The sequence below is a fragment of the Coffea eugenioides genome, chromosome 7 (assembly GCF_003713205.1).
Source record: "Coffea eugenioides isolate CCC68of chromosome 7, Ceug_1.0, whole genome shotgun sequence".
NCBI classification, from domain to species: domain Eukaryota; kingdom Viridiplantae; phylum Streptophyta; class Magnoliopsida; order Gentianales; family Rubiaceae; genus Coffea; species Coffea eugenioides.
In genome coordinates, this window is record NC_040041.1 from 10407366 (window position 1) to 10551544 (window position 144179).

The 144179-nt window shown below is 35.3% G+C and overlaps 12 protein-coding genes, 1 long non-coding RNA gene and 1 other non-coding gene across 17 annotated transcripts; 9 read left to right on the forward strand and 5 right to left on the reverse strand.

Moving 5' to 3' along the window:
• Nucleotides 1–41630: 41630 nt before the first annotated feature.
• Nucleotides 41631–44908, forward strand: LOC113777476. Its single transcript, XR_003469175.1, has 3 exons — nt 41631–41691; nt 42568–42629; nt 44675–44908. It is a non-coding gene; the product is annotated as an uncharacterized LOC113777476 (long non-coding RNA).
• A 2016-nt stretch (nt 44909–46924) lies between these two features.
• LOC113776849 (probable phosphoribosylformylglycinamidine synthase, chloroplastic/mitochondrial) lies at nt 46925–51969 on the forward strand. Its single transcript, XM_027321904.1, is given in 6 exon segments — nt 46925–47008; nt 47253–47306; nt 47466–51458; nt 51460–51524; nt 51526–51666; nt 51789–51969. Coding segments are annotated over 5 exon segments (4425 nt in total). The 5' UTR covers nt 46925–47008; nt 47253–47261.
• Nucleotides 51970–54765: 2796 nt separating this feature from the next.
• TRNAG-GCC lies at nt 54766–54836 on the forward strand. Its single transcript has one exon. It is a non-coding gene; the product is annotated as a tRNA-Gly (tRNA).
• Nucleotides 54837–54993: 157 nt separating this feature from the next.
• LOC113778057 lies at nt 54994–58046 on the reverse strand. Its single transcript, XM_027323311.1, has 2 exons — nt 57622–58046; nt 54994–56490 (listed from the first exon to the last, which is right to left on the reverse strand). The coding sequence occupies exons 1-2, from the start codon at nt 57958–57960 to the stop codon at nt 55189–55191; spliced, it is 1641 nt and encodes a 546-aa protein (XP_027179112.1). The 5' UTR covers nt 57961–58046; the 3' UTR covers nt 54994–55188.
• Nucleotides 58047–58600: 554 nt separating this feature from the next.
• Nucleotides 58601–62542, reverse strand: LOC113778449 (protein SLOW GREEN 1, chloroplastic). Its single transcript, XM_027323861.1, has 4 exons — nt 62336–62542; nt 60668–60814; nt 60308–60388; nt 58601–58943 (listed from the first exon to the last, which is right to left on the reverse strand). Exons 1-4 carry the CDS (start codon nt 62519–62521, stop codon nt 58776–58778), a joined length of 582 nt encoding a protein of 193 aa, XP_027179662.1. The 5' UTR covers nt 62522–62542; the 3' UTR covers nt 58601–58775.
• A 2086-nt stretch (nt 62543–64628) lies between these two features.
• Nucleotides 64629–77670, forward strand: LOC113778504 (RNA cytidine acetyltransferase 1). The gene is made up of 26 exons (XM_027323938.1): nt 64629–64834; nt 64951–65042; nt 65833–66004; nt 66116–66238; nt 66416–66589; nt 66836–66946; nt 67039–67172; nt 67286–67379; nt 68230–68328; nt 68516–68652; nt 68907–69004; nt 69601–69724; nt 69807–69894; nt 69983–70082; nt 70159–70211; nt 71270–71446; nt 71522–71559; nt 72617–72710; nt 73707–73886; nt 74002–74110; nt 74203–74272; nt 74351–74498; nt 75465–75593; nt 76126–76251; nt 76991–77056; nt 77130–77670. The coding sequence occupies exons 1-26, from the start codon at nt 64730–64732 to the stop codon at nt 77385–77387; spliced, it is 3099 nt and encodes a 1032-aa protein (XP_027179739.1). The 5' UTR covers nt 64629–64729; the 3' UTR covers nt 77388–77670.
• A 3460-nt stretch (nt 77671–81130) lies between these two features.
• On the reverse strand, nt 81131–86413 carry LOC113778112 (probable ATP synthase 24 kDa subunit, mitochondrial). The gene is made up of 7 exons (XM_027323390.1): nt 86247–86413; nt 85974–86076; nt 85342–85486; nt 84783–84893; nt 82897–83043; nt 82334–82456; nt 81131–81415 (listed from the first exon to the last, which is right to left on the reverse strand). Exons 1-7 carry the CDS (start codon nt 86277–86279, stop codon nt 81352–81354), a joined length of 726 nt encoding a protein of 241 aa, XP_027179191.1. The 5' UTR covers nt 86280–86413; the 3' UTR covers nt 81131–81351.
• Nucleotides 86414–88046: 1633 nt separating this feature from the next.
• Nucleotides 88047–91211, forward strand: LOC113777494 (receptor-like protein EIX2). The gene has a single exon (XM_027322602.1). It carries the CDS (start codon nt 88112–88114, stop codon nt 90980–90982), a length of 2871 nt encoding a protein of 956 aa, XP_027178403.1. The 5' UTR covers nt 88047–88111; the 3' UTR covers nt 90983–91211.
• Nucleotides 91212–92153: 942 nt separating this feature from the next.
• LOC113777669 (iron-sulfur assembly protein IscA, chloroplastic) lies at nt 92154–97335 on the reverse strand. Its single transcript, XM_027322829.1, has 3 exons — nt 97066–97335; nt 93688–93906; nt 92154–92492 (listed from the first exon to the last, which is right to left on the reverse strand). The coding sequence occupies exons 1-3, from the start codon at nt 97268–97270 to the stop codon at nt 92356–92358; spliced, it is 561 nt and encodes a 186-aa protein (XP_027178630.1). The 5' UTR covers nt 97271–97335; the 3' UTR covers nt 92154–92355.
• A 2241-nt stretch (nt 97336–99576) lies between these two features.
• On the reverse strand, nt 99577–102450 carry LOC113778364 (ras-related protein Rab7-like). 2 transcript variants are annotated; one of them, XM_027323755.1, is made up of 8 exons: nt 102345–102450; nt 102144–102170; nt 101580–101679; nt 101347–101493; nt 100655–100735; nt 100416–100567; nt 100226–100255; nt 99577–99837 (listed from the first exon to the last, which is right to left on the reverse strand). In XM_027323755.1, the coding sequence occupies exons 1-8, from the start codon at nt 102395–102397 to the stop codon at nt 99771–99773; spliced, it is 657 nt and encodes a 218-aa protein (XP_027179556.1). In that variant the 5' UTR covers nt 102398–102450; the 3' UTR covers nt 99577–99770. The 2 variants fall into 2 exon arrangements, with proteins under 2 accessions (XP_027179556.1, XP_027179557.1); XM_027323756.1 differs by lacking the exon at nt 100226–100255.
• Nucleotides 102451–108812: 6362 nt separating this feature from the next.
• LOC113778058 (probable WRKY transcription factor 50) lies at nt 108813–114440 on the forward strand. 3 transcript variants are annotated; one of them, XM_027323313.1, is made up of 4 exons: nt 108815–108961; nt 109078–109294; nt 109505–109654; nt 114003–114440. In XM_027323313.1, exons 2-4 carry the CDS (start codon nt 109083–109085, stop codon nt 114202–114204), a joined length of 564 nt encoding a protein of 187 aa, XP_027179114.1. In that variant the 5' UTR covers nt 108815–108961; nt 109078–109082; the 3' UTR covers nt 114205–114440. The 3 variants fall into 3 exon arrangements, with proteins under 3 accessions (XP_027179115.1, XP_027179114.1, XP_027179113.1); XM_027323314.1 differs by lacking the exon at nt 114003–114440 and adding an exon at nt 110382–110571 and having other exon boundaries at nt 108813–109294; XM_027323312.1 differs by having other exon boundaries at nt 108816–109294.
• A 14961-nt stretch (nt 114441–129401) lies between these two features.
• On the forward strand, nt 129402–134259 carry LOC113776850 (putative pentatricopeptide repeat-containing protein At5g08310, mitochondrial). Its single transcript, XM_027321905.1, has 3 exons — nt 129402–132184; nt 132669–132722; nt 134082–134259. The coding sequence occupies exon 1, from the start codon at nt 129402–129404 to the stop codon at nt 131859–131861; it is 2460 nt and encodes an 819-aa protein (XP_027177706.1). The 3' UTR covers nt 131862–132184; nt 132669–132722; nt 134082–134259.
• Nucleotides 134260–138015: 3756 nt separating this feature from the next.
• Nucleotides 138016–139702, forward strand: LOC113778848 (alkane hydroxylase MAH1-like). The gene has a single exon (XM_027324358.1). It carries the CDS (start codon nt 138016–138018, stop codon nt 139567–139569), a length of 1554 nt encoding a protein of 517 aa, XP_027180159.1. The 3' UTR covers nt 139570–139702.
• A 2902-nt stretch (nt 139703–142604) lies between these two features.
• Nucleotides 142605–144137, forward strand: LOC113777465 (alkane hydroxylase MAH1). The gene has a single exon (XM_027322555.1). The coding sequence runs from the start codon at nt 142605–142607 to the stop codon at nt 144135–144137; it is 1533 nt and encodes a 510-aa protein (XP_027178356.1).
• The last annotated feature ends 42 nt before the right edge of the window (nt 144138–144179 follow it).

A 144179-nucleotide genomic window follows, 5' to 3' on the forward strand; every position in this document is an offset into this window, starting at 1 on the left:
AGGCATCGGCTACCCACATGTGTCTTGCCAGTCTTAATACTTAATGACATAAGAAAAGGTCGTCAATGAACTTACCATGTGGCATGTCTCTTACTCAACTTCGTGTTGCCCTTTGAGTTACTTCAATGGACTCGTGTTCAGTGTGTATCACGAACTCTCGAGGGCGGAAAGTAGTGTTGCCAGGTCTCCCAAGGTCCTCACCAACGCATTAACAACCCTTGTCGTACGTGAGTAAGTTTAATGCAACTCCTCCAACTTTCTCGCAAAAGAAGGCCAACAAGGCCTCTTGTCTTGCAATGAGAACTGCTCTAATACCTACACCAGAAGCCATCACATTCAATATTCAAAGTCTTGTTAAAATCTGTTTATCTCAATTCACATCTTTTGATGATTACAAAACAAATGGATGTTACTAATACTCTTTGTAGAGATCCTTTTCAGAAATAACACTAAACAGGTCTGTGGACTTAAAGCAAATAAAAGAAGATCAAAAAGGATGAAAAGTGCTGAGGAAGTTGTCGGACGCACAAAAGGAGAGTATCGGACGTCCGACATTCTTTGAGTACCTTCGGACGTGTGAAGAACTCAGACTCGGACGTCCGAAGAAGACAAGCCAGGGCTTCTACAATTACTGATCACGATAGGACGCTCAACACCTGAGTATCGGACGTCCGACCAGCGTTGCTGCACTTCGGACGCAATACTCTGGACACATCGGCCGTCCGAAGGAATTGAAGAGGAAATTTCAAGTGTGCATCTTACCCTCGGACGCATGATGATAAGGGATCGGACGTCCTAAGAGATTCAAGAAAACTTCCAGAACTCATTGATCTCGTTCGGACGCATAAAAACTGAACATCGGACGTCCGACAGCACCAACGGCTAGTTGACTCTTCAGTTGCCTTCTACCCGTTGACAGCATTGATTGAAGAATTTTCTGGTCTCCTATAAAAGGAACAAAGTCAACCATCTCAGGACAACTTTGCACATCAAGTCTACATCAGATTGTGAGTGATTCAAGTGTTAGAATACTCCAAAGGAACATTTGTATTCTTAGCTTGTGCAATTTTCTTGTAGTTTTTCAAGTGTGACACAGCTTCTTCAATAGTGTAGCATTGTGAGGGTTTTTCGTTTGTTTGTAAAACTTCCTTGCTTGACCAAGTGTAGGTTGGGGCAAGAAGGAAGTGATCCTTCCCTTGTACACAGAATATTGGTTGCAAGATTGTTCAACTTGAAGTAACCTGGTATATAAAAGTGCTGTTCAAACTCCAGTAGAGCTTGAAGCCTGGTTTGTTTAACTATTTTCGTTTACAGCTTTTCTATATAAACTGTTCTCCTCTTCATCTCACGAATACCTGTGCTTTCGTGTAATCTGATCCATTGGGTGGTCTTTGAGAAAAGAAAAGTAAGCCGTGAAGAAAAGTGACCTATATCTTAGCTGTTTTTTTTGAAAACCTAATTCACCCCCCCTCTTAGGTTGTCTTCGATCCTTACAATTGGTATCAGAGCTTGGTCTCCTAGAGATTAAGCTCAATCGGCTTGGGAGTAGATATGACAACCAACAATGTCATGTTCTTTGAGGGACAATCTGTTACCAGACCTCCAATGTTCAATGGATCAAACTATGTGAGTTGGAAGGAAAGGATAATTATATTCTTACAATCTATTGATATTGAGTTGTGGTTTATTGTTAGTGAAGGTCCATATGATACAACTATTATTGATGAAACTACTCATAGGTCGAGACAAAAGGCCAGAAGTGAGCTGACTGCTGAAGTTAGAATTCATCTCACTCTAAATGCCAAGGCCATGAACGTTCTATATAGTGCATTGGACTCAAATGAGTCTATTAGAGTCAAAGGCTGCAGATCTGCAAAAGAAATTTGGGATAAACTTAGAGAGATCCATGAGGGAAGCGAGAATGTGAGAGAACAAAAGAAATCCATTCTGGTCACTAAGTATGAATCTTTTAAGATGGAGCCTCATGAAAACATTGACAAAATGTATTGTAGATTCAATGATCTGATCAAGGATTTAGAGGTGCTTGAGAAGGAGTACTCTCTAGGTGAGAAGAACAGAAAAATTCTGAATGCTCTATCAAAGGACTGGGAAAGCAAAGTGACTGCCATTGAGGAAGCCAAGGATCTAAATACTTTATCCATTGAATCTCTGATTAACTCTCTAACTTCTTACGAACTGAAACTTAAATCTAAGATGCAGGATGAAGAAGACACAAAAGTAAGAAAGAGTATTGCTCTGAAAGCTTCACAAGACGAAGATGAAACAGCCTCACAGGATGAAAATGATTTGGAAGGTGATGACAGTGATATTGCACTCATCACAAGAGGTTTCAAAAGATTTCTCAACAAGAGAAGATTCAGGAAAGGCGGATCCAGCTATTCCTTACCAAATCAGTCTAATGACTTCAGAAACAGAGGGAAACTGGAATTCAACAAGAAGCTGACTGATAAGTGTTTCGAATGTGGCCAACCAGGACACTATGCAAATGAGTGCCCAATGAAGAAAAAGAAGGAGAACAAGGTTGAACGAAAACCAAAGTTCAACAATTTCCAGATTACCTGGAATGATTGCAACTCAGAAGGCGAAGTTGAAGAAGATGAGGAATCTGCTCAAGTGGCTTTCATGGCCATTGGAGATGAAGAGGTAACACAATGCAACTCTCAAATCGACAGTGATAGTGAATCTGATGATGATGTTAATTCTTTTCTAGAAAAAATGCATAACAGCTTGAAAGAATCCTATGTTAAAAACAAGGAACTAAAGCAGAAAATTAGCTTTCTAATACAAGACAATGCAAATCTTTTTCGACAAAACAAGTGTCTTAAGCATGAAAATGAGAACCTGAAAAGAACTGAAACTGATGTGATTGCTGAACTTTACAAAAAGAAAAATTTCTGTGACATACTCAGAATGAGCAATGTAGCTTAAGAAAAAGGATGGATGATTTATGTCAATTGTTACACCATATGAAACAGAACCGTCTTCAAAAGAATGACACTGAACCTTATGTTAATACTCATCAAATAAGACTGAATCAAAATGCAAATGAGTTTGCTATCCACAGGAGAAGGCAAGTCAGATTCATTAAACCTGTTCATTTGATTGATCCAATGTCAGTATGCAACTTTTGTTGTCAATTTGGTCACATGAATAGCAACTGTTTGTTAAGAAAAACATGAGGAATGGCATGAGATGCATGTGGATAGTTAGACATAAGACTAACTCTCAAGGACCCAACATGTAAAGGGTACCAAGTATTATCTTGTGGGTTTGTGTGTAGGTGAACCAGGATAACATTGCTAAAGAATCAAAATGGTTCATTGATAGTGGATGTTCAAGACATATGACTGGTGATGCATCACAATTCATTAAACTCAAGCAAAAAGCAAGTGGAAAGGTAACGCTTGGAGATGATAACAAAGCCAAAACTGTTGGTATTGGTGATGTTGGTAAGAATGGTCAAACCTCTATCCACAATGTTCTTCTCGTTGACAATCTGAGCTACAATTTATTAAGTGTTAGCCAACTGTGTAATAGAAATCTGTTTGTATTGTTCAAAAAGCTTGAATGTCTCATATTTGACTCAAAGTTCAACATTATTTTCAAAGGAAAAAGGGTTAATGATGTCTATGTAGTTGTTCTTGAAAAAATTGATTCCTCCTATCTCAAATGTTTCAAAGTAGCAAATGAGGACCCATGGTTATGGCATAGAAGACTGTGTCACTTCAACATGGATTTGCTAAAGGAAATCTCTAAAAAGGATCTTGTTAGAGGTCTCCCAAAAATCAGATTTGAAAAGGACCGGATATGTGATGCTTGCCAATTTGGAAAAGAAGTCAAGGTATCTTTTAAACTCAAAAAATGTGTTTCTACTTCAAAACCACTTGAACTTTTACACCTTGACCTGTTTGGTCCTACACAAACTACAAGCCTTGGTGGTAAGATATATTGTTTTGTGATTGTTGATGATTACTCTTGATATACTTGGGTGATATTTCTTACTCATAAAGATGATGCCTTTAAGAATTTTACTTCATTGTTTGCTAAAGTGCAAAATCTGCTTGGCTTGAAAATTGTTAGGATTAGAAGTGATAATGGGTCAGAATTCAAGTTCTGTGGTTTTCCAGAATTTTGTGATCATAATGGCATTACTCATGAATTCTCTATTGCTAGAGTCCCCCAACAAAATGGAGTTGTAGAAAGAAAAAATAGAACTCTCCAAGAGGCTGCTAGAACCATGCTTAGTGAATGCAATTTACCAAAATATTTTTGGGCTGAAGCCATAAACACAGCCTGTTATACCATGAACAGAGTTCTCCTAAGACCAATTTTGAACAAAACCTCCTATGAACTTATGTTTGACAAAAAGCCTGTTGTTGGTTACTTCAGAGTATTTGGTTGTAAATGTTTCATTTTGAATATCAAGGAACATCTTGGAAAGTTTGACAAGAAATCTGATGAGGGAATTTTCTTGGGATATTGTGAAAACAAAAGAGGCTTCAGAGTTTATAATCGTAGAACACTGATTATAGAGGAGGCGATACACATTACATTTGATGAATCTAATGGTGACATTTCTATGAGTTGTGGTGAAGATGATGATACAGGTGTTCAAGAAGAACTAAAGAAGTTAGCAATCAATGATCATGATTCTGCTTCACCAGAAACTGATTTAAAGGATGCTGATACTCAGGACAGTGCAGCTGGAGAAGTGAATGACAGAGATACCATTACTCCTAATGATCTTCCAAGAACCTGGAAATTTGTTCATAACCATCCCAGGGAGCTTATAATTTGTGATCCATCTGAAAAGGTCTGAACTCGTTCTTCTAGACACCTAGTAGATAATCTTGCTTTAGTATCACATATTGAACCTAAAAATGTTGTTGATGCATTGAATGATGAGCACTGGATTTTAGCTATGGAAGAAGAGTTAATCCAATTTGAAAGAAACAAAGTTTGGACCCTGGTTGTTAGACCACAAGACCATCCTATCATTGGCACAAAGTGGGTTTTTAGAAACAAAATGAATGATAAAGGGGAGGTTGTTAGAAATAAGGCCAGGCTGGTGGCTAAGGGATATACTCAAGAAGAAGGGATAGACTTTGATGAGTCCTTTGCACCTGTAGCTAGGCTAGAGTCCATAAGAATGTTTCTAGCATTTGCATGTTTCAAGAATTTTAAATTATTTCAGATGGATGTTAAGAGTGCTTTCTTAAATGGTTTTATAGATCAAGAAGTCTATGTTGACCAACCTCCTGGTTTTGAAAATGAATCTTATCCAGATCATGTTTTTAAACTCTCAAAAGCTTTATACGGATTAAAGCAAGCTCCTAGAGCATGGTATGAACGTCTGAGTGAATTTTTGATTGAAAATGGTTTTAAAAGGGGCATTGTAGATACTACACTTTTCACAAAACAAAGCTCACGAGATCTTTTAATTGTGCAAATATATGTGGATGATATCATATTTGGTGCTACTAATGAGAGCTTGTGCAAGGACTTTTCCATCATCATGCAAAAAGAATTTGAAATGAGCATGATGGGAGAACTGAACTTCTTCCTTGGACTCCAAGTGGTTCAAACCCAAGATGGAACATTTATAAATCAAGCAAAATACACCAAGGAGCTGCTGAAAAGATTTGGAATGGAGGATTCAAAGCCTGTTGGAACACCTATGTGCACCTCTACCAAACTTGACAAGGATGAGGAAGGTACGAAAAGTTGAGGAAAAGAAGTACAGAGGTATGATTGGAAGTTTACTTTATTTAACTGCCAGTAGGCCTGACATCATGTTTGCTGTATGCTTATGTGCTCGATTTCAATCCTGTCCAAAGGAATCACACTTGAATGCAGTAAAAAGAATTTTTAGATATCTTAAAGGAACCTTAAACTTTGGTTTATGGTATCCAAAATGTCATGAACTTCCTTTATATGGATTCTCTGATGCTGATTTCGGTGGTTGTAAAATAGATAGAAAAAGTACTACTGGTATATGCAACTTTCTTGGAAATTGTTTGGTATCTTGGTTTAGTAAAAAACAAAATGCTATCTCATTGTCCACTACTGAAGCTGAATATGTTGCTGCTGGTGCTTGTTGTGCTCAATTGCTATGGATGAAAAACACATTGAATGATTTTGGTTTAGTGTATGAATGTGTACCTATGTACTGTGACAACACTAGTGCAATTAATCTGACAAAAAATCCCATTCAGCACTCTAGGACTAAGCACATTGATATAAAGCATCATTTCATTCGCGATCTTGTCTCAAAGGGGGTAATCCGTGTCCAGTTTGTTTGTTCTAAAGAGCAAATCGCTGATATCCTCACAAAAGCTCTTCCACTGGATCAATTTGTGTTCCTGAGAACAAAACTGGGCGTCTTCAGAAAAAATATTCTAAGTTTTGTTTTTTGGTCAATCCTTATCGGACGTCCGATGAATTGGAACGGACGTCCGACATGTTCTTCGTCCAGTTTCAGAAAAATCCTGGTTCGGACGGATGTGTCGGACGCGTCAATACGTTCGGACGTCCGACACTCAAAAATTTGAGCACTATAAGGCAGTTACCTATTCTTCCTAGTTCATTATCTTCCATAGTCTCGGACGCAACCTTTCAGTTTCCTCTCATATTTGAAATTCAAATTCCTCTCTCATCAAACCAAGTTCCAAGAAATTGACTCAACCAACTCCATTACACCCCTATTGCTCATTAACCACTCATAAAAATCACTCCTAACCCCCAACTACCCCATTGTTCCCAATTCACATCCGAAATCCTAACTTTTTATAATTCTCTCCCTGCGGCATTTCAGTGCATTCTCATTCTTGCTCATACTGCATTCTTCCTCTGTACAACACGTTCTGCATCAAAAACACATCCACATTGCATCATGGTTAGAATCAGAGGTGGATCTACTAGTGCCGGACGGTCCTTTAGGCTTAGAGATGAGAACATTGAGATTGAGGAACCACCTCCTGTGGCGCCTAAGAAGAAGATTGTGACCCGTGGTGGTAAAGCGAAGCAAACTGCCCAAAGAAAATTGGTTACTCCAACTGCTGAATCATCTGATGAGTAGTTGGAAGGGCAGAACTCTGAAGGGAACATTATTGGTGGAAATAATGAACCAGAACAGGCTACCCAGGGTGATGAAACTGTCACAAGGTCATCTGGTAAAAGAAAGAGAACTGCAAAGAGGAAGAGCACTCCCTAATCCAAGAAAAAGCAATCTGCTGATCCCTCTGTTGATCAGCAGAATGAACGAAACATTGCTGAGAATCAGCAAACACCTGAACCCTCCATCAGGAAATCTCCAAGGACAAGGTCTGAGGCTCAGAATGTTGGGGCATCTACCACACAAACTTCGAAAGGGAAACATTCTGGGAAAGATCCAGTAACACAGCCCATAACAGAACCCACACCTCTCCCAAAATTCATTGATGATGAAGCCAAAGACAGATTTGAGTTAGTCTCTCAAAAAGGGTTCATCACCCAAAGGCTCATCCTTCCCTACGAATTTCGTAAGCTTGATCTTGAACCTGTCATTAAACTATTTGAATTCCAGAAATGGACTCATCTTCTGACCATTCCTAATGTCTTTTACCCTGACATGCTTCATCAATTCTTTGCTAATCTTAGAAAGGGTAAATCACACACTGAACTCATCTCTAGGGTCAACTCTATAGACATCACGTTAACTCCTGACATTGTGAATTCCATTCTGAAAACTAGCATTGAATCTGGTTTCAAAGGAAAAATTGTAAATTTCTTTTCATATGAGAAATTTCCTTCTGCCTACCATCATTTTTACATTGCCAAACTCATGACCTATTTTCAAACTCACTTCAATACTCCTGCTGAGCCAAGATTAGATGATCTCAGTCCTCAAAATCTGATCATCTTCACCATCATTTCGAATCTGTTGGTGCCAACTGATGGCCACAGAACAGATGCAAATAAAATGGAACTTTATCTTTTCTACTGCTTTGTTGAAAAAATTCGCATTGACTTTGGTTTTATAATGTGCAAGTTTCTGCTCAAAATTAGCACTGACAGTCGTAGGAAGCTCTCTTATGGCAGATTTCTGACTCCTATCTTTGCACATTTTGAAATACCTTTTTCTGGAAAATATCCCAAAGACAGTGCTTCATCAGTTTTCTCAAAAGCTTATTTTGAAAGAAAGAATTTAAGATTTTTTGATGGCCATTGGTGCTATAAGGAGACTGTGGCTGAATCCAGAAGAAAAAACCTTCATGAAACCCTTGTCACTCCTAGGACTCCTCGTGATCAGTCAGACTATGTCTCTCCCTTCACCATTCATCCTAAAAAGTCTGCCAGCAAGTCCTTCGCATCCAATTCTGAAGTCATCTCCCTGCTTGAAGACCTCAAACAGCATGTCATGCTTATTGAAGATGGTCTCATGATGACCATGACCCCTGCCCAACAATCCTCCTTCATTGAAAAAAGAAATCTTGTTGTCCCTCCAATACCTGAAAATAATGCAAATGTTCATGGGAAAGAGTCAAGACCTGAGCCCACAGGGCCAACTACTGGTACTGAGACCACACCAACTTCTAGTTCTCAGCCCAAGGATAAAGGCAAGGCTCCAGCAACTGAGGAAGCATATGAAGATGATGATGAAAAAACTGAGGAAGAAGAGGACCCTGAACAGTTTCGTCTGGCCAGGAGGAGGCCTGGATCATCTAAAATCACCATCTAGGCACTACTAGGTCACTGCACCTTAATCTAGGACTATAGTTCATCTTTTGCATTGCAAAACTTTTGGCTAAGTGATGTACACCTGGTCTGTACAACTGGATATTTTCTACTGTTTATGGATGTTAAAACTAAGTGTTTGTCATGAATATTTGTTATGAATGATTGTTTGTTATGGAATGTGTTCGTTATGTATATCTCTGTTGATTTCAAATTGTGCTGAACATGAATGGATTTTGCTGATACTATCTGATATTGCGTGTTATTGATAATGTTTCTGATGGATCATACTGATGTTATCTGATACTGCTGGTATCAAAAATGATACTCACTTTTGTGATGACAAAAAGGGGAAGAATTGGATTAGCATTGATGGTAGCATTGATGGTATAGAGTAATTATTGGATTAGCATTGATGGTATAGAGTAACTAGTTAGGGGGAGTCAGTTTCAGGGGGAGTTGCGTTGCGTTTCTTCCTGAATACTCATGCACTTCGTTAGGGGGAGTTGTTATATCCCAGCTCGTATATTTTTACTCGATCCAAATGTTTTGTCATCATCAAAAAGGGGGAGATTGTTTATCTCAATTCACATCTTTTGATGATTACAAAACAAATGGATGTTACTAATACTCTTTGTAGAGATCCTTTTCAGAAATAACACTAAACAGGTCTGTGGACTTAAAGCAAATAAAAGAAGATCAAAAAGGATGAAAAGTGCTGAGAAAGTTGTCGGACGCACAAAAGGAGAGTATCGAACATCCGACATTCTTTGAGTATCTTCGGACGTGTGAAGAACTCAGACTCGGACGTCTGAAGAAGACAAGCCAGGACTTCTACAATTACTGATCACGATCGGACGCTCAACACCTGAGTATCGGACGTCCGACAAGCGTTGCTGCACTTCGGACGCAACACTCTGGACACATCGGCCGTCCGAAGGAATTGAAGAGAAAAATTCCAAGTGTGCATCTTACCCTCGAACGCATGATGATCAGGGATCGGACGTCCTAAGAGATTCAAGAAAACTTCCAGAACTCATTGATCTCGTTCGGACGCATAAAAACTGAACATCGGACGTCCGACAGCACCAACGGCTAGTTGACTCTTCAGTTGCCTTCTACCCGTTGACAGCATTGATTGAAGAATTTTCTGGTCTCCTATAAAAAGAACAAAGTCAACCATCTCAGGATAACTTTGCACATCAAGTCTACATCAGATTGTGAGTGATTCAAGTGTTAGAATACTCCAAAGGAACATTTGTATTCTTAGCTTGTGCAATTCTCTTGTAGTTTTTCAAGTGTGACACAGCTTCTTCAATAGTATAGCATTGTGAGGGTTTTTCGTTTGTTTGTAAAACTTCCTTGCTTGACCAAGTGTAGGTTGGGGCAAGAAGGAAGTGATCCTTCCCTTGTACACAGAATATTAGTTGCAAGATTGTTCAACTTGAAGTAACCTGATATATAAAAGTGCTGTTCAAACTCCAGTAGAGCTTGAAGCCTGGTTTGTTTCACTATTTTCGTTTACAGCTTTTCTATATAAACTGTTCTCCTCTTCATCTTACGAATACCTGTGCTTTCGTGTAATCTGATCCATTGAGTGGTCTTTGAGAAAAGAAAAGTAGGTCGTGAAGAAAAGTGACCTATATCTTAGCTGTTTTTTGTAAACCTAATTCACCCCCCCTCTTAGGTTGTTTTCGATCCTTACAAGTATATTTTAGGCTTTTAAGCTCACAAATTAATCCTAGGTTCAATATGATTCCTACTTCTAAGGATGAAACGGTTTTACTACAAGTAGAAACAAATAAACCAATAGTTTTTACTCCTAAAAGATTAAAATGGAATGAAATAACTATTTCTCTAGAATTCTTGATTCAAAATCCGTAGCCTCCTCGTAGTCTAGATAGATGCGAAGTAGATCAAATAGTAGAAGAACATGATGGTTCAATATTACTTAAATTCCATTCATTCAGAGAAAAACCTCCCTCTTCTAATACTTCCTAGACCTTTCAAGATTTTCATATACAGCATTTCATGATAATTCTTCTAATGTAGAAAATCTCCAAAATATTAATTGCAAACTCCAATATCAGAAGTCATTCCTCCAACAATATTAGAATACTCACCTACACATTCACAAATGCAAGGAGAAATTAATGTTATAAGTAAACATGAATTTCAAATAAATCAGAAATATTTACAAGAAAATTTTAACGATATACAAAATGACAAAAAAAAAGAATTTGGTTTTCTAAATTATCTCCTAATTGTCATAAGCGTTTAAAAATAGAATGGATTAACGAAATACAATTAAGAAAATTAAATTTTTTATTTTTCACTTGGTTAAGTTATTATGCATCTAAAATAGGTATTTGTGACAACCTGTATATTATAACCCAAATTAATGTTCAGACTAATTTATGTAAAAAAAATGGACTTTATCTAATAATAGTACTGTTAATACTATTCATCCTCCTTTGCAAGAAATAAAAATTTCTACATTAAAAGGACATATTATAGCATCTTCTTTTAAAAGGGGGAGAGAAGAGGGATCCACTAGTTCAACTTTAGTAACACTAAACAATATATTAAAAAGGTATATGAACAAAATAATTATTCAAATCAGATATTTCATACTATTTCTCTGCATTTAGAAGTATTAGTTGTCGCACCCCATTTTTTGAAAATAAAAGAGAAAGGATGTTTAAAAAATGAGTTTTTGATTTTAGAAAATAAAAAAATGGTCTAAAATGGTACTTTAAATAATGTGATGGTTTGAGCCCAAGATATGAGTCTAAAAAGGATTTTAGAAAGAGAGTCTCCACTTGATATCGAATTTAAATGTACCCAGTCACTCAAAATATAATTTAAATAAAAAAATAAATAAAACCCTTTTAGACGACTCTAGATCTTTGAAAATAAGATAAAAGAGTTCGGGAGTCATAGTTGAAAAAAGAGAAGGCAAAGATTTTGATCTAAGACACCCTTTCAACCTAACCAAAACTAATTGCAAGATTTAGTCAAAATTATTCCTAATCTAATCTATAAAATTTATCATATTTGGATACTTCTATATGGATGCAAACCTAAATTTATGGAGGTATCAAGAGGGACGAAATATCTCTTCGAAATTTAATTGTGCAAATCACATTAATTGTGAAACCCAAAAATGATCTTTCGAAGAGGTCACGAATATGCCAAAAATGAGACAAAAAAAAAAAAGGAAGTTACACTATATAGATAAATATACATGATCTAAAAGAGAAAAATGCAACATAATAGGTACGAAAGACTAAAATTCTTGACTCAATTTTTCTTCTTATAGAGAGGTAATAGCATGCTAAGATTAAAAGTCATACTCGCCCATTTTCTATATTCGAAGGGTGACTCTTCTAATTTAGTCAAGTAAATGAACTAGCTTACTTCTAATTTTTTAAAACGAAATGCAATTCTAAATGATATGGTTCAAACATATAAAGGGTAAGGGAATAATAGAAGAAAAATATCATGTAAATGAAAATAACCTAAAATAGGAAAAAATGTATGAGATGCAATAAATATTACATAAGGTATGAATCTAGTGCGAAAATGGTCTAAAGCATCTAGCATTCGACTAACCCATTTTTACAAGTTCTCACTAGCGATAGACTAAAAAGAAATTCCGAAGAAAGACTACAACTAGCATTGGACTAGTATGATGATATCATGCACTCATTATAAAGTATATAGAGTGTAATTAAAATAAATAAACACATAAAACACATAAAGCATGTAGATCACATAACACATAGACAAAATATCTAGATGTAAAATCCTATAAAAGCAAGCAAACATATAAGTGCATAAACACACAAACACGCAAAGTAAATAAGACCTAACTATTACATTGAGAGCCCTAATTACAATTTAAAAGTGGAAATATAAAATAATAATCCTATCTAACCTATCTATTGTATTTATCTAACTAATTATGCTTTTTACAAAAAATAAAAAATAAAACCTATATATTACAATTTGGGTATTTAAATATCCTCTAAATAATCACAACACTTAAATTAAGCAAGTATAAAATGAATAAAAGCTTAAAATAAAGAAGTAAAAGAAAAAGGGAAAACATATAAACATAAAAAAGCACATAGTAGCACATAAAAGAATTTAAAGGGTAATAGGTATACCTCCCATTTGAACTAACGGCTAACTGAGTGGAAGGAAGAGTTGTCTACTCTTCCAAAATCAACAAACGGGTCAATGCACCATTTACTTGACAATTTTAAAAGAAAATGTAAACATATAATAAATTCCCCTTATTATTGTGAAAAATGTAAATGAACATAAAACAACCAAAATTTACAAATTAAATGCATTTAGATGAAGTAAAATTAACAATTAACAATTAAAGAAGTGAAAAAATTGTAATTAACAATAAATAAAAATAAAAAAGGCCAGGGACTAAATTACAAAAATTAAAAAATTTTGGAGTCAAATTATAATTATTAAAAAGATCAGGAGTTAAAATTGAGTAAAAAAACTAAGGAACCAAAATGCAATTAAATTAAGAACCTAAGTGAAATAAATCCATAATTTTAGGACCACAATAAAATTACTCAAAAGATTAGGTGCCAAAATGCAAAATCCATTTCGCAAACATGTTGGGCCATTCCTCTTTTCAAAGATTTGGGCCGAACATACCCTAACCCAAACAAAAAATGCAGGCCATCTTCACCAAAAATAGAACAAAACCCAAATGAAATTTATGTAAACTAAATGCTAAAACCCAAATACAAACCCAATGAAATTAGACACAAGCCCCACAAAAAAAAAATAATTCCAGCCCATATGAAAAATGCAAAAAACAAGTCCAACTTTCCTAATTTTTGCTTTTTCTTTCTTTCTTATTCTTCTCCCCTTCTTCTTCTCCTTCTCCGACAGATTGAATCTTTAGCAGCCGGCGGCCATGGCAGCCGCCACCGGCGATGCCGTCATAGGCTGTAGGCGACCTCTCCGGTCACGAACATTCACTAAAATACACCTCCCATTCGATTTTTTGCGTAGAATCCATTTTTGACCTTAATTTTTGCAAAAAAACTAACGAATTATGCTTGAGAATGTTGTAGTCCCTTGGTTGAAATTTGTGATGAGATTCCCAAGCCTTAACCGTATCTTGCTTGCTCTCTTTTTGTGTGGATGTGTTGCGTTAATTAAGAGAGGAAAGAGGGAGTCGAGGGTGAAAGTTATTTTGTTATTGTGGAGTTGTTGTGTTAGTGTATTGTGAGAGTGAGAAGAGAGGGAGAGCCGAGAGAGTTTTGGAAATTGTGGGAAATTTGGAGTCATTGTCTTTGTGTAGTTGAGAGAGGAAAAGAAGAAAAAAAAAGTGATGTTTGCGAGTGTGTGAAATTGAGAGAGGTTCCCGACCGAGAGTGAGAGAAAGAGTGAGAGTTTATGGGACAAAAAATTCTAAAACCTAGAATTGATGGTTAGGATAAAGTATAATTATGTGTCTTATTCCCCTCCCTTTGATCTATTTTTGATAGGTGTTAAATGATAGAATTTGGATGATGAATTGTCCTTGTACTAACCAAACCTTTGGAAGAAACAAAGAATAAAAAAATCTAGTTTGGATTTTTTGTTGGGTTTTGAACTCAAGAAAAAACTTCTACCAAAATCTCCAATTTTGAACATCCATTTTTCTTTTGATTTCTTTCTTTTTGCACAAATCTACAGAACAAAAATTATTCAAACAATTTAAATGAAAAATAAAACACTTGAAATTAAGAAAAATTTGGTGTCTACACTGACTACAAAGGTTGATTCTATTCCAAATTTACCTACTATGGCTTTTGTCATTTTTCCTCATATGGTGCAAATATGTCACCATTTCACTCTTCTTTGATTGATTGATTTTTTTAGGGTTATTATCACTTTATCTCCTTAAAGTTTGGTGTTATTATCAATTTCTCTCTTGATGTTATTTTTTAATCATTTTACCGTCAAAATTAACGGTCAAATTTAATGGAATTTGTTAATTCAAGTGAAAATATATGTTTAGTTTTTAAAATTATTATCACTTTACCCCCATAAACTATGACCTCATTATCAATTTATCTCATAGAGTTATTTTTTTAGACAATTCATCTTGTCATTAAACCAACTTAGTAAGTTAAAAATTTTAAAAGAAAGCACTCTTTTCTTTGTGTAATAAAAATAATAAAAAATTTAGAGTTTCTCTTATCCTTTTTAGTATTAGGGATAATTTCAGAAACCTCCCTTGAGGTTTTTGACAATTACATATAAATACTTTCCAATATCAAAAATTATATTGTCCTCCCCTTTCACTTTGATGTGACCAGATGTCATCTTTAAGAGCAATAAAGATACCAAAATACCCTCTGAAAATTAGTCCCTAAAATACTAGAAATTTGGGGAAAAGATAAGTCTTCCAAGTATAATATTTTTATATGTGATCTAGTGCCATTAAGCTTGAGATATATAATGCCTCTGGCGCCATTTTAGCAATTGTACTACTTGTAAAGTGAAGAAGAAAGAACTATAGAGAACGAAGAGAATCTAGTAGAGAAACTGATAAAATCATTCATCTTGTAAAAGATTAGTGAAAATAGTGACATATTTACACCATATGAGTTTGATCAAAAGCTGTTGAGATGTTACAAATCTATGCCAATGTCTTTTGATCTTTGAACTTGTGTTGGATTTTCTCATCTTCGATTGCTCACTTCTTCAATTTCATTGCCATCAAACCACTCAAAATAGCCGCACTTAGAACCACAAAAAATAACTTGTCAGGATTTCTTTTGATTTCGAAAATTCTAATTGTTGCTTTGCATACACACCCACAATTTCTGTTTTTGATCCTCAATGATGTGCCTGCATGAAATGAGCTCCGATGATAGTTTGATGAAGACATGTTTCTTCAAAGGCTGTGCTTGTGAATGATACTTGTTTAAATATGCCTCTAGTTGCCTTTGTGTTCAGTTGAAACTGACCTTTGTTTTTAGCTCATTCACCAGATGATAGATATTGTTCACAAACTACCGTTGCACTTCCAACAGTTCTTGTAGGACTTTACTGTCCAAAATGCTAATTTATTTAATGTTATTTTCATGTGCTAAGGGGATCAACTTGATGTCAAATTTTCTTTCTTTTTTTTATTGCCATTTTTCTTGCCCAAAATTTTAACTTATTTTCTTGTAGGGTCAAAGAGGGAAAACTTGGAATATAATTGTTTGACAAGATGATTCATCACCTTTAATATTACTTTTTGTGACATGGACTTAATTTGTTATCAAATATGTCAATCAAGAGGAGGGTAGTGTAATTTTTGATATTAGAGGGTATTTATGTGTAATTGTTAGAAACCTTCTCTGAGGTTTCTGAAATTATCCCTTAGTATTAAAGGAAAAAGTTAAAACATTAATCTCTTTCTTCTTGATAATCTTATTAATATTGAAAAAAATAAAAAGACGGAGAGAGAGAGAGAGAGAGAGAGAGAGAGAGAGAGAGCTCAATTCTTTTTTCTTTTAAATACAAAATAAGGAAGAATTCAATATTTTTGTTATTTTAAAATTATTTTACTTTTCTATTTACCACCCAATTCCAATTCTAATTTCGATGATGTTAAAGTAATACGATAATATTAGATTCTTCCTTATTTTCTTTATTTGTAAAATCTAATTTTCTGTTTTCATTTCTTCTATCTCTTTTTCTTTTCTTAGTATTAATAAGTGTGAAAAAAGAAATTTGAGAAAATCCTTTTATTTTATGTTTTTGAAACTCTTAGAGTGAAAAAAAGAAAGAATAACCATTCCAAATTTTTTAAATTATATATAAAAAAGGGTAAATACATTTAAAAATTTTTGAACTGACTAGTTAGATTAAAGATAGGGTAAAATGTCTAAAAAATGTAAAGGCGTAAAGCGATTGTATTACTATAATTTAAAGGGATAAAGTGATAATAATAGTGTGGCAATGCTATAAAATAAAAAGGTATTTTTGTGCAAAAATTATTAACATACTGAGTTGAATTACCTATAAGGTAAAGTAATTAAAAGATAACGTCATGGGCCAAAAATTATAGTAGTGATATGTGAGTATCCGAAAATTATATTTATATTTTATATTTCTTAGAATTTATATATATATTGTATTCTAATCTAATTGCCTTGAATCTTTGATTAATCTAACGGTTGAATCTTGATTTTTCTTCTATTGCCTCATTCAATTTATTGCATGTTGGTTTCTTGGGGTGATAAACCAATTAGTCCAACTAGGGAGGTAGGTGCGATAAATTTTGTGAACTAGAGGGAAATTTGTACAAAAGGGTTATTGTGCTACAAGGTATTAAGAGTTAATGAGATGAGAGATAGATGTTAAGGTGAATTATTGATAAGGGGATAGACTTAATTTGTAATTGTTCCATTTGTCCACTTGTCATATAAAGTTTTGACTAAAACTCTTGTGACTCAAAAATATCTTGACCAAGAACTCCCTAGACCAGCCTTCAACCGAGAGAAAGAGAGGGATGATGTCAGCCCAGCAGATATGAAGACACATTATTGGAACGGCACCGTTTAAGGAATTGGGGAAATTACTTGGTGGAACGGCACCGTTTAAGGGCTTAGGGCAATTACTTAGCCAAACGGCATCGTTTGGCCAATTGATCAGTTAGTTACGATTAGTTAGTTTCTGACAATAAATGGGACCCACAGCTTGTAACAGATTTAGTTATCAGAATTGAATGTCTCCTTTCTCTCTCTAATCTCTTTTCTCTCTCGCTACTCTCTCTCTCTCTCTCTCTCTCTCTCTCTCCCTCTTTCCCAGATTTCCTTTTCTTCCTTACTGATTCACTAACAATTCACCACCATTGATTCAAGTCCCTGACAAATTGGTACCAGAGCTAGCGGAATCCTTGGATACAATCATGGCGGAAAGCACCAGATTCAAGACCTTGGAAGAACAAGTGAGGAAACAGGAGGTTAAGCTACAAGAAATCATGGAGAATCTTCAATCTTCGCAATCGTCGCAGCAGCAGCTCAGAGGAGAGGTTCGTCAAGAACTGGAAGAGAACAATAGGCGCATGGAAAGCTTGATAACTGGAATGGAGCAGAAATTTGGCGCTTTCTTGGAACAAAAATTCAGCTCAATCATGCTGAATGTGGCTGCTGTGAGGGACAAGCTGCCAGATGAAGAAGCCAGGGGAGGAACAGAACAGGCACCGCCACTGCTGCCGACTCCCCCTCCGCAATTCAGATTGCATCCAGACGCAGAAGTTACGCGTGCTTTCAGGCATGAAGGTAGAATTCTAGCGCCAAATCTCCCAAAACTTGATTTACAATTATTCTCAGGAGAAAATCCGAGAGATTGGCTGCGAAAATGTAACAAGTATTTCATTAACTACCAAATTCCGAATGAGCAGAAATTAGCCATTGTAGAGATGTATCTGGAGGGTAAGGCAGATAGGTGGTTCCAAGGGGTTAGGATTGAGAAACCTAGACTATCCTGGGAAGAATTTGGGGAGATCCTGTGTAAACGATTCAATGAGAATGGTTATAAGGACATAATTGAGGAATTCAACAAACTACAACAGGAAGGGAGTGTGGAAGAGTACCAGGAGAGGTTTGATGAACTAAAGCCACTAATGTTGGCCAGGAACAGTAATTTGGATGAGAGCTACTTTACCTCCAGTTTCATCAGTGGCTTGAAAGAAGAAATTAAGCCTATGGTGAAGATGCTGAGACCGACTACACTATCAGAGGCCTTTGAGATCTCGCTGTGGCAAGAACGCAACATCAAAATCCAGATCAGAGGAGTTAGAGAAGGCCACAGAAATGTTGCAGAAAGTAAGTTTGGCATGACCAAAGGCACTACTCCTGTAGCAGGCAACACCAACACTTACCAGATACCATCAACTGGGAATTTCAGGAACACCAGATTTAAGAATGTACAAACTGACCGTCAGGATTCTAAGAGAATTTCACCTCAAGAAATTCAGCACAGAAGGAGCATGGGACTGTGCTTTAAGTGTGGGGACAGGTATGGACCTGGACACCAATGTAAGCCAGGACACTTAAACCTTCTGATCAGCGAAGAAGAGGAGGAATCACTGTTCGAAGATGCACTGGGAGAACAAGACGACCAAACTGGACACCCTGGTCAAGTGATGGACATGTCCCTGCATGCACTGTCGGAGGCCTTAAAAAGAAAGACTATCACACTGACAGGGAAGCTGGATGGAGAGGAGGTGTTGATTTTAGTAGATACTGGTAGCTCTGATAGCTACATCAACAGTGAGTTAGTCATTGGCATGGATATCAAGTACCAAATGGTTTCAAATCCCTTTTCTGTGATCATGGGAAATGGCACCTGTGTTAACAGTAATGCAATCTGTCCAAGAGTAATGTGGGAAGTCAATCAGTACAAGTTTAGGTTTGATCTTAAAGTAATGGAGTTGGGAGGATGGGATATTATATTGGGAGTGGATTGGATGGTACACTTCAGTCCAATCACATTTGATTTTCATCAGCTAAGCATTTCTCTGTTCAGCCAAGGACAGACAGTACACCTACAAGGACAAGCAGAGAACTGTGACATGGACCTGATCAGAGGGAAGGATTTGAGATATTTCATTGAGTATAAGAAGCAGATGTGTGCAGCCATGGAATGGAAGCAAAATAAAGATGGAGACGACCATACCATACCCAGAGCAGTGGAAAATATCCTCAGTGAATATGCTGATGTCTTCAAGACCCCTGATTCCTTACCTCCTAAAAGGAGCATTGACCATGAAATTACTCTGAAGCCAGGCTCTCAACCAGTCAAGCTCAAACCATACCGTTACCCTCACTCTCAAAAGGGAGAAATAGAAAAACAGGTTACGGAAATGTTGGAGCATGGAATAGTTATACACAGCACCAGTCCCTTTGCATCTCCAGTGCTGCTAGTTAAAAAGAAAGAAGGCACTTGGAGGTTCTGTGTAGACTATAGAAAATTGAATGAAATGACTGTTAAGGATAAATATCCAATACCAAATGTAGAAGAATTATTAGATGAACTGACAGGAGCTGTGTTCAAATCAAAGCTGGATCTAACAGCAGGATATCATCAGATTCGTGTCAAAACTCAGGATACTCACAAGACAGCATTTCAGACTCATTGTGGCCACTATGAGTTCTTGGTGATGCCTTTTGGCCTTACCAATGCGCCAGCCACCTTTCAATCTTTGATGAACCAGGTATTCCAACCATATTTGAGGAAATTTGTTTTGGTATTCTTTGATGATATATTGGTTTACAGTCCTACATTGGAGTCACATGTGCAGCATCTGAAAATAGTACTTGATACTCTGAGACAGAACCAACTATATGCAAAGAAATCTAAGTGCTCTTTTGCTCAGAAAACAGTAGACTATTTGGGGCATACTATTTCTGAAAAGGGTGTTAGTATGGATCAAACTAAGATTGACTGTATTTTGAAGTGGCCTATACCTCAGACTGTGAAGGAATTGAGGAGTTTTTTGGGTTTGACTGGGTACTATAGGAGGTTCATACAAGGTTACGGACAAATATGCAAGCCTTTGACTGAACTCTTGAGGAAGGATAGTTTCATATGGAATGCAGGTGCTCAGAATTCTTTTGAGAAATTAAAGGAATTAATGGTCACTGCACCAGTTCTTAAACTGCCAGAATTCAGTAGGCCTTTCATCATTGAGACTGATGCCAGTGGTGGAGGTCTAGGGGCTGTATTAATGCAGGATGGCCATCCTATTGCATTTCTGAGCAAGGCACTATCTCCCAAAAATCTTGGGTTATCTGTGTATGAAAAGGAACTCCTTGCTCTAGTAATGGCTGTCACTAAATGGAAGCATTATTTGGTAGGACATCACTTCATCATCAGGACGGATCACCAGTCTCTGAAGTACCTACTGGACCAGAAACTCAATACTGCTCTACAACACAAGTGGCTGACTAAGTTACTGGGATTGGACTACGAAATCCAATACAAAAAGGGTGCTGAAAATCTGGTTGCTGATGCACTCTCAAGGAGACAGGGGACGGATGCCTCAAGGGACAGCAATACCAGTTTCTGTTTGGCCCTATCTGCTGTTAAGCCAGGTTGGATGGAGGAACTGATTCAAAGTTATGAAGGTGACCCTCACTGCCAAGAGATTATGTCCCAACTACTGCTAGACTCTACATCTCAACCATCCTATACACTAGCAGAAGGAGTACTCAGATACCAAGGGAAACTGTATGTAGGGACAGGAAATGACATCAGAAGCAAATTGGTCTCAGCTCTGCATAATTCTGCAATAGGGGGGTACTCAGGACAGAAGAGTTGCTGGCATAGGATCAAATCCTTGTTTTACTGGCCTGAGCTCAAGAAGGATGTTATTGCCTATGTACAAGAGTGTGATGTGTGCCAAAGAAACAAGTCTGAACATCTCCCATATCCTGGCCTACTTCAGCCCATACCCATCCCTCAAAGGGCTTGGTCCCACATTTCTATGGACTTTATTGAGAAGCTTCCCAAGTCTCAGGGATATGACACTATACTGGTTGTAGTGGACAGGTTCACCAAATTTGGACATTTTTTGCTATTGACACATCCCTTCTCAGCTAGGCAGGTCGCACAAGTGTTCTTGGATAATGTTTTCAGATTGCATGGGTTGCCAGAATCGATCATCACTGACAGGGATAGAGTGTTCACCAGTTGTTTTTGGAAGGAACTGTTCAAGCTCATGGGAATTCAGCTCAAATACTCTTCTTCTTACCACCCGCAGACAGATGGCCAAAGTGAGAGGCTCAATCAATGTCTGGAATCCTATCTGCGGTGCATGACTTGTGAATTTCCATCCCAGTGGAGCAAGTGGATACCTACTGCAGAATGGTGGTACAATTCTGCTTACCACACCAGCTTGGAACTTTCCCCATTCGAAGCCTTGTTTGGCTATAAACCAACACCTCTTCCTCTAGGACCATACCAGGACTCAATGATACCTGCTGCAACTCAGACATTACAGGACAGGGCCAGAATCACTGCTAGCATCAAGGAACACTTATCCAAGGCTCAAAATAGGATGAAACACTTTGCTGATAAACACAGGACTGAGCGGGAATTTGTGGTAGGGGACTGGGTATTCTTAAAATTACAACCATATAGGCAACAGTCTATATCTGTGCGCAAGTGCTTAAAGCTTTCTGCTAAGTACTATGGTCCTTTCCAGGTTGAAGAAAGGATTGGGCAGGTAGCTTATAGACTGAAACTTCCTGCAGGGGCCAGGGTGCACCCGGTCTTCCATGTATCCTTACTAAAGAAGAAGGTAGGTCCTCTCCAACAACTATCAACTACATTACCAGAGTGGGATGAGCATGATCTGTGCTCCCTCCAACCAGAGATGATCCTGAAGAGTAGAGCAATATTACGTGATGGACAGCCTGTGGTACAACTCCTGGTTAAGTGGAATCACCTTAGTTTTGATGAAGCATCCTGGGAAGATAAAACCTTCATCGAGCACCAATTTCCAGAATTTTCTTGCAGGCTTGCGGACAAGCCTGTTCGCAAGGGGAAGGGATTGTCAGCCCAGCAGATATGAAGACACATTATTGGAACGGCACCGTTTAAGGAATTGGGGAAATTACTTGGTGGAACGGCACCGTTTAAGGGCTTAGGGCAATTACTTAGCCAAACGGCATCGTTTGGCCAATTGATCAGTTAGTTACGATTAGTTAGTTTCTGACAATAAATGGGACCCACAGCTTGTAACAGATTTAGTTATCAGAATTGAATTTGTCTCCTTTCTCTCTCTAATCTCTTTTCTCTCTCGCTACTCTCTCTCTCTCTCTCTCTCTCTCTCTCTCTCTCTCCCTCTTTCCCAGATTTCCTTTTCTTCCTTACTGATTCACTAACAATTCAACACCATTGATTCAAGTCCCTGACAGATGATTTGCTCAAGCCACAAATTTTAACCAAACATATTTGACCAAGTCAAAATAGCTTCCATTCCTTCTTGTTTCCATTCAGCTTAACCGACAGCCAATTTCCCCTTTCTTCACTTCATGTTGGAACCGAGAGAGAGAACCAAAACATTCCTCTTGGTTGTCCCACTTCAGCCAAGAAAGAAAGAGGGCAAGGCTGGTCTCCTATCTTCTACTGCAACCGAGAGAGAAAAGTTGAGAGAATTTTCTGGTCATCTCCATATCAGTTGAAGTCGAGGGAAAGAGAGTTAGAGAGGAAGGAAAGAGTGAGGAAGCTCTATTTTTCTTGGTGTGATTCAACCTTGAGGAGCTGAGGAAGGAAAGAGCATTCTGTCTCCATTATTCCAGCCATGAACCGTGAATGAAAAAGAGAGGCAGTTGCTAAGTTCTTCATTATTTTCCTACTACCTTTGGTTAATAATGTCTTAGAATGAATTAGAACTGAGAAAAGAGAAGTTTAGTTGGAGAAAAGTTCATCCAAAGCCAAAAATTTCTGGATAAATTGCTGCTTAAAGACCAAGAGGACAAAGCTGCTATTTTCTGTTCTTTTCTTTAAAGTTTTGCTGGATTTTGTCTAGATGTACTTAATATACCTCCTATCCTTATTTTTATGACATGCACGTATTGTTTTACTTGAATCTAAGTGAGGTTAGTGTTGGATTTTGAAGGAACTTTGCTAAAAATTTTCTGGTTATGTTGATGCTTGAAGGCTGATGGAGTAAAGCTGAAAAGTTGCAGCTTTAACTGCAAAATTTTGCTGGTTTTGGCGAAGAACTCACTTCATGTACCATTTACCTCTTTTATCTAGACATGTATGTGGTATTTGTTGGGATAGAAGCAAGAAAGACTAATTGTTGGAAGAAACCTTGCTGAAATCTGTTTGAAACTTTTGTTTGAAACTAAGGGGGACAGGAGCTTATTTTACAGCCTCTTATTGCGAAATTTTGAGGAGTTTTCCCTAGGAAGTCATGGTCTAAATGTTATATTTCTTGTTTAGTATGATATATAGCATGTTGTCTTTGAATTTGGCAGCAAATGGCTGGCCTAGATGTGAGTTATTGGTAGCAATAAAGTTGGAATTACTCAAGTGAAAGGTTGAATTTCGGGTGACAGTCACCACTGGGCAGTTTTAGTAAAATGATCATAACTTAGTGTAAAAAAATCGAAATTGAGTGCCGTCAATTGCGTTTGAAACTAGACTCATAGATCTTTCTAACGGTATAAAATTGGAGCTGTGGTTTGTTTTACATATGCACCAGAAAATCACCCAAGTTGATTGAAAAATGCGCCCTGCACAAATAAAAACTGGGATGTTGTAGTAAATTGTGCCTCAATTTGGACTAATTTATGAATCGAATCTCCTTGAGGTGTTTTTTAAAGATTGTTAGTATTTCAAGTCTAGTTTTGAATGAGCCAAGTTGTATAAGTTTTTGACATTTATAACTCAAGTTATGATTTTTCCAAAGAAATAATACTTGTTGGAATTTCAGCCTTGATTGCTAAATTTTCAAGATGATTTTAAGCTCAATTTGCTCAAAATACCATATAAGACTTTAAACTACAAGTATGTGTTGGAAATGAACCAAAACCATGGACCTTAAGTGGTTTAAACTCCATTTATTTCACTGTTTTCATAGCTGGAATTCTACTCAAGGCTGACCGAAAGAGATAGTGATTTTGTTTAGCTTTACAATTGGCTTTGTGCGGTGAAATCATCTTGTTAATGTCTTAAACATATGATTAGACATTAATTTTGGTATGAGTAGTGAATTGAAATAAAAAATGAAAGGTTGAGAGGTGAAAACTTCACTTTTACATGTTTCATGTCCCAAGCGATAAATTTCCAGTTTTAGTTGAGGAAAATGAGTGTTAATATGTTAATATCATGTTTAATATAAATGTTAGCCATGTCATGTGATTTTTCTAACTTGTACATGTTCTATTAGTTTGCTTATGGAAATTTCAGCTTGTAGAGTTGAACTTTTGCTTAATGGCCAGCCTTGGTATGGAGACATGTGAGTTGAATACTTGTCTATTTTTGGTGGCTTTATGGTCTGAAACTAGTAGCTTGTATAGCCTATCATTTGTGGCCTTGATTTGGATGGTTTGGCCATGAAATTTTGTATTGAATTTGGAGAGGAAATATAGGATAAAACAGGGGTTATCCTGTCCAAATTTTGGGGCAGCTTACTCCCTTGATTTTGGACTGATTTGGTGATGTACTTGCCTAATATGCTTAGTGAACCTTTAAGCTTTTCTTATGTATTGCATTTTGGTTGAAATGGAAGGGTTTCATTGGGATTTTCTTCCAAATTGCTGGCTAAAATTGTGCTTGTTTGTCGATGGAGAGTGCAGCCTATGACATTGTTGTTTTTCTAACATTTTAGTAATTGGTTTTGGCCAAAACTTGTTCCAAACTTTGGAGAAGCGTTTTGTGCGTGAATTTGAGTGAAAACTATGAAGATTGGGAGGTGAAAACCTAATGATTGTACTTGTTTCATGGCTGCGAAAAAATTTTGATTTGGAGGGCTGTTTTGCACCTTGCTACCTTTTAGCCTCAACGTCTTTAGTTTGAAAGTCTTTTGGACACAACCTCGCTGACTTGACTTGAGAAAACCTTGTTTCTTTCATTGGTTCGCCGCTGGAAAATTTCCCGCCATGAAGCGAATAAGGAACTTGTTGGCTATTCATGTTTCTTGAGTCCAAAATGCTCTCATACGCTTCAAAACCCTACTTGAGTTTTTGCCCTAGAGTATACTTAAATTTTTCCTTGATTTGCATTCTAAATATGGCTGTGTATGTTGGGTTTTGAAAAAAAAAATTAACTTGGAGAGGTATACGACTCATAGTCGAGTCTAAATTATGAATTCTGTTCACTTGGTTATTCTTAGGGCTTGTCTGATCAAGGGGCAATCCAGGAGGAAACTTTTGACGCTATTTTTGCTTGAACTAGTGAGTGTTCCAACTACAAGTTCCATGCTACTTGTTGTGCAAATATAACATGTATATGACTTGTTACTTGAATTGACTTGTTATTATATAGGTGAGTGTGTACTTTATCACACTCGACCTAACTTGACTGAATTCTTGTTTTACTACTATAAGTGAATTGTTTACAAGTGAACTGAGATTCATGCGCATGAGTTGAAAGTAACGGCCTGGATCCTAAATCCCATAGGCTAGTTAATCGAGTCGAGCCGGCAAGGGTCTGGTCGATTAGATAACGAACCCTGAGTCTACTATTTTGTCGAGTGGAGTGTTATCTGCTCGACTAATTGGTATATTCGAGTATTACCACCACTGTTTATGTTTGGAGTTCGGGCCCGATAGGGGATTGATTGGTGGATGGAGGTTGGAGTTAAGTGGTGATCTACTGGACTTGTTATGATTCCATGGTTGACGGAGTGTCAACAGATTCTGAACAAGTTGTCACGGAACCTGTTCCCGAGAACAGACTGTATCCTTTTATATGCATGTGTTGTCGACTGTACATGGTTAAATGAGTTGTTTGGATGTTATGTTCTTTATGGAAAATGTGATCATGCTATCATGTGAATGCTAAAATGCCTAATTGCTTGTTGTTCTCTTGGAATCTCACTGAGCTTTTAGCTCATCCCTTCATTTGTTTTCCTTAACAGGGTACGGGGATGACAAGGACAAGAATAGTGCTAGTTGTAATAGGAAATCTTAATCTTGTATTTGGACGGCACTGTATTATGGTATTAGTTTACAAGTTCTTATCTTTTGGTCTGTATTTTGGTTTGTATATTCAGATGATTGGTAGCATGTAGATGTTATATTGAAGAGTTTTAGCGTTATTGATTTGCTATCCAAAGAATAAGGAATTCAAAAGTTGTAGTCCTTATTTTAAGTAATTGCAATCATATTTATACTTAGAGAAGTGATTGAACTACATGCATTTCATTTCGCTTAGTCGTATACATAAGTATGGAGTTTTTTGTGAAGTTGGATGGCTTGTAATATTTATTGGGGAGTTTCGTTCTTACTTTGGAGTTAGTGTTATCTCTGAAATTAATGTTAGTGAGTGAGTCCTAACGAAAGCTAGGCAGGCGGTCCGCTAATCTCTGGGGTTCGCCTTTGGGGGAAGTGGAGTCATCACATGATATAGTTTAAGGGGTAAAATAATATTAATTCTTTTTTTTTGTCATTAAAAAGTATAAAACCAAACAAGAACACCGTGGTTATCCCAAATTAAAATAAAATATAATCTATCAAAAACAAACCTATAATTTCATTGTATTGTTATTTCAAATTGAAATAAAATAATCAATAAAAAACAAGGCTGTTGTTTCATATGTTTTCGATGGTAGATTATTTGAAATAATTTTTTTTAAAAAATATTATAATATTTTCTTAATGTGATGTACATGAAATAAAAAAGTAGTAGTTGAAATTTTTTTTTACAAAACAAGCAAATAAATTTGCTTAAATAATCTACCATCCAAACAACCAAATTACACAGGAGATATTTTAAAAATAAAAGTGATAGACAAATTTGCCCATTGTCAAGTCCGGACATTGAAGTGGACATTGCGGAATTTGAACTGGACTTTGCTCGAAATTTTAGCTGATCAATTAGAAACGATTCTAATTTGCTTATGGAGCCAGAAGTGATTAATTATTTTAGCTATAATTTCAGAAACCTCCCTCGAGATTTCTAACAATTTCACTGAATTTCCCTAAGGTTTGAAAAATTATACTTATCTCCCTTGATTTGATAGTTTTAGTAACAAAACCTTAAAATAATATTGATTTGGTCAATTTTTCAAATGCCCTTGTATAATAAGTTTTAATTTATTTTCCTATATAATTATCAGATTATTTAGTATAATTATAAGGCATATGTGCTTAATTTTTCATGTCCATATTTATTATTTGATAAACAACTATAATAATAATTTTATTACTATGATATGATACTTTTGATGGTATTTTATTATGGATTTAGATTTATAAATAGAAAAGAAAATGTTGAAATAATTTATTTAGAGTTTATGAATTTTTCGAGTAGTGGGATTATCATAATTTAATAATGGTTTTGGGCCATTTATTGATTTATTATTAATTTTAATACCAAAAAATAGAAAACAAAGATCAGCAAAAACATTGGATTACATATAAAATTAATTTGTCAAAAATATCACTAGTTCAACATTTGGTTAAAAACTAGAGGCAATAGTGGTAGTTTTATAGTTTTATTGGATAAAAATAAAAAAAAATAAGAAGGAAAAAGAATGAAAAAAATAATTTTAAAACTCATTCTAAGTATAAGCATGCCAAATAAGGGAATTTCATTAAAATATTTAAGGGTAAAATTGTCATTTTAAATAATAAGGGAGGTATGTATAATTTTTTAAAATTCAAGGGAGCTCAGTGAAATTATCAGAAACCTCATGGGAGGTTTTGAAATTATCCCATTATTTTAGGAATAATATAACTCTTGCTTTTATTTAGTTGCATCACTTGCTGAATTATATTAGAAAAAGGATCCTTGTCCGTTTTTAGTTAGAATCGTAGTAATACATGATTAATAAGTCCGTCACAAGCGGAAGTTTTCCACAATTTTGATTTGATAGCAGACTTTCTTTTGTGCCAAAGAGAGTTAGAATGTGCTTTGGTTCACTGGTGGTATATCCCTATATAGACATGCATAGGCTCTGTAGTCGGGCTTAAGCCAGTTTCACCGAGGGTTTAAGCGGGAACGAGCAGAGTCTGATTAGGATTCTGCGGGAACTGCGCTCCCTATTAAGAGCATTGTGTAGTGCCCTTAAAGTCCTAGCCATATAAACCGCTGGAAAGCCTCTCCTCCCGCCACTACTCCTCAACGTTGGCAGATTCACTGGTCTCCTGCCGACACCACCCCTTGACAAATTCACTGGCCACCATCGCCACCTCTTGAACCCGCCATTACAAAGTACAACAATAGCTGCCTTTGTCTCTTAATCTGAAAGGTATAATTTTTTTTTGGTCTGACTTGCTAGTTTGTGATGGAACCTTTTGGTAGAGGTTTTTTTTTTTTTTAAATTTAAATGAGTCCGTTTCCATGTTTTAGTTTTTAGATTATACTATTTACAGAGGTTTGATCAAAATTTTGATGGTTCCAAGATTTGTTTTTTTGATGGTTGTTACCTCGCCCCCGCTGAATAGTTGTGCATTCTTTTGCTCATGCATGTTTATTTATCTCATTTGTTGCAGATTGAGTTCATGGCTGCTTCTGCTTGGGATATTACAGCATCAGAGTTTCTGCACGTATGCATTTTCTTCATATTTCTTTCTTTTTACTTTTTCCAATGGTGAAATACTTATTTTATTATGTTTTTCCAATGGTGAAATACTTATTTTATTATGTGAGAGTACTTGGAAAATGGACGGTATTGATTATTTTTTGGTTTTTGTCTGATCACTATTACAGGGTTCGGGTAGGCAAAAATTAATCTTGCCTAGACATCCACCAAGGTGGACAAATCGATTGCTTTGGGGTACAGTCCAAGGAAAGAGTCATTTGAGAAAAAATTATGACAAGGGTATTAGGTTAAGATCCCATTTGCCAGTAAAGGTTAGAGCTGTGGTTTCAGGAAATGTTGGTAGTTCAGTTGATGAAAAACTAAGTGAGGTTGAGGGGATAGGACACGAAAAGGTTATTCATTTTTATCGTGTACCTTTGATTCAAGAGAGTGCCACATGTGAGCTTCTGAAAACGATTCAGACCAAAATATCAAACCAAATAATTGGATTGAAAACTGAACATTGTTTCAATATCGGGCTCGATTCCAGTCTTTCTAGTGAGAAGCTCTCAGTGCTTCAATGGGTGTTAGGAGAAACATATGAGCCTGAAAATCTGGGGACTCAAAGTTTTCTTGATAAAGAGGTGAAGAATAGCTCTAATGCAATCTTAGTTGAAGTTGGACCTAGGCAGTCCTTTACCACAGCATGGTCGGCAAATGCTGTGTCAATCTGCCGATCGCTTGTGGGTTGACAGAGATAAATAGAATGGAGCGATCGAGGAGGTACTTGTTGCATGTTAAGCTTGGTAACGGTTCTGCTGTCTGGCAATGGTGCATGATCGGATGACTGAATGTGTTTATGCACAAAAGCTTACTTCCTTTGAGACAAATGTAGTTCCAGAGGAGGTCAGACATATACCAGTCATGGAGAAAGGAAGGGAGGCATTGGAGGAAATCAACGAGCAAATGAGTTTGGCATTTGATGAACAAGATCTACAATACTACACAAAGCTTTTTAGGCATGATACTAAGAGGAACCCAACCAATGTTGAGCTGTTTGATATTGCACAGTCCAACAGCGAACACTGCAGGCATTGGTTTTTTACTGGGAAAATTGTTATAGATGGTAAACCAATGGACAGGACTCTCATGCAGATTGTCAAGAGTACTTTGCGGGCAAACCCTAAACAATTCCGTCATTGGCTTCAAGGATAACTCTAGTGCAATCCAAGGGTTTCCTGTGAAACAGTTGCGGCCAGTTCAACCTGGTTCCACATGTCCTTAAACATGAGCAAACATGACCTTGATATCTTGTTCCAACAGTTGCGGCCAGTTCATGGAAACCGTTGAAACCCGGACGAACCGGACGAACCGTGTGAACTGTTAAGAACCGTGAACCGGCGGTTTTTTAAATTTTTCAACAAAATACCAAGAATGGTGTAGCCATGATTCGAACCTAGGTCTCCCAGTTTGCATATGACAATCTTACCGCTAGACTGTAGTTAAGTTTGTTGAGAATTTTACTTGACTAAAAAATATATTAAAACATCAAGTTCTTCTCTTATTTTTTTTTTCAATTTTTTCTTCTTAACCATTTTTAACCCAAATATCCACAACAAGATTTTCTCAAGTCTTCACCATTATTATCAGGTTATTATCTTTAGCAGATTGTAAACAAGTTGAAAATTTCAACTTTTCTTGTTTTCCAACATCTTGGTAAGTTTAATTTTTTTCTTTTCAAGGCTTTTTTTTTCTATATTATTATCTTTAGTTGATTTTTTTGCATTTTCTTCTTTTTCCCCTCAATTTTCATATGTTTCCCTCATTTTTTGTTTTATTTTTATTTGATTAATTAAGGATGAAATTTTTGCAAAAGTAGTGCACATCCATGTAGGAATTGGGTAGGAATTACAAATAATAACATTGGGCTGGTAAAAAATATGGTAGTTGGCACATAATCGAAGCTATTGATAATTGAATTTAAAATAATTAATGGTATAGGATCATTGAATTTAATATAACATGTTAATTAGTAATGTTTAGTAGCAATTAATTTTTTATGTGTTTAACTGTATATTTGTTTTTCAAAAATTTTTAGTTTTTTTTTTAGTTTGAGCAATTAGATTTATATTTTTATAATAAAATTTTAACTTTTTAAGCTTAAGTTGATTAAATTGTGAAGGTGGTGTGGTTGCTTATCATGCCACTCATAAAAGTTTGCTATTCAAATGGTTTGTCTTAACTTGAACTCTTTTATGGATTTTTTTAAGGGTTGTAAAAGAATTTCAATATTTAATTTATTTATTTTTTGTGTTTTTATTTGTGATAATTGGTGAACATTTGGATTGTATCTATTTATGTTTATAATGAATTTATGAAAACTTGTGGTGAATTATGATATTTTAATTATATTTATCATTCCATGTTTTATGTATAACTTTTACGAAAATTTATTATTATCATAACTTAAATTAAGTTATGTTGGTAAAGTTCAAGTGTAGAATGAAACCTGCTTAGTACTTAACACTTTAAAAAAAAAAAAAAAAAAAAAAAAAAAAAAAAAACAACAGTGAACCTATGAACCGGCCGGTTGGACCGGTCGGACCGCGAACCGGCAACCTCTCTGGTTCACTGACCAGTCCGAGTTTAAAAACATTGGTTTACTGCTGAGACCCATGATTTTCCTTGTGCTGTGGCACCATATCCCGGGGCTGAAACTGGAGCTGGAGGATGCATTAGGGACACCCATGCAACCAGGAGGGGTTCTTTTGTTGTCGCATCTACTGCTAGATACTGTGTTGGAAATCTCAATATTGAAGGGTCATATGCCCCATGGGAAAGATCCATCATTCACTTACCCACTTAACTTGGCTTCTCCATTGCAGAATCTCATTGATGCTAGTAATGGTGCATTAGACTATGGGAATAAATTTGGGGAACCCTTAGCAAATTCACTAGCCACCATCACGGCCTCTTGAACCCGCCATAATATTCTCGTTTGCAAAGCACAACAATAAATACTTATAAAATCAAGCTGCCTTTGTCTCTTAATCTGAAATTTATAATCTTTTTTTCAATCTCTTAATTTGGTTCTGGTATTAGAGCCAAAACTGATGCTTTATTTTGATTGTATAAGTTTGTCTTGATTGATTAATATCTTGCACATAAGATTATTTTAATGTTGGTAAGTCGTAGAACATCTTGTTAATCCTTTGGTAAGCTTAAGAAATGAGAAGGTGTTCTAGGCATAGAACTCCGGTTTTCTCATTAGAATAATTAAACAAACAAGATTGGAATAAACTTTGAAGATGACTTCTAGAATTAGAAAAATGCTATTAGGTTCTGACTCAAAGAACTCGGATATAGTCCATAGCAATGAATTACATATGCCTATTAATTCAGCAGATTGGAAAATTTCCAAAAAAGATATAGAAGAAATCTATAAAATAGGAATCTTAGATTTCAAAGTAGCCTTTTCTATTAAAACACATGAAGAAACAATATCAATTCAAGAAGAATTTTAATCAATTCCGTTGTTAAATCAAGTTTCTTTACAACAGTATATTAGTAAAGGAAATAGATACATGCAATTTGGTTAAATTCAAATAGCAGTTAAACCCCTAGTCCATATGGGAGTTGATGCTCCAATATATCTTGCTTGCTTTTAGAGATAAATGACTTAAAAGATACAAAACTTCTTTATTAGCCATGATTCAAACAAATGTCTGTAATGGATCGATTTATTTTAATTGTGCTCCAAAATTTTCAATAGATCTTACCTACCCTTTAATATTAGACATACATTTACAAAGTAATGTAAAAATTTACATACATTTGAAAGATTCTATAAAAATTTTGCACTAATATATAGAGTATATTTTAGGCTTTTAAGCTCACAAATTAATCCTAGGTTCAATATGATTCCTACTTCTAAGGATGAAATGGTTTTACTACAAGTAGAAACAAATAAACCAATAGTTTTTACTCCTAAAAGATTAAAATGGAATGAAATAACTATTTCTCTAGAATTCTTGATTCAAAATCCGTAGCCTCCTCGTAGTCTAGATAGATGCGAAGTAGATCAAATAGTAGAAGAACATGATGGTTCAATATTACTTAAATTCCATTCATTCGGAGAAAAACCTCCCTCTTCTAATACTTCCTAGACCTTTCAAGATTTTCATATACAGCATTTCATGATAATTCTTCTAATGTAGAAAATCTCCAAAATATTAATTGCAAACTCCAATATCAGAAGTCATTCCTCCAACAATATTAGAATACTCACCTACACATTCACAAATGCAAGGAGAAATTAATGTTATAAGTAAACATGAATTTCAAATAAATCAGAAATATTTACAAGAAAATTTTAACGATATACAAAATGACAAAAAAAAAGAATTTGGTTTTCTAAATTATCTCCTAATTGTCATAAGCGTTTAAAAATAGAATGGATTAACGAAATACAATTAAGAAAATTAAATTTTTTATTTTTCACTTGGTTAAGTTATTATGCATCTAAAATAGGTATTTGTGACAACCTGTATATTATAACCCAAATTAATGTTCAGACTAATTTATGTAAAAAAAATGGACTTTATCTAATAATAGTACTGTTAATACTATTCATCCTCCTTTGCAAGAAATAAAAATTTCTACATTAAAAGGACATATTATAGCATCTTCTTTTAAAAGGGGGAGAGAAGAGGGATCCACTAGTTCAACTTTAGTAACACTAAACAATATATTAAAAAGGTATATGAACAAAATAATTATTCAAATCAGATATTTCATACTATTTCTCTGCATTTAGAAGTATTAGTTGTCGCACCCCATTTTTTGAAAATAAAAGAGAAAGGATGTTTAAAAAATGAGTTTTTGATTTTAGAAAATAAAAAAATGGTCTAAAATGGTACTTTAAATAATGTGATGGTTTGAGCCCAAGATATGAGTCTAAAAAGGATTTTAGAAAGAGAGTCTCCACTTGATATCGAATTTAAATGTACCCAGTCACTCAAAATATAATTTAAATAAAAAAATAAATAAAACCCTTTTAGACGACTCTAGATCTTTGAAAATAAGATAAAAGAGTTCGGGAGTCATAGTTGAAAAAAGAGAAGGCAAAGATTTTGATCTAAGACACCCTTTCAACCTAACCAAAACTAATTGCAAGATTTAGTCAAAATTATTCCTAATCTAATCTATAAAATTTATCATATTTGGATACTTCTATATGGATGCAAACCTAAATTTATGGAGGTATCAAGAGGGACGAAATATCTCTTCGAAATTTAATTGTGCAAATCACATTAATTGTGAAACCCAAAAATGATCTTTCGAAGAGGTCACGAATATGCCAAAAATGAGACAAAAAAAAAAAAGGAAGTTACACTATATAGATAAATATACATGATCTAAAAGAGAAAAATGCAACATAATAGGTACGAAAGACTAAAATTCTTGACTCAATTTTTCTTCTTATAGAGAGGTAATAGCATGCTAAGATTAAAAGTCATACTCGCCCATTTTCTATATTCGAAGGGTGACTCTTCTAATTTAGTCAAGTAAATGAACTAGCTTACTTCTAATTTTTTAAAACGAAATGCAATTCTAAATGATATGGTTCAAACATATAAAGGGTAAGGGAATAATAGAAGAAAAATATCATGTAAATGAAAATAACCTAAAATAGGAAAAAATGTATGAGATGCAATAAATATTACATAAGGTATGAATCTAGTGCGAAAATGGTCTAAAGCATCTAGCATTCGACTAACCCATTTTTACAAGTTCTCACTAGCGATAGACTAAAAAGAAATTCCGAAGAAAGACTACAACTAGCATTGGACTAGTATGATGATATCATGCACTCATTATAAAGTATATAGAGTGTAATTAAAATAAATAAACACATAAAACACATAAAGCATGTAGATCACATAACACATAGACAAAATATCTAGATGTAAAATCCTATAAAAGCAAGCAAACATATAAGTGCATAAACACACAAACACGCAAAGTAAATAAGACCTAACTATTACATTGAGAGCCCTAATTACAATTTAAAAGTGGAAATATAAAATAATAATCCTATCTAACCTATCTATTGTATTTATCTAACTAATTATGCTTTTTACAAAAAATAAAAAATAAAACCTATATATTACAATTTGGGTATTTAAATATCCTCTAAATAATCACAACACTTAAATTAAGCAAGTATAAAATGAATAAAAGCTTAAAATAAAGAAGTAAAAGAAAAAGGGAAAACATATAAACATAAAAAAGCACATAGTAGCACATAAAAGAATTTAAAGGGTAATAGGTATACCTCCCATTTGAACTAACGGCTAACTGAGTGGAAGGAAGAGTTGTCTACTCTTCCAAAATCAACAAACGGGTCAATGCACCATTTACTTGACAATTTTAAAAGAAAATGTAAACATATAATAAATTCCCCTTATTATTGTGAAAAATGTAAATGAACATAAAACAACCAAAATTTACAAATTAAATGCATTTAGATGAAGTAAAATTAACAATTAACAATTAAAGAAGTGAAAAAATTGTAATTAACAATAAATAAAAATAAAAAAGGCCAGGGACTAAATTACAAAAATTAAAAAATTTTGGAGTCAAATTATAATTATTAAAAAGATCAGGAGTTAAAATTGAGTAAAAAAACTAAGGAACCAAAATGCAATTAAATTAAGAACCTAAGTGAAATAAATCCATAATTTTAGGACCACAATAAAATTACTCAAAAGATTAGGTGCCAAAATGCAAAATCCATTTCGCAAACATGTTGGGCCATTCCTCTTTTCAAAGATTTGGGCCGAACATACCCTAACCCAAACAAAAAATGCAGGCCATCTTCACCAAAAATAGAACAAAACCCAAATGAAATTTATGTAAACTAAATGCTAAAACCCAAATACAAACCCAATGAAATTAGACACAAGCCCCACAAAAAAAAAATAATTCCAGCCCATATGAAAAATGCAAAAAACAAGTCCAACTTTCCTAATTTTTGCTTTTTCTTTCTTTCTTATTCTTCTCCCCTTCTTCTTCTCCTTCTCCGACAGATTGAATCTTTAGCAGCCGGCGGCCATGGCAGCCGCCACCGGCGATGCCGTCATAGGCTGTAGGCGACCTCTCCGGTCACGAACATTCACTAAAATACACCTCCCATTCGATTTTTTGCGTAGAATCCATTTTTGACCTTAATTTTTGCAAAAAAACTAACGAATTATGCTTGAGAATGTTGTAGTCCCTTGGTTGAAATTTGTGATGAGATTCCCAAGCCTTAACCGTATCTTGCTTGCTCTCTTTTTGTGTGGATGTGTTGCGTTAATTAAGAGAGGAAAGAGGGAGTCGAGGGTGAAAGTTATTTTGTTATTGTGGAGTTGTTGTGTTAGTGTATTGTGAGAGTGAGAAGAGAGGGAGAGCCGAGAGAGTTTTGGAAATTGTGGGAAATTTGGAGTCATTGTCTTTGTGTAGTTGAGAGAGGAAAAGAAGAAAAAAAAAGTGATGTTTGCGAGTGTGTGAAATTGAGAGAGGTTCCCGACCGAGAGTGAGAGAAAGAGTGAGAGTTTATGGGACAAAAAATTCTAAAACCTAGAATTGATGGTTAGGATAAAGTATAATTATGTGTCTTATTCCCCTCCCTTTGATCTATTTTTGATAGGTGTTAAATGATAGAATTTGGATGATGAATTGTCCTTGTACTAACCAAACCTTTGGAAGAAACAAAGAATAAAAAAATCTAGTTTGGATTTTTTGTTGGGTTTTGAACTCAAGAAAAAACTTCTACCAAAATCTCCAATTTTGAACATCCATTTTTCTTTTGATTTCTTTCTTTTTGCACAAATCTACAGAACAAAAATTATTCAAACAATTTAAATGAAAAATAAAACACTTGAAATTAAGAAAAATTTGGTGTCTACACTGACTACAAAGGTTGATTCTATTCCAAATTTACCTACTATGGCTTTTGTCATTTTTCCTCATATGGTGCAAATATGTCACCATTTCACTCTTCTTTGATTGATTGATTTTTTTAGGGTTATTATCACTTTATCTCCTTAAAGTTTGGTGTTATTATCAATTTCTCTCTTGATGTTATTTTTTAATCATTTTACCGTCAAAATTAACGGTCAAATTTAATGGAATTTGTTAATTCAAGTGAAAATATATGTTTAGTTTTTAAAATTATTATCACTTTACCCCCATAAACTATGACCTCATTATCAATTTATCTCATAGAGTTATTTTTTTAGACAATTCATCTTGTCATTAAACCAACTTAGTAAGTTAAAAATTTTAAAAGAAAGCACTCTTTTCTTTGTGTAATAAAAATAATAAAAAATTTAGAGTTTCTCTTATCCTTTTTAGTATTAGGGATAATTTCAGAAACCTCCCTTGAGGTTTTTGACAATTACATATAAATACTTTCCAATATCAAAAATTATATTGTCCTCCCCTTTCACTTTGATGTGACCAGATGTCATCTTTAAGAGCAATAAAGATACCAAAATACCCTCTGAAAATTAGTCCCTAAAATACTAGAAATTTGGGGAAAAGATAAGTCTTCCAAGTATAATATTTTTATATGTGATCTAGTGCCATTAAGCTTGAGATATATAATGCCTCTGGCGCCATTTTAGCAATTGTACTACTTGTAAAGTGAAGAAGAAAGAACTATAGAGAACGAAGATAATCTAGTAGAGAAACTAATAAAATCATTCATCTTGTAAAGGATTAGTGAAAATAGTGACATATTTACACCATATGAGTTTGATCAAAAGCTGTTGAGATGTTACAAATCTATGCCAATGTCTTTTGATCTTTGAACTTGTGTTGGATTTTCTCATCTTAGATTGCTCACTTCTTCAGTTTCATTGCCATCAAACCACTCAAAATAGCCGCACTTAGAACCACAAAAAATAACTTGTCAGGATTTCTTTTGCTTTCGAAAATTCTAATTGTTGCTTTGCATACACACCCACAATTTCTGTTTTTGATCCTCAATGATGTGCCTGCATGAAATGAGCTCCGATGATAGTTTGATGAAGACATGTTTCTTCAAAGGCTGTGCTTGTGAATGATACTTGTTTAAATATGCCTCTAGTTGCCTTTGTGTTCAGTTGAAACTGACCTTTGTTTTTAGCTCATTCACCAGCATTTATGATAGATATTGTTCACAAACTACCGTTGCACTTCCAACAGTTCTTGTAGGACTTTACTGTCCAAAATGCTAATTTATTTAATGTTATTTTCATGTGCTAAGGGGATCAACTTGATGTCAAATTTTCTTTCTTTTTTTTATTGCCATTTTTCTTGCCCAAAATTTTAACTTATTTTCTTGTAGGGTCAAAGAGGGAAAACTTGGAATATAATTGTTTGACAAGATGATTCATCACCTTTAATATTACTTTTTGTGACATGGACTTAATTTGTTATCAAATATGTCAATCAAGAGGAGGGTAGTGTAATTTTTGATATTAGAGGGTATTTATGTGTAATTGTTAGAAACCTTCTCTAAGGTTTCTGAAATTATCCCTTAGTATTAAAGGAAAAAGTTAAAACATTAATCTCTTTCTTCTTGATAATCTTATTAATATTGAAAAAAATAAAAAGACGGGGAGAGAGAGAGAGAGAGAGCTCAATTCTTTTTTCTTTTAAATACAAAATAAGGAAGAATTCAATATTTTTGTTATTTTAAAATTATTTTACTTTTCTATTTACCACCCAATTCCAATTCTAATTTCGATGATGTTAAAGTAATACGATAATATTAGATTCTTCCTTATTTTCTTTATTTGTAAAATCTAATTTTCTGTTTTCATTTCTTCTATCTCTTTTTCTTTTCTTAGTATTAATAAATGTGAAAAAAGAAATTTGAGAAAATCCTTTTATTTTATGTTTTTGAAACTCTTAGAGTGAAAAAAAGGAAGAATAACCATTCCAAATTTTTTAAATTATATATAAAAAAGGGTAAATACATTTAAAAATTTTTGAACTGACTAGTTAGACTAAAGATAGGGTAAAATGTCTAAAAAATGTAAAGGCGTAAAGCGATTGTATTACTATAATTTAAAGGGATAAAGTGATAATAATAGTGTGGCAATGGTATAAAATAAAAAGGTATTTTTGTGCAAAAATTATTAACATACTGAGTTGAATTACCTATGAGGTAAAGTAATTAAAAGATAACGTCATGGGCCAAAAATTATAGTAGTGATATGTGAGAATCCGAAAATTATATTTATATTTTAAATTTCTTAGAATTTATATATATATTGTATTCTAATCTAATTGCCTTGAATTTTTGATTAATCTAACGGTTGAATCTTGATTTTTCTTCTATTGCCTCATTCAATTTATTGCATGTTGGTTTTCTTGGGGTGATAAACCAATTAGTCCAACTAGGGAGGTAGGTGCGATAAATTTTGTGAACTAGAGGGAAATTTGTACAAAAGGGTTATTGTGCTACAAGGTATTAAGAGTTAATGAGATGAGAGATAGATGTTAAGGTGAATTATTGATATGGGGATAGACTTAATTTGTAATTGTGCCATTTGTCCACTTGTCATATAAAGTTTTGACTAAAACTCTTGTGACTCAAAAATATCTTGACCAAGAACTCCCTAGACCAGCCTTCAACCGAGAGAAAGAGAGGGATGATTTGCTCAAGCCACAAATTTTAACCAAACATATTTGACCAAGTCAAAACAGCTTCCATTCCTTCTTGTTTCCATTCAGCTTAACCGACAGCCATTTTCCCCTTTCTTCACTTCATGTTGGAACCGAGAGAGAGAACCAAAACATTCCTCTTGGTTGTCCCACTTCAGCCAAGAAAGAAAGAGGGCAAGGCTGGTCTCCTATCTTCTACTGCAACCGAGAGAGAAAAGTTGAGAGAATTTTCTGGTCATCTCCATATCAGTTGAAGTTGAGGGAAAGAGAGTTAGAGAGGAAGGAAAGAGTGAGGAAGCTATATTTTTCTTGGTGTGATTCAACCTTGAGGAGCTGAGGAAGGAAAGAGCATTCTGTCTCCATTATTCCAGCCATGAACCGTGAATGAAAAAGAGAGGCAGTTGGTAAGTTCTTCTTTATTTTCCTACTACCTTTGGTTAATAATGTCTTAGAATGAATTGGAACTGAGAAAAGAGAAGTTTAGTTGGAGAAAAGTTCATCCAAAGCCAAAAATTTCTGGATAAATTGCTGCTTAAAGACCAAGAGGACAAAGCTGCTATTTTCGGTTCTTTTCTTTAAAGTTTTGCTGGATTTTGTCTAGATGTACTTAATATACCTCCTATCCTTATTTTTATGACATGCACATATTGTATTACTTGAATCTAAGTGAGGTTAGTTTTGGATTTTGAAGGAACTTTGCTAATAATTTTCCGGTTATGTTGATGCTTGAAGGCTGATGGAGTAAAGCTGAAAAGTTGCAGCTTTAACTGCAAAATTTTGCTGGTTTTGGCGAAGAACTCACTTCAAGTACCATTTACCTCTTTTATCTAGACATTAATGTGGTATTTGTTGGGATATAAGCAAGAAAGACTAATTGTTGGAAGAAACCTTGATGAAATCTGTTTGAAACTAAGGGAGACAGGAGCTTATTTTACAGCCTCTTATTTCGAAATTTTGAGGAGTTTTCCCTAGGAAGTCATGCTCTAAATGTTATATTTCTTGTTTAGTATGATATATAGCATGTTGTCTTTGAATTTGGTAGCAAATGGCTGGCCTAGATGTGAGTTATTGGTAGCAATAAAGTTGCAATAACTCAAGTGAAAGGTTGAATTTTAGGTGACAATCACCCCTGTGCAGTTTTAGTAAAATGATCATAACTTAGTGTAAAAAAATCGAAATTGAGTGCCGTCAATTGTGTTTGAAACTAGACTCATAGATCTTTCTAACGGTATAAAATTGGAGCTGTGGTTCGTTTTACATATGCACCAGAAAATCACCCAAGTTGACTGAAAAATGCGCCCTGCACAAATAAAAACTGGATGTTGTAGTAAATTGTGCCTCAATTTGGACTAATTTATGAACCGAATCTCCTTGAGGTGTTTTTTAAAGATTGTTAGTATTTCAAGTCTAGTTTTAAATGAGCCATGTTGTATAAGTTTTTGACATTTATAACTCAAGTTATGATTTTTCCAAAGAAATAATGCTTGCTAGAATTTCAGCCTTGATTGCTAAATTTTCAAGATGATTTTAAGCTCAATTTGCTCAAAATACCATATAAGACTTTAAACTACAAGTAGGCGTTGGAAATGAACCAAAACCATGGACCTTAAGTGGTTTAAACTCCATTTATTTCACTGTTTTCATAGCTGGAATTCTACTCAAGGCTGACCGAAAGAGATAGTCATTTTGTTTAGCTTTACAATTGGCTTTGTGTGGTGAAATCATCTTGTTAATGTCTTAAACATATGATTAGACATTAATTTTGGTATGAGTAGTGAATTGAAATAAAAAATGAAAGGTTGAGAGGTGAAAACTTCACTTTTACATGTTTCATGTCCCAAGCGATAAATTTCCAGTTTTAGTTGAGGAAAATGAGTGTTAATATGTTAATATCATGTTTAATATAAATGTTAGCCATGTCATGTGATTTTTCTAACTTGTACATGTTCTATTAGTTTGCTTATGGAAATTTCAGCTTGTAGAGTTGAACTTTTGCTTAATGGCCAGCCTTGGTATGGAGACATGTGAGTTGAATACTTGTCTATTTTTGGTGGCTTTATGGTCTGAAACTAGTAGCTTGTATAGCCTATCATTTGTGGCCTTGATTTGGATGGTTTGGCCATGAAATTTTGTATTGAATTTGGAGAGGAAATATAGGATAAAACAGGGGTTATCCTGTCCAAATTTTGGGGCAGCTTACTCCCTTGATTTTGGACTGATTTGGTGATGTACTTGCCTAATATGCTTAGTGAACCTTTAAGCTTTTCTTATGTATTGCATTTTGGTTGAAATGGAAGGGTTTCATTGGGATTTTCTTCCAAATTGCTGGCTAAAATTGTGCTTGTTTGTCGATGGAGAGTGCAGCCTATGACATTGTTGTTTTTCTAACATTTTAGTAATTGGTTTTGGCCAAAACTTGTTCCAAACTTTGGAGAAGCGTTTTGTGCGTGAATTTGAGTGAAAACTATGAAGATTGGGAGGTGAAAACCTAATGATTGTACTTGTTTCATGGCTGCGAAAAAATTTTGATTTGGAGGGCTGTTTTGCACCTTGCTACCTTTTAGCCTCAACGTCTTTAGTTTGAAAGTCTTTTGGACACAACCTCGCTGACTTGACTTGAGAAAACCTTGTTTCTTTCATTGGTTCGCCGCTGGAAAATTTCCCGCCATGAAGCGAATAAGGAACTTGTTGGCTATTCATGTTTCTTGAGTCCAAAATGCTCTCATACGCTTCAAAACCCTACTTGAGTTTTTGCCCTAGAGTATACTTAAATTTTTCCTTGATTTGCATTCTAAATATGGCTGTGTATGTTGGGTTTTGAAAAAAAAAATTAACTTGGAGAGGTATACGACTCATAGTCAAGTCTAAATTATGAATTCTGTTCACTTGGTTATTCTTAGGGCTTGTCTGATCAAGGGGGCAATCCAAGAGGAAACTTTTGACGCTATTTTTGCTTGAACTAGTGAGTGTTCCAACTGCAAGTTCCATGCTACTTGTTGTGCAAATATAACCTGTATATGACTTGTTACTTGAATTGACTTGTTATTATATAGGTGAATGTGTACTTTATCACACTCGACCTAACTTGACTGAATTCTTGTTTTACTACTATAAGTGAATTGTTTACAAGTGAACTGAGATTCATGCGCATGAGTTGAAAGTAACGGCCTGGATCCTAAATCCCATAGGCTAGTTAATCGAGTCGAGCCGGCAAGGGTCTGGTCGATTAGATAACGAACCCTGGGTCTACTGTTTTGTCGAGTGGAGTATTATCTGCTCGACTAATTGGTATATTCGAGTATTACCACCACTGTTTATGTTTGGAGTTCTGACAGGTTGTCTAATCCTGTGCAATAATAAATACCTGCTCAAACTAAAATTAATTTCTGTAGATAGTGGTAAGCAGGGTCGAATCCACAGGGACTGTGAGTAATTGTTTCTTTTAAAATCCAATTGATAAGGGGGGATTTCACTGGAATGGAACTAAAAACAATTAAACAATTTAACTAAAAATGAATAAATAACTAGCACAAATATAGCAGGAATTTAATCAGGAATAAATAAATTCTAGCCAAGGATGCAACTACTCTGGCACAGTCCAATCATCCGATCATCGATGCAAGAGATGTCCACTTAATGTATTAATAGGCTAGTTATAGTCTGACGACCACTTTTTCCTTAAATTATTGATAACCAAGATACGACCGTTGATTACCCCTAATCGGCAAATACTCCTAGGTACGACCATAGGAAGTAATTCTCCAATTGCATTAATAACTAGAAAAACCTAGCCCTAATCAATAACACGTTACGAGGGTTATTTAAATTAGATCGCACGTTCCCCTAATGTGTAAACACACCAGTTGCCACTAATATTAATCAATCAAACAATTATGGATTTAATTGACTAAATTGGCACGAGATTAATAAATCACATTGAACACCAGGCTCTTGACATCCAATTAATAAAATAATCCCATGAAAATTCAAGCAGACAACGTGCAAATATTAATAAATTAAGGAACACGTGAAAACTAATTAGATCTCACAGATTTTCGGGACTGCGCCGTCGAGTTGACCCTTGACTAGATGGAAGGCTTAGCCACGCCACATAATGAAATCACCACACGAATTAATAAATTGCAAAGGCATTGCGTTTTCTATTAGGAAGTAAGGAATAAAAGGTGCTTTTCCCGTTGGGGAATATTGTCGAACACCTGGCGTGTGTCAGAGGCCAGTCAGGAGAAGGAAAGGAAAAAACTAAAGACTAGGCTAAAAACTAAAACTAAAAAAAGAACTAAAACTAGAGATGTCTTCTTTCCCTACGTTATCCCTATTTAAGAAACAAAAGAAAGATAGACTAAAGCTATCTAGGTGGTCCCCACACATGTGGACAAAGCCTCCAAAGTACTTCTTGTTCCAAGTCTCTTTTACGTAGCTTTCTTTGAAGAGCCCAAATGACTTATAGCTTTGTGGTCCCCACCAATCCAAGGGCCCAAGGATTGAAACCCTTAGAAGTCTCCATATTCTTCATAAAATCCCTCCTTTTTGGTAGTTTTCTGTTTCATTCCTGAAATTAAGTCCAGACACCAAATATGAGTAGATATCAGCAATTAACACAATAGTTATCAGGGATAAAAGGGGAAATTAATAATAAAATTACTAATAAATTATATCCTATCAAGTTCGGGCCCGATAGGGGATTGATTGGTGGATGGAGGTTGGAGTTAAGTGGTGATCTACTGGACTTGTTATGATTCCATGGTTGACGGAGTGTCAACAGATTCTGAACAAGTTGTCACGGAACCTGTTCCCGAGAACAGACTGTATCCTTTTATATGCATGTGTTGTCGACTGTACATGGTTAAATGAGTTGTTTGGATGTTATGTTCTTTATGGAAAATGTGATCATGCTATCATGTGAATGCTAAAATGCCTAATTGCTTGTTGTTCTCTTGGAATCTCACTGAGCTTTTAGCTCATCCCTTCATTTGTTTTCCTTAACAGGGTACGGGGATGACAAGGACAAGAATAGTGCTAGTTGTAATAGGAAATCTTAATCTTGTATTTGGACGGCACTGTATTATGGTATTAGTTTACAAGTTCTTATCTTTTGGTCTGTATTTTGGTTTGTATATTCAGATGATTGGTAGCATGTAGATGTTATATTGAAGAGTTTTAGCGTTATTGATTTGCTATCCAAAGAATAAGGAATTCAAAAGTTGTAGTCCTTATTTTAAGTAATTGCAATCATATTTATACTTAGAGAAGTGATTGAACTACATGCATTTCATTTCGCTTAGTCGTATACATAAGTATGGAGTTTTTTGTGAAGTTGGATGGCTTGTAATATTTATTGGGGAGTTTCGTTCTTACTTTGGAGTTAGTGTTATCTCTGAAATTAATGTTAGTGAGTGAGTCCTAACGAAAGCTAGGCAGGCGGTCCGCTAATCTCTGGGGTTCGCCTTTGGGGGAAGTGGAGTCATCACATGATATAGTTTAAGGGGTAAAATAATATTAATTCTTTTTTTTTGTCATTAAAAAGTATAAAACCAAACAAGAACACCGTGGTTATCCCAAATTAAAATAAAATATAATCTATCAAAAACAAACCTATAATTTCATTGTATTGTTATTTCAAATTGAAATAAAATAATCAATAAAAAACAAGGCTGTTGTTTCATATGTTTTCGATGGTAGATTATTTGAAATAATTTTTTTTAAAAAATATTATAATATTTTCTTAATGTGATGTACATGAAATAAAAAAGTAGTAGTTGAAATTTTTTTTTACAAAACAAGCAAATAAATTTGCTTAAATAATCTACCATCCAAACAACCAAATTACACAGGAGATATTTTAAAAATAAAAGTGATAGACAAATTTGCCCATTGTCAAGTCCGGACATTGAAGTGGACATTGCGGAATTTGAACTGGACTTTGCTCGAAATTTTAGCTGATCAATTAGAAACGATTCTAATTTGCTTATGGAGCCAGAAGTGATTAATTATTTTAGCTATAATTTCAGAAACCTCCCTCGAGATTTCTAACAATTTCACTGAATTTCCCTAAGGTTTGAAAAATTATACTTATCTCCCTTGATTTGATAGTTTTAGTAACAAAACCTTAAAATAATATTGATTTGGTCAATTTTTCAAATGCCCTTGTATAATAAGTTTTAATTTATTTTCCTATATAATTATCAGATTATTTAGTATAATTATAAGGCATATGTGCTTAATTTTTCATGTCCATATTTATTATTTGATAAACAACTATAATAATAATTTTATTACTATGATATGATACTTTTGATGGTATTTTATTATGGATTTAGATTTATAAATAGAAAAGAAAATGTTGAAATAATTTATTTAGAGTTTATGAATTTTTCGAGTAGTGGGATTATCATAATTTAATAATGGTTTTGGGCCATTTATTGATTTATTATTAATTTTAATACCAAAAAATAGAAAACAAAGATCAGCAAAAACATTGGATTACATATAAAATTAATTTGTCAAAAATATCACTAGTTCAACATTTGGTTAAAAACTAGAGGCAATAGTGGTAGTTTTATAGTTTTATTGGATAAAAATAAAAAAAAATAAGAAGGAAAAAGAATGAAAAAAATAATTTTAAAACTCATTCTAAGTATAAGCATGCCAAATAAGGGAATTTCATTAAAATATTTAAGGGTAAAATTGTCATTTTAAATAATAAGGGAGGTATGTATAATTTTTTAAAATTTAAGGGAGCTCAGTGAAATTATCAGAAACCTCATGGGAGGTTTTGAAATTATCCCATTATTTTAGGAATAATATAACGCTTGCTTTTATTTAGTTGCATCACTTGCTGAATTATATTAGAAAAAGGATCCTTGTCCGTTTTTAGTTAGAATCGTAGTAATACATGATTAATAAGTCCGTCACAAGCGGAAGTTTTCCACAATTTTGATTTGATAGCAGACTTTCTTTTGTGCCAAAGGGAGTTAGAATGTGCTTTGGTTCATTGGTGGTATATCCCTATATAGGCATGCATAGGCTCTGTAGTCGGGCTTAAGCCAGTTTCACCGAGGGTTTAAGCGGGAACGAGCAGAGTCTGATTAGGATTCTGCGGGAACTGCGCTCCCTATTAAGAGCATTGTGTAGTGCCCTTAAAGTCCTAGCCATATAAACCGCTGGAAAGCCTCTCCTCCCGCCACTACTCCTCAACGTTGGCAGATTCACTGGTCTCCTGCCGACACCACCCCTTGACAAATTCACTGGCCACCATCGCCACCTCTTGAACCCGCCATTACAAAGTACAACAATAGCTGCCTTTGTCTCTTAATCTGAAAGGTATAATTTTTTTTTGGTCTGACTTGCTAGTTTGTGATGGAACCTTTTGGTAGAGGTTTTTTTTTTTTTTAAATTTAAATGAGTCCGTTTCCATGTTTTAGTTTTTAGATTATACTATTTACAGAGGTTTGATCAAAATTTTGATGGTTCCAAGATTTGTTTTTTTGATGGTTGTTACCTCGCCCCCGCTGAATAGTTGTGCATTCTTTTGCTCATGCATGTTTATTTATCTCATTTGTTGCAGATTGAGTTCATGGCTGCTTCTGCTTGGGATATTACAGCATCAGAGTTTCTGCACGTATGCATTTTCTTCATATTTCTTTCTTTTTACTTTTTCCAATGGTGAAATACTTATTTTATTATGTCCAATAGTGAAATACTTATTTTATTATGTGAGAGTACTTGGAAAATGGACGGTATTGATTATTTTTCGGTTTTTGTCTGATCACTATTACAGGGTTCGTGTAGGCAAAAATTAATCTTGCCTAGACATCCACCAAGGTGGACGAATCGATTGCTTTGGGGTTCAGTCCAAGGAAAGAGTCATTTGAGAAAAAATTATGACAAGGGTATTAGGTTAAGATCCCATTTGCCAGTAAAGGTTAGAGCTGTGGTTTCAGGAAATGTGGGTAGCTCAGTTGATGAAAAACGAAGTGAGGTTGAGGGGATAGGGCACAAAAAGGTTATTCATTTTTATCGTGTACCTTTGATTCAAGAGAGTGCCACATGTGAGCTTCTGAAAACGATTCAGACCAAAATATCAAACCAAATAATTGGATTGAAAACTGAGCACTGTTTCAATGTCGGGCTCGATTCCAGGCTTTCTAGTGAGAAGCTCTCAGTGCTTCAATGGGTGTTAGGAGAAACATATGAGCCTGAAAATCTGGGGGCTCAAAGTTTTCTTGATAAAGAGGTGAAGAATAGCTCTAATGCAATCTTAGTTGAAGTTGGACCTAGGCTGTCTTTTACCACAGCATGGTCGGCAAATGCTGTGTCAATCTGCCGAGCTTGTGGGTTGACAGAGATAAATAGAATGGAGCGATCGAGGAGGTACTTGTTGTATGTTAAGCCTGGTAGCGGTTCTCTGCCGGACGGTCAAATTAATGAGTTTGCTGCAATGGTGCATGATCGGATGACTGAATGTGTTTATGCACAAAAGCTTACTTCCTTTGAGACAAATGTAGTTCCAGAGGAGGTCAGACATATACCAGTCATGGAGAAAGGAAGGAAGGCACTGGAAGAAATCAACGAGCAAATGGGTTTGGCATTTGATGAACAAGATCTACAATACTACACCAAGCTTTTCAGGCATGATATTAAGAGGAACCCAACCAATGTTGAGCTGTTTGATATTGCACAGTCCAACAGCGAACACAGCAGACATTGGTTTTTTACTGGGAAAATTGTTATAGATGGTAAACCAATGGACATGACTCTCATGCAGATTGTCAAGAGTACTTTGCGGGCAAACCCTAACAATTCCGTCATTGGTTTCAAGGATAACTCTAGTGCAATCCAAGGGTTTCCCGTGAAACAGTTGCGGCCAGTTCAACCTGGTTCCACATGCTCCTTAAACATGAGCGAACATGACCTTGATATCTTGTTTACTGCTGAGACCCATAATTTTCCTTGTGCTGTGGCACCATATCCCGGGGCTGAAACTGGAGCTGGAGGACGCATTAGGGACACCCATGCAACTGGGAAGGGTTCTTTTGTTGTCGCATCTACTGCTGGATACTGTGTTGGAAATCTCAATATTGAAGGGTCATATGCCCCATGGGAAGATCCATCATTCACTTACCCACTTAACTTGGCTTCTCCATTGCAGATTCTCATTGATGCTAGTAATGGTGCATCAGACTATGGGAACAAATTTGGGGAACCCTTAATTCAAGGTTACACAAGGACTTTTGGAATGAGACTCCCAAGTGGGGAAAGGCGTGAATGGTTGAAACCAATTATGTTCAGCGGAGGTATTGGACAAATAGATCACATCCACGTTACAAAGGGTGAGCCTGAAGTTGGCATGTTAGTTGTCAAGATTGGAGGCCCAGCATATCGTATAGGAATGGGAGGGGGTGCTGCATCCAGCATGGTCAGTGGTCAGAATGACGCTGAACTTGACTTCAATGCTGTACAACGTGGAGATGCAGAGATGGCTCAGAAGTTATATCGTGTGGTCCGCGCATGCATCGAGATGGGAGAGAAGAACCCCATCATAAGTATCCATGATCAGGGTGCTGGTGGAAACTGTAATGTTGTCAAGGAAATAATATATCCAAAGGGTGCTAAAATTGATATAAGAGCAATTGTAGTTGGAGATAACACCATGTCTGTCTTGGAAATTTGGGGTGCAGAGTATCAGGAGCAAGATGCAATATTGGTGAAGCCTGAAAGCCGCAGCCTGCTGCAGGCTATCTGTGAAAGGGAAAGAGTCTCTATGGCTGTTATTGGAACAATTAGTGGTGAGGGATGTGTTGTCTTAATAGACAGTTTGGCTGTTGAGAGATGCATTTCAAAGGGATTGCCGCCTCCACCACCAGCTGAGGTCCTTGAACTTGAGAAAGTGCTTGGTGATATGCCACAGAAAACCTTTGAGTTCCATCACACAGTTAATGTGCGCGAGCCAATTGATATTGCACCAGGGATAACCTTAAAGGATTCTCTGAAGAGAGTGTTAAGGCTGCCCTCGGTATGTTCGAAACGATTCTTGACTACGAAAGTTGATAGGTGTGTCACAGGTCTTGTGGCACAGCAGCAAACTGTAGGTCCCCTGCAAATTACACTTTCTGATGTTGCTGTTATTGCTCAAAGCTACACTGACTTGACAGGAGGTGCATGCTCCATTGGGGAGCAACCAATCAAAGGGCTTTTGGATCCAAAGGCAATGGCACGACTGGCAGTTGGAGAAGCACTTACTAATCTAGTTTGGGCAAAGGTCACTTCCCTCGCTGATGTCAAAGCAAGTGGAAATTGGATGTATGCTGCTAAAATGGATGGGGAAGGAGCAGCAATGTATGATGCTGCCTTGGCTCTTTCAGAGGCAATGATTGAACTTGGTATTGCAATTGATGGGGGAAAAGATAGTCTCTCAATGGCAGCCCATGCATCAGGGGAAGTTGTCAAGGCTCCTGGAAATCTTGTAATCAGCACCTATGTAACTTGTCCAGACATAACAAAAACAGTGACCCCAGATTTAAAACTCGGAGACAATGGCATACTGCTTCACATCGACTTGGCAAAGGGGAAGCGGCGTCTAGGCGGATCTGCTCTTGCTCAAGTTTTTGATCAGGTTGGGAATGAGTGTCCTGACCTTGACGATGTTCCTTACCTCAAAACAGTATTCAATAGGGTTCAGGAGCTTCTTAGTGAGGATTTGATCTCTGCTGGTCATGATATCAGCGATGGAGGGTTGATTGTAAGTGCCCTTGAGATGGCATTTGCTGGGAACTGTGGAATTTCCTTGGACTTGACTTCGGTGGAGGGTAGTCCGTTCAAAACACTATTTGCAGAAGAGCTTGGACTACTCCTTGAGGTCAGCAAGAAACATTTGGACATGGTAATGGCAAAGCTATCTGATGTAGGCATTTCTGCTGGGATTATTGGAAGTGTAACTGTGTCACCGGTGGTTGATGTGAAGATTGATGGAGTTACTTTTTTGAATGAAGAAACTTCAGCACTGAGGGATATATGGGAAGAAACCAGCTTTCAACTTGAAAAGTTTCAAAGATTGGCTTCCTGTGTAGAATCAGAGAAAGATGGCCTGAAATATCGCCAGGTGCCTTCCTGGGACTTGTCATTCACTCCTACATATACTGATGAGAAATATATGACTTCCATTTCAAAACCAAAGGTAGCAGTTATAAGAGAGGAAGGCAGCAATGGGGACAGAGAAATGGCTGCAGCATTTTATGCTGCTGGCTTTGAACCGTGGGATATTACAATGTCCGACCTCCTTAGTGGAACCATCTCTTTGCACCCTTTCAGGGGGATTGTGTTCGTTGGAGGTTTTAGTTATGCTGATGTCCTTGATTCAGCAAAGGGTTGGGCTGCATCTATTCGATTTAATAGGCCTCTTTTGGATCAATTTCAAGAGTTCTATGAACGACCAGACACCTTCAGTCTTGGAGTTTGCAATGGCTGCCAGCTTATGGCTTTGTTGGGCTGGGTCCCTGGCCCCAGGGTTGGAGGTGTTATGGGGGTTAATGGGGACCCTTCACAGCCAAGGTTCATCCACAATGAGTCTAGGAGGTTTGAGTGCCGCTTCACAAGTGTGAGGATAGAAGAATCACCTGCTATGATGTTTAAAGGAATGGAGGGTAGCACATTGGGTGTATGGGCTGCTCATGGTGAGGGAAGAGCTTTTTTCCCTGATGAAGGTGTGTGGAACTCTGTTCTCAACTCAAAGTTGGCCCCAGTGAGGTATTGTGATGATGATGGGAAACCGACAAGAAGTGTACCCTTTCAATCTGAATGGGTCGCCCCTGGGTGTTGCAGCAATTTGCTCTCCAGATGGAGCATCTCGCCATGATGCCTCATCCAGAGCGCTGTTTTTTGATGTGGCAGTTCCCCTGGTATCCAAAGCACTGGAGTGTGGATAAGAAGGGGCCCAGCCCATGGTTGCAGATGTTCCAGAATGCCAGAGATGGGTTCATGAGGTCAGTTCTTACGACCAATTAGTGTGGCCATTTTGTGTTAACATGGTACCGTAGGTGTGTTGATTCTGGTGGTAATATGCAAACAGTATATTGTTGATTTTTCTTTCAATGCGGCTGATTAGATTGAAGCTTGTTGTCATTGTAGACTACTTTTCCGAAGTATGCACAAGAAGGGTGGCGTATAAGATTGGCCTTGCTCGAAGGACAAGTTATCCACCTCCCATTAACAGATGCAGTCGCATATCATCTTTCACTTGGGAGCAACTCCATTTGTTTCTTTCTGAAATTTTGCTGGAAAGATGAGCCTTGTCATTAGATCAAGGATATTTTCACTTTCATTCTTGTAATTCATAATCAAGTCTTTTATCGTAAATCTGATACGTTGTGTAGTTCGGTGCAGGCCATGTTGGCAGGGACTTCAATTGTACTGTAACTTAGTGCTGTGTTGTCTTGAAGAGGTTTTTCATTTTACGCGTATTGTGAAATTATGGCCTGCTACTAATTTGATTAGATATGGTGGGGTGAGTTAAGACGTGCCCCTTTGACCCTTATCCTCTATTTGTTTGGCCTTGATTTCCCGATGACTCCTGAGCTGGATCTTATCTGTTCAAATTTTCTTGAACTTTTCTTGTCAAGATCTATAATGTGAAGAAACCTGAATGCCCTTCGGTTTCAACCGATGCATGAAGTTTCTGTATGAGGAACTCAGTTGAGGGACTTTGGCTATTTAAGGCCACAGTTGGATTTAGGGGTGTGCATTCGGTGCAAAATCGATAATTCGGTGCACTGAATTCGGCGAATTCGGTTATTCTACCTATAGAAATCTAAACCGTTTTCAATTCCAAATTAGCCATAACCGAATTCATACTACAACCGATTTCAAATTCAAAACGGTAATGAATTCGGTTTAACCGAATTCATCTATTAAAAATAGTAATAATTTATCTATTAATTTAAACTAGATAAACCTTAGACTATACAACATTGGTAATAATTTATGAATTTATAATTTACAATGATTAATAATAAGTAATATTAGTTAGTATTACAATGAATTTATAATTTACAGTGATTAATAATAAATAATATTAGTTACAAACTTACAAATTACAATAATTAGTGATAAGTTATATTAGTTACAAACTTATAATTATTTCAAATCAAAATAAAACTTATTTACTTACACATGTTATTGTGAAAGTCAATACACTAATACATTGATTTGCAATTCACATGCATTCACTTACACTGCTTAGTTGTCTTGTCTATACTTAAAACCTTAAGATTAGTAAATAGATAATATGAATTTTAACTTATTTGATAACTTATACCTAGAATCCTTAGTCTATGATTTAAGGACACAATGATTAGTGATAATTTATGAATTCATAATTTACAATGATTAATACAAGTAATATTAGTTACAAACTTACAAAACAATGATTAGTGATAAGTATATATTAGTTACAAACTTATAATTTATTTCAAATCAAAATAAAACTTATTTACTTACATATGTTATTGTGAAAGTCAATACACTAATACATTGATTTGCAATTCATATGCATTCACTTACACTGCTAACTGCTTAGTTGTCTTATCTATACGTAAAGGCTAAAGCCTTAAGAATTAAGATTAGTGAATAGATAATATGAATTTTTATGTTAAATATGTAGAGTACACTAGTACTTGCAAGTTATAGATTACGCATTCAAATATTCAATAATTCAAACATGAATGATATATCAAATTACCAATATCTAAATTCTAATTATGAATTATGTTTATTGTTTAATATTTAGTATTATACATATATGTATTTTATATATCTAAGTCTAGTCACATTACTCATGTATAAAATGATAAGTATTATAGTTATCTTATATTGTTATGTATTACTATATATTTGCATTATTATAGTCATATAACAATTAACAAATATTAAAAGAATATATTGTACATTATTATATATTATATTTATACGTACATGATATGGTGATAATACCATTAATTATTATTAATAGCATTACCTATATAATATAATAAGTATTAGTAGTATATACTAATACTAAATAGCATTTATCTATATATTATATAATTTTATATATCAATTTGGTAATTCGAATGCGGTAATGCGGTACCCGATGTCAATTATCGAATTTGAATGCGAAATCGGTTATTACTAAATCTATAATCTCATTATCTATTTCATACCATATTAGAATTCGGTGAATTCGGCATGTACCGAATTTGTACCAAATTACCAAATATCCAATTTCAAATTACCGAATTGAATTTGAAATCGGTTATGAATTCGGTAAGAACCGAATTTGCTCACCCCTAGTTGGATTGGATATTAGTTTAGCCCTGTGGCCAGTGTCTGGAACCAGATTCACATGTTTTCCAGGTCAAGAATCAAACATATCATCGTAGCAGGTTGAGATGTCTCAAGGTGGATTTTCTTGATTAACTGCACTAATTATGGGCTGATGAATTGCATGTTGTTTCATCCTCATTGCCGCCCTTGTTATTGAAGGCCTGTCCTTGTTCCATTAAGCAAAGCCTACTAAAGCAGCAGATTGAAGAATCAGTTCCTGCACTTAACCAAAACTTGAAAACTTATTGCCTGTCAAGAAGACAATTGAAAACTTGAAAAAGGATGATTAATCTATGGCTGTAGCCGGTTTTGCTTGTGCATGTAGCCTTACAATTCCAACAGAAAACTTATTTCTGAACTTTTAAAACACTTATTATCCATGTAGAGATTCTTGTACCTGTCTTGAATGCTATCCAAGCAAGGATATTAATAAGTGACGGATGAAACAAGTACCCCTTGTTCTATGTAAAAAACTGGTCATTCATCCATTTGATATATGTATTTTTTTCTTAACTGTATAGAGATTCCTATACATTCTTGATGGATGTACAAATTAGAGTTTATCTACAACTCGGTTTTTTTTTTTTCTTTTCTCCCATGCAGTGATTAGTTTTTTTAAAAGAAAAAAAGTATAAAAGGAATTTTAAATAAATTTTCTTACTGGATGATAAGGACTGGCTATTTAGACGTAAAGTTCTAAATTTAACAAACCCGAGCAATCAGCACCAGTGGTCTAGTGGTAGAATAGTACCCTGCCACGGTGCAGACCCGGGTTTGATTCCCGGCTGGTGCATCTGCTTCTTTTTGACGTGAACACATTCGTTCTATACATAGCCAGAGATGATTTCCAGCTGAAGCACATATTTCCAAGTAAACGTATAAAATTAAACTGCCTTTTTTAGATCATGGAAATGGATCCTTTAGCTTAGACTATGAGAAACTCACTTTATTCGGATTGAATCAGATCATGTTACATCTATTTTGATACATCAAATGGTCATATTTGACCATCAATTTTCCCCAAGGACAAAATTCATCTTGGTGCATGTTTTTCACCGAATCAACTCCCCTTGGCAATTAGCTCAATGACTATGTCTAATGACCAGTTTAGTTTAGCAATCCTCAATACCAAATCTCTCAACTGATTATGCTTTCATGTCTTCAGGTTCAATCTTACTATGCAGTCTTGAACCCTCTGGAAGGCCTAAAGGAGGATTTGGGCATGACAAATTATCCACATTGAAGAGCTCCCATTCTTTGATATCACATCTATCTAATGCTGAAAACAGCCTTTGTCTCTGTGTCTCATCTGGATACATGCCATCCGGGCTAACAAGGACGGCACCAGTATATGATTGTCCTGCAACTCGAGCAGCTCCATGGTAATGGAATAAACCCCAGCTAAAATCATCAGAGACGTCCACGATTGTCCAGAACTCATTTGAAACCACTCCATTGTCCAAGACACTGAAGTGAAATGTTGCTGGAACCTTTCCTCTTCTAACTCGGTATTTTCGCCTTCTCCAGACCAAATTCCCCTCAAGTGTCCTTACTTGAAATATTGGCTCATACCAGAATGATCCTTTAGCCTTTCCTCTATAAAACAGTTGGTACTGGCATGGAAACTGATCATAGGCTGGGTTCTGTCCTGCTATGACTCGCCAACTCCAGTCCAATTTCCCCAACCAACCGACAAAAAGATCCTCAGCTGTTTCATGAGATAGATTGTCCCCTCGGAACTTTATCATTGGAGGCACAGAAGGTTTTTCAGGGATCTTGGCATCCAATTCCAAACAGTTGTTCTTCTGCAACACGCAGAGAGAAAATTCTTCTAGACATGGGCTCTCATATGAAGCAATACATCTATAGTTGCATACCTGGTCCACAGGACTGCACTTATTCAAGCATTGGAGAGCTTTTCTGCAGTTGGGATCCAATAAACAGTTTAGTATCTGAGGGCCACAATTTTTCACCATGCAGTTTAAGGTGGAAAAACCTTTTGCCCTTAGATTCTTCAATATTGGGACCGGTCTTATGCAAGCATTAATTACAACTAACAAACAGAACCTGATATCATCTGAATTATGCCTGTCCCAAGCCTCAGATACACTTTGGACTATTTTGGTTGATTCAGTTTTTCTTTTTGATTGGGAAATTGCTGTCAATTTACTGAATATATAGCCATTGGATTTTGTTTCTACAATTGATCCTCCAAGTTTGTTCCTCAACGTTGGAGAGGACTCAAAGCATAAGATGCTTGGAACATTTACACTATTTGCTTGAACCCATTCAATGGATTCTTGATTAGTGACAGCAACAATCAGTAAAATATCTGCATTCCTTAATCCCAAATGAAGATTTTCCTTGGTTTTATCAGTTGATTTGAGGAGTCCGTCACTAAATACCAGCATATCATATGCTTCATCAACCCATTTTAATCTTTTGGCCTGTCGAAGAGAAATAAGTGAAAAGGTCTACAACTGTGAGACAAGGAACCACAAGTTTCTGGAGGATATGATAGAGTCAAGGCTCTCTCATTTATGTCAAATACACACCGTCGACACAGGAATAAAGCTTCGATTGTCATAGTACCAGAAAATCATAGTAAAAGGAGAAAATGCAACATGATAAGTTGACCACTACTACGTCTGCTCATATATAGAGAAGGCTAATTAAGTCAATAGCCTGTCTCTAGAACAAAATAATATCTCATGGCATAGGCATGAAAGGATACATAAAAGTCAAAAACATAAGCTGAATGAAGCATTATTACTTGAAGAATCTCATTGTCCCAATTCATTAGCCTATATTCTTGCATTGCACTTCTTCGTCTCCTAACTGAGATTGATGTGAGAAGAAAGAAAAACTAAAAAAGGGTTAATGTGTTGTAAGCATGAAAAACATTTTTTGACTAGATTGGATTTGGAAACATTTGCAAAAACTCAATGGAATTTGACAATTATACATTCCAGAAACAACCCTATAAACGCCGAAGATTCCATGAGTTTTCAACAGAGAATCTCGAGATCAAGGCTAAGAAGTGCATTTCCAAAACAGATTATGGAAATAGCAGCTCAACTAGGTAGTTCAAGCTATGTTATAAACACCTTAAACCACACAAGTCAAAAGTCAGAAAACTGTGCTTTCAAGGATTGTTGATACTCTTAAACTCAAAAAATGGAAGTCCCATAACACAATCAAATACAAAGGTGAAAGATAGCCGAATAATTTGCATAACCAAAATTTCAACATTTTTATGCCTTTTTCATAGCCAGCTCTTTCAACCTCTAGACGAGCCTAATAAGCCTAACATTCAGATATCCAAAGTTCACAATTCGAAGAGAATATCATTTCTCATGGTCAAAAAATTCAAGACAAATTCACGTTTTCTTTTTCTGTTGATATAATTCATCACTAAAAGAATAGTTTTTTAACAGACACAAGGAACATGCATTTCACCAAAAATTCCAGAAAACAAAACAATATCTAAAATAGCCCTTAAATTCAGTTCTCGATTCTTTGATTCTTTTCAATTTCAAAGCAATGGATAACTCTTTAAAGAAAGAAATATAACTCACAGTATGAAGCATGACGTCCAACCAAGGCGAGGACTTGAGAGGGCTGACGCTGTTTTCTCCGACCAGTGCCACTATTCTCACCGGAGTAGCACTTGGCTCCGTTGTTTTCACAGCTTCTTCATCTTCTTCTTCTTCTTCTGCAGTAGAAGTAGCTTTGAAATTATCAGTAGTGCTAGTGTTTAGAGGAGCAGGGAAGAATGAGATGATGCTTGCTCTTTCCCAGCTGAACTGAAGGGGGGATTGCCGAAGCTGGATGAACGGAGTCTTGAATCCGGTGAAAGTTGGCCGGCGGTTGAGAATGACCGTTGCAAATGGCGCCAGATGAAGATTGAGAATCATGGTGGTTTTGGTAGTTGGTCCAGCGGTTAGTTTAGCTTAGAAAAGTTTGGGTTGAGCACTTGAGTTTTGGACTTTGGAATCGTGATCTTCTAATGTTTAGGCAAATGTAGGTAATGCTGGAAAGTGCTGGATTAGTGGACCCAAGAAGACAAAACTTGGCCAAAAAAATACTACATTACTAAGACAAACTAAGACAAATGGTGTATAAGGCATACTTGTGGTGTAGTTGCCTGCCAATGATTTTTTTCATGAAATTAATTATACTAGTCACTTGGATAAGTTTTTGGCTTGGTAATTGTATAAAATTTAGAACAAAATTTACATTCACATTTACATAATGATTACTTGGAGATAGGAGTTATAATATAGACGTGTCAATTTTTTATCAAATAAGTATAGACAAAATTACATATGGTATGTATTTATTGTCATTATAAGAGATGTATAAACCATAGAACCAACAAATTCATATGGTTTTCTTGTTATACATATGGTCTTGAAGGAAAAAGGAGACAAAGTTTCATGTGAATCTGACTTGATCAAAGTGAAAATCAACAAATGTGACTAATTAATTGTTCATTTTGACATGTTACCCCGATGAACCTTTTTTATCACAAAAAATTGTAAGAATCACAAAATATTGCACCTAAAAGCTGGATTCATCCATTAAGAATCATGGCAGAAACATCAAGGTACACGCCTTCATGTACAATTATGTTGTAAAACTGGTTTGCTACGGCTGGCTGAGATTCAAGTAGTTGGTAAGTGGTTAGTATGAAAGATAGAGTTGCAAATGCCATGTCTGCCATGATAATTCAGCTTTGCAACTCCTTCCCAAGCTGTTGCTTTGATTCTGTTCTGGCTGACAAAATCACATCATCAAGGAACTTTTTCTGTGGAAATTCTTCAGGTACAAGACTTTGATATATCTCAAACTGTTCTAGAGCTTCCTTCTCTTTGTCAAGCAGGCTGTAAACTATACCCTGCCAGAACAGCCAAGGGAAATGGTCAACAAACTCGTGACATAAATGGTGCTCATGAACACACGCGCGCGCGCAAAACAAAAAACCCCAAATTCACAAAAGCACTGTACCAAAAAAATGTGAAGCGAATAAAGTGAAATGTGTCCTGTTCGACACCGCCTTTTTCAATACATATTTGTGACATTTAGCTTCCCCAAAAGATTAGACATGAGTTTATACACAAGACAAACCTACTTCAATCAGCCTAGGCACTTCAATTGGCTTTGCCCTTTAAGATGGCCAATCTCCTAGTGCTGGATTCTAGCCATCCCACTGCCTTCTTCTTAGCAATATGCCTTTAGTTATATTGAGAAGATTAGATATCAAAAGCACAAATCTAGTAAAGATAGGAGCCTCATGCGCTTATGCTGAGAGGTAAGTTGATCTTTGTTGTTGTGTTCAGCATGAGCTTATCCTACAGACCTACACAATCACATAGACGTATCCAAGGGATCGATAATTTCCTACATCTGGCAAGTGCAACATTTGTTTCACTTTCTTAAAACTACTTTAGTAAGCCAAGCCAATAGCTAAATTGCAGTTGTCTCTCCTTCTAGGACCTAGCCAGGGGTGCCACTTAGGCTATGCTTGGTAAAGAGCAGGAAGAGGAGAAAAGAAGAGCAATGTATTAGTACTTCACCTAGGGAAGCCATGCTCCTACTCCTTTTTAACTCATTTCTAGGAAGGACAAAAGAGAATGGCATTCCTAGTTCCATTCACCTTACTTTTCCCATCAAAGTAATGTCCAAAGTCCAAATCATTAATCTTCCCTGTTGCTCCTGACCCTCCCTAAAAAAATCAAATATGTGATGTTTCTTTCCTTCTCTTTTATGTAGTTTCAGGGTAGACTAATAAATAGCTAGCAATGTCATCTCCAGAATTTCTTGATGTTTTTCCTTGTCCATTTAGATGCCAAAGTCCAAAGTTTAAAACACCCTCATGAACGTAATATTTGAAAAATAAATCTTGTGGCTCAGTAGCTTTTTGTTATTTAAGAGTGACTTTGTGCAGCTTTCAGCTTGCTCCTAAAATTTTATAAATTGACAATGTCAAACAAGCGAATTTACAGTCATACATATAGCAGACTAGCACCATGTCCTTTTCATATCCTCTGAAACATAACTGGTGGGCAAAGTTTCACCAAGCAGGAGTGAAAGGATGAAAGCCAAAAAGCCAAATAGAAAAAAAAAAAAAAAAAAGGAAAAAAAAACTTTTCATATCCTTTCTGAAACATAATTGGAGGGGAAAGTTTCATCAAGCAGAGGTGAAAGGATGAAATGCCAAAAAAGCAAAATAGAAAAAAATCCAAAAACAAAAACACTTACTTGGCAAAGATAAGGGCGAAAATCACTTGGGTTCTCATTAATAAGAGCTTGAAACTTTTCCAAGGCCTCCTCTAATTCCCCCTGCAGAAGTAAAACATATTAGATGTTAGACTTTTGATCACAAGGGCATCACGTAGATTCCCCCCCCCCAAAAAAAAAACACACTTTCTCTTTCTGGTTGTAGATTTTAGCTATTTCCTGAAACATGATTGTTCTGATCTTAAAGTGGATATACATTTTAAAGAATGTATACACAGCATAATGACCCAGAACATGAATGCATCATTATTCCTTGATTAGATTTAGATCCTAATTTTTGAACAGCTTCAAATTCTTGTATAAGAAAGTCCAAGTGGATACCTTTACTACATGCATCTGTGCAGTTAGTATTCTTATGTTCCTCTCCTCATTGACTTTTTTCTCAGAACGAGCCAATTCCAGAGCCCTGTCCAGCATCTCAAAGACAGCTGGTCCTTCATGATTCTTGTGCATCACCATTGCTAAACCCTAAAGCAAGAGAAAACCACAACTTAATATTTGAGCCAGATACAAAAAATCCTAACCCAGCAGAACTATTTTGGTTTGACAAATGCAGTCTGTCCTAAGAAATATTTTTTACTAATGAGCCACCATTCATCAGATTTGCTACTCTTAAAAGAAACTGTGCAAGAGTTTCTGTCATCAACTTGTTAGAAGCTTAATTACCACTTTCCTGAGAAAGCAAGGTACCAATGTGTTGAAAAAGAAAATATGACAGAAACAAGGGGGGAATATGACAGTTGCTGGTTTAGAGAGAATAATTCAAAATGCCTATTACTTATAATGGAAAAGTGCTAAACCAGACTGTAATAACATCATATACATTTAAGTACTTGCATGCAAAACAGAAACAATTATTAACCCCACGATGGTCTAAACTCTAAAGATGTGACATATATACCAACACTATGTTACATTGGGCGATTGTTTCGTCATCCAAAGGAACTGAGGTCTCTACATTTTTGAGCACCCAATAAGTCCATTAGAGGGGAGGCCAGAAATGACAAAAGCTTGTGAAATAGATAAACAATAATGCATAGCATGGACTTGTCAAACTGGAAAAATGAAATGCACAACAGTAAGGATAAAATTCTAACAAATTGCAGAAGAATGAAAAAAATGAATTCTTTTACACCATACAAATATTACACCATTTCCAAAGCCCTAAGATAAAAGGCACAAGAAGAACTGCTAGAACAAGAAGAAACAAGAAACCCAAGAGCTCCTTCAAACTTCATAATACAGGTTTTTAGCATGGGAAGTGATCTGACAAAATGCACTCTTGATAAGGCCATTCGAGATACTTTTCCTCTTTTCCCAGTAAACCACATATCACTATTATGAGTCTTTCTGTCATCTCTTGATCAATCATTCCAGTTTTTCGAAACTTCACAGAAGCTGCTTGGGGAACATAAGGTAACAGTGGTAGTAGCATGATTAGGAGAAATAGGAAGACTCCAGAAAAAAGCTCTAAATAAGATAAGCTTTCATGTCTCCCAAAGTATCCTAAACAAAAACAAGTCCTTAAGCACTAATATCCCCTTAGCTGCCATAGTGCTTATAAATATGTAAAACTTGTACTCTTTCTAGCCATTAGCACAGTAAATACCCTTTGTTCTTTCACAATTTGGTACATTAGAGTGGCATTGGGGCCCCTGGGATTTAAAAGGACGGCAAAACCCAATAGCCAGACACATCCAAGTCTGAAGTTTCAAGGGACCTAAAGTCGCCTCATTCTAGATAAGTACAAGTTTATAAACTGAGGGCATAATCCAGATGCACACAATAGCTTTAGGATAAAGATGTTTCAAGGCATGTCACCAACAAGAATCTCAGTAACCGAGCATAACAAACATTTAAACTGCAAAGAATACATGTATATCCATACATGCCTTAATAGCTACAAATTTTAAGCCAAAGCATTTGAAAATCTCCAAAAGAGAAGAAGCAGAACATTAAAAAAAAACAAAAAGGTAAGAAACATCATACGTGCAAAGCTCTGAGCAAAAGAGGCCTCTGCTTCAAAATATCCTTGAACAACCTCCTGGCCATACTAAACTGACCCATCCTCTCATAACAAAGAGCCTGCAAAAGCCTCCATTCCATTTCATTAGGCTGAACCTTTATTAACCTTTCAACATACTCTACAGCCCCTTTCGTCTTCCCTTTCTTCATGCTTCACATTCCACAACTATTCTTTAAGGAACTTCAACATCTCTTGGATTTGCTATCCAATAACTTTGATACATCTCTCATCCTCCTCACCTTCCCCAATCCGAGCCTCTTCCTTTTTTTCTCAAAGTTTCACCTTTTAACTACTCTCTTGAACATTTGGTAGTGCCACAACAGGCCTAGCTCTTAAGCTACCCATGAAAAATAAATGATCCAAGCAGTACAAGTTTTCAACAATTTTTTCCCAGTGACCATTCTTGAAGCATTCTTCTGGATTGGAAAGGTAAGGTTTTTTAGTGGGAAACATTTTGAGATGGGTTTTGGTGAAATGCCTGTTTTGAGGCGAAACAGGGTGGATTTCTTGAATGGGTTGGGGTGAGTGAGAGTAGTGGTCTAGGTGAAATTTGTGAAGTGGGGTAACCAATTCTTGGAATCCTACAGAAATTTGAGTGTATATAAGGAAAGAAATTGGTGACAGAGGAAGAAGCCATTTGGGAATCAATGGAGGGAGCTGGGGCTTTGCATCATACAGTGGAGTGGGTTTAAGCAAGGTTTTCAAACTTGCCTCTTTTGATTGACCGGAAAGAAAAGGAGCTGCGAGGGGATGGTTTAACCGTTGGACCAAATTAATGTACTATTTAACATACAATATGAGGATGTTAGTTACCTATTAAGACCCTACAAATACATTATTTAAATTGAATTTCTACAAATTATTAGTATTGACTAAAACAAAAAAACAAAAATTTTTTGTAAAATGCCATACCTATAAGGGTAATATTCAATGCTAAAGGTAAACAGTTTTTCTCGCTCATTGTATGAAAAATATATTTATTTTCTGTTTTAATTTTAAAAGAAAATCAATAAGAATATCTACAATAGATGATAAAAGATTTTGCTCTTGAGAAATGAAACATCCAATTATTCCTTTTGCACAAATTATTCTAAACGAGATATGAGAATTTTCTAATGTCGAAGTGAAATGTGATACAAATTCACTTGAACTCAAGGGTTTTAATTAAATGAAAAAAAAGTATTTAGTCGAAACACACTTATATAGAGAAAATGTAATTTTCATCAGAATTGTTGGTGTTCATGATGACATGATGAAAATATCTTAAATATCATGATGACTATTCATTTTTCTTTTCTCAAATTATCTATACTATACATAAAGTAGAAAGTTTAAGTTTTGGTGTAAACATTTTTTTTGTCACTTTTTAAACTTTCATTTTTACCATCTCAAAATCTAAATTTTACCCTAACGACTACCTAATTTTATTGTAATTGTCTAAGCGTTACCAATACAATTACACATAAACATATCAATATAATTATACTCTTAAAGAAAAAAATCTTAAAAGATCAAAGTTGTGTTTAGTAATAAAAAAATTTATGTAAAGTAAGTTCATACAAGAAACAATTCATTAAGAAGGAATAGTGGGTTAAACAGTTTGAACTCTATGATTTCTCCCAGTGGTTGGAAGTTCCATTCCTACCTCTTTCAAGATTGCAATTTTTTATCGCAACTTGACAGGTCAGCAGGCAGGTGCATCACAGGAGCAGTAGGAGGTATTCCCTTTGTAATAGAATAGAATTTTCCATTCTTCAAAATCCCTTGTAATAGAATAGGATTTCAAAAAAAAAAAGAAACAATTTATTTATAAATTGCACACATATTGGGCATATGCTTTACCTCTAGTCACTATAATGTGAAAGATTAAAATAATAATTATAATAAGAAGTTGCTAAGTAATATTATTGACAAAAAAGTATTTTCCAAAATCCAACTTAATTTATAGTTGAGATCCTTGATTCAACTTTTTAATATTTCCTTTCCCCAAAAAAAAGTATTTTAAAAATTAAAACAATAATTTTGATAAATAATAGGGTTAATTTGTCTGTGGTCTAATGTGATAAATTTATGATTAAGGGCATAAAGGACATATCATAGGTAAAGGTAACACCGTTCCTAAATCAGACCGGGATGGTTAGTGTTATTAACCCACTTGCAACCGTTAAACCCGGTTTTTGTACAAACTCTGAAACTCGGTTCTTATTAAACCTCTGCTTGCTCCTCAGAAGTTTAATCCTAAAGCCCTAACCGCAATTTTACAACTGAACATTTTCTCATTTTCTTCTCAGCCAAACGAGTCCCCATTTGCATACTTCTCTCCCAGCTTCAGAAATCAGAATCAGAATTGAGGGAAAATGAGGAAGAAAGTCGACGAACGCATCAGAACTCTGATAGAAAACGGCGTTAAAACTCGCCACCGGTCCATGTTCGTCATCGTTGGAGATAAATCTCGTGACCAGGTGATGTTCATAAGCATTTGTATTAGTTTTATGCATTAAAACGTGGAATTTTGGTATGATAATTACTAGTTTAATGTTTGTTCATTGAAATGTGGACTTTCTGTGTTGGAAAATAGATTGTGAATTTGCATTACATGTTGAGTAAAGCTGTGGTGAAGACGCGGCCGACTGTGTTGTGGTGTTACAAAGACAAACTTGAACTCAGCAGGTTTTACTAGTTCTTTGGTTTTTGATTGTTTCTTGTTGTCTGGATAAAGTTGGAATTTTTCATTCCAATGCGTTAGGAATTAAGTATTTTGCATTTTATATGGCTTCAATCGATTCTTTTCTCAATTTACTGCTCATTGTTTTTGAAAATATGAGAGCGTAACTTATGGTGAAAAGATGGTAGCCTATGCTTAATTCCGTAAAGGTAGATATTTTTGCGGACCAACTCCTGTCTAATGAAGGTGCTACTATGGTGTTCAAGATGGGTCCATTACATATCTGATAATTGAGTGAATCCTGGAATTTGTGCTTGGATCAAAGAAATGATGTTAAAACTAGGAGCCAGCTTAGGCATTTCTTGGGTTAGGATATGCGGGGACGGGCTTCTAGGAGTGAATAGCGAATTGGAACTTAGTCAGTTGAGTAGTTGCTCTATATTCTGTGTTTGGGGATGGCAATCTTCCATACTGATGAGATGATGGATGGAGTCATGCACATTTTTCCATTGCTTGTCCTCTGTAGTCTGACTAAGAAGTTAGATGAGTGGATGTTAAGAAAGTGCCATTTTTGGACCTGAAGATGTAGTTTCTGAGAATTTTTTATAACCATCTTGCATCTCTTTAATATGGAAAACAATTTGGTTTCTGGAATTATCTAGTACTTGAGTGTCCGTAAGATGTATAGCAATTTTTAATGCAATTGAAGTGAATATATTATTTGTGAGCTAGTCTGTAGGTGGCTTTTGCCAAATGTTTGTTGATCTTGATGCTAAAGTTGACTGTTTCTCCTAGTCATAAGAAAAAACGTGCAAAGCAAATAAAGAAGCTGATGCAAAGGGGGCTTCTAGATCCGGAGAAAGTTGATCCCTTTTCACTTTTTGTTGAAACTGGAGGAATCACATATTGCTTGTATAAAGATTCTGAAAGGATTCTTGGAAATACATTTGGCATGTGTATATTACAGGTGAGTCCGGGATCTATTCCTGTCCTTACATTTTTATCTGCATATTAGATGGTGAAACTTCTACTTGATTTCTGACTTGCCATCTCCATTTGGGTGGAAATATGCTTGCAGGATTTTGAGGCTTTGACACCAAATCTTCTTGCAAGAACAATAGAAACAGTTGAAGGTGGTGGATTGATCGTATTGCTGCTGCGCTCCCTATCCTCGCTTACGAGCCTTTGCACCATGGTTATGGTATGGTATCAGTTAACCAGCAAAGAGTTCATGCAATAGATGCTATATTTCAGATCATATTTGCTGAGGGGGGCATTTTTTTTGGGGTATCAAGATTTGGTTTAGAAATCACTAATTTGTGGCCACTTATGTTATCCATTTTGTTGCTGAATACTAAATGAGGTTTTGTGATTGCAGGATGTCCACGAAAGATTCCGTACTGAGTCTCATTCTCAGGCCACTGGTCGATTTAATGAGCGCTTCTTACTTTCTCTTGCATCTTGCAAAGCATGTGTGGTTATGGATGACGAATTGAATATCTTGCCAATTTCTTCGCATATGAAGTCAGTTACACCTGTTCCAGTTCGAGAGGTAAGTGCCGTGCTTCATTCTTTTCCTGCTTCCTTGCATCCTTTTCAGATAATTGATGGGTGAAGTTGTATGTATCTTGTAGTAAACATATTTTTCAAAACAATCAAGTTCATTGTGATACATGGCTTTGTCTGGATTCATTTTTCGCTTGGGTGTTAGAAGTATACTCTGATTGACAGTGAAGTATTTCAGTTTGCTTGGATTGTTAATTGATTTTGTGTTTGTTTGGTTGTGATGGGGTCTAAGGACTCTGAAGGGCTTTCTGAAGCTGAACGAGACCTAAAGAATTTGAAAGAACAATTGACTGATGATTTCCCTGTCGGTCCTCTGATTAAAAAATGCTGTACATTGGACCAGGTAATATTTTCAACTTGACATGCATGTATTAGTTAGTCTTATGTGGACGCTAACATTCAGTACTAAGAAGCCACTTTTTGAAATCGATTTAGGGAAAAGCCGTTATTACATTTCTTGATTCAGTTTTGGACAAGACGCTTCGTAGCACAGTTGCTTTACTTGCAGCTCGTGGTCGTGGGAAGTCAGCTGCTCTTGGTCTAGCAATTGCTGGAGCTATTGCAGCAGGGTACTTCTTTTGACGGACATATAATTTGCTTTTTTGTTTCTATTCATCTTTTGTAGCTTCTTTTATCATTTACACTTACTTTTTTGGTGATAAAATCAAATTCTTATGTATAGGTATTCGAATATTTTTGTCACTGCACCAAGTCCTGAGAATCTGAAAACCTTGTTTGAGTTTGTATGCAAAGGATTCGATATACTTGAGTATAAGGTAAAGTTATTACCTTGTTACGTACTCACTTTGTAACTCTTTGATGCATGGATCTATGGATCTCTTTGTTCCCCTTTCTGGGTTAAGAAAAGGAGTCCTTTATGGGTGTTTGACTTGAAGGTAGTGGTTTATGCAGAAGTGTTGGAGGAATTTTGAAATCTTTTGCAATTTTATGTTGCTGCTTATTTGAATACAGCAGGTGTCATAACTTTCTTCTTTTTTTCTTCAAAGTTCAAAATAAATCCTGATTTATGTCATTGGTATGACCCACTGAACTGGTTGACCAGCACACTGGTAAAGACGCTGGTTTAAAATTGGTTGTATCAGCTTGTCAACTTGGTGCTGCCACCTTTTCTTTTTGGGTGTCTGTTTACCTAAAATTGACAGAGGATATATTATGTAGATCTTTATAAGCAGGATTAGATTTCTCATACCATCCATAGCTTACAGTTACTTTTTCTGGAATGGCATAAAGTAAATTTCTTATTTCTTTTTTTAACTTGCAGAAAATTTAAAAAATCTTTGGTCTTGGTTATTTTGTTGAACAGATGCTGGGGGCTTAAAAGTGTTGGTGATTAGAAGAGAACTAGGTTGAAATGAACCTGTTGATTGTGAACCTAATTATTGCTAGCATGAAAGTAGAGATATATTGATTTGGGTGCATGGGATCTTTCTGTAAGTTAATTTGTTCTATAAATGGGATATTTTTATTCAATAAATTAGATCTTCTTAGTTCATGGGGATGGGCATCTGTCAATAATTCATGTTATTTTGCTATTCTCGGCTAGGCCCTGTACTGAATTGAAAATAATATGCTTGATATTTAATTCTTACTACTTCCAATTTACAGGAGCATTTAGATTATGACGTGGTCAGGAGTACAAACCCAGAATTCAAAAAAGCGACTGTGAGGATCAATATCTACAAGCAGCACCGTCAGACAATTCAGGTGTGTCCATATGTGGATGGCTGTTGTTAAAATTGAAAATTTAACATTTTTACTCATGGTTGTTGGTAGTGTTTTGTGTGTTAGCCTGGGATGAAGTAAGGATTTACTGAGTACTTTTTTTTCCCATCTTATTTTGAGTCTTAGCTGTTCTACTGTTGATTTTGGATATCATTCTGTTCTTTTGCAGTATGTACAACCGCATGAACATGAAAAACTCTCCCAGGTCGAGTTGCTTGTGATTGATGAAGCAGCTGCTATTCCATTGCCAGTTGTCAAGTCTCTGCTTGGTCCATACCTCATCTTCCTTTCATCCACTGTTAATGGGTATACTCTTTATCTATTCGTGTCACGAACTTGTATGACTTTTTCTAAGAAGCCCTGCATTTTCCAATGATGTCTTATTAAGATAACTTATATAACTGTTGCTAAGAAGCTTTTGAGTTTTCATTTGTATCTTGTTTTACTGCTATCATTATCATTGCCTACTGTTGATACTGTTTCTGGAGGGTATTTCTAAGGTGTCAAAGCTGCTGCTGTAGCATACATTTTTCTATTTCATAATTTACCTTCATTTGAAGTTACGAAGGTACTGGGCGGTCTTTATCACTGAAGCTGCTGCAGCAACTTGAGGAGCAAAGTCAAATGTCAAATAAAAATGTAGAGAGCACCCTATCTGGTATTTCAGCTTGACTTTTGTTACTACATTTGTGCTATGAATGGTTGTGCTTATTTTCCTTGGTATATTTAAGCACTTCTCCCTGGAAATAAATGCTTATTCACTAGACAAGTATAAGATGGATACTATTCCAGTCCTTGAGCAGTTGCAGATCTATGAACAGAATCTTGGATGTCGAAGATAAACTTTTTAAATCATGTCATAAAGATAATTATTGTGTTAAAAAAAATTTGCTATAAAATATGCTTCTCTGGAGCTGGATTCTATTTAGAACTATAATTTCATGGAAGCCATACTTATGTTCACTATTGATGGACTTGTGTGCTGAGACAACCACTCAACGAGTTACATAAGAAGCATGTGTGATGTCAACAAATGTTCTTTACTTTTTTGGAAATAAGTTAGTTTATATGCTGCTAAGCTGTGAATTGGTCATCATAAACCATATTAGGGGGCACTGCTACTGTTTAATGTGCTCTGGTTTTTGTAATTCACTCTTAGCACCTCATGTCTTCAGCTTAGGATATTTAGGAAACCTTTCATGTATTTTAGTTTGGATGGTAATTTGCTCACATCTCAATTGCTCTGAACTGCAGGTCGGCTTTTCAAAAAGATAGAATTAGGTGAATCTATCAGATACGCTTCTGGTGATCCAATTGAATCGTGGCTTCATGCTTTACTTTGTTTGGATGCGACAAATGCTGTCCCAAATATCATCAGGTTGGATTTTCTTAATTACCAAATTATTGGTACTGGTATAGTCTTCATTTTGTATTGAAGACTCGTGGTTTTGTTGAATCAGGTTACCATCACCAAGTGAGTGTGATCTCTACTATGTTAATCGGGATACCCTTTTCTCTTATCATAGAGACAGTGAGCTGTTTTTGCAGGTAATGCATCTTGTATTTCAGTTCAGTTTTCCTGGCCATTTCCAATTCACCTGTTTAGTTGTATTGATGAGTACCACTCACTATGCAGCGGATGATGGCCCTATACGTTGCTTCTCACTACAAGAACTCTCCAAATGATCTACAACTAATGGCAGATGCTCCAGCTCACCACTTGTTTGTGCTACTTGGTATGTGTTATGTCTATTGATTCTTCTCGTTTTATTTTCTGCTAGTTGTGCATCAGTTAACTCGATCCTTTTCCAGGTCCTGTTGATGAGTCAAAAAATCATCTTCCTGATATTTTGTGCGTTGTCCAGGTTTGCCTTGCTGCTGTTTGGTACTGGTCTTTTTTGAGCAGTGTTTCTGAAAATAAATGCCTGTTGATATTGGTTTCTCAATTTTGGTAGTACTGACTATAATTAGATGCTATTACATGTTTATTGAAAATGCAAAATCCTGTCAGCTAAAGTAATATCAGCATAAAATTGTACCCTAATATGGAACAGTTTAAGCAAGATATCAAAGAAAATCTAGGAATATCTCGTTATATGCTGGTTATAGAATCTAAAAAATGTGCATCAGTAAGGGTTAGCTGTTTGGATATTTATTTCTCCTTGGAGAGTGTTAAAGCACTTAGATGCAGATGTTGGCAGATAATACTGTTTTGAGTAACAATAAATTTTGTCCCCTCTTATTGTGAACCATCTGGTGTAACTGTTTAAACACCCCTCAACCCTTATCCCTCAAAGACCCCTTCAGAAGAGAAGAAAATTGGGAAAGGCCGAGGGGAAAATTAGATGAAGATGAGGAGCAAGAAAGAAAATTTTAAGAGAGAGATATAGAATGAAAGATAATGTACCTGGGGAGCAATAGTAAGTCAATGTACTAAAGAGCAGGTGCGAAACTATAGAGACCAGATTGGGTGGTTCTCGGGGTGGGGGAAGTTTTGGGTGGCGGGTTTTGGTGGAGAAAGGGGGGAGAAGAGAGGGAGGGGGAGTGGGAAGAGTGGTGGGTTTGGTGGGGAGGGTTATGGGTGGCAGAAAGGGTGTGGTGGAGTTCTTTTTTTTTTTGGGGGGGGGGTGTTGCCAGGGTTTTGAAGAAGGGTGGGGGTGGTGGGGCATGGGGGATGGTGGTGGAGCATTAAGGATTGATTTTTTATTTATTTTAATTATTATTTATGCAAGGTTGAGGTGGTGTGTGTTTTTTGAGGTGTATTTTGACGGTTTTTTTGGGTGTTTTTAGGGATCTTATTATAGATGTGTGTGTTTCAAAAACTAGTTTTTTCGTGAAACTCCAATCCATGCAGACCCCTCATTATTTCATGAATTGTTATAGAATGCTAGGAACTAAACTATTTTCATTATTTTATGTTTAGGTTTCTCTTGAAGGACAAATTTCTCGTAAATCTGCAATTAGAAGCCTAAGTGATGGTCATCAGCCCTTTGGAGACCAAATACCTTGGAAATTTTGTCAGCAGTTTCGGGACTCAGTTTTCCCAAGTCTTTCAGGTGCTCGCATAGTACGTATTGCAACCCATCCAAGTGCAATGAAGGTAATTTCTTGTGCCTATGAAAAGATCTTCTAATACTTCCTCTTTATCTCCCGCTAATTTATGCTGTCGTTGCAGCTTGGTTATGGGTCTACTGTTGTTGAACTTTTAACAAGGTATTCTCAATTTCCTAGATCATCTTGTTTTATATGTTTTGAAGATTGCTGCCTTTATCTTGTTGACCAAGCTTTTTTTACCTGAACCCTCTGGTGAGTTTGACTTTCTACTGTTTGTGATCCACTAACCTTCCGGTAATTGGTTTAAGAGGGCATCTGTGAAATGAATTTAAGGGCTAAAACTTTGGCCTGATAGATTGAGCTTAAAAGTGCTTTTGGGTGCCAACATCAAGTTGGGTAACCAGTTTCATGCTTTTAATCCAATCCAGTTCATAATTCTCAACCTAGTAGCAAATTTGTTGTGGATTGGACATTAACCAAGAAATTTTGCTATCTGTGCACTTTTGGTTTCTGCATTCTTCGGGTCTGGCTAAATTCAAACCTTCCAAGCACACTTTGTTAGATATTGTGAACGAAGTTAGCAAAATAGTGTTGCCAATACTGATGAAGTAACAAATTGGAGGCAGACTTTTAACAGAGTTCCAGAGGACATATTTGTGGATTACATGGTTTTACAACTCAGGAGAATCTAGATGCTTTAGCAGGTGCTTAGGCTTCATCAAAAGCAATTGTCCTCCCTTGCTTTGTAGAAGAATAGGATGTGTAAGTTCTACAGTGACATGCATTATTTCTGCATGAGTGGACACAATATATAAGTCTAAGAGACAGCTGCATGTCTGTGGAGTACTAAATAAAGAGTGAAATGACAATGTGGTTCGAAGGACATTGACTCTAAGGATTGCATGTTTACATAGAGATGGACATTTGGTAATCTCATTCTTCCTGCAAAATGAGTAGAGTAGGTAATCCCACAATTGTCTTAAGGACTGAATAGTGCTGAATCAGTTAGGTTGATCTTAAGGACTGAGTTGTGCTGCATCAGTTAGGTTGAGCAAGGTATGCTTTGATGAATTTAAGGGATAATAGTTATCAGAATTTTAATAATTCAATGGGAAGATATTAATAAAAAACTATAGCAGAGAAAGAAACATGTGATGGAAAGTAAAAGTTAAAGAGATCAAAATAAGAAGTGTTTGATACAAGTTTCTTTATGTAGGTACTTCGAAGGGCAATTGACTTCAATCGCTGAACTTGATGTTGAAGACACACAGGAAAGTCCACAAGTTAGAGTTACTGAGGCTGCAGAAAAGGTTCAAGTGCTCTCCTTTCCCCTTTCTTCTTGATTTCTTCACATACGTGCATAGGTCGTAGTCAGGTGTAACCTCAATCCTTCTTTTATGAATTTAGGGAAAGACAGGTAATGGGTAGAAACAAGTGCTGGTGCTCCTTTGACATCAATTTAATTTGAGAACTGAAATGAGAGCAAAAGAAGATATCAGGATAGTTATCCTTAGAGCTGCAAGTGAATCGAGCTGGCTCAGTCAACACCGACCTCGAGCTTGAGCCAACTTAGCAAGCTGTTCTAGTCAAGCCTGAGTTTAGAGATACTCAGCTAGTATGCTTGTTGAGCCAGCTCGACCCTATATTTGTATTAAATTTTTTATTAGTAGTCAAATTACATGCTTGTCCCCTATATTTTATCCAAGTAAAATTTCTATTTTATCCAAGTAATAATTATATTTAATTTGCATTTGAGCTCAATTAGGCTCGAATTTGATCTCAAGTTCAACTGGCCTCAAACTTGAGCTCAAGCTCAAGCTCAAGCTCGAGTTCAAGTTTTGCTTTTAGAGCTCGATGGATTTTGAGCATTTTTAAATTGAGACAAGCTCAGCTCGATTAGGCTAAAATTTGACTCGGCTTATGTAGCACTAGGTATCCTATAATTTTAAAGTGTGGTTGGTTACATACTTGATTAGGCCAAAACTCAACTGGGTTCATGTAGCCCTAGTTACCCTATAATCGTAAAGTGTGGCTGGTTACATATGCCAAGTGCCGTTTCTGGGGGAAAAATGTGCCACTTAGTATATATTACAAGCTGTTGTGTTTTGACTAAATATTCTAGCCGACTCTGCAAAAATATTCCCCCTTCCCCTCTTCCAAAATGGGAAACATAAAAGAAGATAGTTCAGATCTGATAATTGAAAATTTTAGTGTGTAATGGAATGTGTTTTGATGGATCAGCTAGAGGCATCTTACTGGTTATCCTTAGTAGTTATAATCTGATTTATAACATGCTATTATTGCAGGTCTCTTTGTTAGAAGAAAATATAAGACCTAGGACAGACCTTCCCCCTCTCCTTGTGCATCTTCATGAAAGAAAGCCTGAAAAGCTTCACTATATTGGTGTGTCATTTGGGCTTACCCAGGATCTTTTTCGATTTTGGAGGAAACATAAATTTGGTCCGTTCTACATTGGACATATTCCAGTTGAGTACCTCAAGGATTTTTTAATAAGTTGGGCTTGAAGGGTTATACACATTTTTGTCCCTATGAATTTAGATAATCAACTGCTGATCTTTATTCATTATTACTTTGAGTCAGAGTAATGTGACTGGTGAGCATACATGCATGGTTCTGAAGCCATTAAATAATGATGATATCGAAGCTAGTGGATCTGATGAGTGGGGCTTTTTTGGCCCTTTCTACCAAGGTATGTTCTATGTTATTGTTTCAGAAACTGCTCCTCTGATCTTTTCATCAGCTTACTCTTAATAAAGTATAATCTACTGGGTACTGTCTCAGATTACAGGAGGCGATTCGCAGAACTATTAGGTTTCAGCTTCCATTCCATGGAATACAAGCTTGCAATGAGGTTTGACCATGAAATTTGGTGTCATTAGCTGGCATACGTAGTCCGCAATATGTGCTTATATTCTCCATGCTTGTGCAGTATTCTGGATCCAAAAATTAACTTCACTGAGGTGGACCCTGTTTTGCACTCTTCAAACGAATTTTTAAAGTCAACTGGAGAAATTGTGACTCCAGATGATATGAAGCGACTGGAAGCTTACACAAACAATCTTGCTGATTTTCGCATGGTAAGATCTCCTGTTAGAATCTGGTATAAGTGGTTAAGTTAGATGCAACAATCCTGTTGCACTCCCACGTCACCAGTCTCCCAAGCCAAAAAGCACTTTGTGAAATCCAAACTAGATTGAAATAATTAGTTGTGCTGTATGACTATTATACTCTTGTCATCAGGAAATGGAGCTTCAGGCTCAGTGTTGAACCCATTACTGTTTCCCATACACCCTGGAAGCTCTTTCTGCTTAGACTTGAAGTTTTTGTTGTTCACTGGAATGCAATGGTCTCTTTTGTCCAGATATCCTTTTTAATTGCTAGAATCTATCTACTGACAGAAGCTTCTTCTTTCCAAAGCTTTACGGGTTTAAAAGAAACTTGTTGAATCATGGCATAAACACTAAAATACAACAGGTGGTGTAGTTAGTAATTTGCATGGGGCAGAATAATGTGCTTTCATTGCTACTAACACATATTATGAGCCCTTAAGTGAACATGGGTCGTGTGCTGTTTGGTGTGGCGTCAGGGTCCAGCCTGGATGTAAACAGGGATGGGAATTTTTGGGTGTTAGATAACAATGATAAAGGAGACTTGGGAGGAAAAAAATTTTAGAAAGGGATCCTGTTATTTGGTACTGGCAAAAGCTTGTCGGTGGCGCTAGGGAGGAGAGAATTGAGAGAGTTGTGAATATGTTGGTTTTGTTCAAGATCTTCTCCACTTTTTCCTGGATCTTTGCGAGGTGACATTTTCTCTTTGTATTCCTAGCTGTTGTTTAGGAACAAACATGGCAACTTTTTTCTTGGAATTTGTATTCATGCAAATAGGGCTGTAAAGTTCAGCCCATTTGAGTGTGAATTCATTAAGAGGGTGCTCCATCCTGTGCAAATGCATCTATAGTATGTTTGAGAAATTTTTAGGATTTGTACATGAATAATATTTTGTGCTCTTATTCTAATATGTTTTTGTTTCTACACTGAACGCAGATTCTAGACATTGTGCCGAAGCTTGCACGTCTTTATTTCCTGGAGAAGCTTCCTGTTACGCTATCATATACCCAGGCTTCTGTTTTGCTTTGCATGGGCTTGCAGAAAAAGGACATATCTGTTATTGAGGTTTGCTCTCTTGATCAACCATTTCTTTTTAAAATTGTTTGTGAATTACTAAATTAATCAAAAAAAAACTTCCATTTGTTGGTTCATAATTAGGAATTTCAACATGCCTTTGTAATCTGCACTCATTATTTATCTTGATCACTGATTTAGATGGTTGGGTGGTTGTGAAAAGACTTAACCAGATTGATTCTTTGTAGTTTGGTTAGACTAAGTCTTAAATGAGGAGCATTCACAAATTTTCTTCTTTTGAATAGCCAAAATCATATCATTAGTTGGTTGACTTGGTGATTTGCCACTGTTACCAGTTGATGTGAGCATATTACAAGTTATAGCATAATGTACAGAAACCAGCCTGTAATTTTTGGCTTTCCTTGAACAATTAACAATTGCTATTTTGTTGTTGAGGAAACAAATTCGACAGAATGACTATGGTGGTTGACCAATCAAATTTAACTGAAGGCAATTTTTTTGGAAAAAAAAAGAAAGAAAAATTAAGGACCTAATTATCTCCTTTGTACCTGCTGTTTTACAGGGAGAAATGAAGCTGGAAGGGCAGCAAATTTTGTCGTTGTTTATTAAAGTGATGAAGAAGTTCTACAAATATCTTTATAGTGTAGCATCCAATGAGATTGATTCAACCATGCCTCGACTTAAAGAAGTAAGTTGAGAAGCAAATTATTTCTTTGGAGCTCAGATATTGTTCATTAGAATCCATTGTGGTCATTGTTTTGTTTGATTGAGCTGTCTCCTACACTTGAGAAAAAGGTTCCTCCTTTCTTAATTGTGGTTATTTTTTCAATTACGCAAATGCATCATTAGTTGATAAGTAAAAGACCTTGGCTACTTTCCCATGCTTTCCTTCTTCAACAATTTGCAGAAAAAGAGCCTTGAGTAAATAATTACCATTAATATCATAGGTCAATATTTGGATAAAAAGGAAATTTTTGAAGTTTATTTTCTGAGCTGATTTTGTATTGGTCAAAACTTGAAGCTTCTTAAAACTCTCTGGAATGTTCACCATGACCGCAAAATCTGATGGAGTAAATAATTCCACTGATGATTATTTGAGATTCTTAGGACATATCTTACTGTTGGAATATCATTCTCCAGATTGACATGTATGTTACTTGCATGCTGAGAATATGATTTTTTTTTTACGAGTTTCTAGGTATCACTGCTGCAATACGTTCTAGGTAATTCATTGGTTCAAAAATTTTTAACATGAAATACTAGGAAACAAACTTGAATTTCTTTCTTTTTGGCTCACTTTCCTTCGCTGAGAGTGCCTTATGACACAGTTTACCTATCAGAATAACAAGAAGCCATCTTATCACGTTAGACTAATTTTTACCTTGTTTAGTTAGTTAATATGTCAAAAGTACTTGTTCTTGTTTCAGATTTCTTTGAATCCTCACAGTATCTCTATTGATGAAGATCTTGATGAAGCAGCAAAAAAAGTTCAGGTTTGCATATTTTATTTTCGTACGCAGTACTTTTTTGTTAAAGACCTTGTCATGCCTAAGACACCATTCACAGGATGACATGAATGCCAAGATGGACGGGTTTTTAAAGCCAGAGCTTCTCCAGCAGTATGCCATTGTAGACAGAGAGGCTGATTTTGAACATGCTTTACAAAATGGTAGTGGGAAGGTGCTTCCTGGTGGTCTCATTAGTGTAAAATCCCACAGAGATAAGGCTGCAAAGCATGGGAAGAAAAATGACAGCCAAAAGAGTGGGAAGAAAAGAAACAAGGATGATCACGGATCAAAGTCAAATAAGAAGAGGAAGGCTTGACGGACCAAGTATGATGTGAAATCCTTCTTCCGCTTGGTGTTTTTAGATTATCTGTTCTTATTGTTACTAATCAACTTTTGGTGGGAGGGACCTATAATTGGCAAAGAGGGAACCCAGTAGGTTTCTATCTCATTTCAATGTTAAGATCTTCCTACTGATGTACAGCAGCTCCATTACTTTCTTCTGGCTGCTCATAACTAATTGACAGCGACGACTAGCATCTGAAATGGTGCTCAATTTTGGTTTCGATTATAAGGTTTATGATACACGTTCATTTTGAACATGAGCCTGAATGTATAGTGGTATCTGATAGCTGAGTGGAAGATCAAAAGATTCATCGTAGTTTGCATGAAGCTGAGAATATCTACGATCAAACTACCGTGAAACTGATAAGCTTGACATGGCTTCAAGGGAAATAAAACATTTGGTAATGGCTTCAAAAGTGTATTTCTAGCTTCTCAGGAGTAAAATGTTGTGGTTTATTAGCAAACCATCAAAATGCTTGAGCCTTTATTAGATATGCTCAATTACGTTGGCCACCAGGCAAAATAAAATTCTTCGGGCTTTGAGTTTGAGTTCAATCCAATCTCTCCGGCTTTGAAGCCTAAGTAGCGAGTTTTACCACTAACTAAAGGCTTTGGAGTTTGACTCCAATTTGTTGTTGGCGTTGCTCCAGCCACTGGTTTTGAATGAGAATCAAGTTGGGCGAGCTGAGTCGATCAGAACTGAACAGAAACTGCAATAATACCTTTATAAAACTGAGAGACCATAAAATTAAACGGCTCACTACACGAGAAAACTTTAATTAGTCCTTGTACCATAATTGAACAAAGGGAGCCAGTGAATTGTGTGTCTCACACCTCAAATTAAGGTTAATTGATTTATTCCAAGCTTACAGCAACTTGTGACAACGTACAAGATAAGGGAAAATCGCCATTTTAGTCCTTGAACTATTTTACTTATGCCAATTTCATCCCTCAATGTTTTTTTAGCCTAATTTAGTCTTTCAACTTAAATTTATTGTCCAATTAAATCCTTTCAGGAACGCACCACCAATTACAATTTTTCCGGCACAAAATCACCATCCAATTAAGGGCAATCCAGGAATTACAAAGCAAGGGCCAAAGCTAGAACCCAAAAAACTAAAAAGGGGAGAAAAACAAAATTCCGACCAAATTGGGATAGAAAATAGAGATCATCAAAAGTTCTCTCCAGGACCATCACCAGTATCATCAAAAGTTCTAAAGAAATTCGTTCAAGTCGTCTATCTACCTTCCATCAAATAGGGGTTGAAAAACTTGAAATGCCTCCTTAGCAGGTCTAGCCTGTCTAGTGTTCGCATACCCAGAAAACCATGGTGATTCATGAAACTACAATTCTTTTAAGCATTTCATCAAACACTTTTCCGGCTTTTTCGACAAAATGCAATCTAGAAAACATATTGAGCAAAGAACTACACACAATGTAGAGTGCATATTGAGCAAAAAAAGCTGCTCACAAAAATATCCCACAAATGAGCTGTTTTTATGACAATCACACAAGATTTTACCCCAATTAATGAATCCTCTGGAAAAAAACAATGCAGCAATTAGGAAAGGGCAATAAAGGAAACTCGAGAACTATGGCCAGAAGGAAAAGACCAGTGGTCGACGGCAAAAGACACAAACATGTTTTTGTTGGAGATGGGTCGGGGGCGGCGGATGAGATGTTTGAGGCGGCCAATGAGGAGGATGTCCAGAAGTGCTCCTAAAAACAGGTCGAGGAGAAAACGGTTGGCGGTGGTCGAGAGAGGGTAAAGGAGGAGGGAGAGGATTAGAGGGCAGAAGAGGTGACCGTTCCCTGAGAATTCGAGGAATTTGAGGAGACTGTAAGGATTGTTGGGCGGAGGGAAAGGGCAGTGTCAAATTTAATGAGGTGACGGAGGATGATGGTAGAATTGTTGGGACGTTGAACCCATTTTTTGCAGGTTTGGATGGGTGGATTCGGCGGGCTCGCCACCCCACTCTCACTTCTCCGTCGGCCGTCACTCCAGGGAGTCGTCTACCAGCCGCTTCTCCGGCTCCCTCAAGCCTGGATCGATGAAGATCAACCCAAACGACGGCGGATCGGGTGGGAATAGGCACCCTAGCCATAAGGGGCAAAAACTGTGGAAAGAGTGTGACGTGATTGAGGAGGAAGGATTGCTGGAAGACCCAGAGTCACGAAAGCCCCTTCCCAGGCGGTGCTATTTTCTCGCCTTCGTTGTGGGATTTTTCTCGTTTGGTGATTCTGTTATCTGCTGGTTATCACGAAAGAGTGTAGTTTCATGAATCACCATGGTGATTCCGTTAACCAGCAGATAACTAGTTTGCCGGATTCCAGCCACTTCTTTTGCAGATTTTTGTTTTTCTCCCCAATTTAGTGTAAAATTTTTGTTTTACCCCATTAGATGAAAATTTTTCATATTTCTTTATTTTAACGTAGGACATGACTTGTACTTCCATTCTTGCCCTTGGTTAGGTAGCGTTTTTTCATGTCGGAAAAGGTTTAGTGGGTGGCACCACCGTAAAAGGATTTAATTGGACAATAAATTTAAGTTGAAGGACTAAATTAGGCTAAAAAAACATTAAGGGATGAAATTGGCATAAGTAAAATAGTTCAAGGACTAAAATGGCGATTTTCCCTACAAGATAAACATAAAACTTCATCACGTACTTATTTACCATGCAAATATCATGTCTTATGAGATTCTACATCCTTAAAAGGACCACTAAAATCATTGTCATGCTAAACAGTCCATGGACACATATACCATGTTATGCTGGGCAAACGAATCGAGCCGGCTCGACTCGAGCTCGATATTGTCGAGCTCGATATCGAGTCGAGTTCGAGCTGGCTCGAGTCTAACTCGAGCTCGAACTCGAGTTCAAAATATTAAGCTCGTTAGCTCGCGAGCCGGGGTATATATATAATATATATATATATATAATTTAAGTATATATATTTTTTATTTTTTATTTTAAATATATATATTTTTTTATATTTTTTAATTTTAATAGTAAAATTACATATATATCCTTAATATTTTATTATTTATTAAGAAAAAAATATTATTTTATTTATTTTTTTAAAAATAAAATATTTATTTTTTATTTTTTCGAGCTCGAGGTTGAAATTATCAGCTCGTCGAGCTCGAACTCGAGTTCGAGTTCAATGAAATTATGTCGAAACTCGGCTCGATTAGGCCAAAATTCGACTCAACTCAACTCGTTTGCAACCCTAGCTGGGAACAACCATCCTGACAATGCATCAAGACACCAACACACCATGAGCTCGAGTAAGGATTTAGCACCAATAGCCAAAGATACCAAATAAACATCAATGTAGTGCAGAACCCCCACGCCCACAAGCGTCCAAGACTAGCACTTGCAACCACGGTACTGAGGCCACATTTCTATATGCCCTCAAACAGTTGAATAGATGTTTAAAATTTTTACCAGTTTTTGCTCGTTTTCTTGTTTACTCCAGTGTAGCAACCATATCAGGTATCCATTTGTCTGCATCAACATGCATAACCATGCATATACACACCCCTCAATTTTTTTTATTTTTTATTTTTGGAACAGACAAAACAAACTCAACAAGATGAGCAGCTTTATGAAGCAAAAATAAGGATTGTCTATGTAATTATCATGCCAACAAATACTTCTTTCAATTTTGGGCAACTAAAGGACAATGAATATAACGTAGTGTAGAGAGAGAGAGAGAGGGGGGAAAAAAACAACTTTGGCAATTGAATTTTCAGATCTCAGTACAGAGCATATCAGATAAAAAGAAGGCAAGAATTTAAACACCAAGTAGAAACCTTTATCTAGCTCTTAAATCCCCTTATTTTGAAATCTCAATTGGACTTTTTACGGGGACAAGATGGTCCAATCCAACCATCATCAGCTCCAAAAACAGACTGATTTTAAGAAAAATAATCTCAAATGAAATTTCTGACGTCGAGAGACTTCACATGAGGCATCTCTTCATCCTTGAATTCTTCCCTGAAAAATAGAAAAAGCAAGATTAAATATCAGAATTGTAATTGAAGCAGTAGAAATCTTAGTTCATTGAATCTTCTTCTTTCCTTTTCCAGTCACAAACAGCATCAGATGGTTCAACATTTTGCTGCACTATTAGATCAGCCAAGAGAAGCAAGCAACATTACACACCTCCAGAAGTTATTTCCATTTGGCCCATGCTAAGATATGCCTATATCAACTTCAATCTAAGCAATGTGAACAAATTCAACTTTCTAAATAAACTAATAATCTACTTCAAGCTACATCTCACCCATTACATTGGTGTGAATTTTGGCGTAGTTTAGATCCATAACTTCAAGCTTCAACATAAAACAGATACTTGTTTGAAAAAAATTATCCTGTCCATGTTATATTATTGTCGGCAAGTTGTTTATTGATGACCTTTGCATGCATATTTAATTTCCTTCATTCTTTCTAATGTTTTCAACCAACAATTGTAGGCCAAGTTACATGCATAATTTTAAAAAACAATCATAATTAAAAAAAGCTCGTATCATTATTTGAATAAAATTGACAATAAGGACCACATTTGATCATCATAGAAAAGATAAGTCCTTCTTAATTGAATTAAATTAATAAACTAGAGCAAACAAAAAAAATAAATAGGTAAGGGAGGGGTTTTCGTATCTATCAAATCAACTGAACAACTGCCCTGTCACCATTCTAATCTAAATAGTCTATATTACAAATTTCAATTTGTAATTTTTGTATCACAAACCTTTTTCACACAAAAATCGAAAGACTTTTATAATCATCCAAAATTTAGATGAAGCAATGGATGGGTTCCAAACTTTTCTAAATTCATGAAATTCCCATGACTGCAGGACAAAATATAAGCCAAGGCAAAACGTCCACATTGAAATGGTCAAATTGATGTACCTTTTCTTCTGAGTATCCATCGCCTCGACTGCATCCTTTTTTAGTTCCTCTAACTGTGCTTTTGCAATTTTAAGCTCTAACTGCTCTTCATACTTGGGCAGATCATCCCTCCGAATTCCAAGCCTGAACAAATAAGCACGTATGCAACTTAACTAACTAAAAACCAGTATGCTCTCTTATCTATATCCATTTCAAACAAAATTCTCAAAAAACTAGACTTTTTCTAGGCATTAAATACAACAATCATGCCAACAGCCAACCCAAGATAAGCTTGCAATCAGGTCTATAATTCCTTGAGAACATAAACTATTCATGTCATTAGCGAGAAAGATAGGTCAAAAAATACAGGGACTCTATCCTCCGAGTGCGGCTTTCCATAAAGGTGAACAGTGTGCTTTACTGCAGTATCAACAAGGAAATTCATTTTCATTTATGTAACTTTAAGCTTCAACAAATAAATCATTTATGAGAGTTACTGGTTGCAGATGAGTTGAAAACTATTGAATGGTTATGGTTGGACTGAGTTGTGTGAATGCTCAGTTGTTTGTTTAGAAAGTGCATACTTCTGATTAATCTTGTCAAACTCAGCCATGAGGAGAGCCATCCCTTTCTTGTCGTTTCGCATCAGAGGCCTCTTGATTTCCTTTTCCACTTTTTCCAATGCATCTAACATCATTGCTTCAGCACCACGTTCATCAGGTAGTCCTCTCCTGCCAAAAACGAATCATAGAACAACAAATTATTTAGGCATTTACCATTACAGGATTCTGTTAGAATAAACTAAGGACGAGTGTTCTAGAACATTGCATTGTGGTCTAAAGGGTGCCCTTACTCATAAAGCAGTCGCTGCAGTGCAGGAAAGTAATTGGAATCTAAACATACCAAGATTCTGCTCTGAAGCATATCATGAAACCAGTCATTTTGGTTTGTAAAAGTTCCATTTGAAGCTTGTATTCTGTCTAATAGAAAGCAACATTTGACCTTACTATCTGTTTCTTCTAACAAAATTAGCAAGCAAGTTCGTTGAGCTATCAAGTAGGAAGACTAATTTGGGGACTATATTTGACCACAATAAGATCTGTCAAAGTGGAAAGTAACAGATCTTTTTGCCAAAGGGAAAGGCACAAGGATTTTGTTACTTAACAACAACTAACTGCATTATTTTTCCTTAAAGAATTGATAGCCCGATATGAAATCCTGCAAATATTGTGCAGCAGCTTTATTTTGTTTTCTGAAGAAATTACAACACCAGGTTTCAGGAATTCTACGATGGAATTCTTGCATTCATCTTATTTCTATCTCTTGAGCTTTCTTAGCTTGGTGGATTAAAAGACCTATTAAATGAAAAAAAAAAAAAGAAATCTTGTGCCCTCCAAACTCCTCCCCCCCACCCCCAACAAGAGAGAGAAAGAGAGAGACTCGCCGAGGAGGCCTTGGTCTAGTGGCTAAAGTTGAAGTCTCAGGACTTAGAGGTGCTGGGTTCAAATCCCACCTACCCTCTCCCTGCTTCTTAAATCCCACCCCTCCCCCTGCTTTTTTTTTTTTTTTTTTGGGGAGGGGGGAGGGGGGGGGACCACACTCCCACACAAGAAAAAACAGATACACTGCAGCTACCATAAAAAGTGGTGGTGAGTACTACTTAAACCTTCAAACAGCTCAGCATTGATTAATAGAATGCAGTAGCAACTTCTAGCAATCATGATTGATAGTGTCAGAGTTGCAATAGAAACTGCAGCATTTGTCATACACAACAGGATGTGAAAGTAAAAAACAACAGAACTCAAACAGGAAGTTGAAGTAAAAAGAATATAGGGCATCAGGACAGGCCTTACAGATAACTCAAAAATATGCTCCTTGAAATACTGATCAGCAAGGCATCTTTTCAATTGGTTATAAAGTTACATAGCAGATTAGAAAGCTTTTCATCATTCTCAGGCAGATAGCAGATTCTCACAACATGTGAGAACAGAGGTTAAACTTAGAATCACAAAACACTAAAAGGATCAAATATTTGGTTTGTGCAAGAAACAGGACTGAAGATCCTCCTAAACTGAGCCTATAAAAATAACTCGCAAACCGCTCGAGACAATTTTAACAACTGAAAAAGAGAACCAATGAATTTGAGAAACTTACAAGGTAAAATGACATATTCTAAGTTCAGAGTAACTTATATCATTGTATAACAAAAAGATACAGCTTTTGTCACATATTTAGCATGCAAATATTAGTGCCTTTTAACTCATGCAGTGCAAAATAGTCCATAGACAAGCCTATGTTGAGTTGGTAGCATATCAGAGACACTCCATGATTCATTATCAGAACATTAAAATGCCATAAGTAGTTTCAAAGCAGCAGATTGAGGAAAGGAAGGCCGTTAAATGTCTTTTTTAGGGAAAATGCATATGTAGAGAAGGAAGTTTAGCCAGAGGTACATAGATGCAGCACATACTTTAGTCTTATCTCCTTCAGTGTCAGCAGATATGTACGAGCATCAGGAATATCTCGTGTTTTTGTCTCAATGGTGTACTTAATTCTCTGTGATTCAGAGAAGAGATTTGCCCTGAAAAGTACAGAACAACACCACTGAGGATGAATTGGATCAATCTACGTGATAAACAACTTTAATGTACACAAGCGACGGACAAGTGTCACAAAGAGCCATTGACAATTAGCAAGTGAAAGATGATAAACAGAAGGAATGAAGCTAGCTCATTTAGTAATAAATCAAATACAGATTATACTAGATACAAATTCACCTAGAGTTATCAAAAACATCTATTAAAGGGCAAGGTTCACTATGGAGCACTTTCAGTTTTATTTTTAGTATTGTGGAGTTTAGGCACAGGTTAACCCCCAGGAACTTAATAATATTGGGGAACTACATCGCAGAATGAAACATAAAAACCCCCTAATGGAAAAAAATGTTCAGATTATGGTAACCCCAACTGTTACTAAATCTAATCAAAGAAAAAATCATGAGATATATGTAGGAAAAAAAAATTACTTACTTGTCTCTAACAGTCTTCACAACCTTGGCATACTGTGAAACTGCAGCAGGATCATCAGGGTCAATGGTGATCTTTTCCTTCCTAAAAATCCCAATCGCGGTCTCAAACTTGTTTTTAACCTCCAAAAAGATGCTCTTCAACATCTCTTTCACGTCAAATACAAACCACAAGTAAGAATTTAAAAGGCCTACAAATATGGACGATTACTCTTATGCTAATTACTAGTTAACATCCAAAACAGCGAACATAGCAGATCGAATAAGCATTAAACCTGAATTTTTCTTAAGCAGTGGAGAATAATTATTCCTATCCCACCATGAGAAAAGCCTCTTGTTTTGTTCTTTCACAAGTAGAATCAGAAATTAATTATCATTCCAGCAAAACACAGGATGTAGAACAACCCCCAGCAGTCTGATTTAAATTCCCAAAATATCAACTTTTCACACAATGCCCAAATCTGCCACCAAGTAATGCTTAATTACAAGTATATTCAAGACCAGCACTTTTCCTTTTATCCCTAACGTGATGAATTACATCAGTATGTATCCAATTCTGGTCTCATTTGCAGCCCATAATCCAAAGAAAAAAAAGTCAGAATAAGAAGAAAAGAAATCAGTAAAAATATCACTAACCATCTCCCTTCAGAGCCGGGGGAGCAGGGGAAGCAGGTTCTTTGGCATAAGAACGAACCGGGACAGTTAGCTCCGGCCTCAAAAGGATCTGAGCAGCAGGGAGCTGAGAAAAACAAGAAAAAATACAAGCATTCAGAAACCATAGAAGTGCCGATCGAGAAATGAGGATTATAACCGGATGGATCCTAGAACTATATTAAAGATCAAAAGGAAAAAAAAAAAAAACAGAAAGCCCATCAAAATTCTAGGAAGCTGAGCTCCCTAAATCAGTACCTGTTTGGATTTTGCCAACAAGCGAGAAGCCATCGCTCAGCGTTTCGCTTTCGTCGTCGTCTTCGTCGAGTCAGAAATGTTAGATTAGGGTTTTTGATTTGAGAGTCAGTACTGAGTAGAAATGGAGGAACCTAATCTGGTGAGGTGTTAGGGACGGGGAATTTTCTTTTTACCCTTTCTTTTTCGTTTTTCTTTTCCAGTCTATCCACATGTTTTAATATACGCTGGGCAGTAAAAACTCGCAGTGAAAATTTCGGAAGTGGTAAATTTGCACTCCCCGTTTGGTGATAAAATGTGTTTGGATAAGAAATTATTTGGAATATTATTTAAAATAATTACTTTTGACGCTTTTTAAAATTTTGACACATATGAGATAAAAAAAATATTAAAAAAATAATTTGAAGGCGTGTTTATAATGTAAACAAATATAATATTTGTTAGGTAAGCCTCAACAGTCAATCCAAACAAACTTAAATGTTAACATTTCTCTCAATTTTTTTACTCGTGTGAAATGATAAAAATACTTTACATTTTATTTTAATTAGAATTTATACAAGGGGTAGGTTGCTAATTCCATGGTGGTGGATAGAAGTATTTTTTTAAGGAGTTTAAAAATGGTGAAATGGTCAAACATGGTGCCATCAACAAATAAGAAGGAGTTTAAAAATATTCATTAGTGGGTGGCTAAATCACCATCATAAAATGAGTGCTTATAAGTGTAATTTTGTGATTTTGATTACAGTATTAAGTTATTTAAAATTTATAAACAATAACATACCTATTCACAAATTCTTCAAAGCACACGCCCTTTTTTATTTTGAAATTTCCTACTCCTTTTCTTCAAAATTTTTCAAAGCTATACTTGCCTATAAAAAGATTAAAAAAATGTGTAAATGAATAGATTTATTATTTATGGATAGATGCTTACACCAAGTAAACACATATTGAAGAATTTGTCATTAACCACTATTATGATTAAAGTCCTCAGCAGTTATATAACTTTATTTTGTAACTCCAATAATTATGTAGAAATCGTCTCGAATAATAAACTCCAATAATTATAAAGACCTTTTCTTCCTGTTAATATAGAGCCAATTGGATGAATTTAAAATACAAAAATGAGAACAAAATTTGTTATCCATGTTCAAATTAGTGTTAGATATTACATCAGCATTTTAATTGGTTAATAGCTTTATTCATTTTGAGACTATATTGATATGCATTATAGGACACATCTAGACTCAGTGAAAATTAGATAAGAATTTGAAAAAAAAAAAAAAAAGATTTTACTTTGGTCCAATCAAAGATTGTGCAAAATTAACAAAGTAGGCCTTCTTTAGAAACATGAAATGCTTATACTTCAAAATTTTAAGATAAGTAGTTGATGAAATCATTTTTTCCCATCTCTATATTTGCATTGGTAATTTATCATCCTGTAGATACAATTTTTTTTTTTTAAAATAAGGTTGTTACTAGCATTGGTAATTTTTGTATGGAGAACTTTGGATAAAGTTAGTGTATTGAAGATTTTGACAACAAAAATTAACATATGACATGAAATGTCACTCTCAATATTACCTACATTTTCTATTACACCTTGTGAGGCTCAAAAGCCAACAAAATTAGAGCCAACTCTGGATTGCTTGCCAGAAATTTCCCTTGTGGTCTTGCCTGACTTTTCTTGAAAAAATTATGCCACTCTCTGCTGGGAAAGCCAGTTGGTGCTGATATTTTTCCACAACGTGTTAGCATGCTTGACCTGGAAAATATGAGTTGAACAAGACTCCTATTCAATTGTCATCTTTGTCTTTGAACTATATAGCTTGAATCCCACCAGCCAGAATTGCCAAATTCGGTGCAAAGACATGCAAAAAATGGAAGGAATTTCAATATCTATTCAACTTCGTTCCCTTCTCCTTCTCTCTTTGTTTTGTTTGTTTCCTGTCCTTGAAGCCAATGGAACTAATGTGACAGCAGGATGCATCAAGGAAGAAAGGGAAGCACTTGTTAGAGTTAAGCAAGGTCTTGAAGATCCTTCCGGTCGACTCTCGTCCTGGATTGGTGAAGACTGCTGCAGATGGAAAGGTGTAAGTTGCAACAACCAAACGGGAAATGTTGTCAAGCTGGATCTTAGAAGCTATGATTGTTACCTGAATGGTGGTCAAGATGATCCTAGCAACCTGAATCCGTCATGTATGAGTGGCAAGATAAGTTCTTCGTTGCTCGACTTGAAGCATTTGAATTACTTAGACTTGAGCATGAATAACTTTCAAAATAATCCAGTTCCTGAGTTCTTAGGTTCACTAGACAAGCTGAGTTACCTTGATCTCTCCTATTCAAATTTTGCAGGATTAGTTCCTCCTCATCTTGGAAATCTGTCAAATTTGCGATACCTTGACCTTGGTTCAAATTCTCTAAATTCATCTCAACCAGGCATTTGGATTGCAGATTTAAGTTGGATAACTCATCTTACATCTTTAGAGTACCTTAATCTGGGATTTGTAAACCTTAGTATGGTCTCAGACCATTGGCTGCAAGCTTTTAATAAGCTTCCTTCCCTCACAAAACTGTACCTTCCATTCTGTGAACTTCAAAACCTTCCTCATTCATTGCCGCATATGAACTTCACTGCTCTCACAGTCATTGATATAAGCAGTAACAGTTTCCAGCCCTCAATACCTGAATGGTTGTTCAACCTTACTTCCCTTTCCTTCCTTGATCTTTCATACAATGACATCAGAGGAGACATTAGTGTACTACTAGGAGGTTTAGGGAAATGCTGGAATGGTAGCTTAGAGGAGTTGTATTTAGTTAGTAATCAACTCAGTGGGCAACTTCCAAGTTCCTTGGGATTCTTTAAGAAGCTAAGGCACCTTTATCTTTTCGATAACCTCATTTCAGGGCCAATTCCAGCATCCGTGGGAAGCTTGTTGAATTTAGAAGGTTTGGACCTCTCATATAACAGATTGAATGGATCAATTCCCCAAAGCATGGGAAAACTAACAAAGTTAAATGCACTGTATCTGCTCCAGAATTTCTTGGAAGGAGTTCTGTCCCAAAACCATTTCCAAGGCCTTAGGAATCTAGAATATTTGCAAGTCTCATCTTCAAACAAGAGCATTGTCTTCAACATGAGCTCAGATTGGGTTCCACCTTTTAGTCTGAAATTCATCAGAATCGAAAGCTGTAATGTAGGTCCCAGCTTTCCAGCCTGGCTTAGGACTCAGAAAAATCTTTCAAGAATGCACATCAATAATGCAGGCATTTCAGATACAATACCTGATTGGTTTTGGGAGTTGTCTCCCCAGATCAGCTGGCTGGATTTTTCCAATAATCAACTAAAAGGCGTGCTTCCCAACTCACTAGAATTTGCCTTGAATGGGAATGATGCACTAGTTGATTTGAGTTTCAATCGCTTGGAGGGCACCGTCCCCTTCTGGCATAAAGTGACCTACCTTAATCTAGCACGCAACTTACTTTCTGGGTCGATTCCTACTAGCATAGGTCGAGGAATCCCATCACTGATATATCTGAATTTTTCTGGAAATTTTCTCAATGGTGGCATTCCAGATTCCATATCTGAGATGAAGACATTACAGAGACTGGATTTGTCAAACAATAATCTAACTGGAGAGATCCCTGAGCAGTGGAACCATTGTCAAGAACTTCTGGTCCTGGACTTGTCCATCAACAGTCTCTCTGGCAATATTCCCAGTTCAATATTTTCTATACCGAAGCTTCAATGGTTGAAGCTAAATGGCAACACGTTTTCCGGGGAACTCTCTTTTCCATCAGTAAACTGCAAAGATCTGATTTTTCTCGATATTGGAGAGAATGAATTGACAGGGAAGATACCGACATGGATTGGAGAAAGCCTTGCATCACTATCAGAACTAAAACTAAGGTCCAACATGTTCAGCAACAACATCCCTGAACAATTATGCCATCTTTCACATCTACACGTCTTAGACCTTGCTGATAACATTCTCTCAGGACATATCCCTTCATGCCTTGGCAATTTGACTAGTTTCCGTGTTAAATCCAGCTTTGAACCGGTTTCAACTTATCAACTCTACCCATTCATACCACAGATGGAGTTAGTTGTGAAGGGAAGAGAATTCAACTTCTCAAACATACTTGGCCTGTTAAACAGCATTGACCTATCAAGCAATAATCTGGTTGGAACTATTCCAGAAGACATAACAGATCTCTTGATCCTGGGTACCTTGAATTTATCCAACAACCACTTCACAGGAAAGATACCAGAAAAGATGGGAAGCTTACGCCAGTTAGAGACACTTGACCTTTCATACAACCAGCTTTCAGGACAAATTCCTCCCAGCATGTCTTCCATGACACTGCTAAATCATCTTAACCTATCCCATAACAACTTGTCTGGACCCATCCCATCAACTAACCAGTTCCTAACCTTCAATGATCCATCTATTTATCAGGGAAATGCAGGGCTTTGTGGGAATCCATTGCCAACCAGGTGTAACGCGTCAAACAGTGCAGACACTGAAAACCAAGATTCTACCGGAAATGGAGACAGTGAAGATGAAAATGAAAAGCATGATGAAGTAATATCATTTTCTATTGGCGTGGGACTGGGATTTGTGTTCGGACTTTTGGGCATTATTGGCAGCTTACTGCTGAACAAGTCGTGGAGAAATACCTACTTCCACTACATAGATGGTTTTCTGAAAAAAGCCTTGGCTGGTGTTGCTAAGAAATGAGACTAACAGGCAGCAGACGATGGGAAGGGATCTAGAAGGCTACTGGAAGCCTCAGGCGAATAGAAATGTAAATGGCATATTCCATTTATCCTTTTTTGCATAAAGTTCTTAATGTATCGTGAGTAATCCATATTCAAAGATGATATGACTTTTATTCCGAGCCATGAGATCACTGAGAATGCAGTTCATAATGTTCACTTTCTTTCCAGACAGGTTAAGAGCCTGTAAAATTGAGGTGATTGTATTTCTGGTGGTGAAGTTTTTAATCTCACGTTAATGTTAGCTAAAACCTTGGACCAATGAACCTTAGATTCTGACACATGATTCCAGTACGTGAAAATTGTTTGACACTAAAATCATGCCCTCAAGATAATTTGGTTAGTCCTTCCAATCTAATGCAGCAATGTCTTTGTATAGCAGCACATCTTTCTCCTTCCCTTTCCCCCAGCCTGGCATCTGGATCCGATTTGGATGAAATATTTCAATAACTACAGGGATCGTTAGATGGTTTCTTGCCTTGGCAAATGGGGTCAAACCATGTCCAGAATTGCTGGTTTCAGAACCAGACCATGTCTAGCTACAATTCTGCATCTAATGGAACGAAGAAAAAAACCGAAAGAATGAAGTAGAACAATAGACAGAACCCAACAGAAACTAAAGGATTTGTTGGTTGCAAAATCTAGGTTCAAATCAAGTCCCCTGGTCAGGCTGGAACACGGAAGATGGGCAAGAGCAGGTGTAGGAGTGGGATATTTTGTTGCACCAAAAGCATATGATTTCTACAAGGCTAATCCAAGTTGTAAGCGCTAGTGAGCTGGTTTCTATAGGTCTGAGCTAATTGAAGCTCAAAAAAGGTGTTAAGCTCAACTAGTCTGACAACACAGGTAGAATCGCAGGGTGTCAGTTCACATAATTGATGCAGTAGATAGTTTACTTCCATTTCATAGGCCTTCCAAAATGGAGAAATTCGTGACCTACATTTTCAACATCTCCCTTGCATAAAATCTTTCAGGGGATCTTTTTGCCAAACACATTCAAACTTAAAATGCCATTTCAGGCGAAAAGACATTGGATGTGCTGCCAATTCATTTTCTTTATTTAGAGATCAAACTGAAAACATGCAGCAGCATGATGAAGTATATATTGTTTTAGTGTAACCAAGTTCATAGGGTTGCAGTATAATTATACCATTCAGCTGCAGTGACAAAGCATATGCGCTTACTGAAAACTGAAAAAATCAAAGTCCAATATTATACTTCAGATGATGAAAAGATGTTTTCCATCAAATTCCTCCTATCTGGTAAGTAACCCAACAAAGTTTCCTTAAAAGTTACATTATTTGTATACACGTTTTCTGATACACATTTTTACAGTCATGCATTAAATGATTTACCACAACCACAGGTTTGTGTAGCATTTGGATTTTGGAAAGAGAAGCCTCCCCCTATAAGTGCATCACTGTAGTCCAGCTGCATTCCAAAAACGAAGAGAAGGCTTTTGGGATCACAAACTGCATTAAAAAAAGCAAAGGAAATCAGGACATTGTGAGAAACAATTTTTTTGTGTTTTTTTTGGGGGGAGGGGGGGGGGTGTTATGGAAAGATACTTTAAGGGTATGGGCCACAGGAGAACATTCTAAAATGCACACAGATACAACCTTCTCATTTGCAATATAACCGATACTAATGCAACATGAATTGCATTCAGGGTCACATTTTTTCATGTTTCCTCATTTTAAGCAAGCTTCAATAAGTTCCTAACAGCAGATACAAGAGAGGTGGCAAAGATTTTTGAACAAATCTCCATTGTGATCAACTGGAGCAGTTTCCTCGATACAATGGTAGATCCGTATAATTTTCCAGCTTTTATTCATATTTAGCCTTTTTGCATTTTGCTGCCTAAACAAATGAATAGCCAGAGAAGTACTTTCCATCCAAACAAACTGTATACCCACAGGACTTAGTCTCATATACTGTACTACTTTCCCCACAGATTCATATGAGATCCCAGTTATGAAATCGGTGCATCTGTTAAGCCATGACTCATGAAGCATATAACTCATTCCTGAATATGCTACGAATTCAAGCCATTATTCTCTTGGCAATGGAAATGTATTTCCTCAAAACTCTAGGAATAATTTTACAAAACTTTGCTTCTGTTAAGCTGATAACTTAGAAATAGAGTACACACGAGCTAAAGCAGACATGGTTCAGCCATTGTCCATCAAAATCATGCAATACCCACTTATGAAGTTTCAAAGAGTATTTTGCAAGAAACCAGAAACTAGAAGTCTGATACAAAATAAAATAAATAAAAGAACAAAATGAAAATATAAAAGCACTTTCATATCAGGCTCGAGTGGTCCTCATGGATGGATCTGATAATCACTCAGTCACCAGACAAAAATTATAAGGCATTTCAGCTTACTTTTCGAGAAGGCCTTTTTTCACAGAAATTTCACAACAAACTATTGAGTAATCGCCTAATGTCAGAATCAAGAGAGCAAGGGAAAAGAGAAGAAAGATGTTCTATGAATGGCATTAATAGATAATTTGAAACACCATAGCAAATACTTTGATCATTGATTAGACAGAATGATTCAAATATGAAAGGTCAAAATCCAAGCATAAAGCAATTACAAACTTGCATGAGCTAGTACATCTGATGCCTTAACATGATATCTTAACATTAAGTTATTCACATACCAATAATAAAACCATTGTATTCAATAATGGAATCATCTGGCCTTGCATTTTCTCTCTTCTCAAACTCCATTGTATAAGACATGCCAGAGCATCCACCTTGCTTGACCCCAATTCTAAGACACAAATCTTTATCTCGGTCAGCTCTCATCCTATTCAAGTGCTTCAATGCATTATCTGTCAAAGTAATTGCAGGTGCAAGGCCCCCAGTAGTTGGTGGCGCTGAAAGAGAGAGAGATTGCAGATTAACAGAAGATGTAAATAATTATAAAAGGAATGGGATATGCTAAGATGTTGTACATCATTCTAATTATGCTCTCCTTGAACCATGACTAACATGAGCAAAGTTAAGTTTTGCATGGCGCAAATCTAATTGACAAATTTAAGTAATCTTATTAAAATGTGAAGATAGACATGGTTTTATATGTGGTCTCTATATTTGCTTGTAGGTGTCTGACTCCTTAAACTTTGACCAATGATATATTTTATGCACTTCAGAATATATATATATATATATATATGCATATATATATTTAATCACATAGCAATTGTGACTACTGTGGTTGTAATTCATGGAATTTGATTCAGCCAACCAGATCTAATGCAATTCTATCTGGAGTTAGAAAAAGGAAGAGAACTGATGCCATAATTAAGAGATTTTGAACATTGTAGTAGCTTTACGTAATTCCTAAACTAAAGAAGGAGAATGAAGATGGATTTGCATAATTGGAGCTTTTTCAGGAAATGTAAGCTTAATATTTTCTATTTTATTTAACCAAGAGGCTGATTGTTTTTATATACTTCCATACGCTAACATAGTTGCTTAAAAATCAGCGACACTCACACTCTTTCAAGGAAAGTAAAATAGTCAACCACTCAATATTACCCCAAGCTTCATGAGTACCAAGATTGATGAAATAAAACATCAAATGAGGAATACTTTTTAAATTATCCTCATTCAGATACAAAATCTTAAAATATAATCCCTGCAATGTATGAGAATGTGTTCAATGATTCAAATCTGCTTTCAATCAGCACGCATTTGGAGCATGGACTTTTCAAACAATTCTCAACAGTTAAGTACACTATAACATCCTGGTTGATTTGTTGTACTTAATATAAAAGTAAAGTAGTTGCTTTACCCGAATGTTTCATGCATAAACTTCAAAAACTTTGAATGGGCAGTTTATGCTTAATTGTCAAGCTTCATATTAACCACAATTACAAATAAAAATTTCTCTTATGAATTCACCAAGATATTTTATCCATCTCCCTCTTCCCTAGATGAACAGACTTCAGCACAGAAAATACCAGATCAACTCCATTTTCGCATTCTACTCAACCAACTCAGTAGACACCTCAATTACCAGATACAGCTGATACCCTAGCAAATTTGTAATCCAAGATAATCACTTTAAGAGATAGTACATTAATTCCAAAAACACTAAATTCAGATGCCTAAAACAGTTGAGTTGCTATTATTGGATGGAATAAACAGTTACACAGTCAACCATAAATAACCAATGACCATGTTTAGTGTAATACCTACAAAATCATCCAAGATATTTAGAACATTGAAAACATTCTATGTAAACTATTCTAATATGGAAACAGTTGTAATATACACATTTTATGTGGATTTTTGCATGGTCTAAAGTAGCCTACCACCAGGCATCATATCTTAATAGATCGAGACTCCCAAATCCATTTTCCATTTTCCATTTTCATTCTCAACTCATGAACTATAAAATCCACATTATAAGTTGAAACCCACTTCTAAGTTTGCATTAATTGACATCTGACAGAAGCTGTAGGGAGGATAAACTTCATCAACTCAACTCAAGTAACACAATTCTTTGCCTTCTTAGTTGCCCTTCACTGAAAGATATCATTCATCAGAGACCCCTATACTTCTAGAGCTAACAGTGCATCAGTCAATTACAAATACTAAATAAAATTCCTCAAAAAAACATATATCTTAACATAGAAGGAATGACCTACAGGTACTCAATCCAAGTACGTGCAGGTGAGTAAAATAGATTTCTCTATCTAAAACAGTATTGTTGTCAATCAGCTTGGTTTGATTACCAGCATCTAACTACACACTAGACGTCAGATGTCAATCATCTTGATTTGAATTACCAGAATTTTACTACAGACTAGACATCAGCAGATATACTGCTTCTAATTAATTTATGTGAAAAAATGAAAAAAAAAAAAACATAAAACATGATTCCCAAATAAAGGATCTAAATCAATTAATGACAGCTTGGCAGGCTTTTCCATTCCAGCACCTGATCTTGCCTACAAAGAAATTGCCCTAGTAGCTCCGGATCTGAGCAGCTATCACTTAAACTTTTAACATGATCAACTTCCTCAGTAAAGCTAACATACTAAACTTCAGGATACAACCAGGGGATCATTAAGCATTCTATAATTCGAAGAAGTTAGAGAATACAAAAGGGTTGGAAGAAAACGAATTTGAAACCACAAAGAGTGGCACGAAATGAAATTTCATCACTCAAAATTCTGAAAATTGAGGTTTATCTGAATATTGAAATCTTTATTGCAAATTAAAAAAAGATTCTTGGTTTCATTCCTATTCCAAAATAGGGACAGTCAACTTTTCCCTGCGCTGCTACCTTGTTCTTTTTTCCCCAAACTCCCTCCACTCATCCTCTCTTCTCCTCCCTCTCCTTCATCAATCCTCTATACACATATGAGAAGAAAAGAATAAAGTAGAAGAGCAGCCACACAAGCAGACCACCTGTCGTGCCTCCTTCAGCATCTTTCACTCCCAATCATTCAATATCAAACCAGGACGGCAATGGTGCCTTCTTTTATTTGCTGTGTAAGCCAAATCCGAACAGCTCAGAAAAGGAATGATAAAGATGTTAAACTAGATTGCAGGCAGAATATTTTTGGTGTTGAGGGTCAGGCCGTCTGGCCGTCCTCAAGGCCTTCAAATTCACATAATTCCCAAAACCTTTACCTAAAATGCATCGATGTCCTAAATTCTAAAGACAATGCTCCTTGACCAAAATATGATTCTAAACTACAACTTCAGCCTTTATATCTCTCGATCTACATGTAATCAAAAGATTGTTAAGGTAATAATGATAAACTTCAGCTGAATTTTCCTAATCATAACCACAACTCCAATCATTCCAAGATCAGATTTTGTGAATACCATTCAATCTCTCAGCTGAAACCCCCAAAGGTTCATACAAACACATGACAATTCAACACAACCTATGGTCAAAGCAAGAATCTGTTCCCCTTAAATCCCACGTGTTTCTTGTTGCATCAGCCAAAATTCACACAAAAAATTCAGTAAAAACATAAAAGCGCGTACAGATTTTCAGATGGAACAGATTTTACCTTCAACAGAAGCTGATGCTTTGATGGACAAGAAACGCTTTTTGCGATTGACAAAAAGGGGTGATGAAGATCTTGGAAAGGAGATTGATGCAGTAGAAGCTTGAGGTGGAAAAGGGTTGCTGGAATTCGAACTACTAGTCCTCGTTACAAGCCTGCAAATCGGATCACATGTCCAGGCAGAAGCAGCAGCCGAGGAGAAAGCCATTTTTGAGGTTTTTGAGAAGTAGAAACTCAGGAATGGAAAGAAAGAAACATTACGGCTTCTTCTTACTGGAGTACTATTTTTTACATTTTTATTTTTTATTATTTTTTTAGTTTAGTAGTTCGGAATAAATCACGCGGGGCACGTGGCAGTTTATTTTTCAGATATTTGTTTTTAATTTTGAGGCCTGTATTTGTAGAACGAGGGGATATTTTTGGCTGCGTTTGGATTGAGTGTTTTTACACCTGTTTTTGAAAAACTGTTTTTCACATTCCAAATGCTACAGTAATGTGTATTTCAAAAACAACTTCAAAAACACTATATCGAAACAATATATCAAAAACAACTCCAAATATATTTCAATTATGTATATTTAATTTGTATATTTTAATAAGTATATTTCAATTTGTATATTTTAATTATGTATTTTAATATGTATATTTCAATTATATTTTAATATATTTTAATATGTATATTTCAATTATGTATTTTAATATGTATATTTCAATTATGTATATTTAATTTGTATATTTTAATAAGTATATTTCAATTTGTATATTTTAATTATGTATTTTAATATGTATATTTCAATTATATTTTAATATATTTTAATATGTATATTTCAATTATGTATTTTCTTCTACATCATAAATTCATAGTCATTAGTATTCATCTTGTTACTTCTGCCCCTTCTATTTTTCAAAATCTTTCTATGAAATAAGTTTCCAAATTTTTAATTTTTTAAGTCATTGTAATTAGTAGTATTAAAGAAAAAATGAGCAATCAATTAGTATTATTACAGGCTTTATATCAAGAGAGGCTTTAAGAAACAAAACATATAAATGCACATATTAGATAAGTTTTGACTATTGATAAGATAATTAAAAGCCCCGAATTACTCTTAAATATGCATTAATGATGTTTTCTTGATGCTGCTTAATATTTGTTGTCATGAAGGCTATCAAAAATATTTCCTTTTTAATTCTTTTTGTGGTCAATAATAAGACAATTAACTCACAAAAGGCGAGATTAACCCCGCACTATATAATATTCTAAAATGTCATTATAGAAAATTAGTTGGGATATAAAGGCCGAATTAAGTTATGATTGGTGTAAGTGTAGTTAAATTTTACCCTTTAAATTCTTTGAAATCGAATTTGTTCCCCTTAATTACATGTTGGAGTTTCCAAAAATAGTTTACAGAATTAACTTCTATTGAGTCTAAATCTTGAATTTTAAGTCTAACAATCTATGTCACCCCCCTTTTGAAAAGAGACATTGCACTTGCCTATATATATATATATTGTTTTTCCTGAGATGACTAAACAACATTAGAATTGTCAGTTTTCGACTGGTTTTGCTATTGGATAATCATATTTTCGACTAGCTTCTTACTACGAAGCTATTCGATCCCGTTTGGTTTGCTATTTTCTGGAGTTATTAGAGAAAAATATATTGTAATGATTTGATATATATGAGGTAAAATAATGATTGAGAAATGTACTTACAGAAAAAGTAAAAATTTTGTGGTAGAAAACTACGTTCATTTTTAACAGGTAATCAACAAATTTGTCTGTTTGAGCGTAGAGGGGATAATTTGTGCATAACAAATAAGCCAGTGAACCAAGTTGGCAAGTCATGTGCATCCTCATTCCAGATTTGGAGTCACTTGAGGACTTTGTATGCCATCCATGATGTTTTATTGATTAATCCTAAGGGTCATTTAATTTTTCCTCTGTCTGACAATTAATTTCTCAAAAACTTCTATTCATTCAAGTCCATCAATTATTCCACTACTAGAGCCAATAACTGATTACTAATAGCATCTTACTCAACTACTTATCCTGCATAAACTTGTCAATGAAACATTTAAGCACCAATAACAGCCAAATAGCCTCTAATGAGTCAATGATATAGTGCTTTAAATCTGGATACTCATTTTTCTTATTCATATAGGCAGTAAAGGTGTCATCATTCATTGTATTTATTTTTCTTTCTCATCTATTGATCATTAAGTTCTGTCATTCTCATCATTTCATTCATGACTTCATAACCATAGGACCATGTTTACAGTTACTACAGAAAAACAAAAATGGTCCTGAAAAAGACAAAGCAGCAAAATGAGGGGACAAGACAGGACAGGCTTACAAATGAAGCTGTTATCAGATTATGATGAAGAATAATGAGATATCTTATTCATGGTTCAACAATTGTTGTTGAATTCATCTCCCAGAATTTTGAAGTAGAGATATCACAATGGACATTTCCTAAGAACTCCTGCGCCCTGCAATTGTATGCAAGTACCTAGATGGCAAAACTTGGCTGAATTCTTTAAGAATTGTACAACAACTTTGGACTTCTTTGCTACTACAAAACATTTTTGTAGTCAGCATTTGGCTGGCTAGGTTGAACTGATAAAGAAAACAAGAGAGTGTTGTACAGAGATCATGAAACACCAAAGAATGAAGTAATAAACTGGACTGAGCAATGTTGGCTAGCAAAGTTAGCATGCACATCCTCCCCTCTGCTGCTCAACTCCTGAAAGGGATTCTGGTATTCTTTGGAGGTCACTGCAAAAAATGACCAGTGCATCAAATGCCTTGTGAGACAAATAAGTTGAACAAGTCCTCCTTTGTTAGTTCTAAGAGATAAAGAAAGGAGCTGGATAAGTAGGATAAAGAAGAGCATTTCATATTTGTGCAAAATTATGAAAACTTTATGATAAGAAGACTTGTTATAATGCATGGAAGTGTATGACTTGTAGAATTTTACAATGTTATCAGTGATCAGAGCACTGCGCAACTTGAATCATCATTGTCTTGATGGCCATTCAGTGGTTCTAATATTTCAGGCTAATATCATGGGATTGGTATATATCTTGTAGCTGTGGAATTTAAAATGTACATGCTGCAAAGATTATGGATTAGGCTGAAGTAGTACAAAATTTGATACACTCACCAGTAAGATGGTATCTCTTGATCTGGCCAACTAAAACAAAAGAAATTGTCCAATTCAAAAGCAAAAGAAATGTGAATTTAGTGAAAAAAAAATCAAGGAATAAAAGTTACAGAACTTTGCAGTAGATGCATAAAAAAAAGTTTCATAAGGCTGGATACACAATGGAAAGAATACGTCAGATTATACTTACATGTCCTGCCCATGGTCATGTTCATATGCAAGAGCAATTCTAGCAATGGAAGTGAATGCATGATCAACATTGTAATCTTCTTTAGCTGAGGTCTCATAATAAGGTATATTTCCTCTGGAAGCACACCAGTCCTTAACAGTCATCTCAGGTACCTGCAGTTGTGGATGATCTACAGACTCAAACTGGCAGCAAAGTTTTTCATTTTTCTCTTGAATTTCTTATCGAATTTGTTTTCTTACCGCTTGGCTCCTCCCATAATTCACATCGACCTTGTTTCCAATCAACACAAAAGGAAAGGACTCAGGATTGACAGGATCTGCCTGTAGCCACGTAAAGAGAAAATTGTTGACAAAAAGAGATTAAACTGGAAGAGCTGGACTGCTTTTGTCTAAGAATTAATGGTACCAGAAATTACCTCAATACCTTCTAAAAGACAAAGTAACAACTGGTCAGGCAAAACGAGTTTTGTGACTTAAAAATGCATTCAGAAGGATTCCAAAAAAGTTGATTTTACATAACATAATACACAAAAAAGTGATGAACAGACTTGATTCTCTTTAAATCTTGCAATTAAGTAACATAAAGTTAGCCAGTATCTTGGACAAAGTTTTGTGGTCTGGCCCAAAAAAGAAATAAACGGTAGCGTGAGAATCACAGCAGATCCTTTTGGTTTTGTGTTCTGCATAATACATGGAGTCCACATTAACACAAATTCTTGGATCATTCTAGCAATTAGTAGCAGTTAACGACTTAACATGTCATCTCCATTTCGATTAACAAGGTTAAAGAATGTCCCTCAAACATAACCAAAACCAAAATGGAGAATTTCATGCTGATGCAGGATCTTGAAAGGGGAAGGTTACACAGTCATACATTTGCATACTGAAAAAAAAAAAATTCTCAACAACAGATTTCCGGATTCATCGATCACCTGCTTGAGAAACTCTTCATGCCAATTTTGAAGGGTTTCAAAAGATCTGAGTAGATTGACATCAAACACGAGTACGCAACAATCTGCTCCCCTGTAAAATGCAGCACCAAGGCTGTGAAATCTTTCTTGTCCTGCTGTATCCCATATCTGTTCAAATTTCGACCTTTAGCCTAACAGATTCTCCAAAAGTTCATCTCAGAAAAACAAGGGAGCTGGTTTGAATAATCACTCACTTGCAAGGTAACTAGTTTGTCATCAATCTGTATCTCTTTGGTGGAAAAATCAGCACCAATTGTTGCTTTGTATTGATGTGTAAACTTTTTATGTACATATCTATTACAGTAGTTAACGAAACCACTAGTTGAATGTAAAGATCCGACCTAAATGAACGCATACAAGAAGTTAAAAATTTTTCTTAGAAACTTAAAATGGCAATGCCTTCGTATCCTATAGCAATTTGTTGCATAGTTCAACAATTACATTTTGTTTCAATGCACGATATATTGAAAAAAAAGAAAAAAAGAGCATATGGTTCATTAGGATGCAAAATTAGGGCAAATGAATAGTCATTAGTTGACTGACATGATCAAGTTGTTGAAGGTAACACTAGTGATGAAAATAACTGACAACTGATAGAAAACAGAAGCAATTTTTGCAAAGGTTTAGTCAATTCAGAATTTTGTCAAGTAATAGCAATGCATATATCCAAAGCAGTTGTTATTGACAACTAATACAAACATGCATGATGGACAAGAAACTTCTCGTACTGCCTATTGAACTTATGATAACAAGGATACTGATTCATCAAAGATGTCTTTCCCACCCTGAAAGTTCGATAACAAAAGCTCACACATTAGACCAGAAACAAGCTTGAAGTTACAATATTTGCTTTTGACTTGAAAAAAGTACTAAAAATGGACCAAAAAAAGAAAAAACAAGATTAGGGGAAAATAAAAGATCAGACAGAAAACAAAATAGAGAAAGTTTAAATTATTTACCCGCTATCCCCGATAACGATAATCTTAAGCAAACTCCTTTTCAGGATGGACATAGCAGTGTTTTTTAATGTCTTTTGAGTGTCTGAGGACTTTGTATGTTGCTGGCTTTGCTTTTCTGTCGTTTCCAAAGAATTAGACAAAAAAATTTGGATAAGCTATCAAAGTACAAATAGTTCAAGAACCAAAAAAGGCAGCCACTTTCTGCAACTTCCACAAGCTTCTTGTTGACAGTACCTGCTTTTTTCTCATCATCTGTAGGTAGGGCGGTCAGGCATGTGAATTTCATTAAGCATGTCAAATCTTCTACCTGCCAGCAGAGCTAGATTTTTGAGTGTCATGTGAAACGAATAGGTTCTCTTCTTGATTGTTTGATGAAGAATCGTGCATCCCATGATTCAACCTTTTATGCTTTTGTTTGGGGGAAAATATAGATCTTCTTGGTTCAATTATTTGAATGGTTGTTCATTGGTAAATGACATTGGCAAATGACTTCTCAGAACTGTTGTTTAATCATTTTGAGTTTGTAATGGTTGCCATGTCTTTTCCTGTTCTTGGCACAAATTCTCTATTTTAATCATGGGTCCAACCATCATTCTTGAATATTCTTTGCTTGCCTTGGCTTAAATCAAGTTCATGTGATAAAAGAGTACCACTAACTTATTGATAACTTGCGAGAATATTTTGGAACTTTTGAAGTGATTAGAAAATTCAAAACCACGAAAATAATGAAAAAGATTTTCTGTTTGCTCCCATAGAAAGCTATTGTACTCAAAGTTAATTGTCTCAGTGTCGCATATATATCAATTATGTTGAACAGAACAATTGTCAAAACATGCTGTTTGATGATTTAGATACATTAAAAAGAACTAACTTAAAGCTTGAATTTAATGTCAAAATTACTCTAAGAAACTTCACATGTATCTGGATTCATTCTCTAGATAGATATGCCATATTACCTCATTGATTGATTTTGAAAATTCCATATTTATATCTGTCATTTTAGGAAGTGTGATGGTTTTAAGTCTGTTTTTCGTAGGTTGACTCATAACTTATATGAATATATTGCAATACAAAGATTTGTACCAAGTAAAACTAGGCTACATTTCATATAAGCTGTTGAGGTTTGCTTGTATAAACTTTTGCATCTCTCGAAGGTCAGCATTCTTTTTCACCAACACCGGAACTCCAGTGTGTGATTGGAAGGTTCATCAGGTTATAAATATGCTTCCCTTGCCTGTTCATATGTGCAAGTCAAAGTATAGGAAATTGATTGACTAGTTATCTGCAGAGGAAATCAAGTGGCATCCAGGAAAATTATGGTCCCTCCCACGTCGGTTGGATGTGGGTTCCTTAGCCTGGGTTTAAGGTTCATAGGACCCTCGTCCAGTTACCAATTGGCTGGACGTGGGTTTCTTGTGGGTCTCCTTAGATTACTCTTAATGGGTCGTTTAGCCGCTGACTCCCCGAGTGTTTCTAATCTAATTGGATGTGTGTGTTTCTATCTCTTGAAAGAAGAGAATCCAGGAAAATTATGGACCATTTCAATTGTTTGACTCTTTCTGATTCTTCAATCAAATGCTGGGCTTTCAACTTTTTATGTTTCCCTTGTAGTGACATCTTTGTCCCATTTCTGATGTTATGAAGATCCTTTACCAGATGGGCTATTCAAGAAATTAACAAAAATGGAGTGAACCATAAAAAATTCTAAAGCATCTGTACATTATTTGTGTTGGCCAACATGATTATGATTGCTGATTCTTTTGGCTTAGATCAGATTGCTTTAGGGTCAAGTATTAGATTAAATTAAAAGTTTGTGAATATAGAAGTCCCCTGAGACTTTAAGCAAAAAAAAAAAAAAAAATTTAGAAGAGATGAATTTAGATTCCAAAGGGTCACCAATAAGTTACTAATATATTTCTTAGGTGTCATTGGAAAATATTCCAAATAGATTTAGTGTATCAACTTAGTATATCCATCACGCTAAGTGACACAAAGTAGTGTATAACTTCAATCAACTAAAAGTTTGTAGTTTAAAACTTAGGACGCTTAATACTACTTTTGTATAATTTCGTAAACAAAACTTTTTTTGAGGATGCTTCCGATGATTGCGTGTATTTCAAAGAATTATCTTAAAACTTTTGTTCGGTAACTTTTATTGAAATTTTTACCTTGAAAGCTATCCATCTATATACATTTTTACTTTCATAAACTTATTGAACAAATTTTTTAAAGTGTAAAACCAATTTTTATAGATAATTGTAAGTTATTACAGTGTGTTTGGATTGTCAATTATTTCACTTTATTTACGCCTTATTTACACACATTGATTTGCTTGCATCATCAATATATTTTTCAATCACCTTTCTATCTCACATACATCATATCAAAAAAGTGCTACAGTACTTTTTCACCAAATTATCTCAAATAATTTACAATCCAAACACGTTTTTTAAAATTTGTACACATATAAAATGTGCCTTGATATTTAGTTTTCAAGTAAAATGCCTTCACACGCACGAGAAGTGTGGCCAGCACTCACATGAGGTCCAATAGACATGGGGTCGTTGAATCTAGGTAGTCACATTTGATTGTGCTGCAAAAGCCTCAAGTTTGATTGTTCGATCCCCTTGAATAAGTCTACACGGCTCATTTGAGATTTAATTGGTGTCAATTTCAACATAGTCCTTAGCCCAAAAACCATTCAGTCAAGATTGTATCAACTTGAGGTCCCAAGTCAGATGGACTGCAGACGGCAAGGCCCTTTCTACCCTTAATTCTTTTTTTTTGTTTTTTTTTTTTTAAGATTACGACAAACAACAATAGCACTTATATATTTTTGAGTGAATGGCCAAAAAGCTATTAAACTATTTATTATGGTCGAATTAGTCATTAAACTTTTTTTTTTTTGACCTTAAAGGCCATTAAATTGGCAAAAACGGGCTAGTGAGGTCATTTTGTCAAATTCTACAGGTAAAAGATCAGTTTGCCAAAAAGGTTATTGTCTAGTAGAATTTGACAAAAATTGCCTCAGTGGACCCTTTTTGCCAATTTAGTGACATTTGTGTTTACCAATAAATGTTTAATTACTGATCCATGCCATACTTAATAGTTTAGTGACCTTTTTGGTCATTCATTTTATATTTTTATATGAGTCAATTTTATATACACTCTAACAGTGTATACATTATCATCGTTAGATGAATGTCACATAAGTAAAATTTCAATTTGAAATTCAAATTTAACATATGGGGCATTCATCTAAATATGACAGTGTATACACTGTCAATGTATAGAAAATTAATCCTTTTTATATTGAAAACTCGAATTCGTTCATGCAGAATTGGAAGAGATAACCTACCTTTAAACCATACAAGTGCACTATTGCGCTTCTAAAATTTTCACGAACACTGCTTCTCTTGCAAACAAACGCCTGAACAACCTTGAACTCCTGACTTGATACTGGCTGGGATTATAAGAGACCCCTCTTTAGCCTTTGTGACAAAGTCCAATCTTGACCTTTTGATTAAGTGAACATGAGGTTTTTATTCAACTCTTAAATTTCTCCTTTTCTCATCTAAAAGTTCAAAGTCTATATTGAACCTTGAAGAAACATAGACAGAAAAAAAACCTCCACTTGGATTGACAATTGAGTTATCTGAGGGCATATAATATCATTCTATATGGTTCATTTTTGGAACCCTACCCAAGAGATTTTTGGGTTTCCACAAACAGGAAATAATGGATAAGTCTACCAAGTTATTTTTGTCAAGGTTTAGTCAAGATATGCAGCAGCCTAAAAAAGATATGCAGCAGCCTCAAAACCTTTCTGTCTTCCTCACTTCTCAGCTCTTTCTCAACTCACATCAGTTATTAGGCTTTCCACTTCCCATTTTCTACTTACTTTTGGCATGATGTGGCTAGCACCTTTACAGTTTGCAGAATTTTGGTTTGCAATCATTTCTTACTCTTTTACTCAACGCTTTCTTGACTATATTACTGCAATATTTAAAGCAAAGGCCACATATTAATCTATATATATTCAGAGTAACTAATTTCTTGATTTTCCCAGTTTGACAAGCCCAATTTGGAACGTGCTAAAAACTAAAAGACTGCCAAAAATTTACTAGTTTACAAAGCAGAACTTTTGATCGAACAACTTGCTGCAGTCCTTAATTTGTTTTTTTTTTTTTTTTGCTAGTATTATGTTATTAAAATCAGAAATCAATGGCAATTATTTAGTCTAAAAATCATTTACCATTCGAACGGCCAGTAATATTTATGTTAATCTAAGTGATCTTCAATTGCAACAATACAAATATAGGGATCCTCTAAAACTAATATTGCACATACTAGTACTAGTAGGGCAATGAATGTATGTGCAATTTAGAAACTTTTTTTTTTTTTTTGGTGTTCGTTGCTAACTAAGGTAAAATTATGATCTTTAATTTAATGAGTTAATCCTTAATGCATGCTATTCTATTAAAATAGTGGTTACCTTGTTAGTTTTAATCATTTATTCAACTCTAGTGCACAAAAAAGAAATATTTCTTGTGAAAATGAAAGAGTGGACATTAGAAAATTATTGGTCCTTCCTTGACAGTTTTTTTGAGAAGGACATTTCTTAAGAGCAATAAAGAAAATCTAAGAAGTGACACAAAATTTTGCCACCTCACCAACACAGCTTGTGAAAACCCTCAAACGTGACAAATCAGGATTTGCAGACCATCTCTATTCAGATGGCAGGTGGGCCATTGGTGCCCTAGCTTCTAAGGTGCTTCCAAAGTCCATTGAAGAAAAATGGTAGCCGGAAGTCACGGTTACCTTAGCTGATTTTGTCACTCAAAGTTGGAGATAATTGTTGGTGATATTTTGATGTCTTGGTTTAGGTAATTGTTTACATTCTCTGCACCAAGTCAATCTGCATCACTATATATTCTGCCTCTTAAGTCTTCATCACCCATGCTATGCTTGGCTTGGGGCAGCGTAGCATAGTAGCAGAATAAAAAAAACCTTCTCATATTAATCTCCTGAGAAAATTGATGATTGGATTCTGTACTGTTACCTCCTTTATCAGTGGGCGGTCATTTAGGGGTCTTAACCGGCGATTCGCACTGTTCTCCTCTTGATGATGATGTTTTGCCTCCATTTCATAAAGTATTCGACCCGATTTAAATTTTAACGACAGTTACTCAATAAAGTATTGTTAAACTATCCAAATTCAGAAACACAATCGGTTTTATGACTGTAAGTAACTCAATTGAACATTATTTTGCAGCTTGATTATTGTGTGAGATTGACAAAGTCCAAACAACTGCATAAATTGTGGCAAAACAAAAAATTTCTTGATCAAATTAATGGTTAGTATTGTTAATCAAATTTGATCTTTTGCCTATAACTTATTATATTACAATAAAATGACTGAGATTGATTTCCTAAAGAAGTTCCAAAATTTTGCTTGGATTGCTTGTTTCCGTCGGAAAATATTGTCGTTTTCCGTGATCACATTTCCCTATCACCTTTTTCCCTCACATATATCAAATCGCTACAGTAATTTTTCCATGAAAAATGACGGAAAATGCAATCCAAACACAACCTTAGTTTTTTCTAATCTCTAAATGGAGAGAGTCCTGACAAATCATTCACATCTTTCGTAGAAGACCCCAGGTCAGCTATATGACATCATCCCATAGACATATATGATCCACTGCTTGTCAACCGCGCAATAAAATTAGCACCTTCATCCTATCCCCCCAGGAATGTGTATACGAAGCTGCAACATGGAAAATCAAGCCAGGAAAATTCTTAGCAGGCGCAGCAATAAGGACTAATTCAACTTTTGGACCCTTCAAGTTTTTATTCATTCACGTTTTGTCTCTTCGGCGTTTATTTGGAGTACATTGCACCTTTAACATAACAACAACTACTACTATTACATTGTAATTTTGAATTTTCATTTTACACAAAAATTATCAATTGATTTCAAACTGCCCTCATCTCACGCATTATTATTTATTACTGATGATATATAAATTACGTGTGCTTTTATGTCACGACACTTTTTGTTTCTAATGCTGAAAGCGAGCAATAATCTTTAATAATTCCAAAATGAAACCGAGTAACACTGGATGTTTTTATCTATTGCCATCAACAATATAAGCCTTTGAGGGCGATTTGGAACTCGAATTTTAGAACCAACTTGTCTAAAAACAAGTTGGCCATCAAAAGGGATTTAAAAACCCTCTTTAACTTGTAGGTCGGTGGTTCAAATCTGAAGAGCGTGCTACAGCACCCCTTTGATCTAAATAGATCCGTTTTTCCTCTAAACCCTTATATAATCCAGTTAGATTTCCCCTCCCATGTAGAATAAGATATTTAGTGTAGATGTTGTCAATTGACAAAAAAATAAATAAATAAAGGAACCCTTATTTTAGTAAGTATAGAATGCTAATTATACAAGATAAAAGTATTGGGTGCTAGGTGGAAATTGCAAAAGACATTAGGGAGTGCAAACTTAAATTAGCCCAAGCTGTAGAATATTACTACTTGTAGCATTCACTATTTGAAGCAACACAAGGAGCAAGCTGGCTAGTCATCGTCCCCCAATCACCCATCCCCAGGTCTTCATACCAGCAAGACTTTTTCTCTTCTAGTCTACACTAAAACACTTTTCTCTTCTCAGTTCAAGAAATGGATGCTTCCCTCTGTATGTTTCCTAACCCTAACCCTACTGCAGGAGTCATGCCTGATATTTCACAACATGTTGATCATCATCAACATCATCAGACTTCATCGGAGTTCCAATTTTCTGATTATTTCATGATGCAAGATTATTACAGCTTCGATCAGGATGCTCATTTAGCTTCTCAAAATACGGTCGACCAATACCAGCAAAATGTTACCAGCAATATCACGGTTGAATCCAATCATCCTTCTGCAACAGCTAGCAACATGCAAGTCATCTTATCCCTCTGCAGATAACAAGAAGTCCATAGATACGACCGCCCCATTTGTCAAGATCCCAGTTTATTTTATTTTATTCTATTCCATTTTTTGAGTTTTTCATGTCGTTCTGCTGCAAGTAACATATACTATGATTAACAGGATGAATATTGAAAATCTGTTGCTCAGAAATATGATTTTTTTTTTTGTATTTTCTTTAGGAAACAGAAAAGCGGAATAACGAAGAAAAGGGCAGTGGAAATGGGGCGTAAAGTTGCATTTCGAACTAAATCGAAGCTGGATGTCATGGATGACGGCTACAAATGGAGGAAATATGGGAAAAAGATGGTCAAGAACAGCCCAAATCCAAGGTAAATGGTACCCTAAATCTATGTGTATATGTGTTTTTTCAAAATTAAAATACTTTTTTCTTCCATCATTCTTCTTGTGCATTAGTAATTTAAGGCCATGATTATCAATTTGTTAATAATAGACGTCATTTCATAGAACATAAACCAAATCAAACACCAGATCTACTTAAGCTTGTCAAATAATCTAAACAAGTTTGTTTATCGTGTTTTTAACGTTGTTTTTTTGTAGGTAATCTCCTAAATATATGTATTGGTAATATCAGCTAATCAGCTTTAGACGATTCTACAAAATCAAAGATTAATTCCTTTTTAATCCCCGACTCTACGCCAGGTGCAATTGATATTGATAGAGATGCAGTAGTTATAAATATAGAAGAGATTTAGCCCATGTCTTGAATTGATTAAGCCGTGTAAGAACAAGATATGCATATAGAGCGGTAAAACTAAATCTATATTGTGCAAAGTTGTTTTTATATAATCAGGTAATTTCGTCCCCTCTCGTTGCTTCCATGCATACTCACTGATCATGGCGATATACAATCCAACAAAAAAGTCCACAAAGATTTCATAAAATGTCCATGCATATTAAGAAACACCAAACAACAAGAGGATTGTCATGGCATAAATTCTATTATTGTTGGATTTAATCATATTTCTTTTGACCCCAAAAGCATAATTTGAGAGAAGGAAGTAATTGACCTCAGCTTATTTTGATGTGATGAACCAGATGCACAATGCTGATGATCTCAAGTGTTTTCCTCAAGAACTGGAAATGAATTATTTCTCTATGTAACTTTGTTGATTTATACCATATATAGCGTAACTTTCGTCGGACCTACACATCAAACACCACATGCCTTAGAAAGAATATGTAATACAAGTTGAAGTAATCATATGTACCCTTTTCCCTTTCTTTCTTTTCATTCTTTTTGTGCAGAATGGATGGGAACTTTTTGGAAATAACAAGTTGAAATTTCAAAAAAAAAAAAAAGAATGGTCTCATCTCTTCTATGATTAATCTCGGCTTAAAGAGCTTTTCTTTCATTCAATCATAAAGAAGAATTGTTTAGTCTCACTTAAATTCCTGCAACAAACCTTTTCTTTTCGTTTTTGAGATATCATATACCTCACTAGTAACATCTTAGTGTAATCTGAATCTATTGAGATTTTCCTTAAAAGATTAATATTCAACCCTTAATATGATCTATGAGCTAGGCAAGTATTAACTAAGTTGATAAAATTTTGCTACACTCAGTGCAAACGAGTTATACCATACTAGTTTCCTCCCATGTAATTAAATATGACATTAATATGAGGTTAAATTAAAGCATCAAATTTGAATATAATTTCAAACACTCTTAAAAGCCTATTGTCTTCACACATCTCAAAGCCTGTACGACATTTGAAAAATCATATCTAGAACATCTATTCATTGACAAACAAAGTTTTTATCTACCCATTTGTCCACATATAATCATTCTCAACATTATCAAGATTAGATTTCTTTGATCTGAAAACTTGATTTTTTTACTTTCTTATTTGTGCAAAACAAAGTACTTGGAATCGAATTAACGTATACTACTGAACATAAATGCATGTCCCATCCGTGAATGTAGATCATTGTTCTTTTAAACTTATTATGAGCCTCTCATTCTCTTGAAGGAATGAGAACCAAGTATTAATCCATGCAACATTTAGTGACGTAAATGAGATGACATCATAGGCCAGTTATGGATAAACATTGGGTGATTGCCATCCATCCCATCGAGTTCCTTCGTTTTCTTGTACAGTGGAGCAGCAAAACTTGCCGTAATGCGTGCAAGTTGTAGGTTATCTGAGTGGGTTATCTTGTACAGTGGCAGACAAATTCCGATCAAACTTTAGATGGACCATGGATGGGGGTTGGGGAATGTTGAAATCCACTAGGTTCCCAGGCTTCAGTTACCATGCTATTTGTGGTGCCTCTCCGATCACCGGCATAAGTTGTAGGTTATCTGAGTCAAAATTGACCCCAGCTGCCATGAATGACTGAGGAGCCTTTTAATGGTTTAGGTTGATGAAGTAAATTAGAGCCAATTATTTACCAAATAGATTTGGCTTCTTTTGCATAAGTTTGGGGATATTTTGGCTAATATATGTTAGAAGAACAAGTGCTCACTAAAGCTTGTTAAGAAGGGTTTGTTAAGAAGATTTTTACGTGTTAAATTCTTTAAAAAAGTAGGGCTAAATCAAGAAAGTGTCTAGAAGACAAAATCTGAGTTTGCGAGTCTAAATAGTAAACTTAATGCAAATTAGATGTACTACTGACTAATGCCTAGTGGACATCTACTAGAAAGCCGTTAAAATAACTAGGTTTGACAAGGTAGGGAAGGATGGTTATGAACTTGATTTAGGACAGCTTTTGAATTGTTGAAAAGGGCTATTATATGTTTATGTCGCAAAAATGACTTGTGAATATTAGTGTTTGAAACTCAAAGGCAGTCAATATCCTCTCATGCAACTTAATATAGTTTTGTCTTAAGAAATATCAATCTACCAAATATTTAGAAAAGTCTAATTTTCGTCCACATTGAATATGAGATACCTTTAATGTTCTTTTATATCCTCCAAATCGTATGATTGATGTGCAAATATAGTTCCTACACAACTGTAAACTGGTCAAAGGAGTAACTCTTAAGCTTCTAGAATATCTTGTAGGATCAACCTCTTCTTATTTCATAGTGGAGAAAGTTTTCGAGAGAAAGATGAGTTAGGTGGTTTTGGAGGAGGGAATAGAAGTGATATGTTCGGGTTCGAACTCTCCCACTTAAGTTAAACACTGAATTGAAACATTGTATGGACTATCCCTAATTCAAATTGCATAAGAATTAATTGCCTTATCTAAGGTTAATTAGCTCCTTAGGCCTCAAGATTTTTGTGAAACTTTAACAAGACGAATTGGTAATCAAGCTTAGTGTCGTCATGGATGATTAGTCTAAAAGAGACTATGATGAAAATCATGCTATATTAAATGGACAGGTCTAAGTATTCACAAAAGAAAGGAAAGGTCTAAGTATTCATAAAGAGAGGAAATGCCAAAGTCGGGGCCTCATTCAAGGGCAGAGTTTTCTTCTTCTAGGAAAGGTTCAAATTGGGAAAGCAAAATTTGCAGAAGATAATTGAAGAAGCTAAACTATGGCCATCTCTCATATTTGCCGAAATTAAGCGTAGATTTGTAGCTCTATTTGTGCCTTGTTTACTTCTTCTTTTTAGTTTATCTTTCATTACATTCTTTTACTGAACATATATATTAGTATAAATGATGTGATTTGGATGCATATTAGATAATGCTTTCAAAATTTGATTGGTTAATGAAAGAGTTCTATGACCATATATGCAAATAAGCCTTAGCGCATCTCACATAAGACTTGTTTCCTTTCGACAATTTCTTTCATTCATGTTAACCATATTTCTGGAAAAACTAAACCTGTCCTGATTATAGGGGCAACCCCTTGTTCCACTATTCTATTTATTCTTTATCAAGCTGACATTGGTTAATATTCTCATGAAAGCATGCCACTTTTACCTCAATATATCAAGGTTCAAAGCACTGATAGTGATACTGGGAAAATTAATTGACTTGTTCAACCACATTTGTGGATGCACATTACCTGTTCGTCCTTTGACTCCTTGAGTGTGATGGTGCTGAGAGGTCCATTTGCACTAAATGACACTTTCAAGGCAGAATATAGACTTTCATGCACCAAAGTCGTCGTCTCATTCATGATTCATGCTTCAGCTCTGTACTCTTCCAACATTTGGACATAGCAATTAGAATTTTCCTTTTCTAATCGATACCCCATCAATACTGATTAATCTGCCTTACCATCTTGTTTTCATTAATTAGACCTTGTAAACTAAATTTCAGAAAAAGCCAAAAAGCACACTATACATGAACTTGCCAAGTACATGCCATTCCCATTAGTTTCTGCCAGAAAAAATGTGGGAAGCCCTTTTAACTCGTCGGTTTTCAATTTTTATTTTTTTCTTTAAATATTATGCGGAATATTTATCCTTCCCTGATCTGTTTCTGTGCGCTTTTGCCTCCATAATGATGGTTGTTTTAGACTCTGGTTTTTTTCCAGCTAAGTAAACTCTTAAAAGTTTCTCATAGAATCCCTTGGATGCTTGGGATGAGTCATAGATTAACAAGTTACTCGTTCAAGTCAGCAACAAAAACACATTTCTTATCTTCCAATTGATCTTCTTTTAATTCTCCGGTCCTTCTTTTCTACTACTAACAGTTATTGCTTGTTGCAAGAAATTATAAGTGTTAGTAGATTCTGACAGAACATTAACCCCTGAACAGGAACTACTTCAAGTGTTCAAGTGGAGGATGCCATGTGAAGAAAAGGGTAGAAAGAGATAGAGATGACCCATCTTATGTGATAACAACATATGAAGGAGTTCACAACCATGATAGTCCTTGTGTAGTCTACCATTTGCCTCCTATGATGCCAATGGGTGGATTCTCCTTACAAGAATCCTATACTCCTTCCTCTTCTTCATAGTTTGTTATATCTAGGAGCAAAAGATGATTTTCATAGAGAAGTTTGAATTATGTATGTTACTTTGATAGGTAATATTGTGAAGATGGGACTGATCTCCTGTTGCTGACTGAGCAGCATGTTAGCAAATTTGTGTATAAGAAGCCCAGGTTGTTTCTTATAGATATCTGATACAGTGAAAATATTATTATAGGTGAATAAGAAACATTTGACAACATTTGTTTACAACAAAACTCATGTGGCAGACATGCTTTGTGTTTCTTGCACCAGCAGGTTATATACAAAATGGTTTAGCAACTTCAAACCTGTTTCATATATACCGGAACAACATAGTGGTTGGATTAATTGGCATACATGGAAGAGTTTAGATACTAGGCATAATTTTGGAAACCTCCCCTAAGTTTATTGAAAACTTCACTGAGCTCCATCAAAGTTTTAAATATTACACCTACCTCCCTTGATTTGGTAGTTTTAGTAACTAAAACTTAAAGTAACATTGATTTGGTTAAAAAATTTAAATGAGTACCTTCAATGTCCTCATAGATTAACATTTCATTTGCTTTCCTAAATAATTGTAAAGTAATTTAGCATAATTATAAGGAACAGGTACTAAGTTTTCCAGTCCCCTATATATTGTACGATAGGCAACTATGACAATAATTCCATCAGTATTATAGGCTATTTTTTATGGTGCTTTATTACGAATTTAGATTTCTAACATGGAGAAGAGAGTGTTGCCATAATTTTTTTCACACTTTCTGTATTTTTCATGTGGTGAAACTACCATAGTTTTGTAGTAGTTTTGGACCTCTCTTTTTGAGTTATTGTTGACTTTAATACCAAAAATACAAAAAGATCATCAAAAAAATTGGATCACATTCGAAGTTAACTTGTCAAAAAGATCGTTAATGTAAATGATATTTAGATACAATAGATGCTCGGACCATTATTGGTAGCTGCATGATTTTGTTGGCAAAATATAAATAGGAGAAATTAGAAGGGGAAGAAAGGAAAAAAAGATTAATCTTAAACTAGGTGTGCAAATGAGCCGAGTCGAGTCGAGTTTCGGCCTAATCGAGTCGAGCATCAAAATGTCAAACTCGAACTCGAGCTTAAAAAAAATTTAAAAATTAATTATTTTATTTTTAAAAAATAAATAAAATAATATTGTTCTTAACAAATAATAAAATATTATGGATATATATATAATTTTACTATTAAAATAAAAAGTACGAAATATATATAATCGAGTTCGAGTCAACTCGCGGGCTAACGAACTTAATATTTTTGAACTCGAGTCCGAGCTCAAGCGCTAACGAGTTTAGTATTTTTGAACTCGAGTCCCAACTCGAGCTCGGACTCGAGCCGCTCGTGATTCGATCACGAGCGGCTCGATTCATTTGCATCCCTATCTTAAACCCGCGGCTCGATTCATTTGCATCCCTATCTTAAACCCATTCTTGATGTAAGCATTCCAATGAATAAAGGAGTTTCATTAAAATGTTAATACTACTATTGCCATTTCAAATGAAGTAGGAGGCGAGTATAATTTTTAAAAATTGTAGTACTTGGTAAAATTATCGAAAAGCTTAAGGGGAGTTTCTAAAGTTTCTAAAGTTATGAGTAAAATTAACAGAAAGCTTAAGGGAAGTTTCTAAAGTTATCCCTAAATACTGGTATGGAGCTTTCTTTTTCACTCTCAAAAGATAGACGGGGAAGGGTTGTATATATGGTCCAACTATGCACATTCACATTGAGCAGCAGCAAGTGATGCTACCATTCTCCCACTTGGTCGATGACAGTTCACTGTAGTTTGCACTTTTCAACTCGAGATTAGTATTATTGTTTCGACAAGATTGATTTGAGCCAACCTAGTCTTAATAATAGTAGTATATAATGACGTAATTTCTGACATTAATGCACATTTTAATGAAATTATGATATTTTATTAAAAAAAAATAATAGTATAGCGGAATCTTCCAGGAGGCAACTTAATTTGCAGTCAAAATTTTGCGGTCAGAAACTTCTTTGCTATATTGGATGCCTTAATGACTCGTTGAATTGCATTATAGTGCTCTAGCTGGGATACTACGAGTGGGCTTGTTTGGATTAGAAAGCAGCAACTTCTTCCCCCATGCTGTCCGTAAAGTGCTTCTTTGTGAAAAAAATTTAAAAAAAAAAAAAAGATTAGGTATAAGTTGCTTTCGAAAGAAACATTGCACAATTCTTCGATTCGTAGCAGCATTTGCTTTACTTGTAAATGAGGCTCCACTAAATATGGACCTTCTAGTGGACAATGATGGCAAAAGAAAAAAATAATAATTCGGATTTTTTTTAAATTATCGGCACGATAGATTATATTCTATATTTATTCCTACACTATCCTAGGGGAAGGAGGGCCTAAAGATATCATGGTTCACCGGTCCAAACAGGTGCTTTCGCACCAACTGGCAAAATTTTTTTAAAAAAATTTGGATATTAGAATATAGGGTAAGGGATTTGACCTCTTAACATACATCCAAATAAAGTTTTAATACATCCAAATAAAGTTTTAAAATTCTCTCGATAGCCAACTGAATAGTTAGTTAATAATTCGGATTCAAAGTTGACCAATTTTTTGCCATCATTGTCTCAAAGCTCAATGAAGGTTTTTGAAGTTATCCCTAAATACTAATAATATGGCACTTTCTTTTATTGAGAGAGGGTTTGTATATATGGTCCAACTATGCACGCGTTAAGCAGCACTTGGCCAATGGCAATAAACAGTAGTTTGCAGTTTTCAACTTGAGATTAGTATTGTTCCGACAAGTAAGATTTGAGCTAGCCTAATCTTAATTAATAGTACGGCAGAAACCTCCATTCGAGGGATCACGGGTCACTAGTGGTGGCGGCAGCGAACAGTGTGAAAATTGACATAACAGATGTAGGTATTAAAACAATAAATATGGTTATTAATAAAATAGTATATAAAAACACAACTAATTTTTGAACGCAAATTTTAATAAGAAAAAAGAAATTTTTGAACACGACAATTTATTATTATTAATTTTGTCAATCATCACTTTCTACACTGCTCTTACTCCTAATCATACGCTATCCTATATAAGGGAGGGTCCAATTGGACCAGGAGAAATCGATGGAGACTGATTCACCATTGAATCAGATAGGTGCGCTACACATCCGATTGGATTTAGAGAAGTCACGTATTAGTCACAGTTTCATTTGGAGTTAGGATTTTGCAGTCAGAAACTTCCTTGCTATGTTGGCTGCCCCTAAAGGCTCGTTGAATTGTATTATAGTGCTTTAGCTGGGATAATGTAAGTGAACTTGTTTCGATTAGGGGGCAGCAACTTCTTCTCCTATGTTGCTTGTAAAGTGCCTTTTTTTTTCAAAAAAAAAAAATTAGGTAAAAGTTGTTTCTTAGAGATACATTGTGCAATTCTTCGATTCATAGCAGCATTTGCCTTACTTGTAAACGAGGCCCCACTAAATTTGGACCTTCTAGTGGACAGCAAAAGAATAATAATTCCGATTCAAAGTTGGCCAGTTTTTTGAGTAACCAAAAGTCTGGGCATGTGTTTTATAGTTTGAAACAAAATGTGTCATTTTCCTAAAGAACGTTTTTTGTTTTTTTTTTTAAACCCTTTTCACTACTCCTCACACATTTCCCATCCTCAACTGTCAGAAGACTCTAAAAGCCCTTTTCTGACTACTAGATCGATCCTCAACTGCCCAGCCTTCTAAGGCTTGGTGGTGTTGGGAAGTCAAGCGTTCGACCATTGCCTCCCACCAAAATTGTCATACACCAAAATTGTCATAATATATGACAGTCTTCGTTGATCATTTTCGATGGAGTTTCTACTCACATCGAATCCCCTCCCCCTCTCCCTAGATTAGGCTAGTTTAGATTATAGAAATCCTATCTTTACGACCAAAAAAAAAAAAAACTACTGGATCGATCTTCAATGAATGGAACGCATTGAGTGTTATCAAACTAAAATTCAGTTTGTGCTATTTAATAGTACTGGCCAACAATTAGTTTGATTGTCCTACTGTAGCATCACAGGTCCTATCATTTTGAAAATGTCTAAAAAATAAGGGGTAAATATACCTACGATTTGGTTAGGGCAATAGAATAAAACTTGGTTTATGAGGATTGATGGTTGAGAATTTTTTTATAATTCATGAAAATAAATCATTTATCATTTGTAGGAGGAATATATAGAGTATTTCATTGCTATGAGTATGGATTATTGAAGTGTCTGTAATTTTTCTTTTTCTTTATCTTCATTATGTTATGTTGATTGGTTCAAACTTAAGATTCATCAGTTGAAGCAGTCTAATACAATCCAAGTCAAATACATTGTCAAAGTCGTTTGAATTTTCATCTTCTTTACATTAAAGCCAAGTAAATTAGGGTTCATTACTACCTCCGTGAGCTGACATTCATTTATACACCATTGGGACTGACTAATAAATGTTAGATAAATGCAAAATTGCAAATTAAGAGATCAAAACAAGTATGTGTTGGATCTTGATGTGGCTTATTAATTGTAAGCTGGAATATCATCTAAGTACTTTTTATTTTACTGTCTTATCTTGATGGATTTGCTATATATAAGCTATTTATTTTCATAATAAGACTCTCAAAATAAGTCTCTATAGATCTACAAAAAAACACATAAAAATTGTACTTTAAAGCTCTAAAAAGTATTTATTTCGATAGAGGAATTTGTCCTCTAATTTGTCATTATTTTTTTTAATAGAGGAATTTGTCCTCTAATTTGATGTTGCTCTAATTTTTGTGATAAAACACGCTTTGAGAGGAAAAAGAAAAAAGTATACTTTTGCTGTGATTTTTGTGACATTCATTTATACACCATTGGATCTCTTTGCTCAGTTGATTAAGGTATAATTTGGATATTGCTAACCAAGTTGTACTCCTTGATCAATAAATATATTATAAATAATTTAGGGTAAGTAATCACAATAATTTGATGAAAGGCCAAAGGAAATTTCCTATCACAGTGTCACTCTATCCACAATTTAAAAACAAAAACGGTCCAAAAACAAACATCCCAAATTCATTCGGGGCAGATCTCTTCAAAAACTGGCAGTCGTCTTTTGCTAGGATCTCTAGGACCATAAAGAATTCTATCAATGAACGTATCCAAGAATTTCACCGCCTTCACTTTCTCTGAGTCCTTCCCTGATTTTCTACAATTTCCGGTCACATCCACAATACCATCCATTAGGGGCGACCAAATTTTGTTATCACCCGATTCTTGAGACTCATGAATCTCCCCTTTTTTTATCACGACAGTAACATCGTTCGACTTCTTGGTTATCAGAGTTGGTTGATCCGACCAAATTTTGTTATCGTCGTTCGACTTCTTGGTTATCAGAGTTGGTTGATCTGACCAAATTTTATTATCGCCCGATTCTTGAAACTCATGAATCTCCCCCTTTTTTATCACGGTAGTATCATCGTTCAACTTCAATGCACTTGTGATTGAAGAATTGTTGTTGGCTGCAGTGTCAAAATTGTCACTCATGAAGACCTGTCTTGGTACATAAAGAATTTTTGATCTTTGATCATTGCCATCACAATAGGTGGTGTCTTCTGTGCCAACTTCTGGCAGATTGCTTTTGCCTATAGGCAAAGGAGACTTTGGTGATCTAAACATCTTACTGTTTATATAAAACCTGTCCATTGAAAAGCAAACAATTTTAGTCACTCTTCATTCTATAATGGTAAGAATTAAGCACAACAATGTCAACAACCAACACTAGCTAGCACCAGGGATGAAGGCATCCCAGATACTGAAATCCCAGCAATCATGCCCAAGCTAAATCAATTTCCTATGCATCAGTTGCTTGTGAAGTTAACATTAAAACTTTAGACTTGACTTAAGATTGAAGGGTTTGAATTTAGCCACTCTTCAAGAATACTTCTAAAATCGCAGAATAAACAGTACTGGAAACAAATCATGAAAGGGTTTCATAAGACTAGATTTTTGAAGTCAAATCTTTTCAGGAAATCCATAATGTGCATACCCTAGAGAAAAAAAAAATCCCATATTCGAGAATAGCTAGTGACCAATCAGGAAATCTATATCCAAACAGGAAGGAATTTAATTTAGTATAGCTGATAACGTTAATTGCACTAGATATCTACAATTCATCACATGCGAAAACAAATATATTTAATTGGCAAATTCAAATTAAAAAGATCATATTATCGTATTATATGAACGTGATAAGATCAAACTTTCAACTCAAGCAACTCCAAATTGTTATGCATAGCCACTTCATATGTTTGATATTTGTTTTTTGTTTTTTTCTTCGTATAAATATGGGTTTTCAAACCTGTCAATATCTTTGTAAGAAAGGTAACTATTTTCTCAAAAACAGATGGAGACTGTCTAAACACAGTCTCTATGTATAATGGCTACCATGCAAAAATCATCACCATTGGCCTTATATCAACAAGATTTATCAGTAGCATATCAAAACGTTTACAGTCATAAACATATGCTTACAAGGATTAAATCCACCCCAAATCATATAATTTATATGAATAAACAAATAAAAATGCAAAATCCGGCCCTCCCCCGTCTATTTCTTAAATCCCACCCCTCCCCTATTGGAACAAATAAAAAAAAAACCAAATATATATAAATGCGGAACCAAAAATGAAAAACGCAAGACCAAAAATAAAAAACTCAAAGCCAGAAATAAACACAAGTACCGTGGACAAGAGACGGCAGACAACTTCTTAGAGAGAGGCAGAAGACTTTTTCTTTTTTGATTTCATGCTATTAAATTAAAAATAGGGATCACTACTACTTATATAGAAGTAAATAAGCAATTAAGGACAACAAAAGGAGGAACGTAAAGGAGTTGAAGTCCAATACCAACTCTAATTTGGAGAAACTTCCCAATTCAATTTGGACTCGGACCAAGAATCCTAATTAATTAAGACACCGCCTAAACATCACTTATGTACCTAAATCAAATCGTAAAATATGAATACATGTATTTATATATATATATATATATATATATATATAATTCGTACTTTCATACCATATTATTGCATAAAACAGATACAAGAAACGTGAACAAAAATTGTAGATATATCAAAAATGAAAGATAACAAAAATTACGCTTTTGAAGGTCCATCCAACAGAGAATATTTCACATGTACTTATTGTTCAATAATTATAATTCACTTAGTAGAACATTCTTTCTTCAACAAATATTTCAATTAGACAAACATTCCACTATAACAAGAATTAGTGGAATTTTGGAAATTTACCAAATGTAGATCTTATATACTTTATGGACTGACTTTGATTCAATCAGAACTACTTTTGAGGGAGAAAATACTTCCATGCATGTATCAATGGGTTTTTTTTCTCACAATTTCCCCAATAATTCCAATAGACAACGACAATTTGTTCATCCTGGTTTTACCTGTACTCTATATGCTCTGCGTTCAATTTGTATTCCTCAATGATGATGGTGGTCTGTATTTTAAATGATTGAAGTTGTTACTTTAGGTTAAAAAAAACCCTTATTTAACCTGAGGATACGAAACCACTGCAGAATCTCTTGAAAGTATACTCCTCTTTAACGGGGAAAGTATATATATATATATATAGTGTGTGTGCGCGTGCTTTTCGTGCATGTGAGTTTCTTGGAAAGTTGAAGGTAGGGATTAATGCAAATACCTGCTTGGCATCTGTTGAAGAAGATGACACTAAACAGCTCCTTTTTTATTATTATTATTAAGAGACTAAAACTTGAGAAGGAGTTTAATGGGGTTCTTGGGATTTGTAGTGAAAGTGCATAATTCTATATTATTTATATTATCTTGGGTTCTTGAGGAGGAAGTATTGCGTTAATCAATTAAAAGAGATTGTAGGGATGGAAAAAAAAAAAGAAAGAAAGAAAGAGAAGGAAAGGGAAATTTTTGGAGAAAGGCAAGAAGAACCATTCATGTTTGGAAATATCAAGCAATTTCCATAACTGTGGTTGAACTTTGTAAAGTGGGATGCTTTCACAGAAGACATAAGTAGCAAAATAGTTAAATCTGGCCATGTTTGGTTTTTAGTTTGTCCATTACAATCCATCTCAGATACTTATTCTCAATTATAGCACAAAAAATTTCTTAATTTTTCGAGTATTATAAACCACTAGGGTCGGCAGTTAAGGGAAGGCTTCTATGGTCTTTCTCAGTGTTAGAGTTAAGGTTCAAATCTTATACCTAACAGTTGGAGGCTAGAAGGACGTGGAGAGAGGTGGAAGGGCCAAAAAAAAAATTCCTGGTATTATTGTCAATTATTTCTTGGGTTAGATGCAAAATGCACCCTCTAACTATGCTCAATTAGCAACTTGCCTTCTATACTATCAATTGTAGTAATTTACTATCTTATACTTTGAATTTTGAGCACATTGGTCCAATTAAATTAACGTGACTAGTAATTATTTATTGAAAGGACAACAATAACCCCACAAATAATCTGTTTCCTAGAATACCCCTTTCTTTAATCTATTTGATCTTTTTTTTCAACCATAAAAAATCCTACACATCTTGCCATTACCACTACACCAAAATACCTACCATTGAACCCCTGCAATTGAAGAATAAAAATCAATACTAGATTATATAAAACTATATCAAAATCAAGGCTTTATATCAGGGCTAAAAACCCATCAGTAACAATGCAAAAAATTGAAGATACCATAAATCCACACCAAATCTTCAAATAGCAAAACCCATAATACAATCTTATCTTATGTAGAACCAATCGCATACTAAATCAAATTTCAATGTGCAGCAAGTAGAAATAAAAACACCCAACAACATAGACAATTACAGAAATTAAAAGGATGAAAAATGATGGGATTTGGGCCTCTTGAATCAAAAGTGTCGGGAGATCGGCTAGTAGTAATGTGGGTTGGCAAATTTGAAGTGGGTTGTGATTTTGGAACTTGAGAAACAATGAAAATTCAAAGAGAAGGCACTCAAAAGAGGGAGGTAATGATAGGTCTATGAAGTTAGGGGGCTACAGAGGTAGATTTGAGTGGGAAGGTGAAGAGCGATCCATATTAGGGAGTTTGATGTGAGGAATGGGACGGATAATAATTTAGTGGTGTCGTTTAGAGGAGGAGAAAAAGGAAGGTTACTAGTGAGTTTAGACTTTAGAAGAGAAAAACATAGGAGAGATGTGGATAATTTAGGTAGTTGGTCATTTAATTAGGGATAAATTTGTCACACCACCTAATTTTAAACAATCTACAACGAAATCGGTAATATATTAAGGCGCAAATCTCTACAATTGATAGTTTAGAGGGTAAGTCGCTAACCAAGCATAGTTCATGGGTGCACTTTACACTTAACCCTTATTTCTTTTTACTTTTCTTTTCTAACTATATATGTCTTCCAAAAATTAAAAAAAAATATCGGCCTTGTCTCTCTAAAGACTGTTAAAGGCAAATTTCTGTAAATACTGTCAAATAAGAAACCATGACAAATTTGGTATTTTGAACAAATTAGTGCTGTAGTAGGGGCTGCCGGCGTTAAGGGAAATTGAATTTATTTTTGATTTTTTAAGTGGCATAGCAATTTAAAAGAATAATAATTTAAAAAAAATTGCCAATAACTGCATTGCTTAGCCACATCCAAATCCAATTTTTTGATGCGGCGTAGTTCCAATAACTGCATCGTTGATCACAAGTTGATCAACGGTGTGAATATTTTTTGAAAAAAAATTGAAGACACCGCATTGCGGCGAATATTTAGCCACATCCAATTTTGGATGCGGCGTAGTTCCAACACTATTGATCAAGGCCTTTCCACTATATCTACAAATCTTTCCTGGTCGAGATGCAGTTAGACTCCTATGGTGGACCCCTCTGAAGATGACGAGGATGAACAAATGCCTGAAACACTACTTGGGAGGTCTAAGCGGCTACAGCTGCAGCGAGGTCTAAGCGGCTGAGAGTGCAATGGAGATGCGATTGCTCTATTTTCCAACACGATAGAGGCAAGAGGCGCATTGATGGGTGATTACAATTTGTAGTGTTCATTGGTGATTTGTAGCTTTAAACAATGACAATACTTTTTACTTTGTTATATTAGACATTTATAGTTGATGCTACATTATTTATGGTACTTCGTAAATGTAAAAAACTTTAATAATTAGGATGCAGCGTCATAAATTTAAATTAATTTTTGTATTTCAATTTGGAATCTAAACCTCGCTTTTACCCATTCATCAATATTTGATCACCGATTAATGCTGAAAACCAAATAGCATGTTTTTAACGTAATTTTTGCTTTAAAGCATTATACATTCTAAGATTAATTTTGGGTTTAGCGTTGATAAATTATGATTTAGGGTTTAAGATTTATGAATTAGGGTTTAGGGTTTATACATTAGGATTTATGGTTTATAAATTAGGGTTTAAGGTTTATGGTTGATAATTAGAGTTTGGGGTTTAGTTTTAAAAAAATAAAATTTATTCATCGCCGAGCATCTTTACAAAAAAAAAATTTTCTAGTCATTTCTTGTGGACCAGAAAAGGAAAAAGAAAAAAATTATTTTCTCGATTGCCGATTATTTGAAATGCGGTGACCCTTACATCAGCACAACTCCTGGGACAACACTACTCCGACTTTTCTCATATTAACATTATTTATAGAAATTCGCCCTATTAAAGATATAAAAGCATTTTTTCTTACTACATACTAACTATTGTTAAATGACATATCATTCCAAGTTTGTATTGTACAGAAAACGATTTTTTCCTTATTTTAGTAAAAAAAAAAAAATTTTGCTATCTCACCTTAAATTAATTTGATCCCAGATGCTCATTCTACTAAACCATCACTCAATCCTACTTTTCAACTAATTTGCAACTCTCTCCTTCTAAGTATTTCCTATATTTAGCTTTTCCTCAAAGAAAAATTGATTTAGAAAAAGAGCATTCCAAGTAGGGAAAATCGTTCAAAACATCCCTCACATTTAGTGAAATGACTTTTTTCGTTCCCCATTTTTAAACGTGTAATTTTATGTTTCTTAAAAATTCATATTGGTCAAATTTGGTTCCTATTTAAGTTTCCAACTAATTTTTTGTCAGAATCCATCATGTGCCTTGTACATAATCATTTTTTAAGGGCAAATTGTCAAATCAAATTTTATATAATCCGATTTATAGTCTCTCACATTTCACAAAATGAATTTTTTTCGTCCCTAACATTTTACAAAATGAATTATTTCGTCCCTCAGATTTCATAAAATGAATTTTTTCATCCCTCATATTTTTCAAAATAAATTTTTTCATCCCCCATTGATCATGTGTATGAATAATATTTTTTCTTTAAACACATATATATATATATTTATTTATTTGATTTCACCTGAATAGTACAAATAGCATGTGATATATTTCTATTTGATTTTATCCAAACAGACTAATCATAGTTGTACACATACTATTCAATAGATATATACAGGGGTTTAAAACTAAGAATTTTATTTTAAACCCATGTATATATCTATATGATTTCACCATGTGAATCTATTCAATATTTGTGGCTTTTCTCTTTTGGTAATAATTTATTTATTGAATTGTAAAATAAGGTCATCTTATTAATGGGTTCTAGTTCGAATTCCATAGCAGTGCTAGCAAATTCCAATTTAAATTTGAAATTTTTACTTGCCACTTTTAAGACCAACAGTTGAATTATTTACCTTGTGATTGTTTTAAAATTTGAAAGTGCCAATCATTTACTTCTTTTTGTCATACTTTTCTTTTATTTATTTTTTCTGTTCAAATTTATTTTGATATAAACACTTGATAATGTTTAGGATTAAATGTTTTCTTCGTTTCAATTTTCGAGTAAAACGAAATGAATATGAGTGAAAAATTAACAATTTTTTTAAATCCATGTATATATCTATTTAATTTTACCTAAATAGTACGAATATCATGTAATATATCTCTTTTTTATTTTGCCTGTGCGAAATCAAATAGATATATATTACATGCTATTTGTATTACTCAGGTAAAATTAAATAGATATATACATGGGTTTAAAAAAAACTATTCGCATACATGATCAATAAGAGATGAAAAAATCCATTTTGAAAAATGTGAAGGATAAAAAATTCATTTGTGAAATATGAGGGACGAAAAAATTCATTTTGTGAAATGTAAGGGACTATGAATCGACTTATGTAAAATTTGATTTGATAATTTTGCCCTTAAAAAATAATCACTTGCAAGACACATGATAGATTTCGACCAAAAATTAGTCGGAAACCTAGGTAGGAACAAAATTTAATCAATGTGAATTTGTAAGGGACGTAAAATTACACTTTTAAAAGTGAGGGACGAAAAAAATTATTTTGCAAAATGTGAGAGACGTTTTGAACGATTTTCCTTTCCAATTAATATTTCAGCGCCCCCTCCCTCCCCCCCCCCTTTTTGTGAATGAACTTATGATGAAACATTAGGAGTTAATCTTAAAGCAAAGTCAAAGTGAGATCCATAATAATTCCAATATAATTGTTTAAAAAATATTTTTTTTATCATTCACTGTACCACTTTTTATAATATAATGCATTTGAAGTTAGAAATTTATAAAAAAGTCAACAAGTGGTTCGGAAATGTGTCTAGAGAGTAGAGAGTGATAAAGAATTTATTTTTAAAAATGATTTACTTTTAAACTAAACACATTTATGCCAAACCTTTCAAGTATATAATACTCTCTTTAGTAGAGAAAGTCTTGATTTACGTTAAAGCCGAGGAATTATGTTTTCAAATTCCCCATTCTCCTCCCATTTTTTAAACTAGTATTTTGACCCGTGCTATGCACGGGATTACATTTCAAATCAAAATAATATTATATATATTTAGATATTGTGGTACAGAATAATACATATATATATATAGACTAAAAATTTTAAAGAAGTGTATGCTTAACATGTTGAAAAAATTTTAATTTATAATGATTTACATGATAGAGGAATTGTTAACACATTTAAGGAGAGTGTTGGTTGGATGGTAAGGTGAGAAGAGTTTTCTTAAAAAAAAGTCAATTTATCAGTACCCGACAAAACATATTATGTTATACCCATATATCAAAACTTATAATATAACAAAATAAATTATAACCAATTTATTTTCTTTCATTTTTAGAAAAAAAAATCTTTCTCCTATCTTGTATAGCTAAAATTGTTGACTGCATTTAGATTAGCATTTTTCATAAACTTTAACGTATATTTAAAAAAATCTATGTAATATATGTTTTTAGAGTTTTCAAAATTATTAAAAATCACCATCATTTCCCTCTTCTCTTATCCGCTAGCTAGTCATGAGATGTCTCCTACGACTTTCGTATTTTCTATCATGGTACCACTCTCTCTATTATTATTATTCTTTTTCATCTATGTCATACCCCCCTTTCTTCTTTTCTCCTTTCTCCGCCCATCCTTGTAACCCACATTTCTTTTTCAACCTTTCTCGCCACTTTTCAAGTCCTCATCATTTTCTTCCCTCACTCCTCCCCCCATACCCAACCTCTAAATTCATATCCTTGCGACCCAATATATTTAACTTTACCTATCATAATGAAAATATAAAATTGAAAATTGATTACAATGGTTGCAATTATTAGTATCTAAAAATGGAAATGAAAAACTGATAATATCTGTAATATCCTCAAGTACTGCAATTAATATATATATATATATATATTTAACATAGCAAATACATATTTACATATGAAGACAGCAATAAGAATACATAAAATAATTAATGATACCAAAAGTTATCTTTAGTGTTTGGGTTTTGCACTCTTATTCAAATCTAATCAGGGTCAAATTTGGGCCAGATATATACAAATTAAGTAGTATTTTAGGGTCGAATGTTCTATATTTTTCTCTTAAACTATAATGTTATTTTTTTAAAAGATTTTTGGTAGAATTGGTGTTGTTATTATCATTATTTTTATCAAAAATGAACATTTCAAAAAAAAATTTCCACGTTAAAAGGCCAGTAGTACTTTGTTTTTTATTTAATGATTTCATAATTTAAATTTCATGAATGGTACAATTCTTGATTTTTTAAATCCACGACATTATTTCCTTTTTGTTTTTCTATTTAATTTTGCTCTTTTACTTAGGATTACTATGTTAAAAGATAAAATATTATCATTTACTTTTTTACTTTTACTAAGTTTGGGAATGTTTTCTCTTTATCTACCCTCCCACTAATAAACTTCAAACCAAATTCCTATATAAGTGGAGCCACTTCTTACTTATTTAAATTAGAAAGGCACGGAAGCCACTTCTTACTTAGGTAAATGTTATTTGCACTCCATTTTTTATTATTTGCAATTCCACCATTTGCTTTATCATATAGTCTAATTAATGAAAACTATATGATCAAAATGATTATTGAAGTGTGAATAACAAAAATGGAGTGTAAATAAACTTACTTATTTAAATTAATAAGAAAGCATGAAAAGATATTATATTTGTTATCTCTTGTTATGGTCTTATAGAAGTTTTAATTGGAGTTGAATCATAAATAATGCAAGGCAATCGGAAACGTGATAAGTTGAAGTTCAAATAAGGTAACATGCACATTAACTAACAATTTGAAATGAAATGATTTTAAAAAATAACCAACAATTTCAAATGTGAATAGTAGATATGGAAGTTAAAGAGAAATATATTTTATAAATTAAGTTAAATGTGAAATGCTAGAAAAATAGAATCGATAGTGGGAAGATGTGTGGAGGCTTGTTGCTAAAAATCCCTTCTCAAATTTATATAGATATAGATCCTATATTTTCTTCACCTACTAAGAATAACAAAAGAAAAAGACAGAAAAATTTTAGTTCCCTCTTCATCAACTAAAACAGAATTTTTTTTTCTCACACACTAAAAAGGGTTTATCCTTATTTATTTGTTAAAACATTCCTAATACATCTTTACTTGAATTTTAACAGTCAAAATAATAAATTCTAACTAGTAGATTGATCTGAAGCAGTTGGTCATTTGAATTTTGAATCCTGAGAAAGATGACCCTCGACACTCAAAACAACAGTCCTGTTTCTGAAGGCTAATGTCCCTAATAATTGTTTTAACATTTGAATTGCTAATCCCTTTTTCAGAAGAATGGCCCTGTTTTCAAGAACCAACAATTTGCTCAATGGCTTGTGTAAAAAATTCAGCATTCTTTTCCAATTATCGAATCCCATTTGCACAAAAGCCAATCCAGACCAATTACAGTTGGCTAACAGTCTCATCTCCATCTTCACAAGGAGACCCTTTATCCCTGAAGGCCAAGAACTGAATGTTCTGGGGTCAAAACTCACCACTGAAATCGTTGAAACCGTTTTGAAAGGGCTCAAGAGTTGGAAAATAGCTGATAGGTTTTTCAAATGGGCTTCAAGTCAATGTGGGTTCAGGCACAATTGCTATACTTACAATGCCATGGCTTCAATCCTATCACATGCTCGACAAAGTGCCTCACTGAGGGATTTAACTACAGAGCTGGTGAGTTCAAGGTGTTATATGACACCGGGGGCTTTTGGTTACTTTTTAAGGTGTTTGGGAAGTCAAGGGCTGGTTCAGGAAGCTAATGCCTTGTTTGATGAGGTGAAAAGATTGAATCTTTGTGTCCTGAATGGTTACAGCTATAGTTGCCTTTTGGAGGTGATTGCGAAGTCCGGTAATGTTGATTTGATTGACTTTAGAATAAATGAAATGCGTGGATTAGGGTGGCAGCTTGATAAGTACTCTTTGACTCCAGCGTTGCAATGTTATTGCAATGCAGGGAAGTTCCAACAGGCGTTGGATGTGTTTAATGAAATGCATCAGAAGGGATGGCTTGATGCTCATGTTTTCTCAATCTTGGCGGTGTCTTTTAGCAAATTGGGTGAGGTGGATAAAGCGTTTGAGCTGATAGAAAGGATGGATAATCTCAAGATTAACTTGAATGAGAAAACTTTCTATGTCTTGATTCATGGGTTTGTTGGGGAAGGAAGAGCAGACAAGGCCATACAACTCTTAGATAGAGTGCAGAAACTGGGAATTAGTCCAGACATTTCAATTTATGATGTGCTAATTAGAGGTCTGTGCAAGAATAAAGAGATTAAGAAAGCTCTGCAGTTGTACTCAGAAATTAATGAGTTAGGTATACACCCTGATGTTAAAACAGTTGCGGAGCTTATATCATGTGTGCTTGAGGAGAGAGATATCATGCGGTTACTGGAGGAAAGGCCACAAGATTTAGATGCGGAATCAATTCTTCTGTTGTATAATTCTGTTTTAAAAGGTCTTGTCAATATTGGCTTAGTTAACAAAGCTCATTGTTTGCTAAGATCAATGATGCATGATGGATCGGGTATCGATCTTGATGTGGACAAACTATTTGGTGGACAAACAATTCGCCCTAACACCACTTCCTTTGAGATAATTGTTGATGCTCTTTGTTCAAGTGGTAAGTTAGATGATGCTTTGGGTCTCTTCAGAGATATGGATAGAATCAATTGTTCCCGTAGTGTAATACTGTACAATAATATGATTGATTTTTTGAGTAATGCCGATAGGCTGACTGAATGTTATGAACTGCTGATTGAGATGAAGGAATTCGGATTCCAGCCGACACATTTTACGTACAATTCCATATTTGGTTGCCTGTGCAGGCAAATGAATGTTACCCGGGCCCTTCATCTTGTCAGAGATATGCGTGCTTGTGGTCATGAGCCTTGGATAAAAAACTATACACTGCTTATCAAGAAACTGTGCAAACATGGGAGAGCAGTTGAGGCTTGTAACTTTCTTGATGAAATGGTGATAGAAGGTTTCCTTCCTGATATGGTTGCATATTCTACAGCTATTGATGGTCTTTTGAAGATCAAAGAAATAGACAGAGCTTTGAAGCTGTTTAGGGACATTTGTCTGCGTGGTTATGGCCCTGACGTGGTTGCCTACAATATTTTAATACATGGGTTGTGTAAGGCCCAAAAGTTGCCTGAAGCACAAGACCTCCTGAATGAGATGCTGGAGAAGGGGCTTGTTCCATCAGTTGTTACTTACAATTTGCTTATCGATGGATGGTGTAAGAATGGTGATATTGATCAGGCCATGTTATGCCTATTGAGAATGGCTGAGAAAGAGCGAGAGCCCAATGTCTTTACTTACACTACTTTAATAGATGGCCTATGTAATGCAGAAAGACCAAGTGATGCACTGAAGCTTTGGATGGAAATGGAAGAAACTGGGTGTGCTCCGAACAGGATAACTTTTATGGCCCTAATCAATGGGCTCTGCAAGTGCAATAGGACTTCTGATGCTCTAGTATATTTGCTCAAGATGGAGGAGAAGGACATGATTCCTGATGCTTTTATTTATGTAGCATTAATAGATGCACATTTATCTAATTCGGACCCAGGAACAGCTTTTGACTTGTTCACAAAAATGATCCAGAACAGAATTTTTCCTGATTCAACTGATAAGAACAATGTGATTCTTAAGCAAGCAATATCTAGTTTATCTGAAGATCCTAGAACCTCATCAAGTGTTAAGCATCTTATGGCCCTGGGGAGCATTCCCGCACATCTGTGTTTCTGAAGTGTGAATTAGAATAAATATCTGGTTGCACCGTTAATGGTCTAGTGTGACTATTATCAGATGGTAACTCAGTTAAAACTAAGGTGTATCAGAATGGTATAATTGAATGATATTGGAGCCTTCATCAATGAATTCATAGCATTGTACTTTTGGCCTTCAGGGTCCTTGGAGCCTCTAATCCTGCCTCCAGCTTCAGGACTATATAATTCCTTCATCTATGAATATGTGCTGTGGCATCAAAATCTATGAAAGTCCAGTTGAGACTGCAATCTAGCTGCCTCAGCTTCAGGACCAAATCTGCAAGTAGTCCCTTTTTAGTGTTGGTGAGGAATTTTTACTCATTCTTTTACAGTATGTTCTGTTTCCATTTTTACCCCCAAAAACATGTATATGCTTGGAAGATTATGGGTTTATTTAGTAGACTATTGATACTGGTGGTGAATATTAAATGATTTTTGTTATATTTTTATTCGCAAAATAGAAATAGGGAAATTTATGTCTGAGAAATCGACTTCACGATGGATTTCTTCTTTCTTTCTTCTTTCTGCATTCTATCTTCTTCTTCTAATTTGTCCTCTTCTTTTTCTTCTCAAACTCCCTTAACTCCTCTTTTCCTTTACCATTTCAGAATGTACATACGGGTCTTAAGTGAGTATTAATTCCAAATATGATATAATACACCCTTAACAGTTATGTTTTAGATTAAGTGGTCATCCTCTGGAATTTCTGTCTGTGTGAACACCGTAGACTTTTTGTCACATTTGTTTTGATGTTAACAATTTACTTTTATTTCTTTTTGTCCAATAGGAAATTGGCGTCAATGATGATTGCTTGATCGGATGCACTTCCAAGCCAAGCATGGTATATAAATCTTTTCTTTATCTTCATCTTGTAATTCACAAATTTACACTTGCAATTCTATCATGGTCCTTGGATGCTTGATTGCTTTATATAAATTTGATCGGTGGACTTATGACTTTTCTGATAAAATTTTCAAGGATGCAGCACATCATATATTGAGATAGTGCTATTCACTTGGAATTCATATGTGCATCTAGAATTCATGGAGAATGAAAAGGGGAGAAGGAGAGGGAGGAGAGAGTTTGAGAAGTGAAAGAAAAAAGGGTTGATGAGGTTACGCAACTTAAATTTTCGAGATGATTTGAAGCCTGAAAAATGAAGGATTATAATGAAAATGAAAGTCACTTTCCATTTTCATTTTAGCATTGTGTGACTTGTGTCATATTCTGTTAAAGAAGGGGGAGATGAATTAAAGCCTGTGAAAATGGCATAGGCCACATTTTGTTCACTGCTTTTATGCTAGTACAGAACACTGCAAATAGAGGCATAAATCACTCCCATCAAGAGTCTCAAACATTAGCAGCAGCTTTGCTTAAAAGCTGTCTTTCCTGGTTGTTAAGCCTTTCTTCCATTAGGTGTGGGAATTAAAAATTAGAAACAAACCATAAGGTGCTGCAGAAACCAAAATTCCTATCAAATTCAGACCTTTGCATTAGACTTGTCATTGCTTCCTTCAAAGCTCAGCAGGAGAAGCATGAGTAAAAGATGTTCTTTCCTTCATTTCCTCTGCTGTCTTATGCGCTGCCTCTCCTACTACGTCAGCAGCAGATTTAGCTGATTCCTCCATGGCCACCTTGCTTGTTTGGAAGCTCTTCTCTGCTGCCTCTTTCATTTTTACTCCAACATTATCAAGACCCTCATCATGGCCATTAGCACTAGGTTCAAATTTTCTCCTGAAACTGATTAATACATACAGAAGTTAGACCCTGCAGATTGATAAATGCATCAATGCTGATGTACTTGGCTCCTTTCAATCATCAAACTCACTCTATATCTGGTTGAAGGGGGCTTATTTGAAGCTTATCAATAACAGATTTGATCCCTTTCCAATACATTATTGATGACTCTAGAAAAGAGTATCCATTTTGTAAGAGTCATTTTGCAGATGGTCGCTCGTGCTTTTCTTGAACATTGTTTGGTACATCATGATATTCGGATACACAGACTTTCTCAATGGAGAGTGCTAAAGTAAAGCAAAATATAGCTGCTAGGATTACTCCTCTGACCTTATTCATTTTTTTCTCTGAACTTTTGCTCATGTACTTCTAGTTCAGATTCTTGAAATTTGTTACTTGTTTGAACGAGATTTGAGGACTGAACAATCTCCAACTAACAAGAACGTGGCTTTTTGTTGTGCAGGGCAGGAGTTTCTCACGTTTGAACAATTCTGCAGTAATGGGCATCCAATGAATATGTCCTTGGGGCAAATTCAGCTTTGGTCCTCATCTCCCGTTAGGATCTAACTTAGGGCCTATCTTGTTTCCCACAAGAAGAAAAAAGAAAAGATATAGGGCCATTTGATAAAACTGAAATCTGAATCAGAACCACTTATTTATGCTATCAAGTTAAGTACTGAATTTTACACTTTCTCCATTTTGGTCCCTCATATTTTCTAATCCTATCTTATTTTTGACCACCACGTTCGCCTATTGACACATTGGTCCTTGATGTTTCTGCACGATGCAATTCGAGGACAATTGACATCAACCAAAACTACCCATTACATGTAATCAACGGCTAAAGGGTAAAATGCGAGACTAGATTTAAACAATTACCATATGAAATATATACACATAATATATATAAGAAAAAGGAAAAAATAGAACATGTGCCAATAAACTAATGGCCGTCCTAAAAGATTTCTGTTCAACTTTTCCGTGAAACTAACAATACAACTAGTTCCCTTTGTTACAGAATTCGCCCTCTATTAACTGTTAATTTTACACCTCACAAAGTACAAGCAACTTAGTGCACAATTACAAACTAAGAAAATGGATGGTATAACTTTTTCTTTCTGTCTTTTTTTCTAGCAAGGGAGGGGTGAATTTAAGAAACGAGGAAGGAGTAGGGAGATTAGAGCCCAAATTTTCTACTTCCTGACATCTTAAACTTAGTCACTATATCAAAGTTTTCTGGATGGATGGACTAACTTGAATTTCCTTTTTGTATTCCGAGCCGAAAATATCTTATATGGAGCCTTCTACAGAAGGATTGATCTTTTAATTTAATTGAAGATACATGAACAACTGTGTGCGAGAGGAAAAGGGAAACTTTTGAATCATGGCATTCAATCACCAAATGCTACCAATTCTAATATCCAAGAGAAAAAAGATATTACAAGATTTGCATTCACTGTATCTTGTGATGTGCCATCTCCTTGGAAGCAAAAGAAATAGGAAGCACATTTATACACGCAAGTAAAACTTATCAAAGTTGCATCATTCCATTCTGAAGGGCATGAACAAACTGTTTCTCAAAAAGGTGCATGTTAGTATGTCTAATGACTGTTTTGCTGAATGTTCAAGTGCCACTTATTTGCTTAAATGTCTTCTACTAAGAGAAAATAATAAATATTTCATCCCTCCTGATATTATGAAAAGGAAAACGACTACAATTACAGTACGCAGGACAGAAGATCTTTTGCACAATTTTGGTCTCACCCATTCAAATAAAGGGGAAGATATGGAGGAATCACTTCACATTTCATCATTATCAGGTGCAAAGAACTTTACACGAGAGTTATACTACGTTGCAATCAGTATACATTTTTCCCTTATGAACCCCATAAATAAGTACCTTTCGTTTCATATTTGTAATCTTTTCTCATTCAAAATCAACATTTGGAATCCAATAGTACTTATAAAGTTGCTCAACCATGGATAGGGAGTAGAGAAAGTGCAAGAATGTAAATTAAGCACAGCATCCAATTTGTAAGAATTCTTGCTACGCAGCATTCTCCCATCACGGTGTTTCTTTGTTGATTCATGCAGCTATCTTTTTCAAAACTATTTAAACATATTCTGTGATTATCAGGGCAGGTGGATAACAAAAAAAGCTATATTCAACAAGCAGGAGGAGCAGCCAACGAAGTTCGGGTATTAATAACAATTCTTGCATGATCTTTGATTGTATGTTCTTGTTTTCAATTGCAAAGAAGAGGGCTTAGATGGTTATTTTTGGAACTCTAAACTATATGTAAAAGTAAAGAATAGAATTACTTGACAGATTATGAACCTGGGCTCTTTGATTCTTTTTCCTTTGTTACGAAAATTCATTTATTCAATGATCAAAAAGGCACTTAAGTGACTTCCCCCCATTCATTCATTCTTCAATAATGAAATAAGGTCATGTCGCTATTGTACTGGGATTTGTATGATTTAAGCCAAGTAGAAAGACTGGAAGAGATTTGTTTCGCACTAGGGTTTTATTCATTTTGCTTTCTTTTTTTTTTTATCTTTCTTTAATTTTTTTTTTTGGTAGGACTTTTGTTCATGTTAATAATTGTATGATCCTTCATGGTTCTAAGAGACATGGATAAATAACAAGATAAAGTGTAGATACCTGATAACGCATCTTGTATGGAGGATTGCGTGGTCTGGATGGGAACAAATTTTTTCCTTTATTTTTCGATAGTTATGAAGAAGATTTAAAACAACTGATGCTTTTGTGGGGATTACTATTTTAGGCAAAGGGGAAAAAAAAAAGAAGAAGAAGGAGAAGAATTAAACAATTAAAAAAGGAAAAAAATATGGCTTTATGGTTTTCATCATGGTAGTTTATATATATATAATTAGATCGAGTGGTTCAATCCTAACAAGGTCAACATCCTTATAAACTCAAGCCACTCCACAATCCTGTCTTTATTGTAATATGGAATATAAGGCACATAATTCCTTAGTATAAAAAATAACCATTCTAGAGGATCCTAGATTCCTAGCTAATTTTGGGTATCAACATTACTTGAAAGGAATTCTCCCCTAAATAATAGCTCTTGTGACGCTTATATAGGACTTATCTATTGGTAGATAATACAGGCTTCTGTCTTTTCGAAAAAAAAAAAAGAGAAAAGTTGTACCCTGTTGCATTGATTTTTCACTAAAGAAATCCACCTATATTGAACATGTTTGTAAAGATTCAGATATGTATGGTATGGGATAGTAACAGTTAGCAGACTATAATGTAAGATTGTTGCACCTCTAAATTTGAACAAGAGAAGCCTAGATAGTAGAACACGTACAAGGTAGTTTACATCAGCCAAAAATTTTGGATTGGTGGTGGGTACGAGTCAACAGAGGGTGATGCAATCCATGCATTTCTTTGGTTTCTCGTTGGCAAAGAGACCAAGCACAATTCATCTATTCAATGAGGATGTTAGTAGATAGGCAGCAAAGGGTTAGCGTACAAATAGAGGTCGCAATTTGGATTAAGATCTATTTATCTATCCATATAATCCATAATTAAATAGATTTGGATTATCCATTTATAGTATTGATTTTAAATGGTTGATCAAAGTAAAACCATTAAATTAAATAAATTTATATGAATTATCCACAAAAACTATATATATCCATTTACTTAAAAATCATGTTTCTGTCTTGTGCTATTGTGGCATGCATTTAAGGAAATGCTTTCATGATGAAAGTTTCATCTGATGTTGAGAAACGAGAGGGACCACCCTTGCTGTAAGGCCAAGTGCTGTACCTGGTCTAACTTGCAAGGCGCTTGGCTCCTTTTAAGCAAGATCTCGGGTTCAAGTCTTGTGAACGAAGAGACAGGTGTTGGGAGAGCTTGCGCCTCTTATGGGGTGCAACTTGGCTCAACTCTGAATTAGTCAGGACCCAAAGTGGCTACTGCATACCAAGGGATCTGATCAAAAAAAAAAAGTTACTAAAATATTTAAATAGATAATTGATTTTTATTTAATCCATTTAGATCCATTTGTTAAATGGATCTAAATGAATTGGATAAATTTCATCCACCATTCATTAAGTCAAAACCAATTATGAACCATTTATCCATATTGCCACCTCTACCTACAAATACATACATGAAAGTGTTGATGCAATATTGCATTGAATTTTTTCAGAAGCCTACAAAAATCATGAGAACGTCAGTTAAACTCATTTTGTTGGTAGTTGACTGTTGCCAGTATCCATTTCTCTTAGTAGTTCAAAATTGCCAAGTTCTGATCCTTTCTGATATAATTCACAGATTATTCAGGCTACAAAAACCAAAGCTTGAGCTTCTTCTCTTAACTTTTTCCTCGATCTTGAAAGCATTGGTCAGAACATAAATGGCTCTAGTACTAGGAGCCTTGGGGTACTTTGAGATCATATTAGCATTTTTTTGCTTTATCTATTTGTGGGCTTTAAGGAATGATAAAGGGCTTCCATGGAACTGGCCGATCATTGGAATGCTGCCGAATCTTATCCTGTATGCAAATTGGCTTCATGACAATTGCACTAAAGTTGCAAGACTAGCTGGAGGAACTTTCCTGTTTAAAGGTCCGTGGTTCTTCAACATGGATACGCTGCTCACTGTTGATCCTGCTAATATTCACCACATCATGAGTGGAAATTTTCCGAATTTCCCCAAAGGGCCTAAGTTCAAGGAGATGTTTGATGTTTTGGGAGATGGTATTTTCAATGCAGACATGGATTTGTGGAAAAGCCAAAGAAAAACTACTAGGTTTTTGATTAATCATCATAGGTTTCATCAGTTTTTGGTGAAAACTAGTCGTGATAAGGTTGAAAAAGGGCTTATTCCAGTTCTTGATCATCTATGCAAAACAGGCCAAGTGTTGGACCTGCAAGATTTGTTCCAGAGATTCACATTTGATACAACATGCAAATTAGTCACAGGTTATGATCCTGGCTGCGTGTCAATCAATTTTCCAGATGTTCCGTTTGCAAGAGCCTTGGATAGAGCTGAAGAAGCGATAGTTGCAAGGCATATTCAGCCTGAAAGCACATGGAAGTTACAAAGATTGCTAAATATTGGAGAAGAGAAGAAGTACAGTGAAGCTTGGAAAACTTTAGATCGTGTTATCGGTGAGTACATCTCGAAGAAAAGAGAAGAACTAAGCAGCAAGTCTTCGTCAAAATCAAGAACTGATGATCAAGATGGCATTGATTTGTTAACATCATACATTACTGAAGCAAAAACCATGGAATTGCCAAGTCATGATGATACTTTCCTAAGAGATACCATATTGAATCTCATGATCGCGGGGCGAGATACAACCAGCTCAGCTCTCACTTGGTTTTTCTGGCTTCTTTCACAGAATCCCATCGTTGAAACGAAGATCAGGGAAGAATTAAGGTCAATTACACCCCCGGTTGATACTGAAAAATACCAACTTTTCAAGGTTCAAGACTTGAACAAGTTGGTGTATCTGCATGGAGCATTGTGTGAATCACTGAGGCTTTATCCACCAGTTCCATTCCAGCATAAGGAGCCCCTTGAACCAGACATCCTTCCAACAGGCCACCAAGTCTACCCAAAGATGAAGATTATGTTTTCTTTGTATGCAATGGGAAGAATGGCATCGATCTGGGGGAAAGATTGCATGGAAATGAAGCCCGAGAGGTGGATATCGGATCGTGGAACGATTAAGCATGAGCCATCATACAAGTTCTTGGCTTTCAATGCTGGCCCTAGGACTTGCCTTGGAAAAGAAGTGGCTTTCACACAGCTAAAGGCAGTTGCTGCAACTATAATCCACAATTACCATGTTCGAGTGGTTAAAGGGCAAAAAATTGTCCCTAACATTTCTGTCATTCTCTATATTAAGCAAGGCTTGAAGGTCAAGGTTAGCAAAAGGTGGGATCAAGAACATGGAAATTAAGCTTAATTTCGTCTATTCTAGCTTCCAAATCCTCCTGGGTTCTGTTGTGATTCTCAGTCCTGTGTCATATAATCCGAATATTTACCCTATGTAACCTATATAATATGTTAATTGTGTTGAATTATAGTCCCCGTTTTCGAGTCTTAATTTGAGTACTATCCCAATTAATGTATCGTCTCTTGTTTGCTTATAAAATATAGTAATTACAGTATGTGTTTGTTGTTATTGTATTTCACATCTTAATCTTCTTATAATATGAACAAGTTATACCTTAATATAGAACAGCAGGTTGATGCATTACACGTCCTCGTCTATAACAGCATGTACGACATTATCATTTTAGTCGAAAATCAAGGTGTTATTCTTTTTCGGTATTAAAAAAAATGTGAAGAAAAGGCTGAAAGATAGAAAGAGATAACCATCCCTGTTAAAATTTCAACCAAGTTTAAGAGAAAAAAAAAATGGTAGCTAGCCAAACATTGATTAAAAATTATGGAGTAGTTTCTAGCAAAAGGCTAATAACACAGTAACAAACCTATAAGTTTTAAGTTAGTGCCTCTAATACTGATTAACATTTTGCAACTTTGGAAATGTAATTTGAGTATATATATATATGTACAGTGGTGAATTGAGGGAGGGTTCACTCAGGATTCAGGACTTTTCCGAGAAAGGATCAATAGCAAATTATTGTCAGAAAAACTGTTTGGACCGATTTTGTTTCATTTTCATATGATTAATTCATTTTGTTTAGAATGTAACGCACTTTCAACAGTTTATAAATATACAACAAAATTTTATGAGCCTGACACGTGTTATTAAAATCGATGTACAAGATATGATTTAAATTTTTTTTTTTTAACCAAATCATAGACTTCAACCTTTTCATACAGTTGCTACCTGCAACTGTGCTTTGCCTAACTCCCCCCAAAAAAAGGTTAGGGCAACCTCCACATCCTCAGGGTGTAGGTAGGTGGGTAGCCTGCTAGGCTTGAGAAAGGGATTCTTCATTTGTGACAGGAAGAGACCTGAGACACAAATGGACATGTGTCTCCAATTCTAACAATAATCTTCACTCTAACCTTTCAATATTGGCTTTATCTTTTATATTTCCTTTTGTGCAGTCATCGAACTACTTGCTGATCATCCATTAGGACCTTTAGACTTTGATCATCATGTAGTACGTTTCCATGTTGTATAATCAATGAATCAATGTACCATATAGACATGAATAAGACATTATATCTCTCTTGTAATTATTTGACAACAACAAAATTTCTTTAATTACTTCAATTTGTAATGTACCCAAAACTTAAGCTAATTCATAAGAATATTTTAAATTTTTGGGTATCTTTCTTGCCAGTCACATCATGTAGAAGGAAATGTATCCAATGAGACAATGTTTGCGTAGATTATGTAACTTATCTTATGTTTACAGTTGATGGTATTGAAATTTCTCCTCCATCTCTCCACTACCTCTCACCCACATATAGTAGTACTATTTTTGAGGAGAGACTAAATCATATCCTTCTGCTACATCTAACTTGTACAAAGTGTGGATTTCAGATAGAAAGATGCAGTAATTCACAGTTAATCTAACCTTCATGTCTCCTATATGCTAGCTGATATGGTTTCTTGATTACCTCTATATAAATTGATAAGCTACATAATCCAATTAGATTCATCACATGCCATTAGACATGCAGTCAATGTCGATCATATATTCTTCATTAAATAATAAAAATCAACTATTCTCCATACTCTATAAAATCAATCTCTAATTATTATAGTCTATCTTGTTTCAGCTGCTAGTTTCAAATGTTTTGACAAAAGTGTTTTGTGTGTAGGATTTGGAATTCTTGCTAAAGAACTGTAACGAGAAATACGACTCTTCTCACAACAAAGTCTTCTTGGTTGACAAAATGCTTTTGAATTGTGACATTTGATGAAAACCATTTTAGACATGAAGTAGACTTTATCCCTTGTAATTATTTGACAGCAACAAAATTGCTTTAATTACTTCAATTTGTAATAGATAATCTATATCTAAAACTTAAGTTAATTCATAAGCATATATTTAACCATTGGGTGCCTTTCTTGCCAGTCATAAATATATCATGTGGAAGTAACGATTGAATTCATCATCGATAAATTCACTCGCAAAAAAAGATAAATTTATTCAACTAAACATGTAATTATGCAAGTAAAACTTGCATTTTTTTTAAAGTAAAGTAAACTTGCATGTTTCGTAATTGCATCTATACGACATCGTTAGTGATCGAGGTGAATTTAGAAAACTTGAGAATATCAAAATGTAATGTCCAAAATTAGAATGTAGATGAGAACTAGTCAAACTATTAGAGGTGCAAACTAGTATTTTTTTTTTCCTTGTAAGTTTTACAAGCTTCCTTATAAAACATACTTTACGAAACAAAGAAGAGGATCGACATTGGTTCAAGAAATTATGGAATTGGATACCTGTCATTTTTAGTTTCTGGTTGGGAAAGAAACTCCACAACCAACAAGGTTTTCTAAGTAAAATAGATGACGCAAGAAGAAATGTATTCTTGCATTTTCTGGGCCTGCTAAAGAGTAAAATGGTCCAATGCTGTACGGCCTATAAACTTGAATACTCCTACTTGCCTCAACTACAGTAAGATATTTAGCAACTCAGCATAACCATTACGGTCTCATAATTTTATCCAAAACTAGGGACTACTAGTGCAACAAGAAAGCTTCATTTTCTATTGGATAATCTCTAGAGTAACGTGCATGGTTATATAAATGCACAAACAAGCCAAAGTTGATCTTCCTGTATGATCAAGATATATATACATTGTTGTTACAGTTAGATGCATAACACATGAGTAAAATTTGAATTTGAATTTTATATTCAGATGGGTTGTTATGTATTCAATGATGATGTGTATACACTGTACGTGTATAAAAGATTAACTTATATATAGAGAGAGAGTTAAACCAACTAAGAAAACGTACAAGTTTGCAAATATTTTCATATTGTTCCTCAGCTACTTAAAATGGCCTTGTTTTCGTTGGGTTATTTTGAAATTTTCCTAGCAATTATATGCTTCTTTTATCTTAGAAATTTAAGAAGCTTCAAAAGACTTGCATGGAAATTGCCAATTCTAGGCACATTTCCTTATCTGATTATGAATATTCATCGAATTCATGATAAGTGTGCTGAGGTTTTGGAGAAGACCAGGGGCACTTACCACCTTAAGGGGCCTTCTTTTGCAAATATGGACATTCTGGGCACTGTTGATCCAGCAAATGTGCACTATATAATGAGTTCAAATTTCGTGAATTTCCCAAAAGGGCCGGAATTCAAGAAAATATTTGAGGTTTTGGGAGATGGGATATTCAATTCTGACTTGGATTTGTGGAAATGCCAGAGGAAACTTGCTAGAGCTCTACTTAATCATCAAAGTTTCCACAAGTTCTTGGTCAGCACTAGCTGGAACAAAGTGGAAAAAGGGCTTATTCCCATTCTTGATTATGTTGCTAAACAAGGCCTAATGGTGGATTTACAAGATGTATTCCAGAGATTAACCTTTGATACAACTTGTACATTTGTCACAGGCTATGATCCTGGATGTCTTTCTGTCGATTTCCCGGGTGTTCCATTCTCCAAGGCCATGGATGAGGTTGAAGAAGCAATATTTATGAGACATATTTTGCCTGAAATTGTTCTGAAATTGGAAAGGTGGCTAGGAATAGGACAAGAAAAGAAACTGAGCAAATCTTGGAAAATCCTAGATGAAGTCATCTGTAAGTACATCTCAGTGAAGCAAGAAGAGCTGAAAAAAGGAACAAAGTCCACAAATGATGAAGAGGGCTTTGATCTTTTGACATCATATATCAATCTAGGTGATAATGATATCACCACAGGATTGAAGAGGGATGACAAGTTCTTGAGAGATACCATTATAAACTTTATGATTGCTGGAAGAGACACAACTAGTTCAGCATTAACTTGGTTTATTTGGCTTGTTTCAACTCATCCTACAGTGTTGAATAAGATCAGGGAAGAATTGAAATCAGTCATTCAGGTTAACGAAGAAGCCGAAAATTTTAGGCTGTTCAAAGTGGATGAACTGAAGAATCTTGTTTATATTCATGCTGCATTATGTGAATCAATGAGGCTATATCCACCTGTTCCATTCCAGCATAAGTTTCCTCTTCAACCAGACACACTTCCAAGTGGTCATCGAGTTCATCCAAAAATAAAGGTAATATTTTCTCTGTACGCCATGGGGAGGATGAAGTTTATATGGGGCAAAGATTCATGGGAATTCAAGCCAGAGAGATGGATTTCTGAGAGGGGAACAATCAAACATGAGCCCTCCTACAAGTTCTTGGCTTTCAACGCTGGACCGCGAACTTGTCTGGGGAAAGAAGTGGCATTTACTCAGATGAAAGCTGTTGCTGCTGCCATGATCCATAACTACAACGTTGAAATGGTGGAAGGTCATCCTGTGGTGCCTAATCTTTCTGTCATTCTTTACATGAAGCATGGCCTCAAAGTTAGGGTTAGCAAGAGATGGGCTTAAATTTCATCTAAACAGCATGTGTGTTTGTGTGTGTGTGTTCCT

Bases quoted from the DNA above. Each gene is read 5' to 3' on its own strand.
- LOC113778504 (XM_027323938.1), top strand. From the start codon at position 64,730: ATGAGGAAGAAAGTCGACGAACGCATCAGAACTCTGATAGAAAACGGC. The intron at 64,835-64,950 runs GTGATGTTCATA...GTTGGAAAATAG, and splicing joins GAGATAAATCTCGTGACCAG to ATTGTGAATTTGCATTACAT. The intron at 75,594-76,125 runs GTTTGCTCTCTT...GCTGTTTTACAG, and splicing joins AGGACATATCTGTTATTGAG to GGAGAAATGAAGCTGGAAGG.
- LOC113778364 (XM_027323755.1), bottom strand. From the start codon at position 102,397: ATGTCCATCCTGAAAAGGAGTTTGCTTAAGATTATCGTTATCGGGGAT. The intron at 101,680-102,143 runs GTATCCTTGTTA...CTACTGTAATAG, and splicing joins AAGACATCTTTGATGAATCA to ATATGTACATAAAAAGTTTA. The intron at 99,838-100,225 runs GTGAGTGTATCA...CATTTTTTGCAG, and splicing joins CAAGAGATACCATCTTACTG to TGACCTCCAAAGAATACCAG.
- LOC113778058 (XM_027323312.1), top strand. From the start codon at position 109,032: ATGGATGCTTCCCTCTGTATGTTTCCTAACCCTAACCCTACTGCAGGA. The intron at 109,295-109,504 runs GCAAGTCATCTT...TATTTTCTTTAG, and splicing joins TCTGCAACAGCTAGCAACAT to GAAACAGAAAAGCGGAATAA. The intron at 109,655-114,002 runs GTAAATGGTACC...ACCCCTGAACAG, and splicing joins AAGAACAGCCCAAATCCAAG to GAACTACTTCAAGTGTTCAA.
- LOC113778112 (XM_027323390.1), bottom strand. From the start codon at position 86,279: ATGGCTTCTCGCTTGTTGGCAAAATCCAAACAG. The intron at 84,894-85,341 runs GTAAGTAATTTT...TGTACTTTTCAG, and splicing joins GTGAAGACTGTTAGAGACAA to GGCAAATCTCTTCTCTGAAT. The intron at 82,457-82,896 runs GTATGCACTTTC...TTATTTGTTCAG, and splicing joins TTTGACAAGATTAATCAGAA to GCTTGGAATTCGGAGGGATG.
- LOC113776850 (XM_027321905.1), top strand. From the start codon at position 129,402: ATGGCCCTGTTTTCAAGAACCAACAATTTGCTCAATGGCTTGTGTAAA.
- LOC113778848 (XM_027324358.1), top strand. From the start codon at position 138,016: ATGGCTCTAGTACTAGGAGCCTTGGGGTACTTTGAGATCATATTAGCA.
- LOC113777465 (XM_027322555.1), top strand. From the start codon at position 142,605: ATGGCCTTGTTTTCGTTGGGTTATTTTGAAATTTTCCTAGCAATTATA.
- LOC113778449 (XM_027323861.1), bottom strand. From the start codon at position 62,521: ATGAAGAAAGGGAAGACGAAAGGGGCTGTAGAGTATGTTGAAAGGTTA. The intron at 60,815-62,335 runs GTATGATGTTTC...CTCTTGCTTTAG, and splicing joins TTTTGCTCAGAGCTTTGCAC to GGTTTAGCAATGGTGATGCA. The intron at 60,389-60,667 runs GTATCCACTTGG...TTACTTCTGCAG, and splicing joins CACAGATGCATGTAGTAAAG to GGGGAATTAGAGGAGGCCTT.
- LOC113777494 (XM_027322602.1), top strand. From the start codon at position 88,112: ATGCAAAAAATGGAAGGAATTTCAATATCTATTCAACTTCGTTCCCTT.
- LOC113777669 (XM_027322829.1), bottom strand. From the start codon at position 97,270: ATGGCTTTCTCCTCGGCTGCTGCTTCTGCCTGGACATGTGATCCGATT. The intron at 93,907-97,065 runs GTAAAATCTGTT...TCTCTCTTTCAG, and splicing joins AGCATCAGCTTCTGTTGAAG to CGCCACCAACTACTGGGGGC. The intron at 92,493-93,687 runs GTATGTGAATAA...TTTTTAATGCAG, and splicing joins ATACAATGGTTTTATTATTG to TTTGTGATCCCAAAAGCCTT.
- LOC113778057 (XM_027323311.1), bottom strand. From the start codon at position 57,960: ATGATTCTCAATCTTCATCTGGCGCCATTTGCAACGGTCATTCTCAAC. The intron at 56,491-57,621 runs GTGAGTTATATT...TCTCTTCGACAG, and splicing joins TGGACGTCATGCTTCATACT to GCCAAAAGATTAAAATGGGT.